At 38.3% G+C, this 144,179-nt stretch overlaps 3 protein-coding genes across 5 annotated transcripts in view; 2 read left to right on the forward strand and 1 right to left on the reverse strand.

Annotated features, from left to right (window-relative positions):
* Nucleotides 1-30,192: 30,192 nt before the first annotated feature.
* TYW3 (tRNA-yW synthesizing protein 3 homolog) lies at nucleotides 30,193-65,696 on the reverse strand. 3 transcript variants are annotated; one of them, XM_023209377.2, is made up of 7 exons: nucleotides 65,362-65,696; nucleotides 57,512-57,592; nucleotides 55,454-55,552; nucleotides 44,407-44,478; nucleotides 40,824-40,957; nucleotides 34,403-34,656; nucleotides 30,193-30,598 (listed from the first exon to the last, which is right to left on the reverse strand). In XM_023209377.2, exons 1-6 carry the CDS (start codon nucleotides 65,533-65,535, stop codon nucleotides 34,440-34,442), a joined length of 777 nt encoding a protein of 258 aa, XP_023065145.1. In that variant the 5' UTR covers nucleotides 65,536-65,696; the 3' UTR covers nucleotides 30,193-30,598; nucleotides 34,403-34,439. The 3 variants fall into 3 exon arrangements, 2 of the variants coding, with proteins under 2 accessions (XP_023065145.1, XP_023065157.1); XR_002731099.2 differs by lacking the exon at nucleotides 30,193-30,598 and adding an exon at nucleotides 39,172-39,321 and having other exon boundaries at nucleotides 34,517-34,656; XM_023209389.2 differs by lacking the exons at nucleotides 30,193-30,598; nucleotides 65,362-65,696 and adding an exon at nucleotides 65,050-65,313 and having other exon boundaries at nucleotides 34,226-34,656.
* On the forward strand, nucleotides 65,662-94,134 carry CRYZ (crystallin zeta). The gene is made up of 9 exons (XM_023209366.3): nucleotides 65,662-65,800; nucleotides 74,028-74,151; nucleotides 75,594-75,746; nucleotides 79,651-79,814; nucleotides 84,712-84,763; nucleotides 89,097-89,246; nucleotides 92,461-92,562; nucleotides 92,670-92,765; nucleotides 93,173-94,134. The coding sequence occupies exons 2-9, from the start codon at nucleotides 74,041-74,043 to the stop codon at nucleotides 93,332-93,334; spliced, it is 990 nt and encodes a 329-aa protein (XP_023065134.1). The 5' UTR covers nucleotides 65,662-65,800; nucleotides 74,028-74,040; the 3' UTR covers nucleotides 93,335-94,134.
* A 30,356-nt stretch (nucleotides 94,135-124,490) lies between these two features.
* The window catches only part of ERICH3 (glutamate rich 3), a 115,996-nt gene continuing 96,307 nt past the window's right edge, over nucleotides 124,491-144,179 (forward strand). Inside the window, exon 1 of the mRNA XM_023207581.2 lies at nucleotides 124,491-124,785. Coding sequence (XP_023063349.1) covers nucleotides 124,763-124,785 — 23 coding nt within the window. The 5' untranslated portion in view covers nucleotides 124,491-124,762. The remainder of the gene's footprint in view (nucleotides 124,786-144,179) is intronic.

The following is a 144,179-nucleotide window of genomic DNA, read 5'->3' on the forward strand; positions in this document are numbered from 1 at the left end:
TTCTGCCAAATTGATTGGAATTTAATACAATTTAATACAATTCTAATCAAAATTACATTTTTCATATGATTTCATGAAATTCATTCATCATTCATCTAAAGTTCGAATAAAAGAATAAAGGTCCAGAAATAACCCGGAAGGTTAGAAAAGAAAAACAGTAGGGAGAGAGTTCTTCTTACATTTATTTGTATTGGTTTTCTATAGATGCTATAACAAATTGCTATAAACTTAATGGCTTACAACAATGCAAATATATTATGTTAGCATTCTGTAGATTATAATTTCAGTACAATTCTTACTGGGCTAACATCAAGGTGTCAGAAGGGCTATATTCATTTCTAGAGTCCCCTGGGGAGATATTTCCTTTCCTTTTCCAGCTTCTAGAAGCAGCCAGCATTCCTGGCTCATGCTTCCTTTCTCCATTTTCAAAGCCAACCACCTTGCATGTTTTTCACCATTCTGCTGTAATTATATCTCCCTCTAACTCTAACCTCAGCTTGGAAAAGGTGTATCCTTTTATGGACTGCTGAATGAGGTTGGGCCCACCTGAATAATCCAGGATATCCCCATCTCAAGGTCCTTAATTTAATCAAATACGCAAAGTTCCTTCTGCCATGCATGGTTACATATTCACAGAGTCCAGAGATTAGGACGTGGACATCTTTGGGGAGCCAAAGTGTGATATTGGTATAAAACTATAAAAATAGAGACCTAGGAAAATCATATATATTGGGAAGTTTAGTCTATGAAAAAAGAGAATTGCAAATAATAGGATGAGGGATAAATTATTCAATTCTTAACACAGGGATAAGATTAAAACAGACCCCTATATATTATGCAAAAGTTAATTTTAAAAATAGTGGCTCACACTTGTAATCCTAGCACTTTGGGAGGCCGAGGCAGGAAGATTGCCTGAGCTCAGGAGTTTGAGACCAGACTGGGCAACACAGTGAAACCCCATCTCTACTAAAGTACAGAAGAAATTAGCTAGGTGTGGCAGCGTGTGCCTGTAGTCCCAGCTACTTGGGAGGCCGAGGGAGGAGAATTGCTTGAACCTGGGAGGCTGAGGTTGCAGTGAGCCAAGATCACGCCACTTCACTCCAGCCTGGGTGACAGAGTTGAGAATCTGTCTGTACAAAAAATAATAATAATAATAACAATATAAAAATAAAAGTTGTAAATCTTTTAAAAGAAAATATTAGAGAAAACTTTTATGGCATTATGTGAAGAAGCATTTCTTTAACAGAATATAAAACGCAAAAATCACAGAGGAAAATATCAATAAATTTAAGCCTATTAAGATGAAAGCAGTTTCATGAAAAAGACATCGTAAGATGAAAAGACTGACATAGAAAGACATTTTGCAACCTATGTCTTAAAAACCAACAAGAATAAGAAGACATAAAGTCAGAAGGGAAATTAGCAAAGGATATGAACAAGCAATTCACAGGACTGTAAATAGTCAATAAAATATAAAAGAACGCTCAATAGTATTAGTAGTCAGAGAAAATTAAAACATCAATGAGATATAACTTCACAACCATTAAACTGACAAAAAATAAACGGTTGGTTTACATCAAGTGTTAATGATGATGTGAGGAAACAGCAATTCTTATTTATTGCTGATGGTAGTGTAAATTGTTACCATTTTAGAGAGGAATGTGGCAATGCATGAGAATGAAGATGATAATTCCATAGCTTCTAGCAATTTGACTCCTAGAAAAACTCTCTTACATGCATTCAAGAATATATACACAAAAAAGTTATTTTCAGCTTTGTTTGTAATAGTAAAAAACAAAAACAAAAACAAAAATTCCCGCCATCCTATTAATTGGGATCAATCTAGCAGTTACTGAGAACTATTCCCTCAGGAAGGGAATAGGTCATTCACATAAAGGGATAAAGAAACGTTATTTTGTTGTTAAATCATATACATAAATATGAATAAATCTTAATATGTTAGAAAGTTGCAAGAGGATATATAAAGCATAATACCACGTATGAAAAGTGTGAAATGAAATGATAGTGTATGGAACACAGACTAATGTAGTGAAAATACAAACATGTACAAAAATGATTTTTAAAAAACTGCAGATAAGTTTTCACCTTTGAGCAGAACTGAGGGGAAAAGGATGATGGGGTGAGGCTATAGCTATATGACATTTATGTCTATAAAAGAGGGAGATATCAAGCATATATTTAAAAAACATTAAAGTCTGTTTAATCTTGGTGGTGGAAAACAGAGGTCTGTTACATTACATCCTGTGCTTTGCGGCATGTTTTATATTTCAAATGAAATGTTTTATTCTTTTTTAAATAAAAAAGAAAAGCAGAGATGGGCAAGAGATGAGAGAAAAGCCAAGCAGTGAAAACACTTTCCTTGAACTGAAAATCATTCAATATTTTTTTCAACAGGCATTGATTACAGATTTGCTATGTGACTTATCTTTGTGTTAAGAATTTGAACAAAGTCCTGTTTTTTTTAATTTGTGCCGGTAGTAATTATATTAGTGTTATTTAATAGTAGAACACTATGCCTTATGACTTCAGCCAGCTGAAGTCAAACTCAGTAGGGATGCTTTATTTTGTATAATACAGACTAGTCCAAGTCTTTAGTTTCCACTAGATTGTTCCTGTGTATTTGGATGGCTGCTGAATCTTTTAAGGACATACCCCTGTTCATTAACTCAGCTGCTTCCTCTTCAGTGAAAACTAAACCATCTGTTGTAATGAATATAAGGCTTCCTGCTCTCAATTCTGTGTTCTGATTCCCCCACTAAATGCTGGTTGTCACTTTTAATTTAGAAAAACATCACTATATTCTCCAATTCCTTCTTTAGAATTTTCCTGTGAGGATCTCAAAGCTCTTCATCCACGTGAGGGAGGCATTGCAGTTTTTCTAGGGGATTCAGTTGTGGTGTTAGCCCCATTTTATAGACTGAACAAATGGAGATTTCTAAAAGTTTCAAGGCTTGCTAGTTACTGTTTTGAAAGTTAGTGCCAGTCAAGAAGCAAAGTATTAGTTGCTACTTTGAAACCTAAAATGTCAGCATCAGGTAGTGCTCCATGGAAAAATATCAGCAAAATATTCACAGCATTAAAATCTACCCTGATGAACTCTCTGTCAGCTGTGGCCGACAGGTTCTCAGCACTTTTCCATTTGTAGGATGTGGGTGGTCTCCAGGCTGGTAGAGCTGGTTAGTGAATTGGATGGGACTTGAGGAGGAGAGAGGTACTTGGAAAAGGGAAGGCCTAGAAATGGTGAGATGGAGGTAGGGGAGAATTTTACCAATGAAAGTAGACACAGCAGAATACCTGGACCTTACAAGGGAATCATTGAACCAGCTATTCATTAATCAAGGGAACTGGGATTTAGAGTTGAAATAGAAAAGGCAGAAAAATCCTCATTTGTAAATAGGAAATGGGAAATTTCACCATAGTAACCATAAAACAAGGAATTTAAAGTGAGTTAAAGGGTTTTCCTAATATACTTCTTACCCTTTCTTTGCTTTTGTCTCCTCTTCTTTTTTTTTTTTTATTTTCTGGAAGTCTCTCTAATATCCATCTGTCAAAGGTGGTCCATGAGATATTGTCAAGAGACAGCTTAGCAGTTTGACCCTTTCAGATCCTGAACTATGAGATGCTCATTGATTGGATTCTGTGCCCCAGAGTAACATGATTCATTCCACTCAATTAAGAAATTTAACTTTTCACTTTCCATTCTGTTAAAAAGAAAATAAACCTCTTAGCAATGTGGGACATACCTGTATCTTGAGCATCGAAACTAACCCAGTGTTTTCATTATATCATGTTTAAGTATTAGCCTCACAAAAATCATCTAGGAATCATTAAAGAAGTGACTGAACTGTGCAAGTACAAATTTCTGATTTGTTAATAAAATGAACTTTTCATTCTAAATGACCAAATGCCACTTTCCTGTGTGAACAATATATTGATCTGGCTTATATTCTAAATACAGCCACTCAAAAGAAATCCTGCGAGGTTCTGGCTTGCCCTTTGTATTGACAGATTCAGATCTCAACTATATCAAACCTAAATCTTAAGTCTCTTTGTTAGAGACCAGCAATAAATTACTTGAGGTCAAGTTCTGTTTATACAGTGGACTGTTCTAAGAGAATTACCTTCTTGACTTAATAGCTTCCTTTTGGGTGACATTTCTCCCTGAAAGAAGACAAATTGTCTAAGGTCAGTCTGCAGATCAGTTCTGAGTGTAGGAGGAAATTGTAGTGGATCAACAAAATTGCACCAGTTCTACCAACCAGCATAAGGCAGCATGCCGCCAGTCAGAGGCCGACCCTGAGGGACTGCAGCCAGAGCTCCTTGAAAGGGCAGAGTTTTCAATTCTTTCTTTTTGGGCTGCTCTTGACTTTTATTTTCTCAGGTCCTACTAAAAAACAAAAACAAACAAACGAAGACAGAAAACAACAACAACAAACAAAACAGAAGAACCCCTCCATTAACAATGAATTAAGATCTATTACACTCTTCGTTCAGTGCTGAGTTGCTTTAAAAGTTTATTTCCCTCCATCTACCAAGGCTAATTTGAAAGTTGAACAAAAAGAGAGGCTGAATTACAGACTCAACTTGAGCTTGAATCTGTTCTGTTTCATCTATTGGAATAACTAAGTGAACCCCACATTGCCATTTTAAAAAGGGAAACTTTAGAACTCAGAAGTGGATTTAAAGTAATTAATAAGTTTCAGGATACTAAAAATTGAGTAATTTATTCTTAAAGTTAAATGTATTCTACATGAAGAAATTTAAAAACACAACTTCCTCATTACATATTCACCTACAATGGAATTGGTAGATTTGCCTTTTTACTCCTCCTTTAGAGGAAAAACAGAGAAAGAGAGAAAAAATAGAAATACAAGTCTCTTTTTAATTAAGCATTTTATCCTTTGAAGTTATTTTGATTTTTTTTCACATTGATGATGTAATTTATGTAAATAATCATCTATCTATGAAAGGAGTGTGTCTGTCAAAAGCTGAAATAAAAAACATCCGTCATTTTGAAGTGATTAACATTCTCCAGATGTTTAAATCATCAGATTTCAGGAGTTTCTCTTTGTTGTGATAATGATATAGTATCCAGAACAAGAATGTTTACTTTTTTCTATGGGTCAAACGCAGATTTTTCACAATCCTATTAAGGCATGCAGTTCATTGTAATTGTATGTGCAGATGAAAGCATATTCAGTTATTATTATTCCCCTTAATTGTAAACTGCTGCTGGTAATTTTACTGTAAAGCTCAAACAAAAGGAGAATACTTGAAAGGACCACCACTGCCCACTTATGTAATCAATTTATATATGTCAAGTTTGTACTGGGATGGTTATCCCCTTCTGTTACCAGACATGTGACATGCTACCACCCTGCAGCTCGGGGCCATGTATGCATGTCTCTGGCTCCTTTTGCAGGCTGCTTGGAAATACAGTACATGTCGGTGATAATGTTAAATGACAGTTGCAAACTATTTCCCTTAGGCCTGCTTGACCCTTGGGTTCAAGGTAAAACAGGAATGGTTCCGCTTACCTTCAAGACCTGAGCATCCTCACCACTGGCAAATTTAACTTGGAAGCTTGGTGAGGTTCCCTGGAGATCCAATTACCCTTGTTAGGGGACCTATTGAAACATTAATGACATGTAGCCACTTCATTCATAAAGTTGGGCTTAACTCATGCCTAGCATTACCTCCCACACACCCCCAGTTTCAGATCTGAAGTGCTTGTAGGGTTTTATTAAAACCGTTTGACTAGGGCACAAACTGACTACACGCTTATTATATGCTACCTCAATGCAGACAAGGCTGAGGGGGGGTCTCAATCCCCATGTGCCAGTGCAGTCTTAGAGAACTGCATTAATTAAGAACAAGAGATATCAGAATAGTGTCTCCAGAACTGTTCATTATTCATGTTTTTGGCATTTTGAGTGTGTGTGTGTCTATTGTGCTCCTGACATATATGTTCAAGAATTTAATGTGGTACTGTTCCATAAATTGCCACACAATTTTCTCTCTCAAACATACCAACAGAAGGAGGAAATGTCTTCTTTTAGTGTTCTTATGAGAAATCAAAGCAGTAAAATGGTTAGATGATGATGAATCAGACATAGAATACCTTCTTTCTTACTGGACTGAAGCCTTGGTAATAGGCTAATAATTAATAGTTACCATCTGCTATTCCTTGTGCCCTACCCTCAGATCATTCTTCATTTGTGTTTGAACACACACATTCCTTTTAATCATTCCATGGCCATTACAGTACTTTGATAAACCTTCAGTCCCGAAAATGTTTCCAAATCATCCCCATCTGACATGTACCCTTGAATTAGAATTTTATTAAAGAGGAAGTGTGTCTAATAAGTGACAAAGGGCTGGAACATTGGGCTGGGAATCAGGTAACTGGTGCTCTCTTCGTTGTTATGTCCAAGCATCAAAGCAGGCACCTCAGTCAGTCCATTGGCTCAGTGCATTAGCATTTTGTTCTTATCTTTTCTGAACAAATGTAGTGGCCTCTTCTTTCACATAAGAATGGGTTTCAACCCTCCTGTCTATGTATCCCTCATTTTTCCTCTATCTAGAAGAATGTTGACTCTGGGATTATCATGAGATTGGAGCATCATTCTTTCTCTAAATTAGAGAAAAATATTTGCTTCCATGTTTTTATACATTTCAGTTATGTTTCCACTGGATATTGAAAAGGTCAAAAATGTCTCAAGTAAAAGAAAATAAATGTGCAGGGGAATCTGGGGACATAGCAACTCTATTTTTTATTTATCACCATCATCATCACAGCTACTCTTCACTTACCATTGATAGAGCACGTTGTAAATCTTCATATCAAATTAAAATGAGAATATTATTTCAAAATTTTAAAATGGTTCTAGATAGGGTAAATGACTTACGCAAGGTCTTATATTTGTTTATTCATTTATTGAACATCTAGTTTGCTGAGTACTGTACTTTATGTTTATTATAGAGCAGGAGTAAAATAACGATCTCCTGTCCTACGAAAGAAGCAGAGCCAACACTAGAAACTTAGGGTCAAACTGCTTCTGCTTCTATTTCCCACTTGTTCACCTCACATCTGGACCCATTGTTTTTAAGCATAAAAATAATTTTCTGTTGTGATTTTGTTTTATGTGACAATTAACCTCATGAGACAAATGGTGGCTACACTTCTCCAAGGAGGATAGGCAATGGCTATAGAGGAGAAGAAAGAGTACGCCATTTATTTTCTCAAATTATTAACCCTTCACATTATGATACTTTTTTCCTGAGATCCCAAACTAATGTCTTTACTGATAAACCAAATCATATCATTGGCAGAAGAGAATTCTTTTTGATGGGATAAAATTTCCTAGACCAATTTTAGACTCACTGGGAAATTTGTAGCAATCTTCAAAATAGCTAAAAATGTTAATGGTGAACCTTTTGTCTTGAGCAATCTCTCACCCATGAGCTACTGTCATAGATCAATGATGTTCAAGAACATAAATATGTAAAATTGAACAAACAATGGGGAAAGTATCAATAGGACATTCTCAAGACTGACCAGTCCTCCCAGATCTCTAGCAAGTAATTTAGAAGGAGATGGAGACAAGTTTTCTTATTTTTATATTAATACTATATTAAATAGACTCCTTAATGAAATCTGTAGATGTTCCCTTCTTTGACTTTTAAGGCTTTTGAATTAATGTACTTAAGTCTTAGGCAATTATTTTCTGTTTCATTTCCTTGATACAAAAAGTGTGATGTGCAGTTTAAGTCTAAGTATTTTTTAAAATTTCAGTATGAATGGCTATAGCCTATTGGCAGAATCAGAATAACATGTTTTGTTAATTTGTTATGCAGATGAATATTTTAAAAAAATTCTCACATTTCTCTCTCTTCGCCTGCCTCGTCTCCCTGTCCGTTCTCCTTTCCCCTCCCTACCATTTGCTTTTTTTTTTTTTTTTTTTTTGAGACGAAGTCTCGCTCTGTCGCCCAGGCTGGAGTGCAGTGGCGCGATATCAGCTCACTGCAAGCTCCGCCTCCCGGGTTCCCGCCATTCTCCTGCCTCAGCCTCTCGAGTAGCTGGGACTACAGGCGCCGCCACCTCGGCCGGCTAGTTTTTTGTATTTTTTAGTAGAGACGGGGTTTCACCGTATTAGCCAGGATGGTCTCGACCTCCTGACCTCGTGATCCGCCCGTCTCGGCCTCCCAAAGTGCTGGGATTACAGGCTTGAGCCACCGCGCCCGGCCTGCTTTTCTTGATGTATTGGTTGTAAAGACTCACTGTCTCTACCTTCTTAGTCTATATTGGATCAAATTGTTTCAACAGGTATTGTGTCTAGGCCCTAACAAACATTTCTCAGCTCTTCACTTTAAGGCCATTTTTTTTTCACCCCCTCACTCACTGCTAGGTTAGTCTTCCTTATACTCAGTTTTCATGTTAGTAAATAACCATTAGCTAATATCATTTATGTGTCCTTTTTAATCATCTCACCCTCTCATAACTCGTTTCTGGGTTAGCATCTTTAGTAAGTATATTATGTAACACTTTACCATTTACAATGTAGTTACACAACTGACAGTCCATAAGAGACTCATAAAAATTGTAGATGAAGCTTGGAGATAATAAACTACTTGTCTAACATCTCACAGGTGTTGAAAGAGCATGCATAGGCTTGAACTTTGCCTTATTGCACCCAAACCCTAGGTACGGGGATTGGCAAACTATGACTTAAGGGCCAAATATGATCTGCTGCCCATTTTTGTAAATAAAGTTTTATTGAAATATAGCTAAGATCATCTGCTTTTCCTAATGGCAGAGTTGAACAGTTGTGACAGTCATTGTATAGAATGCAAAGCCAAAAATATTTACTATTTGGCCCTTTACAGAAAAATTGCTAACCCTTGGTCTAATGTATCAAAATCTGATCTTTAAATTAACAAAAAAACCCTTAAAATTATAAAACAAATACATGTTTATTGTAAGAACTTTGCAAAATATCAAAAAGTACCAATATTTATCCTATTTGTCCTTCATTTTTCCTCCCTAAACAATTGGATCTCAGAGCCCATAGGTGGAGCTGAGCCTGGCAGTTGGGTAAGGGTTTAGGAGTTGCAATGGCCCAGAGCAAGGGCACACCTTACCCATTCCCCTTAGTGATTAAGAGAAATTAGGAGGGCATATTCATAGGAAGAAGGAAGACTGCCCTGCATGGGGAGTTAGAGCCCAAGAAAGGTAAGGAGGGCATTCCTGTGTGTGGACAGCCCAACATGTCTTACAGAGCTCCAATGGGATAAGAAGGGTTTGGAGGGAGGGGGTTGCTGTGGGGTGTCAGATCCTGAGTAGAATAGGAGATTGCTACACACACGGGCATTAGTCAAATAAGAATTACTAAGAATCACGGGAACTAGGTTTCTCACTGTCAAGGAAGGGATTTGCATATATGAAAAGGATGCAAATGGGAAAAAATCCTGTGAGATTTGCTTGGAATTGAAGGCATTGGTATTAATTTATAGATTTCAATAACTATAGGAACATATAAAAATAAATATAGATGTAAATATAGGTATAAATGCAAATGTTTTACAGCTCTGTATACTGACGGCCCAAGAACAGTGACAAACAAGTAATTAGCATATTTGGCTCTAAAATGTTATCTTTTAAATGCCATTCTGCACTAAAAGAAATCAAGACTCCTTAGAGAAATGACTTGGTCCAGGACTGGAGCAAGGAAAATACAAGATGAGCTCAGAATACCTTGCTGTGACAGAAAACAAAGAAGTACTCAACAAATGATGAGGCATGCAAGCTTCCACTGCTCAACAGAGGACAAACTAAGCATCAAAATAGCATTTTTAATAGATTACAATAAAACAAAATAAGAAACCAGTTAATAAATTTGGAAGTTTATTGAGAAGTTTGATGAGAAAGGATATTAGCATAGTGCCAAAGTATCTGCCTATAAAAACACTTCTTAATTACAAGTAAGAAGAGTAACTTTACATGGAGAAGCCTAGAAGACACTATTTTAATAAAATGATCAAAGTGAACATGATATGTAATGCTGACAAATCAAAATTGTGAACTACCTGATAGGATACAATGAGAATACATCATTGCTTCCTGTGATATTTGTGCCACAGATGCATAACCAGAATCTAATCATGAGGGAATTTCAGACAAACACCAATTGAGGGACAATCTAAAAATCACTTGCTTGTAAACTTCAAAAATACCAAAGTTATGAAAGTCAAAGAAAGCTTGAGGAACTATAGGAACTATTCCAGAATAAAGGAGACTAAAGAGACATGAGAACTAAATACAATATGTGATCCTGGACTGGTTTTATTTTGCTACAATGTACATTTTGGGGGACATTTAATGGAAATTAAATGGGATTGAAGATAGTAGTAATGTATCAGTGTTATTTTCATGATTTTGATAGTTTTCATGTGATTGGGTATCCCTATGAATGTCTTCATTTTTAGGAAATACACACTAAAGTATTCAGAGATATTGGAGGTAATATGTTGGCAACTGACTCTCAAATGGTTTATGTTATGACCATTTGAGGGTTGCAAATTAAATTTATTTGTATCATACTTACAACAGTTCTGTTAATTTGAGACTGTTTCAAAATTCAGAAAAATATCTTTCTTTTAAGAGAACAAAAGTCACTTGTCAGTTTTCTATCCAAAGATAGGTAACCGTTTTTTAAATTAACTTTGGTTTATAGATTTCCAGTTTTTGTTTCTGTGTATGTATTCTAAAATATTATTTATTATTTGTAATTTTAGTAAATTGGATCATACCACTTTTAATATTTCATTTTTTTACTGAAGATAGTATTTTCTCAATTTATTAAATATTACATAATCAAATATTAGTCCTCATTTTTCTACAAGTTCACCAATAATGGCTATTATAAATCATTTTATTTTTAGCCAAGAGTCAAAACAAAATATTTTAATTTTAATTTTTGATTATTGAATAGATTGTATCTTTTAGATATATTATTGGCCATTTGTGCTTCTTCCTGTATAAGTTACTTTTTCTCTTTTTTGCTAATTTTCTACAACAATATCCCTTATTGATTTACACATTCTCTTTATATGGAATGACTTTAACTCTTTTTTCTGCACACATATATAGTAGGTATATTCTTTTTCACTTATATTGACATTGTTTCTATTTTCATTATTTTTAGGAAAGAAAAAACTTCTCAATTGTCATCAGTCTTAATTTTTTTGTATTGCCAAATGTATTTATTTTCGTTAGAGTGAGGTTTGAAAAAGCATTTACCACCTGAAGATCAGATAAATATTTATCTATTTATGTATACTACTTTTTAAAAGTGATTTAAGTTTTTCCCAGAAGTAGCAAGTGAAGATCCATTGTGAGTCACAAAAGACAACACTTTAGTTTTTTTTTGTTTTTGTTTTTTTTTTTTTTTTTTTTTTTTGAGACGGAGTCTTGCTCAGATGCCCAGGCTGGAGTGCGGTGGCGCGATCTCCGCTCACTGCAAGCTCCGCCTCCCGGGTTCACGCCATTCTCCTGCCTCAACCGCCCAGGTAGCTGGGACTACAGGCGCCCGCCACCACGCACGGCTAATTTTTTTGTATTTTTAGTAGAGACGGGGTTTCACCGTGTTAGCCAGGATGGTCTCGATCTCCTGACCTCGTGATCCGCCTGTCTCAGCCTCCCAAAGTGCTAGGATTACAGGCCTAAGCCACCGTGCCCGGTCAAAAGACAAGGCTTTTACAAACCGTATACTCTGCTCAGTTAGGTCTGCTCCTGGACGCCGAGGCTTTCTTCCATCCCAGAATGATCCTTGCTTATAGGCTTGGCTTCTTGGAGCAGGAGGAGCTGCCTCCAGAAATAGAGTATGACCCTACAATTTGGAGACCCCAACCTGATTCAATGAAGATTTACACATGATCATCTTTGTAGTTTTTAATGTTGTTTGTGGTTTCTATCTTGACAAAATAAACATCTGCTTTTGTGGTATATCAAAACAAATGGAATTATAATAAGGTACATTCTAAAAATAATACAACTGTTCAATAAATTATCTGTAGTATTAAGAGGCAAACATGTCTTGGTGTAACTGACATATATTGAAACACCAGTGATTTGTTTTCTAATAATTTATATCCAAAGGAAGTTTATGATAGTCCAAGTTTAGCCTCAAACAACTTAAGACAAGAATAACTAAGATTAACCCTTCTGAGTATTGTTGGCACTTTGTTTTCTTTCTCAAATTTAGTTTTTAGTTTTATCAAAATTTGTTCATACGTTAAAGAGTAGAACACTAACACTAATAGTAGCAAGTGTGGTAGTCTTTAGTGCTTTTTGCCAAAATTTCTGCCTCTCTCTTTACTTCTGAATACGTGGTAGAATTGGATGTTTTTGGTTCCCTTATATTTGTGTGGAGCCAATGTGTTGTAAATAGAAGTAGGGTATGAGGTGTGTCACTTTCAGGCGGGAGCATTTAATTACTAATGTGAGGCTCTCCAGTACGTTTTTTGGACTCTGGTGCAGTGGCTGGCAACATTCAAGATGGTGGCTACTTCATCAGCCTGGGTCTATGAGAATACAATGAATAGAGACTGCTCCTGTCAGCAGTGGACATTTAATATGAGCAAAAATAAATATTGATGCCAAATGTCACTGAGATTTTGCAATTTTTGTTACTGCAATATAACGTGATCTACTCTGATGCATATAATAATGGTGATACTATAACATATTGTTATTTTATATTATCTATCATAAGTATTTTTATGTTTATTTACCATTATTTTATCATTTTTAAAAAACAGTATTATTTTATTAATAGGTTATATTACTTGCTAGTTTATCATTATTATAATAGCAAACACTTAGTTCTAACTATGTGTTAGGCACTATTCTAATGTTTTACCTGTATTAACTAATTTAATCTTCACAATTATTCATAGAAGTGCCATTATTATCTCATTTTATATGTGACAAAACTGAGGACAAGGTGATTACATAACTTTTCAAGTAAGTGGTGGAACTGAATTGTGAGCCCAGGCCGTTGTTCCCAGATTCCAGCATCTTAACCACTAAGGCAGTTTTAGAAAGCTTCATTAGTTTTCTATTGTATAATAAATTACTCAAACTTAGTTACTTAAAACAACATTCATTTGTTATCTCACCGTTTCTGTGGATCAAGTATCTGAGCCCCAGTTCTCTGCCTCAGGATCTAAGCAGGCAGCAATAAAGGTATTGGTTTCGAGGCTTGAAAGGGGAAGAATTTACTTCCAAGCTCTTTCAGATTGCTGGAAAGATTATATTTCTTGCAACTGTATTACTGAGGAATCTGCTTTTTGCTAGCTGTTGGCTAATGCCTACTCTCAGGACCGAGAGGGCACCTGCAGTTTTTTTTGCCATGTCACCCTTTACATGGGCAGCTCATGACATGGAAGTTTGTAATGGAAAAGGTGGAAAACCTTCATGAAGAGATGAGAAATTTAAGCAAAGACGTGGAAACTATAAAATAGAGCTAACCTGGGATAGAGGAGCAAGTCTGAGTACTGTATGCTGCTTGACACTTAGATCAATATTCAGATAATCGCCATGGAGAGAGTGCTATAAATTGAAGGAGGAGAAGATGAAGCGGGAGGAGAAGGGGAAGGATAAATGAAAGAACAAGGGGAGAGGAAAGTGGAGGGGGAGAAGGAATGGAGGAGGTGAAGAAAGAAAGCACTTTTGTATTAAAAGTTCTGTAACACATTAGAGCAAGGACAGATCTGCAGATCCATCAAATAGAATGTAGTGCAAACAGTCGGAGACATATGTCCCTTTACCATGCTTCTTTGCTGCATTGAGGAATTCAGTGCATTGCAGATAGTCAGCACCTGGCAGAGCAGTGATAGGGCATGGAGGGAACATCAGGTTCCTGAAAGGAGGCAGTGTTAGTTTCTGACAGGAACGGTGGTGTTTGGTATACACTATAGTATATAATAGAAGCACAAGTGAAGGTTAACAAATGTGTTAGCATCCCAGTGGAAACAGTAGTAAGCAAATATCTCAAAACAATTTACTTAGTTTATACATGGTATCTTCTGGAGACTCCCGGAAAATGTACTAGGGACTTTTCAGGGCCCTGATGTCTTGCATAGTATGTGGGGGCCAAAAAAATGACACCTGGGTTATTACGGTTAGTATTCTAACTACAAAATAGGCTGATAAGCCCTGCTTTTACTCAGATTTTGATAAATTAAATCTATTTCCCTTGTTGCAGAACTTTCATGATGAGAGAAAAGTGGCTTTTTTCCTTCCTGTGTATAAAGTTGCTCAGTTGATATAACAGTCACTTAAGAAATCAAAGAATGGCCGGGCGCGGTGGCTCAAGCCTGTAATCCCAGCACTTTGGGAGGCCGAGACGGGCGGATCACGAGGTCAGGAGATCGAGACCATCCTGGCTAACACGGTGAAACCCCGTCTCTACTAAAAAATACAAAAAACTAGCCGGGCGAGGTGGCGGGCGCCTGTAGTCCCAGCTATTCAGGAGGCTGAGGCAGGAGAATAGCGTAAACCCGGGAGGCGGAGCTTGCAGTGAGCTGAGATCCGGTCACTGCACTCCAGCCCGGGCGACAGAGCGAGACTCCGTCTCAAAAAAAAAAAAAAAAAAAAAAAAAAAAAAAGAAATCAAAGAATATTCACTCTGTTTTAGAATAAGTCTTGTTGATCCAAACCACAGGTGTTATTCTGCTAATAGTTTCATTTGTTCTTGAAAGAAATCAACAGTCTTTTCCCCTTTCTATTTGGCATTCTTTTCTTTCCAGCGCATAGCTTATTGTTTGGGGGCTATGCCTTTTCCATTTTCATTTATAAAAACTACTAGGCACTGCTTTAGTTACTTTACATTTATTGAGACAATTTCTTATTCTCAACTAACCTAGTTTTATTTCTGGTGAAACTTGACTATTCTTAATAGGCCTTTCTATTTTAATTCCTTGCTTATTAGCACTGCTTTTCAATGTCACTGGGTTGATTACAATCAAGAGCTTTAACTGCACCATCCTTCAGTTTAGGTTTCAGTGTATGGATTTGAACAAATTATGCAACTCTGTCAAAAAAGGATTAACCTGTCCTTAAGATTGAATCATATTCTTAGCAGAGTCTCCATTGAAAGTCACTTTTTAAAAAAGTAATCCAGGTGTCTCATATTACCAAGTCAAGTATAAAAATAATAGAAATAATGACTTCTTTCTACTGTGTACAATGAAATTTGATGGAAATATTCAGGCCATACAGCACTTGCCACTTTTAACATTATATTTGCAACATTTGCAGCTATAAGATAAAATATAATAACGATAATTACTGAATTCTTAGTTATATCCACGGTTCTTGTAAAAAAGAAACACTTTTAAGTTCACTAAGTCAAATAAGAGTCCTTAATGTTTTGTGCAATTGTATGTTGTGTTTATTGGGTATTGTTGGCTAAATTCTTATTGGTAAAAGGGTAGGAGAGAAATGAGAGGCTTCTAAAGCAACCAAATTGTGTTATAGTTATATCTTGCTTGTGAGATACAACAGATACCAGAGAGAAATCTGGACTTACAAAGTAAATTCATTAAAAGTTGATAACTTGATTTCTAAAAGGATTCACTGCAAGGGGTTTTAAATTGTAGTCTCTAGAAAATAATGAAATGCTTATCAATTTTATTGCTAAAAGCAAGGTACATGTACCTCTGCTACTTTAGAGCTGAGCCGTGGAGATTACAAAAATGTTTTGGGTTTTCCTTACAGGTAGGCTCCCCACATCTGCCCTCTGACCCCCTACCAAGGAACTTCCAAAGCAAATGAATTAATTACCAATAGTTTTGTCCACATTTCTACCACATTTACCTGGTGAGCTTAATATTCAGCAATGACTGTAAAGGTGCTGCTGCTGGTAATCACTTTTGTGAGTATTGCTTAGAAGAAAGCATTTTACAAATAACATCCTGCAGTAGGCCTGGGAGGGGAAAGCTCAGAGTCTCTTGCTTGAGAATAAGCTTTTTTACATCCTGATTTTTCCTCTCATTTACTGTTACTCAGAGGGAGAAGCACAGAGAGTGGGGTTTTGTGTCGTCGGGTTCATTTACATATGCATTGTTCAAAACCACTTGTGACCTGGGCAAGGCTGAATTTTGAGATTCTGTTGACTTAGCAAGGAAAAGATTTAATGATGAATATGAAATTAGAAATGAAGATTTTAAAAAACAACAACAAACTTGTTTTAGTGAAAACTTTCATATTACTTTAAAGGAAATGTAATGCAAAACAACTTCTTTCCTCTCAAACTGACATGAATGTGATTGTTGATTTTGTTTTTAACCTTTTACTTTTCTGTCTTACTCTGACTTTCTTTAAACAATTATATTAGGAACTGATGGGATATTGTTCTCCATTAAGAGTTCAAAAGAGATTTGCTCAAAGTTAAAAACTTTTGTGCTTTAGAGACGCTATCAAGAAACTGAGGAGTCAACCTGAAGACTGTGACAAAATATTTGCAAATCATATGTCTAATAAGGGACTTATGTCCGGAATATATAAAGAATCCTTACAACTCATTAGTAATAATTTTAAAACATGAAAAAATGGGCAGAGGACTTAAAGAGACATTTTTTCAAAGAAACATACAAATGACTACTAAGCACATGAAAAGATTGTCATCATTAGTCATTAGGGAAATACAAATCAAAATCACTAGATAAAATTTTCACACACTAAAATGGCTAGAACAAATAAGACAGACAATAACAAGTGTTGGTAAGGTTGTGGTAAAATAGGAACTTTATACATTGTGATGGGAATGTATAATAATGCAAACATCTGCAAAACAGGTTAGCAGTTTTTAAAAAGTTAAACATAGGTTTATCTTATGATTCAGCAGTTCTGTTCCTAGGTATCTACACATGAAAACATATGTGTACACACAGATCTATACAGGAATGTCTGTAACAGTAATAAGAAGAATATCCCAAAAGTGGAAACAATTCACATCCAAATGTCTGTCACTGGATGAATAGATAAAATGTGATGCATTCGTACAATGGAATACTGTTCATCACTAAAAAGGAAAAAAAGGACTGTACATGCTACAGTATGGAGGAAACCCCAAACCTTAAAAATATCTCAATGAAAGGGCCTGACATAAAAGAACACATATCATATTATTCCATTTATATGAAATGTCCAAGAAAGGCAAATATATAGAAATAGAAAATAGAATCATGGTTGCACAGGGCTGGGGGTGAGAATGGAGAGTGATTGTAAATGGGTGTAAGATTTATTTTTAGTATGATAGAAATAATCTAGAATTAGGTTGCAATGATAGTTGTGCAATTGTAGAACTATACAAAAGTTTATTAAATCATACATTAAATGAATGAATTTATGGTTGGCAAATTATAACTCAAGAAAACTGGTGAAAAATTCATTATGAGTTTTGACTCAGATTTTGGGGAATTACTACCTACCAGATGGTATTAATCTTTGTGAACTTCCTTTTATTACACAAGTTTATTATGACCCAGACTCGAGAGTGTTTTTAAGAAAATTCATTTCATGGAAGTTATTTGGACATTTTAATTTGGGGGAACAGGAGCAGAAGAGGGGTGTAGGGCACAGATTCTTACATGTGTATTGTTATTTGAAGATGATCAGCTCATTCCAACATTGAAAGTCCAGTTTCTTTGGTGATTCTCTAATAAGTTTCAAGGTGTAAAATGCACTGAGTTTAACTCCTAATAAAAATATCCCTTACTGTTGACAAGAATAGATCTTTTTAACTTAGAGGAAGTATTAAGTAATTTTTGAACCCGATAATGTAAGTTTCTATTTTCAAGAGTTTTTAAATACCTTCTTTCTATAGGCTTTAAATATGGTGAAAAACTTATAAAATGCCCTCTAAAACAAAGCAAACAAGGAAGCTCTTGTTTCTGTATTATTTTCCAGAGAACAAAGACTATGCTAGTGTTAAAGTTGAGTGTGCCCTCTAATGCCTCAGCCCCAGCTTTGTACCACTATGCCTGTTTGTTTTTTTGTTTGTTTTATGGATAGAGAAATGGAAAATATGCTCTAACAAGCTTCAAGTCGCTTTCCAAACTTATTTATTGAGTGTAGAAGTTCAAGTTCCAAGATGACAGTTATTTAGAGTGAAAAACTCCTCTCTGAAAATATAAAATAGGCACATTAATAAGCCAAATGTACATTCGTTACCTGCTCCCATCCCCCCACTTTTTTAAAAAGAGATATATTCTGTATGATGGAGGCTAAAAAGGTGGCAGCTGTGCCAAAGTAGTGGACCCTAAATCGCTGGGCAAAAAGGAGAGGGGGAGGCTCTGATTGCTCACAGTACAGGAGTGAATATGCGCTCTCAACCACAAATCAAGCAAGCTGAAGAAAAAAAAGGCCCAATCAAGGCAGTAATGGCCTCCACTTCACAATCAGACAAGTGCTTCTTACTTGAAAAATCCTACCATTTATAGCTGATTGCTAACCCGAGCCTCATTTCTAATCTAAAGGGCGAGTAATAATTTGGAAAAGGAATTATAACAACTTCCCAACAATTTAGCAAATTGTTATTATTTCAGGGGAGGGAAGGGTGGAAAGGAGTTGCTTTTGTAATGTGTTTCTCTTGTGGGCTACCATTTTCATGACATCAAATCCCATTGCCGCTATGCTCGAATAGCAACTAATATATATTGAAAATGTGCTATTTAAAAAAAAAAAAAAGAAGACAGAGAGAAAGATGATATTGTATGCCATGTCACATGTTTCAATGTGGTCAAAATTAAAGGTCTCTGAAGAAGAAAGGAGGAAGAGGAGTTGTGAATTCTTTTGCAAAATTTACCTATAATACTCCCAAGTAAGTTTGGGTGATTCTCTCTGAGTAGCACTGTTTGGAAAGGATTTTGACCTTTTGGAGAATTTGACTTCACAAAAAATAATACCTTTAAATGCTTCACTGAGTTTGTTTTTCTTTCAGTGTTGATGAATTTGGATCAGATAAGGTTTTTATTACTGAAAATATTGTAATATACAGTCATTATCTGCAACCTTATTTTTTAGCTTCTAACTTAGAATGTGTATGTACATATGTACATATATTTGAAAGATATATATATAGCCAAGCATTTCATTCATATTTTAAAATGAGGCTCCTTTTACATAGATACTATTTTGGAGATTCAGCCTCTTTATTATTGTACAAATGAGAAAACAGAGGCTACAGTAATGTAGTAATTTCCTAAAGGTCACACAGCTAGTCAATGACATAGATTAAAATAGAACTTGGTTGACCATATCTGACTACAATACCTTTTGTATTATATCTTACTTTTTCAAGATCATTCTTTCAAATGACTTTAAATTATGCATTTTTAGGAATGTGGCACATTAGCCTCATGTAGTAAAGGCATCAGTGATTTTTGGTAATAGAATATGCTTGATATTAACATTCAACTTTAAGCCTGAAGTGTAAGCATTAGTATTGTTTCTTTGTGTTTTGCCACTTTCCATTATCTTTATAATAAAACCTATCTGTAATTTAGAACCGTTTTGTCCTCAGATCTGAGAATATTAAATGCCATCTATTGAAAATATGCCTCGTTCTCTTTTATTTCCAAAATTAAAACAAGCTAATTAAAACTGAATAGATAATTAGCAGAACCAAAACACAGTATTGTTCTTTCATTTCCCTTTTATAGGTAGGTAACCAATAACAGAATTTGGTAAGCAGAATGCAGGCCTCTGCTGCAGTTACAGCTATACATGGGTCAACTGTCATATCTGGAAAATCAGGCCATAATTTTGATTCTAAGTTAGAAAAAGGGCAATTCTCTATCATATGCATCAATGTAAGCTTAATAAACACTTTTATCACTTATTCATTTTTAGCAGAAAAAATAACTTTCTTTGGAATTTTCCATATGTTAGGATATGCTAGATATGGAAAACATATCTAGTTTTTGAATCAAAGGAAATATTTAGATTTTAGATTGAAAAGGTTAAACATAATATACCATGCTTTCTGAAGCACAGCCGATTTGAAGCAGACCTAAAAAAAAAATAGATTTAAAGAAACAAATAAAACTCTCTTTATTTATGTGTATAACTCGAATAAGAAGGCTAAATTTTTCAGATATGCAGAAATGATTTATAGCTTGCAATTACCCACTCCATTCAATATAAACACGATCATAATTCATATTACATAATCTAGAGCTCATGTGAAAATACATAATGCTATTCTGAAAAAAACAGTTTCTTATGTCATCTTGCGTGTCTAGCACCATGCCCTTAAAGTGATTTTTTAAAAATAAATAAGTAATTTATATTATTAAGTCCCAGAGAGGAAAAGCAAAGAACTTTTAAGAAATTGCTTGAAATTCTAAAAACTTTTAAGGGTAGAAAATCTGAGCTATAATAGAATGTGTTCATTTTGTTAAGGGAAGAACACAGTTCTATTCTAACAGATGCATGTGCTATACTTCAGAGCAGTTTGAAAATTAGAGAAAAATAGGTAAGACTTCCATTGTAACTCAAGAGGATCAGAATATAAAGGCTTGAAGAAAAGGGCCAAGCAAATCTCTAAAGATGACAAAATAGTAAATAGCAACCAGGGGCAAAAGGTGAGATGAAATATGATGCCTTCAGGAGTGGAATCTGAACATTTTAGCAGAATTAACAAAAATGACCTCGAGATAAGAAACCCAAAGCACTTTTTGGTTTTACTTTGGAAAAGTAGACACCGTAACAGAATCTGTTCACACCTCGACTAGGGGAAAAATTAGGAATCCTAGCCCAGGAAAATGTTTCTCCAGGATAATGTTTTCCTAGGAAATGTCATATTCCTACTCTCTTTTATTAAAACTAAATATCATACACTGTTGCCACAAGCTGAAATGACCCCTAGTGTTAGGAAATAGATTCCTTACAGTGAATCACAGGCACCAAATATCATTGATAGATACAATAATATTAGCACACATTTTGTCTGTGCCTGTAATATAATAAGCTGCTTTAGTTAATACAAAGAGACACAATCAAAGCGTATGATAAAGGAAATCACTTTTCTTTTTGCCCATTAATAAAAGAATATCTAATCCTCAGAGCCACTCAAGCAATTTGAGATTCTTGTCATCCAGAAAGGACTTTGTTTTCATTATACAATATATATTTATAGCCATGAGTTATAGAAGATGTAACTACGAGAAGGAAAAAGGAAGGATTTTTTAATAAAAATTCTGGTAGCATCGTCAAGGATAATGTGTGGAAGAATTTCAAGACAAGTTTCTTGAGTAATAAAGTTACTTATATATGGGAAATCCTAGCTTTTATGGCTAGATGGAAAAGTACTCAAGCTGTTTTAGCTGTGCAAATCATTAGATACATTATAAGGAGACTCTGAAACTTAAGTATTTAAAAGTACTGTCTCATTAAACCTACACAAATGAATTCTGTGGTAGCCACTTAAGTTTTATATCTTAAAGAGCAAACTTTGGGGTAGAAATATAATATTAAGGAATACAGTTCTCACAGGGTATCAAAGAAGTACAACATGTACATTGTATAGAGGTCTCTTTACTAAGAAAAATATTGCTGAAAGAGGATTGCATTACAATTCAATAATTAATAACTAGACTCTACTATGATTCTTTTTGTATTTATATCAAATAACCAAAGCTAGTAAATACCAATCAGTGTGGTTTATAGAAGCAAGGAGAAATTAAAACAAAAATTAACAAAACACCTTCACTGATTATAATTAATGCGAAATGAAATATTAAAATACAAAATACAGGCATATACTTAAGCTTTTTAGAAATTATCAATCTTAAATGAGATAGATACTTATGTTAAGAATAAGTGGTTTTATTTGCACTGCATTATTTATAAATGAAAAATAAAAAGAAATGAAAGTAAGAACTAATAATTTATAGATTTATGATATGGGTTAAAAATAAAAATTACTTACCTAACATCCAAGCACAATGTAATTACATTCAGAAAATAAATAATACTACATACATATGCATATTAGAAATATAGAAATCCACTTTCAAATACATGTTTTGAACTCTGCTCTGAGATTAATTTGAAAGCTTTCCTGGAAGAAAAAAAAAATACCAACCTTCTTATGTGCTTATTGCTACCAGAGTAATTATCTAAGAAGAATATGCCATGATGATAAACTTCATTACTCAATAACATTAGTAAACATTAAAATATTTAAAGAATACTGTACTGCATTATGGTTTATTCTATTTAAATCTCACAATTATAGCAGTCTTTTCTAACTTGTATTGCTCTATGGAATGAATTGCTAGGATTTGATAATCTCCTGCTAATGCAAGCTGATATTATAGTCATATGACCTAATTAAACATTAGGATTCATATTTTAAATGTATAATTACCAGAGTGTCATTTTTAAAAATGTAATTACTAGTTTCTACTTTAATAGCAAAAATTGGTGTTCATGTCAACAGACTAAGGAAAGTTTTCTGAAAAAAATGTCTTTTTTCTCTGATTGTAAAGAAACAATGAAAAATTTCAGGGTCGAAAACCATTATTAATATTATTTTCATGAAATAAATTCCCTTTTTTTTTATCATTGTGGAAATTTCTGCTTCCAGAATTACATTACATGTCATTTCTTATTGTCACCTAAAATTCATTCATCTTTTCTTGCAGAAGTATATTTTCATTTTTGGCATTTAAGAAATTCACCTAACAATGCTAGCATGATATATAAGTGAAGAAACAAATTTCCATTATTTTAAAACAAAATAGACTCAAAGATTTGGGGCTTTGGGGAAGAATTTTTCATTTCTGAATTGCACAAAATCATTCATAATTACCTCTTAGTGATTTCGATATCACAAATCCCTTCTGATTAGCCCTCTTAAAAAAAGAGCCAAACCCGCTTCGGAATTGTTTAGCCCTGTTGGAAGCCCTGTCTTAGAGAACGACAGATTATGTAATTAAATTGAATCGTGTATTTTCCATAGAAAGAAGGCATGATACTGGAACTGATGCAAGCTATATGCTCATTTCTATATTTAGACGCTCAACATCAACAGGGCAGCAGCCCACTGACCAACCAACTTAGTTAAGGGATCATATGTAGCTTTTCCATTTAAAAAATATGGAAAGGCAGAAAAAGAAAGTGACTATAGAAATGGCTGATGAAATGTAACCCTTTTAAATAACCATTCTTCATCCCTTGAGTGAAAGAATGTCCCCACAAATAATATTTTCCCATTTAGGAGATTGATTTACTAAGAGTGCAATATAGAAGTCTGGGGAAGCAGTTAAGTTTAGCATCCAGAACGGAGATCCAGGCAAGAAAGCAAAAACGCTAAGTTCACAGAGGAACACATGCCAAATATCTCCAAAAGTTTGTAAGTGAAAATACAAATGTGATATTTAAGAAAAATCCTGCTTTGTTTTTCAAATAAAAAGTGCAAACTAGAGATTACAAGGATAAACCAGACGTTACTGGGACTAAATCTAACACACACTAGCAGTAGCAAGGGAACAAATCGCTAAAGGCTTCTCAGCGTTTGGTTATTTTTATCTTTGCATTAAGGACAATATTTCTTATCAGATTTTACTTCCAGAGTCTCTTAATTTATTTCTACTTTTCCGCCACCAACCAAAATTGTAATCCTAAGTACTCAGCTGTGCTGTATGTCAAAATTCTCAGCAGTGTTTTCTAAACTGAAAGTGTATATTCCATTTTCCTTACACCATCACAAAGAGAAATCAGTGTCACAAAATCCCTTAAAATTAAGAGATCAAAAATAATCTATCAATAGTTGTACAAAATCTGGAATAATTTTTCATTAGGAATTAATTACTATCAATCTTAGAATGATTGTTTTAAACTGGAAGCAATGGATTATTTAGAGACTTGGTGGCTAAATGTAGGTAAATACTGTAACTACTATTTGTTATTCAAGTATTGAACATTACAGTTAACATAAAGAATAAACAGGACTGCGTGAGGAATGGAAATATTAAAAGTATAAAAGCAAACAGTTTGACACAAAAATCTATAATCCTAATAAATTTAACTATAATTGTTTAGTATTTTTAGACCATGTATAGATTTAATACAGATACACTGAGAGAACAATTTCCTTAGAGACTTATACACAAATAAATAAGCCCTGTCTATTGTATATAGGCCTCTAAGGAAATTGGATAGAATAGGATAAATAGGATTTATCCCTTGAATTTGTACAAAATGATGTTGATTATTAATTCCTTACATATATACATGATGGGTGAATAATATATTTAAAGATACGAAGATTTTTTAAATGATTTCACAATTTTAACTAAATGCAGGTTTGAGATGGAAACAGCCTAAAAACTTGAAGTAAATCTTGTTCCCAATATTTCTTTCATTTTACTCTTTAGAAATAACATAATTTCAATGGCATACTTTAATAACAAAGTGAAAACTTCCAGATAGCTTTTGCTATTAAAATACCATACGACCAAATTATCCTTTGATGTTAGATAATTTAATTTATTAGAAGGATAAGCAGAAATTATGTTTTCCTAATGTTATTCTTTCTTAAAAATAAACCTATCAAAATATTATAGAATTGATTTTATAAAAAAAAACAAACAAACAAAAAAAACAAACCAAAGCCTACCCCGTCTTAAATGAAGCTCAAACTGCTCTGTGTCCACTGCGTGTAGTACTCTGCCACCTGGTGGATAATTGTGAAAAATCAGACATGGTTTCTCCTTTTTCCTTCTTACCCACCGTTTCATAGAACCTACGAATTAAACTTCAATTTGGCAATGTGCCTATTGCTGTGGGAGATAGTGGCTGTAGGAGAGATTGGTTAGTCTATATGACTTATTCATTTGCTTTTGCCTCATTTCAAAGCATCATTAAAAATAACCACAAGATTAACAGGTTTGAATAATGTATTGACAATTGTTAAGTACAATGAAATTAGCCAATATTTCTTGATCTCTGCAAAGTTATTTTCTCCAAAGAGTTAAGGACAATTTCTTTAAGTCTTACCATGTCACAGAAAATAGGTAGGAGTTGGTATGAAAAGCTGAGGAATAAAGGAATTCATTAAATGAATATAATGAGACTATTTCAGTATATTAATGTGAACATTCCTGCTGCTATATGACAGAGAAATGAACTTAGTAGACAGCTTTATATGTCATTTCTGTCAACACATCTCATGGATGATGTAAACTATAAGATCTAATCTTTGAATAATGTTTATTTACTGATTATTATAGACTGATGAATAATTCTATAATTAAAAAAGAGAAAATGCTGTCATGAATAAACTTACTGCTTAGGAACTTTGTTTCTAAATGCCAGTTCCCACCAAAATGAATTGGGGTTCTTTGGCTGATTCTATGGCTGGGGGCAATGAATGTACAAGGTGAGCCTGGAAAGCCTCCTTGTGCAGGACAATGAAGAAATGCTCAAACACTGAAAGAGATATGTTAACAAGTAGACAGAGGTCAACTTGAAGGGACTCCCACTGGTCAAATCTGAAATAATATGAACATTAAAATAAATAATGATAGCAATGGATTATAACCTTTTGAATCAAATAAGAATCCATGAGTTCATATGATAGTTGATGTGGGGAGAGTGTGCGAAAGTGAAGCTGTCTTTTAAAGTCGAATGCCAATTAATGAATGTAGAAGGAATAATGGAGGTAACAAATCATTATTTTGCAATCACAGGAATAACTTATTTGGAGAAGAATAATCAACAGATGTTGAAACTAGTGGGTAAAAGTTGGCTAAAAATAGGTTATTTACATATTCTCAAGGTACAGCATCCTTCAAATTTCTTATTAATTACAAAAGAGAAAGTTACCATTAAACCTAGCAGACACCACGTTAGCCAAGAGATCAAAGTTAACATAACCAATAGTGGGACAAACTGAAATCCTGTACCTACTGAAGTCATGCTTTGACAAGAACACATCACTTATATAATATTCTTGCCCCAAATGCATAGTTTGAATCTAGTTAAAAACGAGTATTAAAAATATAAATTGATGGCTATTAAATTTTCCTGTATTCTTCAAGCCTATGTTATCAAACACAAAGGCTTATAACCAATTATGTACTATTAAACAAGATTAAAGAAACATGAAACAAAATGCAATTTAGTTTATCCTACAAAGAATATCATTGGGACAACTGATGACATTTGGGTAAGTTTTATAGATTATGTAATTATGTTGTATAACTGTTAAATTTCCTGATTTTATAATTGTGCTGAGATTATATGAGACTGTCCTTGTTCTAAGGAAATATACACTGAAATATTTAAGAGTAAAAGTAAAATATCTTTAACTTACTCTCAAAAGTTTATATATGAAATTATTCATATGTACTATATGTCTATATATGAGAGAGAAAGTGAGAATGGTCACTCTGGGTAAAGTATATTCAGGAATTCTTTATGCTATTATAACTTATTTGTAGATCTGAAATTATTTCAAAATAAAGAGGCTTTCAAAAGGCTTGGTGTGAAAAAAGAAAGACAAGACCTATCACGTTTAGTCACAAGGTATATCTTGGAATACTAACATCTGGAAATTTGGATATTTTGAGAGATATAAAGAATAGTATTATGCACATGTTTAGTGACTTCCAAGTATCTTTTTTTAAACTTCAGTCATTTAACTTTATCAATTTCAAGATTCTTTCAAGAAGTGAATAGTAACAGAATTTGGTTAGGGATTTTGTCATTTGCTTATAAAATAATAAATTAGATAATACTCATGAACTCTCCCATCTACAATGCATTTATAAATCAGAATAGAAGGTACTTGTTAAAAAAACAACAATGTCCAAGATGCTGCAGATATAAAAATGTTGGAAAAACGGCTTTGTCCCTCAGTTAGTCAAGTTTAATAGGATGGTGGTGATGGATACATATATATGTATGCAATTAAGAGCTATCAAGAGACTCCTTGGTTTGTGTGGTTATGTAAGTATAAACAAAATGTTATGTATGTATAGTAATGGGAAAGTGCTGTGGAAAAACAGGAATGGAAGAAGTTAATTCTGAAATGATCTTTTAGGAAAGCTTCTTAAAAGTGGTAACATTTGAGCTGAGCCCTGGCTGATGAGTAAAATTTAAAGAGCACTAAAGATCCTAGGCAAGTGCCAACACAAACAAAGTCTTTAATAATGTTACTAGAAGGAAAGCTCTATGAAGGCAGAGACCTTGTCCTGTTGCATGTGACTGATATATAGTAGGTGCTCAATACATATTAGTCATGTAAATGAATAAATAATAAAAATGACATGTAAACAATCTGGTTATTGAGAAATAGTTCACTTTCTTCTTGCGTGGCTTAGATTTGGTAGGGGTGATGACATTCTTTTCAATTATCCTTGGAATAGCTAAAGAACGTAGATCATTTCTATAATATACAAGTGTATGAAATGCTTGTGTAAATACAATTTATTGAAATTTCTGGGAAAAAGTATATAGAAAGAAATAATTATTAGAAACTTTAAATAATCTGCCTCTGATTTGAAAATGAACCAAAAGAACTAGAAATTATAAAATATAATCTTTGAAATGTAAAACTCAATGGACTGGATAGGCAGTAGATTAGACACAGTTGAAGAGGGTGTGAGTTACCTAAACAATAACCCGAATGAATGATACAGAATGACACACATATAGATGAAGAGAAACTGGTGAAGGGGGATTAAAAGATTAGACAATATGGAGAATAGACCCATAAGTAGGTATAATATATGACTAATAGACTAATAGTCCCAGGAGGAGAGAACAGAATTGGAGAGAGATGAAGAGAGGCATAAAATATGGACTTTAGTCAAGAAATATCAATATTGGCTTATCAATTGTAGCAAAAGTCCCACACTAATGTAAGATGTAGGATAAATAAGATAATAGAGGAAATTGTGTGCAGGCAGATGAAGTGGGTATATGGGAACTATCTGAACTTTTCCTCTCAATTTTTCTGTAAACTTAAAACTGTTCCAAAAATGTTATTAAAATAAATGAATAAATAAATAAAATGTGCAATGAGTTATAGTTATAGTTTAAATTCAACCACATTAAAGGCAAAACCAAAAAGGGCTGAGAAATACGTGCTTAGCAAGAATAGAATGCATAAAAACGTAGGACATTAAAGGACTAAATTTAAAAACATTAGCATTTGTGAATATTAAAATCCTATTGCATTAGAGAAGCGTGAATGTTGACAGAAGCACAGTAGAGTATGGAAAGAAGAGGGTTGAAGGTCAAAGCCCATTTTTAAAAGCCAAAAATCGTAACCAAAAAATAGTCACTATTATACACCTTATATGGGAGTGTAATGTTTACTCCCCGCAACTCCAATCAAATTAAAGCCTGCTCAAGGGCCCATCTATAAGAAGAATGATGGTGATCATTTTTCATGGTTCTTCAACACTTAACCCAGGAAATCATATAACTCCTCTCAAAATGGAGAAAGGCCCTGTTTTCAAAACGTGGTGCTCATCACTGCCTTTGCTCACATTTGAAATCAAGTGGCTCTGAAAAGGACTATGGTTTACTCCATCTAAGGGTAGCCACTGAGACTTTTGCCCTAGCTTCCAAAACATCCATCCTTGCAGGCTTCCAAACATCTACTCATTGTCCTGGAACCCAAGGGCACCAAATGTGAGCAGGTGTCAAGTCCTGGCACCTCACAGAACCTGCAGCACTCTGCATCTTTCTCAATGTGGGGAGGAGGAGTAAACACCCAGTTGAGTAGGAAGACAGCAATTCCCCTTAAAGCACCAAGCCTCATGTATGTGCAACCTGTGCAGCTTGCATAGGGCCCCGTGCTTAGATGTACCTGTACTTGATTTAGTGCTCCACTGTTGCCATCTTGTAATTCTTAAGCCTTTTATAATGGGTCCCACATTTTCATTTTGCACTGTCCTTTGAAAATTATATAGCTGGTCCTGCTCTCATCTCTCATTTATTACATAATATACTAACATAGTGATAGAGTTTAATTCTCCCCAAAGATCTAACCAAAGTTTGCCAATGCTGGTGACCACAGGGACCAAACAATGTTTAAATGATTGAAGCAGTTGTGACAGGGAAGCAGTAGTGGGTGCTGGGTCTGGGGTGGATAGGAAACCAAGTCTTATCCAGAAGGAGGAGCTAGTACTTGACTGGCTAAGTGTTGTCCTGCAGGAATGTGAGACTGCTGTAGCTAGATCTCCCAATAAAATCACACACACAAAACAAACCAGAGATGCACTTTTTATTTTATTTTTAAATACGAAATCATCATATTTTAAAATGTTGATTCAATTAGAAAAAATATACTCTGTGTGGGCCAAACAAAACATATCTGCTTGGCCATAACTTGGCCAAGTTATAGTTTATGACTTCTGGCCTAGAACCTCAAAAGCAAAAGCATGTTCCTTAGTTTCCCTCTTTTTTTTTCAATAAGATTGACAACTTCATTTTTCCTCTCTCTTTTAGAACACAAAAGCAGTTAACTTGTAGGTGATATGGAGAATCCAGACCTTAGGAAGAAATGTTTGCCTTTATCCTGGAGGAAGGAAAAAATTACTTTTATTTTGGATGGATCCACTACAATGAAAACAAATATAAAGCCATTCTCAATAGGCAGGTTATCGTGTGTATTAAATTATTACTAAACTGCTGTGTTTCAGTTATTGATATTGTTGATCAGGCATAAATAAAATAGTTGTGTGTTGTTTGACAATAGAAACATGTTCTGAGAAAAGGGTTGTAAGGTGATTTAGTCATGCAAATGTCACTACTGGGCTACATGGTAGAGCCTATTGCTTCTAGGGTACAAACCCGTACAGCATGTTAATGTGCTGACTACTGTGGGCAACTGTAACAAAATGACAAGTATTTATGTATTTAAACATACCTAAACATAGAAAAAGTACAATTAAGATATGGTACAACAGGTGAAAAATAGCACACCTGTACAGGGCACATGCCATGAATGGAGCTTGCAGTACTGGAAGTTGCTCTGGGTGAGTCACTGATTGAGTGGTGAGTGAATGTGAAGGCTTAGGATGTTCTGTATAAACGTATTACTCTATAAATTTATGAACACTGTACACTTAGGTTATTCTACATTTCATTAAACATTTTTTCTTTCTTCAAGAATAAATTAACCTTAGCTTACAGTGAACATTTGGTTTATAAACTTTAATTTCTTAAAACTTTTTGACTCTTTTGTAATAATGCTTAGCTTAAAGCAAACACATTATACAGCTGTACAAAATATTTCTTTATATCCTTATTCTATAAGCTTTTTTTCTTTTTTTTTAACATTGGAAAAACCTTTTTGTGAAAAATTAAGATATAAACACACACATTAGCCTAAGCCTACACAGGGTCAGAATCCTCAGAATCACTGTCTTCCTCCTCCACATCTTGTCCCACTGGAAGGTCTTCAGGAGCAATAACACACAGGAAGCTGTTATCTTCTATGATAACAATGTCTTCTTCTGGAGTACTTCCAGAAGGACCTGTCAGAAGCTGTTTTACAGTTAACATTTTAAGTAGAAGGAGTATACCCAAAAATAATGATAAAAAGCATAGCATAGTAAATACATAAACCAGTAACATATTTATTATCAAGTATTTCGCACTGTACATAATTGTATGGACCACAGTTTTATATGACTGTCACCACAAACATGTGAATAATGTCTTGTGCTACAGCTTTACAATGACCGCATCACTAGCAACAGGAATTTTTCAGGTCCATTATAATCTTATGGGGCCACCATATGGTATATGGCATATGGTCCATCATTGATTGAAATGTTGTTACATAGCTCATGACTGTATATGAAGGAATGTTAAGGAGTGAATGGGATTCAATGTCTTCTCAGTTTCATGGCCAGCACCTGGTATCTCCTCACTACTAACCAAAGTAATTCTGTTACCTTACATAAACAGATTGGGAAGCGCCCCTCTCTTCTTGGTCCTCATTCACATGTTCAGTTTATGGAATCTTTAAAATACATAGTTCTTTTGGAGATCAATTTAAATGAGTGAAGAAAAGTCAATGAGCCTCTTAGAGACATTTTAACACTGTAGAATGTGTTGTCACTTCACCACAGGATAGGCTTGTTCCACCTACGCTCTCTCTTTCCTATGGTTCTTATTTATAACTTTTTTTTTTTTGTTACTATTCATTTCTCTTTTCATTTACTGTACTGCCAGGCAGATATTTCCATATTCTGTTCACTAGACTAGAAGCAATGCTCCAGGCATTCTGACACTGTGAGTATCCTTTCCTGACAAAACTCCCTTTCCAGAAGGACTGCTATATATGTTGGTAGATACGAATGTGCACTGCACAACTTCAACAAGCGCCATTGACATTGTCGTCTAGGGCAATATTCCCTCCCAAGTGGTACAGAGTTCAACTTACATAGCTGAACAAGTTGCCAAGGTTTCCTGGACACTGCCTTAGACCCAAAGGTAAGGACTATAACTTACCTAAGCTCTTGCTTACTGTCCTATAAAGTGTACACGTGAAATCTATGGCACAGGTACACTGCAACATCTGTTCATGTGACCCCCTTTTTTTTCTCCATTAGAAAATCTTCAATTCCTCCTCAAATGCTCCTTCAGGAATAAGTCTGTTATCAGTGAGTTCTAAAAGTGCTGGGCTGATTTTATCAGAACAACTTGGATGAGTTGTTTGAAAAATAAAGATTCCCAGGCTCCAGAATTAAGATTCTGGTTTGGAAGATCTGCAGCAGGGCCTATCCTCTGGGCAACAAAGTGATAGTCTGAAGCTCCACACTTGTCATTACTGGCTATGAGACAAGGAGTGTGTGCACGTGTAGTGGGGGGTGCAGGAAAGACAATGAGTGTGTGTATGGTTGGTGGGGGGCACGGGATACAGGCTTCCAGGGATTTCCTTCTCTCCTTTAGGCTGGAGAGAATCCAGTAGCCTGAAGCGAGAGCAGCAAAGCACACAGGCTGGAAGATGGGGCACAGCGTTGAAATAAGGAATCCATGCCTATCTGAATGGCTTTGCAAAAGTGTCCTCAACAATGTACCCCAACAATTTGATAGTTGATATTATCAGTACTTTCTTAAAATTAGACTTCTGATTCTGGGAAGATGGAATAGGCATACTTTTCTCTATTCCTTCTATTGACTGCAACTAAATACTCTGAGCATTGTATATAAAACAAACATAAGACTCTGACAGGCAGAGAGAAGAAAGTGGACCAGATAGGGATTTGGGGGATCTGAAGCACAACACAGTGGCAAGTTCCCGTTTTTTGTTTTTCCTCCTTACATATCCTAGACGAGGCACTGCAAAAGCCAGCAAACTGAAAGTGTCAATGGGCTCAGACACACACACACACAAAATTCCCAACCAAGGGCTGCTCTCTCTAGCCAAAGGAAAGGAGAATTCTAACAAGAGAGAAGAGTTTTAGAAAATAACAGCTCTACTGGAGAGATCCAGCAGTTAGCCAAAGCTTAGGAGGTCAGTCTGGGCAAGAAAATTGGGAATCACCGTCTGATGGGCTAAGTCTACTGGAATTACTGTGATGGCTGGGATGAAGAAATGCAAAATGAGGGCCAAAGATAGACATCTGGTAATACCTACAAAGTTATTACCCTTTGGTTTACAATTAAAACCACTTCTGAGTATATACATACACACACACACACACACACACACACACACACACACACACACACACACATATATGTATGTATGTATATAGAATACCTAGTGTCCCTCCCTGGAGATTCCTGGATTCTTTTTATATTTTTTTCAAGATGCAATAAATGTTGAAAACTGCTACAAGTATTGGAGGGAAAAAGAACCAAGGACTTGCCATAAAAAGTGAGGTGATTCAGAAGACAGTATTCAGGAAGCCCCTGACAGGGCAGATCACAAATGCAAGAATGGCCAACAGCACCGCATGCTGCAGAACAGCAAGGAGATCGAGGACTCAGGGGAAGTCGTTTCTCAAACAATGAAACAAAAGATTGTTTGAAGATGTCCTAAATGTTGTGGGAATACTAAATTAGGTCAGTAAATATCAGCATCTTATTTTATAGGCCCCAAAGAGAGCAGTCTAGAACAATGAAAGAAAAAAAGAAAAAAACCTTACAATAACTTCAGAGCTGCCTGGACACCACCTCTGATTTTATCTAGAGGACAATAGATGTCCACGAATTCTACCTATTTTGAAAATGAGAATACAAACTGCTACCTGTTAAGACAAGCAAATGGCGGGCAAATCTAATTCACATAAAGTTAACTTAGGTAAACTATAACAATATTAGGAAATGCCCAAATCACAACTCAATGTTCACTACCTTTTATAATTTTTTTTGACACTCTAGTATTTTTATAATTTATTAGTTCCATGATTATCTAGCAATTTCCCTTTAAATATATATTTTTATGACTTGGTACATTCTGAAAAAACAGTATGAACTCATTCTCATTTTATCCTAAAACAGTAGATGTGCATAATAATGATCTATTAGTAAATGCTTTCGCATTTTAAAACTTGATACTGGCAACACTCCTATGGTATAAATAAGGCAGGTAATAGAATCACTATTATGGAGAAGAGACAATAGAAGCCCTAGGAAATTAAATGATTTGCTCAAGGACCTCTAACTTCCATATAGAAGTCAGAATTCAAACCCAAGGCTTTTGATCCTCACAATTTTTCATAGCACATGTTCTATTAGGACGCTTGATCTTAGTAGTCACTTCTCATCAGGCTTAGTGAAAAACTATGCCCACGTGTTTCACAGAGACTGTGTCAGTGGCAGGCTCTGGTTTGTGAAAAATGCTGGGGAGAGGGTTCAGATATTTTGTCCTGAACACAAATGTATCAGTTGTTTTAACCACAAAGTCCAAAGGGAGGAAAAAACTTGTTACTGGACTCCATGGCGACAGAAGCAAACTTTGACCCCTCCTTTAAAGGCTGGAGGTTTCAAAGTTAAAAGCAAATAAATTATTATTATAGTTTTTATTTAAATCTCTCTGGTGTTAAGCGTTTCTTGAAAAGGTGTACTTAGTTTTCCTGTTTTGCAGAAGTAGAAATTAAAACAAATAAAACGAGAGTCATTAAAAAATCACAATTTTATTTTTGCAATAAACCTCTATGTGACTAAAAAAGGCAGTATTCAATGAGCAAACACACAAAGCTATTTTAAAAAGACATCTATTTTCATAAGATAGGTTTCTCTAAAATGTAGAGAAATTACATCTTATTTTTCTAAATGGCTGATACACTCAACAAACTAAAATACTCTTATAAAGAGCAGCTTTATAAAACCTACTAGAAAGGTTACGACCAAGACACGTCAGAACCAAAGCTTAGTAGCCTTCAGGGAAGATGGTAATATTGATTCCTAGATCGTCATCATCATTTTCAAGTTCTTTATCATTTTCCTTAGTAATACACTGGGCATGTGCTTTTTCTGTTTTTTTTTGTTTCTTATGAGTATAGGACGAGTTATTTTTCTCTTTGATCTTGGGATGTAAGTTAGTCATAGTTTCCCTTTCCAAAGCATGCTGTAGGCAGTTGTAAAACCTGTAAAGAAATAAGTACTACTGTTATATCTGTGTGTACTGAAACCAAATGATTGAAATACACCAAGAGCTTATAAGTTATGCAAATTTGGCTATGTCCCATATTAGCTTTATAAATATAAAATAAATCAAATAAATAATATGTTTTATAGGGAAATAAAAGCACTTTAGTTCTTTAAGAACAGCCCTGAAAATTGGATTGGAATCACCTCTTGACAATCTCTGTCCTACCTCACTTTCCATCCCAAATGTAGGGGTTGAAGAAAAGGGTAAAAATGAATGGAATTATAATTACATAAATGTAATGGCTCATTTTAGGTAATTTGTGTAATGTATGAGGTTACAAATACAGATCACCTCTACATAACTAGAAATAACTGCTCTCAATATTTTTCTTTTCAGTTTATTAATGTAGTCTGAATCAATGTATTTGTTAATCCATATATCTATTTTTTCACAATTAGAATATTACATATAAAGTTTTACATTGTTTTTTCAAGTTTAACATTTATTGAGAATGGCAGTATAACATTATGTCACCTAGACTGGCCTTTGTTTATATTCAAAATTTTCCTGATACAAACAAAAATGTGGTAAGCATTTTTTAAAGTGATGTGAGTTTTTAGCCATTTCCTTACTATAGACACCTAGAAATATCATTACATGGTTAAAGGGCATAAACATTACAAGACTCTTGATAAATACTGCTTGTTTTCCACAACAGATACTCAAAGAAATATGCTTCTAATAGTTGCACTTGAGAGAGATCACTGCACCCATACGCTCAATATTCCTACCCAAAAATACCTTCTACCTGGATGGGTGGAAATGATATTGCATTATTTTAACTTTCATTTCTTTGTAAATAAAACAGAATGTTTCTCATTTATTAGCTATTTGAATATTTAGTGTAAATTATTCTTTCCCTTTATTCATTTTTCTATTGGAGTTTTAGCGTTAGTTTTGTGATACAATAAACTGTAGGCTCTCTGAAAAGCAGGCCTCATTTCTTTTCTACCCTCATGTTAACACCTAACACAAAACTCTGCTTGACACAGTAGCCTTCAGTCTATGTCGGAAGGCAGCAGGCAGCGTGGTGTGTTGCATGCATTTGACACCAACATTCCTTTGGGAAAGAGGATGTCAGCTAATTCCAATTAATTTCCCACAGTCTTGATTTTTCACATTTATAAAGCTGGATATTATTATCCTGTAGTTATCAGGGTTGTCACAGGATTACAGATGATATATGTAAGTACCCAGAGAGTTAGTTATCAAAAATGACTACTTTTATAGAATATAGACTTCAAGAGACCAAGGATCCTATCTACCTGTCTTCTGTTATATCTTAGCATGCAGTAGAGTGCTGGCATCCTCAGTAAGACTATATTGAATAAATGAATGAATAACCCCAGATTAAAAATGTAACTATAAATGTATTATCCTAGGTCCCAAATTAGAATGATCTGAAAGTTAAGAAACTCCCTTGCCACTGCAGAGATCTCATCTTACTTTTATGTCCTATTATAATGGGAGACTATGGCAGGAAATTTTTGATATCTGCAGAATAGATCTCTATTTGGACCAATTTTCATCTTTGTTTGATTCAATAAACAGGCTAAGTTCTACTTACAAAGCCTATAAAACTCAAAAACTCCAAATATCCACCTATGCCTAAATATATCACCTAACTCTAATACATATACAACATGATGAGTACATATCCTGTCCATTTTCAAGAACTTACACACTCATCACTGTACACATTGATATCTAGTGCTGTGCTTGGCAAATAACAGATGCCATTCATCACATTTAAAAAAAAGTAATTAAAAAAGAATGTATGCCTTACTTTAATCAACCATTAAAGAACCTGAGAATTCAAAGCTATGTCCTTAGAGTACCAAAACAATTGGTAAAATGGAACAAAGATCCACAAAACTGAATGCCTTTAACAGCACCCAAGTCACCTGTTGAATGCTTTGCTGCTTAGAAATTTCTTCTGCCCAATACCCTACATCATCTCTCTCAACTTCAAAGTTCCACAAATCTCGAGGGCAGGGGTAAAATGCTGCCAGTCTCTTTGCTAAAACCTAACAAGAGTCACCATTGCTCCAGTTCCCAATAAGTTCCCCATCTCCATCTGAGACTACCTCAGCCTGGATTTCCTTGTCCAAATTATAATCACCATTTTGGTCAAAGCCATTAGATAAGTCTCTAGAAGTTCCAAACGCTCCCACATTTTCCTGTCTTCTTCTGAGCTCTCCAAACTGTTCCAACCTCTGCCTGGAACTGGTACCCAGTTCCAAAGTTGCTTCCACATTTTTGAGTACCTTTTCAGCAGTGCCCCACTCTACTGGTACCAATTTATTTTATTAGTCTGTTTTCACGCTGCTGATACAGACATACCTGAGACTGGGCAATTTATAAAAGAAAGAGATTTAATGAATTTACAGTTCCATGTGGCTGGGGAGGCCTCACAACCATAGTGGAAGGTGAAAGGCCTGTCTCACATGGCAGCAGGCAAGTGAAGAGAGCTTGTGCAGGGCGACTTCCATTTTTAAAACCATCAGATCTTGTGAGACTTATTCACTATCACAAGAACAGCACAGGAAAGACCTGCCCCCACGATTCAATTACCTCCCTCCAGCCCCCTCTCACAACACATGGGAATTCAAGATGAGATTTGGGTGGAGACAAAGCCAAACCATAGCACTATCTCTTTTTCCTTTGTTCATGCTGTTCTTTTTTATCTATCATGCTATCTCCCCCTTCCACAGAGCTCTTCATATAATAACCCTGCCTGCATTTTAGGCCCTGCTCAGTGACTTCTTCCATGAAGCTTTCTTTGATTACACTATACCACTTCTGAGTATATATCCAATAGAACTGAAAGCAGCGACTCAGATACTCGTACAATCACCATCAATCATCATTTATCACGAATGATGTTCATAGCAGCATTATTTACAATAGCCAAAAGGCAAAGACACTTTAAATGTCCATTGACAGATCAATGAATAACAAAATGCAGTCTATAAATAGAATGGAATATTATTCAGTCTTAAAGAGAACCGAAATTCTGATACACGTTACAGCATGGATAAATCCTACATTAACTAAGTAAAATAGGCCAGATACTAGAGGATGTATATGGTATGATCTCACTTAGATGAATTACCTATAACAGTGGAATTCATAGAGAGAGAAAATGGAATAGTGGTTAACAGGGGAACGCAGTATGAGGAATGGAGAGTTAGTGTTTAATGGGAATAGAGATTTAGTTTGTGATGATGAAAACGTTCTGGAGATGGACAGTGGTGACAGTTGCATAACAATGTGAATGCACTTAATGCCACTGGTAAAATGATAAATTTCCTATTATGTACATTTTATCACAAAATAGAGTAAAAAAAAAAAAATCAACCATTGAAAGTGGATTCAATTACTTTTCTTCCAGATTTGCTTTATCAACAATATTACATGACAATATATTCTGCCCCTTTATTGTGCCTTTTATGTAATATTTTCTCATTACACAGTTGGTGAAAAGAACATGGCTAGTTTTATGCTACTCAGAGCCAGATGGTGGTTTCATCTGACCCATGTGCTGACTGCTTATTAGCAGATTCAAAGATAGCCTTCCTCTTGTAGTTACGTCAATAGCTATCCAAAGTTCTCTAGATCGTTATGTATGGTTTGTCTTCCTACATCTCATGTCACTCCCTGTCTCTTCCAGTCTCCAAATTGGCTGTTTATAAAGCAGGCTGCTGCTTGAAGGCCTTGTCTTGACAGCTCCAGAAATAGGAACCCAATGGATAAGTCTCTTCCCACTAAGAAGTGGGCTTAGGAATTGTTTCTCATGAACAAGGCCTTCTTTTTATTAAAAATATTTTACCTCTCTAATTTTCACATTTCTAGAATATTTTTTATTGCTGAAATGTTAATCAGGAGTTTTTGAGTTTTTGAAATTCTCTGAATTGTGAAACTTTGGTCCTTTGGCAAACCAATCTTAGTACTTAATTAATGTCTGATTGCATAACTCATCACCTCCAGTATTTTTTTCTCTTTTCACCATCAGAAGAGTAACTCTTTCTCTGCATTTGGCTGAACATACAGCTGTTCCCAAAGGAGCTCCTTAATTTGTTCTCACTCTCTAAATTCACATGTAATCTTCTAATCAGTATCTTAGGACATTTTTACCCTTCTTTAATTTTTCCCTGATTTTATATGATAAGCATGGCTCTTAATGGCAGCATGCACATTATAATCTCAAAACATATTTTTGAGTCAATGGATTTAAGCATAATTTGATTTTATAGTTGGTGAATGTGGCTCAATTAACTTCACCAGGTGTATAGTTAGTTGATCTTGGGCTCTATTTATAAGCTTGTTAAAATTCAAGTAAGGAAATGGAGAAAACTGATTTGCTACCTCCTATGTTTTAGCAAACAGTCTCACTGGATTACAATTTAGTAAGTGGTAAACTTATGGAATGGTACCAGTAAATACTTACGTAGAGTAGTCTGTAGTCTGGTGGAGTGAGTTGTTGCTTATTTAAAAGTATTACTTTAGTTAGAATACTTGCTCAAAGCATTTTGTGGCCAGGTTTTTGTGGTCAGTTTTTCTCACCCAGGGCGTGGCTGGAAAATTAAGCTCCAGTACCCTAAGACATCCATTGTAAGTAATGAATTAACTTCTCTCCAACGTATCTAAAATAGTACATGTTACATAAAATCCTTGAGATAATTCAGAAAATAGTCACTCAAATAACTTGGTAAATTGTGTGGTTCAAATGAGGAACCCCAGCTGAGAAAGCCTGGATGGTGATATTTTTATGGTTATAGGTTTATTCTCCATCAATCAAAGATGGAAAAGGGCTATCCTGTCCTGAGAGTCCAAAACATAACAGGGTCAGGGCAGTCATTATAAATACACTATCTAATGAATATAATAATTATTCTTTAAGATAGGTATTTCCCAGAAGTCAGAGATAAGAAAATTGAAGTCCAGAGAGTTGAGCAATTTGGTGGAACTAGACCGCGTAACTCAGAACCAGGATTTGAACCCAGTTCTGCCTCGGTGGCCTACTTCTACTTCACTTCACCCTTTTACACTGCTACCACTAGCACTCCTGGCCTTCAATGCTTCAAAAAAAGTTCTAAGTATTAAAGAATCTTAAGCATGCAAGTTAAGCAATAGGAATCCTTTGCACTTTACAAACATGATTTGATAAAGAATGGCTTAGCAGACAGGCATACTAGAAGCATCCTGAATGAGGCTATTACGATGGTCGTGAAGGAGAAAACCAGCAGTATGGATGGAGACAAAATGACTGAAGAGATATTCAGGCAGCGATTGACTGAATGGAGGTAGCCAAAAGGGTGGGGAGAAGAAAAAAAGAAAATTATAAATGACATCAAAATGGCTATTACTCCTTGGATAACTCAAAACTGTGCATCTAGCTGATGGCAGGTCAGTGGCATTACTTTCATATATGAAAGACAGCATAATATTTACTACTTCATATAATATCTTTATTCTTGAGAAAAAGTTGTAAAAGAAAATAATACAAAAGTTTCCTTTGCCAGGAGGTAACGATGATGAACAAAAGAAGTATGGAGATGTGAAATGAAAGCTATACCTTCCTACTTAGAAAGTTATGGCAATTCTAGATCTAATCCATGATAAGAGTTTGGTATTAAAGTAGCCTAAGCCAGAGAAGTGAAATATTTATCAGACAAAAAGTTGACCAGGGTGTTCCCCTAAACAGGAAAGTCTAGGTAATCTCTGATAGGTCACATCTAGGGGTAATGTGCACCTCTTCCCTGGCCGCCTTCAAATTGATCAGTTACAGTTCCTGTGGCTGCTGGGCTGTCTTTCTGGAATGATTATGTTTCTCCCCTTTATGCCAGCTTCTGGTGGTCACGTGCCCTACCATTCCCCAGAAAGCCTCTCCCGTATGCTCCATTTAGTGCCCATGGCAGCCTGACCTACTCTCATCTATTACTTTGATCATCTTTTTATTATTAATGATAATAAAAATATTTTTTAATTATCTACAAATAGATGAGCAGTTAGCATTATAAACTGAAGATGGCATGTATTAATGTTTTCAAAGATGACCTAGGCATATAAGAATAACATGGAAATACCCAGTTAATATACCTCTCAATTCTTTTCTTGTTTTCCTCCATTTTTTGATTTGCCACATTTAACAGGAAGTCAATATATTCCTCTGTCACCATTAGTTTTCCTTTATGGCTTAATGGAACTTCTAAGCCATGTGTACTCCGGACAGCCTACAAGGAAAAAACAATTTAGATATGAAGACTTAGATACCAGAGACACTGAAAATAACTCAAGAAAAGTCCCAGTCAGGGCTGTGTTTGAACATACTTTAGTTCCATTACAGCAGTTAGGTTAGTGCTTTGATAGAATTTAGCTGAACACAGTTAAAGGAGATTAAATAAAATTTTTTCCATCATCTACAGTCATTTCTAAAGAAAGACATTCTATACATTATCTTTCAGAGAGGCAGATGATATCAAAGAATCAAATAACTTTTAACAATTTCAATTTCACTATAGCTTAGAAAGCCATAATACACAACTTAAAGAAAGAAAGAAAACCTCAATGGAAATCTCAAGCAAAAATCAAAAGGAACTGGATGCCAAGGAGTCTCAGTGCTCTTGGAGCAGAGCACAGTTACAAGAGTAAACTATGCCTCCTCTATCATACATAGGAGCTGATTCTCAATGCTTTAGGGTTCACAATCTTAATAGCCCTGTTGATGAAACAGTCAACGTGTTCCAAGTAGAGGCAAACACTAGATAGAGGTTAAGAATAACCATACAAATGCTGTAAAAATTATTATGAGAATAAAAATTCACTCCATAAACTTTTTCTTTTTTTCAGAGTTTAGCTCTTGTTGCCCAGGCTGGAGTGCAATGGCACGATCTCAGCTCACGTCAACCTCTGCCTCCCAGGTTCAAGCGATTCTCCTGCCTCAGCCTCCAGAGTAGCTGGGATTACAGGCATGTGCCATGCCCATTTAATTTTGTGCTTTTAGTAGAGACAGGGTTTCTCCATATTGGTCAGGCTGGTCTTGAACTCCCAATCTCAGGTGATCCACCCGCCTCGGCCTCCCAAAGTGCTGGGATCACAGGCGTAAGCCACCGTGCCCGGTCACTCTATAAACTTTTACTGAGCATCTGCAATGTTTTAGGCTCCCTATAAGGCATGAAGATACAGGGCGCCTATAACATGACCTCTGACTTTAAGAGTTATGACAGACGAAACACACATGCATGCATGTGCATGTACGTACACACACATACACACACAATGGCAAGAAAATGTTGAAGAGAAGTAACTGAGTCTAGGAACTCAGCTTTATGGGAAAGGCAGCAATTGAGTTGGGATTTTAAAGGATGAGTGCAATTTCAACACACAGAAAAATTAAGAAGGGGCTGGGCATGGTAGCTCACGCCTGTAATCCCAGCACTTTGGGAGGCCAAGGAAAGTGGATCACCTGAGGTCAGGAGTTCGAGACCAGCCTGGCCAACATGGTGAAACCCAGTCTCTACTAAAAATTCAAAAATTAACCGGGCATGGTGGTAAGGGCCTATAATCCCAGCTACTTGGGAGGTTGAGGCAGGAAAATCACTTGAACCTGGGAGGCGGAAGTTGCAGTGAGTCAAGATTGAGCCATTGCACTACAGCCTGGGCGACAAGAACGAAACTCTATTTCAAAAAAAAAAACAGGAGGAGGAGGAGAAGAGGAAGGGGGAGGAAGAACTCCAGCCAGAGGGACAACTTATCTGTGGGCATAGAGATATGAAAGAGCATGATACCCTTGGAAAACAACTAATAGCTCTATGTGGTTGGAGCATAAGTATGTAAGTGGGAGATGAACATAAACAGGTAGATGCAAAATAGTCTGGGTAAGACCTTGAATACCAGGAAAATGGTTGGAGGACCTGAGATTTTTTTTTTTCTTTTTTTTGAGACGGAGTCTTGCTTTGTCGCCCAGGCTAGAGTGCTGTGGCACGATCTCGGCTCACTGCAACCTCCGCCTCTTAGGTTCAAGCAATTCTCCTGCCTCAGCCTCCCAAGTAGCTGTAATTACAGACACATGCCACCACGCTCGGTTAATTTTGGTATTTTTAGTAGAGACGAGGTTTCACCATGTTGGTCAGGCTGTCTCAAACTCCTGACCTCAGGTGATCCACCCACTTCGGCCTCCCAAAGTGCTGGGATTATAGGCGTGAGCCACTGCACCAAGCCGAGGCCCTGAGTTTTTTAAAGGAGGATTCTGATAGGGCTGGTTGGAGGGACTCAAGGAGAAGGCCTAAAGTAGGAAGACTAGTCAGGAGACAATGTTAAAGACTGAGGTTAGGGATCCTGAGGGCTGGGCAGTGCCAGAAGACCTAGGGTGGGGTCAAGTATTAGAAACAAGGGGCAGCATGGATAGGACCTATAATTAATTGAATATGGAAACAAAGAAGAAGGTGAAAGAATGGCTGTTTTCACTTGGGTTACGAGATGGAGTAAAGAGTGAGATGGGGACACAAACTAGTACCACGGGCTTTAATTTTCTTTTCTTTTTCATTTGAGAGAGAGTCTCGCTCTGTCCAGCTGGAGCGCAGTGGCGTGATCTCCGCTCACTGCAACTTCCATCTCCTGGGTTCAAGCAACTCTCCTGCTTCAGCCTCCCGAGTAGCTGGGACCACAGGTGCACACCACCAAGCCCAGCTTATTTTTGTATTTTCAGTAGAGATGGGGTTTCACCATGTTGGCCAGGCTGGTCTCAATCTCTTGACCTCATGATTTGCCTGCCTTGGCCTCCCAAGGTGCTGGCATGAGCCACCACATCCGGCCAGGCTTTGATTTTCTATTTAGCCATGCTTTAAGGGGGTCCTCTTTTGTCATCCACCCCTAATTGGGAAATAGGTTATTGTTAAAAATAGGTAGAAAATAGGAAAGTATAGGAAGAGAGAAGGAGGGTAACCTCAGATAGTTCAAAAACATGCCATGCCAAACAGTAAATACCAAGAAATCAGAATAGGGCAAAATATCTAAAGGCTAGCTTGCCTAGAGAAAGACTCAAAAAGAAAGCAAGTCTTAAAGATCATCTAGTCGAAAGGTCGGCAAATCTTTTCTCTAAAACGACAGATAGCAAACATTTTTTGACTTTGAAAGCCATATAGTATTTGTCACAACTACTAAAGTTTGCCATTGTCTCACAAAAGCAAGCTTAGACAATAAGTAATCAAATGAGTACAGTGGGATCTGGCCCTATGTGGGCTGAATGTGGCCCTAGGACAGTAGTTTGCTGGACCACTGATACTGCTGAGAAAATTCAAACCCTGAGGGACTGAGGAGCTTGCCCAAATTCACACAGTGCAGCTGTGATCCAGCAGGTATCAGTACACGGGACTTTGGACTCTCTCTGTGACTCTTTCCATGATGTCACAGTGCTTTTGGGCTTTGCCTACTTAATGAGGAGAGCAGAGTTAAGAATCAGGTTAAAAGTAAATGGAGAAGAATATTATAAAATAAGACCTCAAATGTAAATCTAAACTCTGGACGTGGCCCTATAGGAAGGAGTAAGTCACTGAAGGTTTATAAGTAAGAGAATGGCATGAAGATTTGAGAAAGGAGACATTAAAGGCAGGAGTCTAATTAGGTTATTCAATCTCTGGATCACTTTACACTAAAAAAATTGCTCTTTGACAAAATATCTTACCAACATAGTTTTTCCTCTCTTTCCCACCGTTATGCCAGAGTTCCTGAAACCAGAATCTATTGCCACGGAATGCTGTAAGAAAATAAAACTTGTTAAATTTTGATACTGTGGGTAATCAGATCATCTGTTTAGCTCCACAAACTACAGAAGCATATATGACTCTAAAACCTATTAAGGTTTTTTAAAAATTTTTTTTGGCTAGCCAATATGGACTATGCTTAAAAATGACTTTGATCAAACTCCTAACATCAGGAAAAATATTGAAATATGAACTATAGATATGTCACTGAGAAAGAGTAAAAGTAGAATTCAATCACAAACAGTGACGTTTGGCTAGTGATTGCTTCCAGAAAGCAGAATGTAACCAAAAAACAGTCATTCTTCTAATTGTGTTGTGTAAAAATAAACAAAACAAAATCTTTTAAAATAAGTAAAACGTTTCTCAGTTTCCTTTCTATTGCTTAAAAATCTTTGTTGAAATGATAGAAGAAAGCATAGAAAGCACAAAAATTCTGATCTGACTGGGGTGGCTTTGTAAGTTATTTTATTAGTCTCTAAATGTTAGAGAGCCCTGCGGAGCAGACATGGGTCCTTTCTTTTCTCTAGCTCAGTAGTTCTTAAGCAAGAATAATTTTGAACCCCAGGGGCCATCTGGCAATGTCTGAAGACATTTTTGTTGTTAAGTTGTCACCACTCAAGGGAAGAGGAAGAGGGATCTCTAGCAAATAGTGGGTAGAGGTCAGAGATGCAGCTTAAACATTCTCCAATGTACACGACAGCCCCCACACAAATAATTATTAGATCTGAAATGCCAGCTGCGCCATGGTTGAGAAATCTTGATCTAAGTACATGCTCTCCTTCTGAGATTCCCTGGTTTAAATACCATATATATATGTATATGTATATATATAGATCATCTATATACCTATAGATATATAGCTATATAGATGAATCCCATTTCCAGTTCAGATCTCTACCCTGAAACGGATTCTCCCTAATATAAATCTATTTCTCTCACATCCAGTCTTTCTAATTTCAGTACATGACACCATCATTCATCTAGCTGCTCAAGCTCCAAACCTAGAGAGCCCTGATGCTTTCTACCTCTTCATCCCCTATACCCAATTCCCATTGAGTCTACCTCTATGATTACCTCAAATTAATCCAGCTCCTGCCACATCCATTGCCCACTCTTTTCAAGTCTCCATCACCTCTCTCCTTAACTTCTGGAGGAGTCTCCCAATTAGTCTCTGCTTTCATTCTTGCCCCCTTCAAACCATTCTTGCAGACTAGCTAGTGACAGAATCCAAGCTCTAAACCATGACTAATGATGTTCTATTTGCTCTAGCCCTGGCTATTTTCTCTAACCTTGAGTGGCTTCCCTTCTGTTCTTTGAATACTCCAAACCTTTTCCTACATCAGCTTCTTTATTTTTGCTGTTTCTCTATCAGGACTACTGTTTTCCTGGCTGGTTTCTTGTCATTCATCCTGTTTCCATTCAACGCTACTGCCTAAAAAGGTCTTCTTCTTCTTTTTTTTCTTTTTTTTTTTGAGATGGAGTTTCACTCTTGTCACCCAGGCTGGAGTGCAATGGCGCAATCTTGGCTCACTGCAACCTAGTGATTGCTTTCAGAAAGCAGAATGTAACCAAAAAACAATCATTCTTCTAATTGTATTGTGTAAAAATAAAGAAAATCTTTTAAAATGAGTAAAACGTTTCTCAGTATCCCTTCTATTGCTTAAAAATCTTTGTTGAAATGATAAGAAAGCACAAAAATTCTGATCCGACTGGGGTGGCTTTGTAAGTTATTTTATCAGTCTCTAAATGTCAGAGAGCCCTGGGGAGCAGACATGGGTCCCTTCTTTCTTGTAGCGCAGTAGTTCTTAACCACCCTCTTTAAAGGCAGCTCTGCCCTGACTCTCTAGTGGAGTGCCCTGCTTATCTCCTTCATAGCATGTCTCACAGTGAGAAATTATGTTTATTTACATACTTACTGTCTGCCTCTGTCCCCTAGAATACAAATATAAGCTCCTTAGGTAAGGACCCCCCTCAAAAAGGGGCTGTGAAGAAGTGAATTTCTCGGTTCCTCTAAGTCCACTTCAATTTGCTCCCTGAAATGTTAGCCTTCCGATGAGGCTTAGGCCCAGAGAAGAGCACAGCTGGGCTCAATCAGGATTAGCACAGAGAACAGAACATGGATATAGAAACAGGAGAGTTAAACTCTGGAGACATTTCAGGGATGTGATGTGGTATAATGAGACTAAAATAGGGTTAGATAAAAGTTCAAGGTTAGAGCAGAGACTGAAGCCATGAGCCACTGAACGATTAAACACCATGTTTTAGAGACTGTCTCTAAATGCTCATGTTCCTCAGGCCCTCTTCCCTTTTTCTTCTGTACTTTCTCCACAGGTAATTTTATCTAGGCTCATGGCTTAAAAGAATAATTGTGTATTGGCATCTTCTCAATGTTTGTCCCCAGTCCACGTGGCTCCCCTGAGTTCCAGACTTCTACCCAAACATCTATTTGAAATTTTCACTTAGGCAGTGGTGTTATGGACTGAATTGTGTCTACAGGGCTTCAAAATTCAAATGTTGATGCCCTAAACTCCAATGTGACTGTATTTGGAGATGGGGCCTTTACGGTACTAATTAGGGTTAAATGAGGTCATAAGGATGGAGCCCTGATACAACAGGACTGGTGTCCTTACAGGAAGTAGAAGAGACAAGTGATGTGCATACACAGAGAAAGGGCCATGAGAGGACACAGGGAGAAGGCAGCTGCCGCAAGCCAAGGACAAGGGCCTCAGAAGGAACTATCCCTGTCAGCACCTTCATCCTGGACTTTCAACCTCCTAACTGTAAGAAAAATAAATTTCTGTTGTTTACGCTACCCAGTCTGTGGTATATTGTTATGGCAACACTAGCAGACAAAAACAAGTGTCTTACAGACATTTCACACTTAACATATGAATCACATTCTTGATTCCCATTCCTTCTGAGAGGTGAAGCCAGCTGGACTTCCTGGGTCTACGTGGGAGTTGGAGAACTTTTCTGTCTAGCTAGAGGATTGTAAATGCACCAATCAGCAGAAGACTGTAAATGTACCAATCAGCATTCTGTAAAAAAGCACCAATCAGCGCTGTGTCTAGCTAAAGGATTGTAAATGCACCAATCAGCACTCTGTAAAAATGCACTAATCAGTGCTCTGTGTCTAACTAAAGGATTGCAAATGCACCCATCTGTACTCTGTAAAATGGACCAACCAGCTGTCTGTAAAATGGACCAATCAGCAGGACGTGGGTGGGACCAAATAAGGGAATAAAAGCTGTCCACCTGAGCCAGCAGCAGCAATCTGCTTGGGTCCCCTTCCAAGCTGTGGAAGCTTTGTTCTTTCATTCTTCACAATAACTCTTGCTGCTGCCCACTCTTTGGGTCTGCACTACCTTTATGAGCTGTAACACTCACTGCGAAGGTCTGCTGCTTCATTCCTGACGTCAGCAAGACCACGAATCCATCGGAACAAATAACTCTGGACGTGCCACCTTTAAGAGCTATAACACTCACTGCAAAGGTCTGCGGCTTCATTTGTGAAGTCAGCAAAATCACGAACCCACTGGAAGGAACAAACAACTCCCGACGTGCCACCTTTAAGAGCTGTAACACTCACTGCGAAGGTCTGTGGCTTCACTCCTGAAGTCAGTGAGACCACAAACCCAGCGGGAGGAACAAACAACTCCAGACGCGCCACCTTTAAGAGCTGTAACACTCACTGCGAAGGTCTGTGGCTTCATTCCTGACATCAGTGAGACTACAACACTACTGGGAGGAACAAACAATTCTGGACGTGCCACCTTTAAGAGCTGTAACACTCACTGTGAAGCTCTGTGGCTTCATTCCTGAAGTCAGCGAGACCATGCACACACTGGGAGGAAAAAACAACTCTGGACGTGCCCCCTTTAAGAGCTGTAACACTCACCGCGAAGGTCTGTGACTTCACTCCTGAAATCAGTGAGACGGTGAGACCACGAATCCACCAGGAGGAACAAACAACTCCAGACATGTCACCTTTAAGAGCTGTAACACTCACTGCAAAGATCTGCAGCTTCACTCCTGAAGTGGGCAAGACCACGAACCCAACGGAAGGAAGAAACTCTGGACACACCCATCTTTAAGAACTGTAACACTCACTGCGAGGGTCCGTGGCTTCATTCTTGAAGTCAGTGAGACCAAGAACCCACCAGAAGGAACCAATTCCGGACACATTTTGGCAACCCAGATGGGACATATTTTGGTGACCCAGATGGGACAACCGCCTATTGCCAAGTGTTGAGTACCATTGGACCCCTTTCACTTGGTATTCTGTTCTATTTTTCCTTAGAATTTGGGGGCTAAATACCGGGCACCTGTGGGCCAGTTAAAAGTGACTAGCGTGGCCGCTGGACTAAAGACATGGGTGTCAGGCTTTCTGGGAAAGGGCTCTCTAACAACCCCTGACTCTTCAGAGTTGGGAGCATTGGTTTGCTTGAAACCAGTTTCCACTTTTCCTGTACTTCCAGGCTGAGCTGAGGGTCGACAGAAAGGAAAGCCATTCAGCTCTGGGGTCCCAACAATAAGTTGGTTGGCCCTGCGGCCATGAGCAGAACTCTTAAAGTCACGTTGCCCAAGCAAGACTCGCCCATCTATCCTATCTATCCTGACCCTTGCCTCCTGGGTCCTAACACCTGTCAGACAAACTTCCTCTTGTCTCTCTTCTCCAACGCTAGTCCTGCTTCTAAAAAACCACTCCCTGTCTCTTGTGCTTTTCTAGTTTCTCCTATAAGAATGATTTCTAGTATAAACTTCAGGACTTTGTTCCCTTCTTTAGGTACCCAGGCTCACCAATCAGAAAGACATAATTTTTGCCTAAAGCCTTGTCAGGTCAGGGGACTATCTGGAATTTTAGGATCTCTTCTCAGACAACCAGACCTAGCAAAAGCTATTTCTGAAGCTATGCTATGGGGAGCTTCAGAAATGATATTCTTCCTATTCAAGTGAGGACAAAAGGCATCACTCTTCCAACCCTGGGTGTATCCCTCAGCATACAACCCTCCACTTCATTTTTGGGGCATAACATCTTTACAGGACAGGGATAAGGTCCCAATACTAACAGGAGAATGCTTAGGACTCTAACAGGTTTTCGAGAATGTGTCGGTGAGCGCAAATATTCCAATCAGCAGGGTCCAGGGACCTCGCGGGTTCTTGGGCAGGGGGAGAAAGGAACAAACCAAAACCGTGGCAGTTTTGTCTTTCTGATGGGAAACACTCAGGCATTAACAGGCTCACCCTTGAAATGCATCCTAAGCCATTGGGACCAATTTGACCCACAAACCCTGAAAAAGAGGCAGCTCATTTTTTTTCTGCACTACAGCTTGGCCCCAATATTCTCTCTCTGATGGGGAAAAATGGCCACCTGAGGGAAGTATAAATTACAATACTATCCTGCAGCTTGATCTTCTCTGTAAGAGGGAAGGTAAGTGGAGTGAAATACCTTATGTCCAAGCTTTCTTTTCATTGAAGGAGAATACACAACTATGCAAAGCTTGCAATTTACATCCCACAAGAGGACACCTCAGTTTACCCCCATATCCTAGCCTCCCTATAGCTCCCCTTCCTATTAATGATAAGCCTCCTCTAATCATCCCTGCCCAGAAGGAAACAAGCAAAGAAATCTCCAAAGGACCACAAAACCCCCCATGCTATCAGTTATGTCCCCTTCAAGCTGTAGAGGGAGGGGAATTTGGCCCAACCTGGGTACATGTCCCCTTGTCTCTCTCTGATTTAAAGCAGATCAAGGTAGATCTGGGGAAGTTTTCAGATGATCCTGATAGGTATATAGATGTCCTACAGAGTCTAGGGCAAGCCTTTGATCTCTCTTGGAGAGATGTCATGCTATTGTTAGATCAAATCCTGGCCTTTAATGAAAATAATGCTAATAGCTGCAGCCTAAGAGTTTGGAGATACCTGGTATCTTAGTCAAGTAAACAACAGAATGACAGCCGAAGAAAGGGACAAATTCCCTACTGGTCAGCAAGCTGTCCCCAGTATGGATCCCCACTGGGACCCCGACTCAAGATCATGGGGACTGGAGTCATAAACATCTGTTGACTTGTGTTCTAGAAAGACTAAGGAGAATTAGGAAAAAGTTCATGAATTATTCAATGATGTCCACCATAACTTAGGGAAAGGAAGAAAATCCTTCTGCCTTCCTCGAGAGGCTATGGGAGGCCTTAAGAAAATATACTCCCCTGTCACCTGACTCACTCGAGGGTCAATTGATCCTTAAAGATAAGTTGATTATCCAATCAGCTGCAGATATCAGAAGAAAGCTCCAAAAGCGAGCCCTGGGCCCTGAACCAAATAACCAAATCTGGAGGAATTATTAAATGTGGCAACGTTGGTGCTCTATAATCGGGTCCAAGAGGAACAGGTCCAAAGGAAAAGCAAGATCAGAGAAAGGCCACAGCCTTAGTCATGGCCCTCAGACAAACCAACCTTGGTGGTTCAGAATGAAAAGAGAGCAGGCCAATCACCCAGTGGGACTTGTTACCAGTGTGGTTTGCAAGGACACCTTAAAAAAGATTGTCCAATGAGAAGCCGCCCCCCTCGTCCATGTCTGCTATGCCAAGGCAATCAGTGGAAGGTGCACTGTCCCAGAGAACAAAGGTTCTTTGGGCCAGAAGCCCACAACCAGATGATCCAACAACAGGACTGAGGGTGCCCAGGGCAAGCGTCTGCTCATGTCATCACCCTCACTGAGTCCTGGGTATGTTTAACCATTGAGGGCCAGGAAATTGACTTCCTCCTGGACACTGGCACAGCTTTCTTAGGGTTAATTTCCTGTCCTGGAGAGCTACCTCAAGGTCCGTTACCATCCAAGGAATCCTGGGACAGCCTGTAACCAGGTATTTCTCCCACCTCCTCGGTTGTAATTGGGAGACTTTGTTACAGATAATAAGTATGCTTATCTAATCCTACATGCCCATGCTGCAATATGGAAAGAAAGGGAGTTCCTAACCTCTGGGGGAACCCCCATTAAATACCACAAGGAAATCACGGAGTTATTGCACACAGTGTAAAAACCCAAGGAGGTAGCAGTCTTACACTGCCGAAGCCATCAGAAAGGTGAAGGAGAAAAGGCAGAAGGAAACCGTTGGGCAGATGCCAAGGTCAAGATTGCTGCCAAGAAGAACCTCCCATTAGAAATACGTACAGAAGGACCCTTGGTATGGAGCAACTCCCTCCAAGAGATTAAGCCCCAGTATTCCCCGACTGAAACAGAATGGGGACTTTCACAGGGGCATAGTTTTCTCCCCTCGGGGTGGTTAACAACAGAAGAAGGAAAGGTACTTACACCCAAAGCCAGCCAGTGGAAAATACTTAAAACCCTCCACCAAACTTTTCATATGGGTACTGAAAACACTCATCAAATGGCCAAATCCCTATTTACAGGGCCGAATCTCCTCCAGACCATCCGACAGGTAGTCAAAGCATGTGAGGTGTGCCAAAGGAATAATCCCTTGGTCCATCCCCAGGCACCTTTGGGGGAACAAAGAATAGGTCACTATCCCAGAGAGGACTGGCAGTTAGACTTCCACCCATATGCCTAAGTCAAAGGAATTTCAATAATTGTTGGTCTGTGTTGATACCTTTACAAATTGGATAGAAGCTTTCCCCTGCAAGACAGAGATGGCTCAGGAAGTGATTAAAGTCCTAATTTATGAAATAATTCCTAGATTTGGGCTTCCCCAAAGCTTACAGAGCGACAATGGTCCAGCTTCTAAAGCCACGACAACTCAGGGAATTTCCAGGGTGCTAGGGATACAATATCACCTTCACTGTGCCTGGAGGCCACAATCCTCAGGGAAGGTCAAGAAGGCAAATGAAACACTCAAGAGGCACTTAAGGAAACTAACACAAGAAACTTATCTCCCATGGCTTACTCTTTTGCCCATGGCATTGTTGAGAATCCAAAATTCTCCTCACAAAATGGGGCTCAGTCTATATGAAATGCTGTATGGATGACCTTTTCTCACAAATGACCTCCTCCTGGATCAGGAAAAGGCCAGCTTGGTCAAATATGTAACTTCTTTGGCAAAGTATCAATGAAACCTTAAAAACTTACCTGAACCATGTCACAGAGAAAAGGGAACAGAGTTGTTTCAACCAGGAGCTCTAGTGTTGGTCAAATCTCTCCCCTCTACCTCCCCATCTATGGATTCTTTGTGGTAAGGACCATACTCAGTAATCCTCTCTATCCCCACTGCAGTTAAGGTGGCAGGAGTGGAATCTTGGGTTCACTACACCCCAGTTAAATTTTGGACACCCCTGAGAAACCTGCAGGACCATCGGCTCAGGAGTCCCAAGATCAGCCAGACCAGCCCTGATACACCTGCAAACCACTGGAGGACTTGCATCTCCTATTTCGGAAGGAAACATCCCAGACTAAAAAGGCTCCTATCACTGATCCTGAGGAAAAACCCCTTCCTCCTTAAAAAAGATAAGTGAAAATCTACATAATCTTTAACACCTCTCCTTGCCCCTTTAATGGAATCCTTTTACTATTTCATCATATTATTAAGCAGCATACTAACCATACTCTTTGCCATACAACTACATACTGTAGCCAAATGAGTTCAACTAACAACTTCTACCAAGGACCCCTGGATCGACCTGCTGGCCCTTTCACTGGCCTAAAGAGTTCCCCTCTGGAGGACACTACAACTGCATGGCTCCTACTTCGCCCCTATCCAGCAGGAAGTAGCTAGAGCTGTCATCGCCCAATTCCCAGCAGCATTTGGGGTGTCCTGTTGGGAGGGAGGATTGAGAGGTGAAGCCAGCTGGACTTCCTGGGACAAGTCGGGACTTGGAGAACTTTTCTGTCTAGCTCAAGGATTGTAAATGCACCAATCAGCACTCTAAAAATGCACCAATCAATGCTCTGTGTCTAGCTAAAGGACTGTAAATCCACCAATCAGCATTCTGTAAAAACGCACCAATCAGTGCTCTGTGTCTAGCTAAAGGATTGTAAACGTACCAATCAGCACTCTGTAAAAATGCACCAATCAGTGCTCTGTGGCTATCTAAAGGATTGTAAACGCACCAATCAGCACTCTGTTAAATGGACCAATCAGCTCTTTGTAAAATGGACCAATCAGCAGGACATGGGCAGGGCCAAATAAGGGAATAAAAGCTGTCCACCTGAGCCAGCAGCAGCAACTGCTCAGGTCCCCTTCCAAGCTATGGAAGTTTGTTCTTTCATTATTCACAATAAATCTTGCTGCTGCTCACTCTTTGGGTCCACACTACCTTTATGAGCTGTAACACTCACTGCAGAGGTCTGCAGCTCCATTCCTGAAGTCAGTGAGACCACGAACTCACTAGGACAAACAAATAACTCTGGACGTGCCACCTTTAAGAGCTGTAACACTCTTTGAGAAGGCTGTAACTTCACTCCTGAAGTCAGCAAGACCACGAACCCAACAGGAGGAACAGACAACTCTGGACACGCCACCTTTAAGAGCTGTAACACTCACTGCAAAGGTCTGTGGCTTCACTACTTAAGTCAGCAAGACCAAGAACCCACCGGAAGGAACTCTGGACACATCTGAACATCTGAAGGAACAAACTCCGGACACACCATCTTTAAGAACTGTAACATTCACTGCAAGGGTCCATGGCTTCATTCTTGAAGTCAGTGAGACCAAGAACCCACCGGAAGGAACCAATTCTGGACACACTTCAACTTCAGCACACTCCATCTGGATAAAGGCTACTACCATAGAGCCAGGGGCTCCAGCTAGACCTAAATAGTTATCCTTGATTCCTCTTTCTCCTCCTCCCTCTGGCTGTCCTTCCCCAGGCAACCTTACAAGTCTGTTGATTCAAACGCTGAAATATATTTTGAATCTATTCCTTTCCCACCTGCTTTGGTGCTATCACTTTAGGCCAACCCACCACCACTTCCCACTTAAATCACCACAACCTACTCCTAACTCATCTCTTTTCACTTACTGCACTCCTTTCTCTATGCTGGAGCAGAACTGAGTTTTTCAGAACAAAAACCTAGAAAGCTACTCTTTGCTTAAAACTGTCGCTTCAATAACTTTTCCCTGAACTCAGAAGGCAATTCCAACTCTTTAATCTGTTCTACAAAGCTTAACTGACCTGGCCTCAGACTCCTTCTCGCACTTTCTTTCCACTCTCTAGACCCACTGAAACTTTGTATATACCTTTCCATCTTCCTGGAACGTTCATTTCTCAGCTACATGCCTAGCTCTTTCTGTTCCTTGCAAGTCCTAGCTTAAAGAAACGTTTTCAGAGAAGCCTGTCTTCAAGTCAGCAGCTTTTTGCACTGTTCTCTATTACCAGGTTGTTTTTCCTTTGGTAGAACATTTTGCAACTTGCAGTTTTTTTTTTTTTTTATTTAATTTTATTTTATTTGCCTGTTCACTTGTTTGTTTTTGCTGTCTCCTAACTTTGGGAGACCAAGACAGTCTCTAATCTTGTTCATCGCTGTGCCCCTAGTACTTGACACACTGAGACTCAATACATTATTGTTACTTAAAATGCAATTTAGTTTTATATATAAATATATAAAAGGTATAAAAAGGAGAATCAAGACTAAACAGATATTCACCTTATGCTCATTTAAATGGGAAAAATGAAATATTCTTTAAAATGCTTAATTGCACATGCAGTTTCACAGTATTTTTTCTTAAAGCTTGGCAAACAAAAACAAAATATAGAATGCTGAAGTAAAATTTATAAATAAAAATGTTAAGAAAGAAAACAGGAGCCATAACCTGGGACTTATATTTTCCTAGTAATGATTAGGTACTCTTTTTTTCCTAAAATTAAAAACGAATAGATTGAGCAGACGAATTAATAATAAATACATAACTAGTTGAATAAGGTACTATCTCACTGATATTTATAGTAGGTTAAAAGCTTAAAATTGCATCTACCCACATATCTATAAATTTAAGTACAATTACAACAAAATTTTACCAGAATCTGTGCATCCTGCAATTGTTGACACTGCACGTGAAGAACAAATGGTTCAAATTTCAAAGTGGCATCACCATTTGCTTTCTTCAGAGCTACAATCTAAATAAATGAAAAGTGGTATCAGACACAAGCATATGGCCTGTCCTTTGATTACCCTTTACCCCATACATAACTTCAATTTCTCTTAGAAATTTTCAGAATCACTCAGCGTATTTTTTTTCTGCAATAACTTTTCCCTCTGCTTTCTTGGTTCTTTTTTACCAAAAATTTATTTGCTTATTTTCTTAAAATTTCTAGTTCTCCCATAAATCTTCTATACCATTCTTTCCACCTATTAGTGTACTTTGAAGAAGTAAACTACTACTTTAACTCTGTAACAGATCTTTCACTAAGGAAGGTAGTATATAAAAACTGTATTAGCATTGTTTCAATTTTTTGTTAGATTGAGATACAGAGAAATGTAATGTGAGAAAAGGGTCCAAACAAAGCCTAACTGCCACCCATGTTCCCAAGAAGCATTCTGTACCAAGCACCAGTGCTTACCAGCAGCACTATTAAGCTCACAAATAGCCGTGCATGCAAAGAGCTCAGTGCGCAGCCAGCAAGTTCCTGTTCCCTCTGTAATAGGCACACATACAATTCCCTTGGAACTGCTTAGCTACATGAGAACCAATGGCCCCCGAGCATGTTCCTAGCTTTCTGTATTTCAGACCCTATGGGGCAGTGGTCAGGGTCTGGGGGCTACTGCAGCACAAAGTGGGGTACGTGCCATCACTCTGCCCTGATCAGCTGTGGAACCAATCTGCTAGCCATGGGGACTGACACATTGAAGGGCTAGATCTTGTGTACTCTCTTTCCTCCTGCTGTAAGCAAATGTTACAACACTTGACCCTAGCATGTGTGTTTTCTGTTGTTAGTGACCTTAAGTCAATGTACTAGTCTCTTCCCTAGGTAGCACTTGCCTGCCTTTTAACCTTGGCTGCACCCATGTTATAGTGTATCCAGCGGCATAGTCTGACCACCTAGTGAAACATGTAATATTGTGTCTGAGCTAGAATTTATACAAGACAGTTATTATTTCTGTCTGTCCAGTATCCCTGGGCAACATCGTCCCTCCTTCACGCCATTTGATTTCTGGTAGGGCTGTCAATCATTACCCTCTCACACATCGCTCTCCCTATCACAATATCAGAGGTGCCAAGTGCTTGCTTATGTCTGATCAAGGATATTATTATATTCCACTAGCAAAAATAATTGACCTAAGAGGGAGAGCACCTAATGTAAGCAGGACAACTCCGAGTCCTTCTCTAGGATGAACACAGGAATTGCAGGAAAAGGAATTCTTTTTCTACTGGTGGTGTTGGCAGCTACCATTTCTGCAACAAAGATTATCTGCAGCAGAAGAGAATAAAGGCACACTGCAAAGATAACCACTGCCCAAAGATGGAGATGAAGTGGGTACTCCGAAGATAAGATTTGAACATCTGAATCAGCAATACTTGATTCAAGCTCCATCCATCCTTTCCAGTTAAATAATCTTTTTTGCTTAAAACAGAATTGGATTTGTAAATTCACTGGGAATGAAAAGTGCCTGGCTGATAAAAACTTATGAATTCATCTAAACTCTTTATCTTAGGGAACTAAATAACCCAGCAGAGATTTGAAGATTTTCAAAAAGCAGTGCAGGTAAGTCATGTATAATTTATTTATATCAGTAAAGCTGGTAACACAGAGATAGTGCTAATCCCCTTCTCTTTCTATACTTAGTTTTAGGTTACAGGGTTATCAAATAGCAGAATTAAAATTCAAAATTTGGATCCAACAGGTGTCCAATATCCATGAACTTTCTGCTATGTCCAAAAGGATGTCTTGAGTAGCAGTAAGTAATGCTTCCATACTTTTATCTCCTACAACCCAAAAAAAGTCATTGTAATGAAAGCTCTCTAGGTTTCATAATCTTCAGCCATTATAATTCTGCATAAAAATCACTTTGAAATTTCTATTCTTGTCATATGTATTTAAAGTACCTGAATTTAAAAGTTTATTTCCAAAACTTACCACATCATCTTTTTCACAAGGTTTGTGTGTAACCAGTAGCCAGCCACAGTTTTGTTTCTGAACTTCAAAACCATTTATACCCTAAAATAAAAAATAACATAATTTGTTAATCATACAATATTTTACAAAAATAATAAGCATAATGCATAGCATGTTATAGGCTTTCTTAAACTAATAATCCCAAGTTAGGATTTTAAGTATTAATAAAAACAATTTGGTATTTTTTGGGTAATGTTAACCCAGAATAAGAATGAGCCCAAATAACCTGGGGTAGAAAATTATTTGAAAGGTAAAACTACTTGATAAACATCTTCTGAAATATGGTCATGATTTTGCAACAAGAAAAGGGATTAGTATAAGGGATAATACTAGCAGCACCTGAGTTGTACTCTATTTGGCTAGCACAATATTTAAAAAAATGAAAAAAAAAGAATTTTAATTCCTTTTATAGGACAGCACTGTCCCAATTCCACACAAGACCTACTACCCTTAATTGTACCTATGCCATTTACACATTTATAATACTTCCTTGGTCTCTAGAGGCATAAATTTGTGACCTCTGAATTAGACTGCATATGTAGTCCTGAAGGATGGGGCTAAGACTGAAAGGTCAAAATTTCAAGAAGGCAAACATTTTAATATTAACTTAAATTGGACAAATGTTTATTTGCAAAGTTCTATTAGGTACTTTGGGTATACATAGAACCTACCCCTCAAGGACACTGGAAAGAGGATGCAGGAAACCACATGAACAGAAATCACTATACTCAAAGTGACTATAATTTATACAATGGATCCACAAGAGACTCTGCTGTCTGGCCATGGAACCAGGAATTGCTACACATGTCCTAAATAAATATTTTGACTTCATCGTATGACTTCGGTGATGGTGACTTACGTATCTGATGTTGTGCTTGCTACTCTAAATCTTAGAGCCAAATGTATGGCCCACTTGTAGCAACTTCACAGGATCTAATGGTAGGACTGGAAACTAATGCCATCACTGGCTTCATCTTATCTATATTTTCTTTATTCAGATTTTCCCACTTTTTATTTTTTCTTGTGTTGCCTATTTGTAAGTTGCCCAAAATCCTTACTGAAATAAGGCAGATTTTAAAATAAACCATAATACAAGGTGTAAGATAAGAAATAAAAGTCTAACCAGTTCAGAAGCAGTCATTATTCCCAAGTAGGTAGTATGGGTTTGTAAGTGTGTTCAGGTGGGAGAGCGGAGTTTTGGGAATCATGCCTCAGATATGCAGAGATAGGAAAACATTTCAGGAAAAAAAAAACACCCAAAAACGTGAGCAAAAGCAAACAAATACAAGATGAAAAAGAACAGTTCAGTTTCAGCAACTAGCTAAAGATGAAGGAAAGCAATGAAAAAAAGGTTGAAAGCTACACTAGAGTAAGCATTTGGATTTTCCGATGTAGAAAAACGTGTAATAAAATACAGCATAGGTGAGAGATAAGCAGAGCTGCGATTTGTCAAACACGGTTTGGAGAAGAGCAGTTAAGTGGCTTGTTAGAGAATCATTGCAAAAATCAAGGTGAGAGAGTTGTGGAAATGGGGCAAGAGAGAGTGTGTGGGCAAGAATGCCACTGCTCTGGAGGTAATGGAAGTGATTTAAACATGAACAGGCCCTGCTAACTTGAGAGATGAGCAAATAAATGATCAGTCAATAATGGACCTAAAGAATGAGCCTAATAATGTGCTGTCTTCCATGCTGTTAACCTAATATTACGAATAAAATCAGTACACAGCCAACTTTTACAGTGCATGGGCCAGGCACAATGCCAAATATTTCAAATAAATTATCCTATTTTCTCTACAAAAAATCCCTATAAAGCAGATACTTTTTATTATCCTCAGTCCATAGAACAGGAAGGGGCAGAGTTGAGATAACTTTCCTAAGGTCACATTAAGAGAGAAGACCACCCCTCATACCGTCTTATGCCCAATTTCTGCCTTCAAAGAAAGAAGTAAAAACTAAAAGGCAGACATGAAATCCACGGCAGACAGCCCAGCGCCACACCCTGGGCCTGATAGTTAAAGTTCGACCCCTGACCTAATCAGTTATGTTACCTATAGATTACAGACATTGTATAGAAATACACTGTGAAAATCACTATCTTGTTTTGTTTCGATCTAATTACCAGTGAATGCAGCCCCAGTCACATACCCCTTGCTTGCTCAATCAATCACCACCCTCTCACATGCACCCCCTTAGAGTTGTGAGCCCTTAAAAGGGACAGGAATTACTCACTTGGGAAGCTCGGCTCTTGAGACAGGAGTCTTGCTGATGCCCCTGGTCGAATAAACCCCTTCCTTAACTCAGTGTCTGAGGAGTTTTGTTTGCGGCTCATCCTGCTACATTTCTTGGTTCCCTAACCAGGAAGCGAGATGACTGGTGGATGGTTGAGGCAGCTCCTTAGGTGGCTTAAGCCTGCCTCGTGGAACATCCCTGAGTGGGACCCCAAGCAGCCCGAGCGACGCGGATCCTGAGAGCACTCCCGGGTAGGCATTTGCCCCGGTGGGACGCCTGGCCAGAGCAGTGTGTGGCAGGCCCCCGTGGAGGATCAAAGCAGTGGCTGAACACCTGGAAGGAACGGGCACTTGGAGTCTGGACATCTAAAACTTGGTAAGACTAGTCTTTGAAACTTGCTAACTCTGAGTGGAAGCGAGGCCTGATCACCCATGGTGTGCCTTTATTGGCACTTTGGTTTTGGTTTTGACTTGGTTTGAACTGCTTGACAGGATTGGTTTTGGGAACTTGCCTACTCCATTGGAGTGGAAACATGGCCTGATCACCCACAGTGTGCCTGTACCGGCACTTTGGTTTTTGTTTTTGACTTGACTTGGCTTGCTTGATACTTTGGTTTTGGTTTTGACCTGGCTTGGATTTCTGGATACTCTGATTTTGGTTTTGATTTTGGTTTTGTGCAAACTGCAAAAGTGTACATGTGCCCTTTTTACCCGTTCTCTGTTTTGTGGTGTGCATGTGGTGTGAGCGGGTTGTTTTGTCTTGAAGAAGCATAGGTCAGGCACAAATAAGTCCACCCTACTAGGAACTATGTTGAAAATTTTGAAAAAAGCATTTAAAGGAGACTGTGGAGTACTATGACACCAGGAAAACTTAAAACTTTGTGTAAGAGCCTGGCCAGCATTAGGGGTAGGTTGGCCATTAGAAGGAAGCCTGGGCTGGGCACGGTGGCTCACGCCTGTAATCCCAGCACTTTGAGAGGCCAAGGTGGGTGGATCACGAGGTCAGGAGATCGTGACTATCCTGGCTAACGTAGTGAAACCCTGTCTCTACTAAAAATTCTAAAAAATTAGCCACGCGCAATGGCGGGCGCCTGTGGTCCCAGCTACTAGGGAGGTTGAGGCAGAAGAATGGCATGAACCCAGGAGGTGGAGCTTGCAGTGAGCTGAGATCGTACCACTGCACTCCAGCCTGGGTGACAGAAAGAGACTCCGTCTCAAAAAAAAAAAAGAAGGAAGCCTGGACATGTCCCTTGTTTCAAAGGTATGGCACAAGGTAACCTACAAGCCAAGGAACCCAGACCAGTTTCTGTACTTAGACACTTGGTTACAGCTGGTTTTAGACCCCCTGCCCCCAACACACAGTGGTTTAGAGAACAGCAGCATAAGCGGCTGGCAGGGCAAGGGAAGATCAGCAGAGAGAAAGAAAAGAAAGAGACAGAGAGGAAAAGAGGCAAAGAGAGAGAGAAAGAGACAGAGAGGAAGAGACAGACAAAGAGGGAGTCAAGAAGAGAGAGAGAAAGAGAATGGCAGAGAGAGAATGGCAGAGACAGAGAAAAGACAAAGGCAAAAGGAAAGTCAGAGAGAAACAAAGTCAAAGACAGAAAGAAAGAGAGATATACAAGTAGTTATTCTAGCAGGCCTAACCTTCGAGACTATCCTTAAACATTAGTAGACTGTAAGCAGTACATGGATGGGAGCAGCTTCACCAACCTTCTGCAAAGTGATTTTGAAAAAGATGACAAGCCCTGCTCCAGTCACACCTGGAAGCTGACTGGTCCACACAGCCGAAGCATGAGGAAACTCATCGCGGGACTCATTTTCCTTAAAATTTGGACTTGTACAGTAAGGACTTCAACTGACCTTCCTCAGACTGAGGGCTGTTCCCAGTGTACATCAAGTCACTGAGGTAGGATAAAAGGTTGCTACAGTCCTATTATTTTATGGTTATTATAAGTGTACTGGAACTCTAAAAAGAAATTGTTTGTATAATGTTATTCTATACAAGGTATGTAGCCCAGGATATGACCAACCTGATGTGTGTTATTACTCATCTGAGCCACCCATGACCACAGTTTTTAAAATAAAATTAAGAACTCAAGACTGGTAGGGGATCATAAAGGATACGAGTAAAGTGTTAGCCAAAACAGAAAAGGGGTGCCCAAACAAGTCACCTTAAAATTTGATGCCTGTGCTGTCATTAACAGTAAGTTAGAAAGGGGATGTGGCTCTTTTAGTTGGGAAAAAAGGCTATATGACTGAAAATAAGTATATTTCACATGAATTAGGACTGTGTGGAAATGAATGTGGATCCTGGTCTTCTGTCATTTGGGCCACTTGGATAAAAAATAAAAAGGATCCGGTCCACCTTCAGAAAGAAAAAAATGGCCCTTCCTGTACTAAGGGACAATGTAACCCCTTAGAGCTAGCAATAATCAATCCCCTTGATCCTCACTGGAAAAAAGGGGAGTGTGTGACTTTAGGAATCGATGGGGTCAGACTGTATCCTCGAGTAAATATCTTGGTTTGAGGAGAAGTTTACAAACGCTCTCCTGAACCAGTGTTTCAAACTTTCTATGATGAACTAAATGTACCAGTACCAGAAATTCCAGGAAAAACAAGAAATTTGTTTTCGCAGTTAGCCGAGCTATGTAGCCCAGTCTCTCAATGTCACTTCATGTTATGTATGTGGAGGAACTGAATGGGAGATCAATGGCCATGGGAAGCCCAAGAATTAGTACCTACAGACTCAATTCCTGATGAATTCCCGGCTCAAAAGAATCACCCTGATAATTTCTGGGTCCTAAAAGCCTCAATTATTGGACAATACTGCATAGCTAGAGAAGGAAAAGAATTCACTCACCTGGTAGGACAACTTAGTTGTCTGGGACAGAAACTGTATAATGGTACCACAAAAACAGTCACTTGGTGGAGTTCAAATCAAACAGAGAAGAATCCATTTAGCAAATTCCCAAAGTTGCAAACCATGTGGACCCGCCTGGAGTCCCACCAGGACCGGACAGCCCCCACTGGATTATAATGGATATGTGGGCATAGAGCTTATACGAAATTATGTGACCAGTGGGCAGATAGTTGTGTTATTGGCACTATTAAACCATCTGTCTTCCTACTGCCCATAAAAACAGGCCAACTCCTGGGTTTCCCTGTCTATGCTTCCCACGAAAAGAGAAGCATAGCTATAGGAAATTGGAAAGATGATGAATGGCCCCCTGAGAGAATTATACAATATTATGGGCCTGCTACTTGGGCACTAGACGGCTCATGGGGATACAAGACTTCCATTTACATGATCAACTGAATAAGGTTACAAGCTGTCTTAGAAATAATCACTAATAAAACTGGCAGAGCCTTGACTATTCTGGCCTGGCAAGAAACTCAGATTGGCTCTCGACTATTTGCTAGCAGCTGAAGGAGGGGTGTGTGGAAAATTTAATCTTACTAATTGCTGTCTACACGTAGATGATCAAGGGCAAGTAGTTGAAGACATAGAGGTATGACAAAACTGGCACATGTGCCCGTGCAAGTGTGGCATGGATTTGATCCTGGGGCCATGTTTGGAAAATGGTTCCCAGCGCTAGGAGGATTTAAAACTCTTATAATAAGAGTTATAATAATAATAGGAACCTGCCTACTGCTCCCTTGTTTGCTACCTGTACTTCCTCAAATGATAAAAAGCTTCATCGCTACCTTAGTTCACCAAAATACTTAAGCACAAGTGTACTATATGAATCACTATCAATCTGTCTTGCAAGAAGACATGGGTAGTGAAAATTAAAGTGAGAACTCCCACTAATAAAATGAGTGAGAGTCTCAAAATAGGGGAATAAGGGAGGAGACCACCCCTCATATCGTCTTATGCCCAATTTCTGCCTCCAAAGAAAGAAGTAAAAATTAAAAGACAAAAATGAAATCCACAGGCAGACAGACTGGCACCACACCCTGGGCCTGGCAGTTAAAGATCAACCCCTGATCTAATCAGTTATGTTATCTATAGATTACAGACATTGTATAGAAACGCACTATGAAAATCCCTACCTTGTTTTGTTTCAATCTAATTACCAGTGTATGCAGCCCCCAGTCACGTACCCCCTGCTTGCTCAATCAATCACGACCCTCTCACATGCACCCCCTTAGAGTTGTGAGTCCTTAAAAGAGACAGGAATTGCTCACTCGGGGAGCTCGGCTCTTGAGACAGGAATCTCGCGGATGCACCTGGCTGAATAAACCCCTTCCTTCTTTAACTCAGTGTCTGAGGAGTTTTGTCTGTGGCTTGTCCTGCTACAACACAGCCAATGGTTTTTAATCTAAGCAATATCACTCCCAAGCAGCCTTATCCTCAGGGGATATGTCCCCAGACCCCCTAATGGATGCCTGAAACCTCAGAAGAATGAATTTCTTTTTCCTTCTTCACAATTTCACTGACACAGATTCATTCTTTCCATAGATCTTAGCAACCTCAGAATATGCTATTTTTTCTTTCCTTAAGTGTTTCCTTAAGAACTTTCACCTTTTCACATCAAAGAAGCACTTTATGACTTACTGTTGTCAGATCCAAATAACCAGCATCATTACTCTCTTACTTTGGGGTCATTATTAAGTAAAATAAGAGTTACTTGAACACAAGCCCTGTGATACCACCACAGTGGATCTGATAACCCAGAGGGCTATCAAGTAGCTAAAGGGCAGCAAGAGTATATAGTGGAATATTCTGGACAAAGGGATGATTCACCTCCCATTCTGGAAGGAGCTGGTTGGCTCAAGATTTTATCACACTACTCAGAACAGCATGCAATTTAAAACTTACTAATTGTTTATTTCTGGAATTTTCATTTAATATTTTCAGACTGCTGTTGACTGGGGTAACGAACCTGCAAATAAGGAGGTATGGCTTGTACAGCTGCTTCTTGATTTATGATGGGCTTACATCCCAATAAATGCGTCATAAGTGGAAAATGTAAGTCAAAATGCATTTACTACCTCTGTAAGCCCATCATAAAGTTAAAAATCATAAGTCTAACCATCCTAAATTATATATGATCCTATTTATCTGCGTAAAACTAACAGAACGGTAATAACAGTTGTAATAATGGAGGGGCTCACTAGGAGGCAGTGAACTCCTTAACCCTGGTGATGTTCAAGCATGCAGTAACAATGTCAGAGCTGTTGATGAGCGGATTCCAGCATTCAATACCTTGGCAGGCTACAAAGTCTTTAAATTCCCTTAGTATTCATATAATAAAATCAATTTTCTAACCTTTGCCACACAAGATAGTTCCCAGGTCAGCAGTTTCAACATCATTTGGGCACTTGTTAGAAATGCACAGGATTAGGCCCTACTCTACACCTGAAAAATCATAATCTGTATTTTAAAAGATCCTCAGCTGATTAATTGCCACATTAAACTTTTAGAAACACTAAACCCCTAAATTACACATATAAAGAAACAGACCACCCCGCGGAGGAACAAACACAGACATGCTGGATCGGGTCGTCACTGGGTGGGCACAGGGCTCCTAAGGTTTCGCACTAGAAAGCAGGCGCTGGACGGGAGCAAAGGGGCCCTCACCCCGTCAAGGAGTAGGATGCGGCCAGCGCAGGAGCTAGTGGTGAAAAACTGATCTCGCGTGTTGAGAAACTGCACAAGCTCTACCACATCATCGTCCACACTGCCCTTCCGGCTGAGGTCCGCTTTGCTCAAACACTGCGCCTTCCATTTCCTGAACTCGGCGCTGTGATCCATGTGTGAGGGACTCACGGGCTGCGATCTGCTCCTTCGCGGTTGCCTAGTCTCTCCCTGGGGGCGGCCATATTGAAGCGAGCGGTGGCCGAAAAGGTCCAAACTTCCTCTGCGTTCTTAATTTGGGAAATTCTAGTGCCTTCGCCTGGGGTTGGCGAGAGGCGCACAGCGTGGGCGGAGCCTGCAAAAGTTGGAGAACTTGTAGCAGACCTCATCCTGTGGAATCTGAAGAGGCCCACGCAGATTTTAATTCCCACTCTAGATCTTGGTAAGTGGTTTATAAAAACTCTCCTTTGTTGTTCAGACAGCGAATCTCCTCACTGCTCGTCCAAGTGCAACGGAGGTTGATTTTGGCCGCACTCCTTTCCTGCCCTCTGTCCTCTCAGAGAATTAGTGCGTAAAAAGCTCCAGACCAAAGCCATTCCCCTTCAGGGGCTGCAAGTTCCCATCCATAAATCAGGTAGGGAGTTTTGCGCTCTGGTCCTGCGTTTAGTCTCTTGAGTTTAGGCTACCACACCATGAGGCTTTCGTTGGAACTACCCCTGCCCAGCCTCCGCCCCCTGCACTCCCCGACCCCCAGTCCCACGCTGCACCCCCGCCAGTCACCTGCTTGATTTTCCCTGCAGCCAGTGCCTATGTTTGGGGATTCCTGCAGCAGCGCGCAGCGGTCAGTCCGGGGCCCCTTCCCACAGCCTAGCTGTAGGGGATTTCTCCTAGGTAGAGCCCCTTCCCACAGCCCAGCTGTAGGGGATTTCTTCTCCTAGGTAGGGCCCCTTCCCACAGCCCAGCTGTAGGGGATTTGATTTCTTCTCCTAGGTAGGGCCCCGTCCCACAGCCCAGCTGTGGGAAATTTTTTTCTCCTTGATTCCCACAATTACAGGTTTCCCGGAGCTCGCCGCCTGGTCTTCCTTCAGCTTTGTCATCAGGATTGCAGTCTTACTTTGAGAGAAATGTATATTTTTATTGACCCTGTGACGCCCCCCACTTAGAATAATATTCAAAAGAAAATTACGAAACACCCTGGTAACACATCGTAGGATGTTTATACTGAGTTTCTAGAGGAGACTCAGTGACCAGGGAAGGTGTGTCAATGATTAAACCTAAAGGCTAAAGTTTGGAATGCTTGTCCGTAGCTAATGGAAATTGCTGTGTGAGTCCCACTGAAGCCACTGTGATTACGTGTCTGGTTAGCGCAGCGAGTTCAGGAGCAAATCTCTCCGAGCTCTACCACCCCAACATTAGGGAACAGACTGCTCTGTTCCATACCATCAGGGAACCTGGAGGAGTCCGGAATTATCTGTTAAACTCCTCCCTTCTTCATACTCCGTCCTGTCACAAGTGAACAGAAGTGACCTGATAAGATCACACAGCCAGGAAGAGACTTTCTTTGACCACTTGTAATTCTTGACTTTTTTACCTTCTGGATTATTAATAAACCATATACTTACATGAGTTATTTTGTATTAGCAGCAGAACATTTTGTAATGATTGATTTTTTTTCTAAGTTTTCAGTTTTTAAAATTCTTGCCAGAATTCTTATTTAATTTTACTTTTGCTCTTGTCTCATAATGTTCCTTTGTTCTGGCTTTGTGAATTGATCTGTTCTTTCTATGTTAAAATATACTCCTAACATTTTCCCAATTCCTTTAATTTTCATTTAAATCAAATGGATACAAGCATGGCCAGGAAAAAGATCACTGTTGGAGGAGGGATTTTAGATTTCCTATTTCCTAGATTTGTAAGGCGTATTGGCAACCTTTCAGAGGTAAAATAAAACCAAAAATTAAACCAAGGGACTCCAATTTTTAAAAGTTTATATTTGATAAACAGGAAGGCCTGTTTGAAGTATAGTTTAATTAAACACCACAAGCAATGGAAAGGTCTGTCCTGTCCACAAGGATCCGATGCTAGGGAGTAATTTTTTTTACACATTTTTAAAAATAGAATCATGTCCTTTGTATTTCTGCTGCATTCCCTGACTTAGTGGGCATTTGAGAAATTTCAAACTCTAAGCAGATGCCTTAGTCATGAAATATGTGATTCTACTTGCAGGTTAGTTTGATTTCACATTTTCTAGCTCAATCTTTCTCACTATCACTATTGTAAAGTTTATTTCTATGAAGTAAAGGGTCTTATATGCCAGCATCTCAAAGGGTGAGATGAAAAGGATTGTAAAGTTAAAAAAAAAAAAAAAATCAGCTAACACCATTTAATTATAGGACTTGGGTTCTAGCTTTGCTTCTATGTGACCCTGGCCAAGTCTCTTAACCTCTTGTGATGTTTTCTCATCCATAAAATGGATGGCGATTTTATTTTTACTTCTGCATAAAATCATAGTTTAAATAACTACTTGTTGTGAAAATAGTTATGTCAATGAAAGTGAAAGACTTATGCTTTTTAGAAGAAATCCAGTATTACAGGAGTTTAAGTATTATCCTATTTGCTATCAGTATGCCACGTTATTTTGTTATTTGTATAATCTCCTTTGACAGGCTTCATCATTATGAAGCATATGATGATCCCGTGGATAGGTGAGTTCAAAGGCAATGAGTGCAGGTTGGAGCCTGATCAATCAGAATGCTAAAGGCTCAGTGGGAAATAAGATGAGCTGAAGCAATGTAGGAGATAGTGTGGTCAGGCCATGCCCCATCACTTTCAAGCCCAATAGGATAATGTGGTAGTTTAGTACTGGGCAAAGCAGATGAGTCTTCCAAATCCAGTAGGATGAGTCCTCTTTCTTTATTCCTTTCTCTCACTTAGCCAATGCCAAAATGCGTGTGTGTGGTGGGGTGGGGGGAGGGGGCGCGAGGCATGGGGAGGAGATACAGCTCCTGTTTCAGAGTGATTTTACTTTTATTATTACAACAGTTTTTTTTTTAATGGTAATTGTGAGATGTGAGTGAAAGAAATAGGTAGGAAGTAGATAGATATGGAAAATGGAAAAAGAGCAAGCATCTCATAGGGTATGTGTGTAGGTGTGAGAGAGAGAGCACCCAGCTTACAGAAGCTAGGGGCAGGGTGGGGCATATTCTCCTTGTTCTTTGTGTTCTCTGAGTTTAACACACTGCTTCATGCAGTTAAGGTTCAGAAAAATACACATTGGGTAACAACCAATGTTTGGTATTAATGTTTTGTTTAAGTCATCTTCACCGAATTCTTTGAGAATAAGAGCTTGTTTTGATAACCAGAGTCCTGTAAATATCGTTATATTAAATTAAAGATAATTATAGAACTATAGAGTGTATTTTTTTTCATAACATTTTATTGACTTCTCTAGTCTGCTTTTTTTTTTTTTTTTTTTTTTGAGACTGGGTCTCACACTGTCATCCAGGCTGGAGTGGTGCAGTGGCATGATCACAGCTCACTGCCTCACTGCAGCCTTGACCTCCTGGGCTCAAGCGATCCTCCCAGCTCAGCCTCCTGAGTAGCTGGGACCACCCGTGCTTGTCACCACACCTAGCTAATTTTTTTTTTTTTTTTTTTGTAGAGATGCCATTTTGTCATGTTGCCCAGGCTGGGCTGGGTCTCCTGGGCTCAGGCAATCCTTATGATTCAGAAACTGAAAAGAATAGAGGGGAAACCAATAGTGATGTCTACTATATACAAGAGCATGTGTTTGCTAAGTTCTGTGCTTGGTGCTTGCCATGTCTCTAGCATGTAACTCTGAGTGGGAGCCCAGATTTCAGATGAGGAAACAGCATCAAGAGGTTGACTGCCTTGCAGTCCACAGCCACATGCAGCCACATGCAGGCCATGTGGCTGCTACATAATAGAGCTGGGACTCACACTTTGAGCTGCGTATTCCAAAATCTGCTCTTCCCATAACACCATGTTGAAATAACAAAACAAAACAAAAACAACCTCTGTGTTCTTATATCCACCATGGAAAATTCTCATCTGGGCAACCTTTTTCTTTTTTATTTTCTTGACACTTTCACTTTCTTGTCTAAAGAATTCTCAGCTAGAGTGAAGACCTAAATGGAAGTAAGAGTGGTGAGATTGCTGAGGAGGAGTGGGCTGTTTTTTCCCAGCCCTGCCCTCTGACAGATCATCTCCCCGTCAGACACTGCCAAGCCGTTTTAAAGTGCAATCTTTATGCCGTCTGCCTGCTTCTGCCTCTTTTTTTCCCCCGAGGACCACCCTTCAGGATATGTCATTGCTAAACAACCTTTGGAAATGTCACTTTCTCCTTTGTACTAGGCACTGTGTTAAATCATTTTAAGGGTTTTAAAGTGACACAAACTTTTGATTAATTATATCAGGAACTTTCCATCAATAACACTACCAAAATACTTCTGATTCCACCCCCTGCCCCAGCTGCTGTATGTGAAAATGTGGAATGACATTTTATAGCCAGTATGGGCTCTGTTCTGAGTAGTCCTGTGTGGAGTTCTGATACAGTAAAAGTCTGAATTCTTTCGTATCAGGTCCTGGTTTCTGCAGCTCTTCTTAATGTTTAAACTTCTTGTGGTTGAAGCAGATGTTTTAGGTGATGGCAGAATCTAACACTATTTGGTTGATTTCAAGAAATTATGATAACCCACAGATAAAATTATGGGGATATAGTCAAAACCTTTCATTACATCTTTACAGGTACAGAAAATTTTCTAAGATTATATAATTTTCTGTACAAATGTTCTTTGCCTTTTTATAGGTTATTTGAACTCAGTTTTCGTTTCATTTGGTATTAACAGTGATATGACAGAAAGGTTAGCTGTGCCCTTGTAATTTATAAAAGATTGCATATGGTGCACTGTTTTTAGTTTTTGACATTTTTCCCCTATTGTTAAAATGAATGAACTACAGAAAGCCAAATGTTTCGACATTGATAAATCTCAAAAAACTTAATGCTGAAAGGAAAAAGCAAATTGTAGAATTCTTTTTCAAATCAGAATTTGCTTTTTCCTTTCAGCATTAAGTTTTTGAGATTTTTGTATTCCCTAAACTGTATGAATTTTGAAAACATGCAAAACAATAACACATATTGTTTAATATTACATACACACGTAGAAGTGATATTAAATGCTTGAGAATGATGAGTACTGAATTTATGGTTATAGTCACCTCTTGAAAGGGTGGGCCAGAAGCAGGTTTGGCTTCAATTATATCTATAATAGTTTAGGTTTTTTAAATGTTAAGATTTGTTAAAGCTGGGTAATATGGTTTGGCTGTGTCCCCACACAAATCTCGTCTTCAGCTGTAGCTCCCATAATTTCCACGTATCATGGGAGGGACCTGGGGGAGGAATTCAATCATTTGCATGCTGTTCCCATGATAGTGAATACGTCTCATGAGATCTGATGGTTTTTTTGTTTTTTGTTTTTTGTTTTTTTTGACAGTCTTGTGCTGTTGCCGAGGCTGCAGTGTAGTGGCTGGAGTGTAGTGGCACGATCTCAGCTCACTGCAAGCTCCGCCTCCCAGGTTCATGCCATTCTCCTGCCTCAGTCTCCCAAGTAGCTGGGACTACAGGTGCCCACCACCATGCCCGGCTAATTTTGTTTGTTTGCTTTGTATTTTTTAGTAGAGACAGGGTTTCACTGTGTTAGCCAGGATGATCTCGGAGATCTGATGGTTTTATAAAGGAGGGTTCCTCTGCACATGCTCTCTTGTCTGCTGCCATGTAAGTTGTGCCTTTGCTTCTCCTTTGCCCTCTGCCATGATCGTGAGGTCTCCCCAGCCACATGAAACTACAAGTCTGTTAAACCTCTTTCCTTTATAAATTGTACCCAGTCTCAGGTGTTTTTTCATAGCGGTATGAAAATGAACTAATATAGTAAATAGGTACCATTAGAGTTCGGTAGTGCTGTAAAGATACCTGAAAATGTGGAAGCCACTTTGGAACCGGGTAACAGGCAGAGGTTGGAACAGTTTGGAGGGCTCAAAAGACAGGAAGATGTGGGGAAAAATGTTTGGAACTTCCTAGAAACTTGTTGAATGACTTTGACCAAAATGTTGATAGTGATTTGGACAATAAAGTCCAGGCCAAGGTAGTCTTGGATGGAAATGAGGAACCTGTTGGGAACTGGAGCAAAGGTGAATTTTGTTGTGTTTTAGCAAAGAGACTTGTGTCTTGCACCTGTTGTAGACATCTGTGGAGCATTGAACCTGAGAGAGATGATTTAGGGTATCTGGCAGAAGAAATTTCTAAGCAGTAAAACATTCAAGAGGTGACTTGTGCATTGTTAAAAGCATTCAGTTTCATGTATTCACAAAGATATGATTTGGAATTGGAACTTATGTTTAAAAGGAAAGCAGAGCATAAAATTTCAGAAAATTTGCAGCCTGAAGATGCAATAGAAAAAAATCCATTTTCTGAGGAGAAATTCAAGCCAGCTGCAGAAACTTGCCTAGGTAAGGAGGAGCCAAATGTTAATCATCAAGATAATGGAGTGGGGAAAATGTCTCCAGGGCATGTCAGAGACCTTTGTAGCAGTCTCTCTCATCACAGACCCAGATGCCTAGGAGTTAAAAAATGGTTTCCTGGACTGGGCCCAGGGCACCCATGCTGTGTGCAGCCTAGGGACTTGGTGCCCTGCATCTGAGCCATGGCCTAAAGGTGCTAACATACAGATCAGGCCATTGCTTCAGAGGTGCAAGTCCGAGGCCTCTGAGACAATCATGTGGTGTTGGGCGTGCCAGTGCACAGAATTCAACAATTGAGGTTTGGGAACTTCCACCTAGATTTCAGAGGTTGTGTGGAAATTCTTGAATGTCCAGCCAGAGGTATGCTGCAGGGATGGAGCCCTCATAGAGAACCTCTGCTAGGGCAGTGTGGAAGGGAAATGTGAACTGGGAGCCCCCACACAGTGTCCCTTCTGGGGCACCACCTAGTGGAGCTGTGAGAAGAGGGCCACTGTCTTCCATACCCCGGAATGGAAGCTATCCACTGATAGCTCACACTGTATGCCTGGAAAGGCTGCAGACACCAATGCCAGCCCATGAAAGCAGCCAGCAGGGAGGCTTTACCCTGCAAAGTCACTGGGGCAGAGCTGACCAAGACCGTGGGAACCTATGTCTTTTATCAGAGTGACCTGGATGTGAGATGTGGAGTCAAAAGAGTTCATTTTGGAGCTTTAAGATTTGACTGCCCCGTTGGATTTCAGACTTTCATGGGACCTGTAGCCCCTTTGTTTTGGCCAATTTCTCCCATTTGGAACAGCTGCATTTACCCATTTCCTGTACCCCCATTGTATCTAGGAAGTAACTAACTTGCTTTTTGATTTGTTTTTCTAAGACCACCAGAGCGCGTACAAAAGAACCAGCGAGTAGGCAAGTGTAGGAGCAAAACTGCAAATTTATTTTGGTCACTTAAGGTGTGGGGAAGAGGTCTGTCGGCCTCCGGCAAGGAAGGCCGACAGAGTCCCCCTGGTGGGGCTCTCGGACGGAGTTCCTGCAGTCCCGACATCCCGACAGGAGTGAGGGACTCAGGAAGGCCACGTGGGACCCTGGCCGAGAGCGGCTTTTCTAGGAGTGGGAGGGCAATAGGCGGGGCACGGGCGTGTCTGGGGCGTTCCGCAGGTGCGACCAGGTAAATCTTGGTCTCTTCGGATTGACGTCACCTGGTGCATGCCTGGTTGGTCTGCACCTTCCCGGGCGCCGGCTGCATTTTCCCGCCCGTGGGAAAAGTTGGTGAAGAAGAACCCGGAAGTGCGCCATCCTGCCTCCGTTTGTCCAAACACTTTTGATTTTACAGGGTGATAGGCAGAAGGAACTTGCCTTGTCTCTGATGAGACTTTGGACTGTGAACTTTTGAGTTTATGCTGAAATTAGTTAAGATTTTGGGAGACTGTTGGGAAGGCAGGACGTGGTGGGAGGTAATTGAGTCATGGGGAAGAGAGTTCCCTTGCTGTTCTAGTGATAGTGAATAAGTCTCACTAGATCCGATGGTTTTATAAAAGGGAATTCCCCTGCACAAGCTCTCTTGTCTGCCACCATGTAAGACATGCCATTGCTTTCCCTTTGCCTTCCACCATGATTATGAGACCTCCCTAGCCATGTGGAACTGTGAGTCCATTAAACCTGTTTCCTTTATAAATTATCCAGTCGCCAGTATTTCTTCATAGCAGTATGAAAATGAACCAATACACTGGGTGTCAGGTAAATGTTTGAAATGTTTCATAATCTAACAAAAGGAGGGCGGTTCACCTAATGTTAATAAAACTAAACTCATTAAATTTCTAAAATCGCAACCCAAGCAAGAAAACCTAAATATGATATCATGCTATGTCTATCCAGATGTTTTTGTTTGCATATTTGGTTCCTTTGTTGAAGGCACTGAATCCCTACAGTAAGTATCATGAAGTATTTTGCTTTGTAGCTGAGGGATTTGTAAGATGAAAGGTCCTTAAACATGAAATGAGATCAGTGGTAAGCTCATGATTTAAATTGTTATTTGAAAAAATTGTTGGATCTGGGGGGGGGGGGGGGGGGGGGGGGGGGGGCATGGTGATATCTTAGATACAATGTGACAATACATTAATTTTTTTCTTTCTTAGTGTCTAGATCACCATGGCGACCAGACAGAAGTTGATGAGAGCTGTTAGAGTTTTTGAATTTGGTGGACCAGAAGTCCTGAAATTGCAGTCAGATATTGCAGTACCAATTCCAAAAGACCATCAGGTAGAAATAAAATTACTTTATTGAGGCCATAATTATACTGAGTGTGAGTCTCTTACAAATAGTGTTCAAAAGAAGCAGAGTCACAATTATTTTTAAAGACATTGAATTAGGATGCAATTTACACTACATATACATATGGACATTGATAAAGTTAACATAAACCTGATAATTAGTGAAGTAGATGTATGAAAAAGAATAACCTTTGGTTATAAGAAAATTTTTGATGTAGGAAATGATCTATGTAGTGCAATAACTGGATTTTTCTGAATGGACACATAAGGAGTTTTGAATAAGTTATTCTATTACAAACATTCATAATTTTTATTTTTTGCATGCTGGGAAAACAATTTTCTTTTGCATTCATGCTTTTTCATGTGTGATTCATGAGAATTTAAGTGTATAGTTTAATCATCTCCAATGACTTTAATAATATACTTTTGATTTTAAATTATGTATTTTTATTAGTGCACCCTCCATGCCTCCCAACTCTAATTTTCTTAGCAAGCCTATGAGAGTTTTTACGGTTTGGCTATAACCTATCTTTACAAATTTTTTTCTCATCACTCCCTCTCCATATAGAGATACAGTGCTGTAACAACATGAGATTTTGTCCAATTTCCTTAAGACTCCCTTTCATTCCTCTGTCTTTGCACATGCTATTGTTTTTTCACCTGAACTATCCTTTTTCTCTCATTCATAATTTCTACTTATCTTTTAAACCCTAACTCAAATACCACTTCCTTTATAAAGCCTTCCCTTACTTTTATACCAGAGGTAATCATTCTGTGTTAATTAAGGTAAAATTAGCTCCTACAATTGCTGTAACCTAAAAATTACAATGGTCCAGCCACGGATAATTATTTCTTATACACTAAATTTAAAAGTTCTCAAATGTGGGTGGGTAGCTGTTCTCCAACAGTGACTTAGGGACTCAGCTTCTTCTTTCATGTGGCTCTGCCACCCAACCCCTGTCTTCCAGGGTCTCCATGGAAGAGGAAAAGCACAGTGTGGCTTGGCTAGGAAGTTTTAATCGGTCAGGCCTGCAAGTGTCTGCTGTCACTTTTGCTAACGTTCCATTGGCTAGAACTCAGTCACTTGGCTAATCATAACCATGAGGGAGGCGAAGAGGCACCGCTTTTTCTGTATAACCCAGGAAAAGGAGAAAATGGGTTTGACGAGCATGCAGAGGTCTCTACCACATATCCCCTTAAATATTTCTTTCACTGTTTTCCCCAAAATGTTTTTAATACAGTACATAGCCATTCTGTCATACTTATTTATGTTAGCTTGTAAAACTGGAATGTGAGCTTGTTGAAGGCAAGCACTTATTTGTTTTGCTTTTTTCTCCCATTTTGATAGCTCCCATAATCAGCACAGTCCTAGCATAAAGTTAAATGAATGCCTATATTCTTTCTGTGAACTAAAATACATTGTCATTGCAGGTTCTAATCAAGGTCTATGCATGTGGTGTCAACCCTGTGGAGACATACATTCGCTCTGGTACTCACAGTATAAAACCACTCTTACCCTATACTCCTGGCTCAGATGTGGCTGGGGTGATAGAAGCTGTTGGAGATAATGCATCTGCTTTCAAGGTATTGCATTTTTAATTATTTCTATTTGGCTTAATTTATTTCCTTAAAATATTTGAATATAGCTTTCAACTACATCTTATTTAAGGCTTTAAAAGGCCCTGTTACACAATTTCTGCCACTTGGGAGACTCCTCTAGTCAAAAAAGAAATTAGATTTTATCCAGAGGCCTTATTTGTTTACTACTTTGTTGTGAATAGGTGCTGGATAATTTCTGTATCTTCGTGTCCCCACAGAATGAACTGTGATTTTTTTGATTTAATAGAAATATGTAAGGAAAGAAAGCACACAAGGAAGTTAGACTATTTCCCAACTCTTGATGATACACAAGCTAATATAATTTTTAATTCCTTTTATAAATTTTGCTTCATAAGATAAAGTTAATTCTTTTGAAAAATAAGTAAAACATGAAAAAATGCAAGGTCACTATACAGTTTTGGAGCTCTGATTCAGTCACTGAAAATGTTATGATCAGGATATATATATATATATATATATATATATACCAAAAGACATATTTATAGTAGACTCATGTCCTAGCATCTTTCTTCATAATTCCTTAACCTACTCAACTTTGGCAGCACCTTACCAAAATTAGGTTGAGACAGAGAAGATTACTGTTCCCCTGTACAGGAAGACTGGCAAATTCATATAGCTTTCCACTCCTCAGCCTGTGGCAACCTGGCTTCTGCCCCCATCGCTCCACTGAAAGGACTCTTGCTAATGTTACTAATGGCCTCTGTATTGCTGGAGTTAATGGGCCCTTTTATGTCATTATCTTTCTTGACTTCTCTGTGACATTTGACACTCTCAGCCACTTAACTTTTTCTTTAAAAAACTTTTTCTGCAGCTTCTGTGATATCATTTTCTTCTGTTTTTCTCTCCCCTTCCTTTCTGGGCCTCCGTTTTCAGGCCTCTCTTTTTCTCTGGATATTCCTCAAATCTTGGTGTTGCCTAGGGCTCTCAGTTTCTATTTAGACTTCTGCTTTCTGTATTGTTTACCTTTTTTGCAATCTCACACACTCTCTTTGTTGCCATTATCACATGTTACATCTTTAGCATAGAATTTTCTGCTAAACTCTGGATCTGTGCTATCCAAAACGGTAGCCACTAGCCACATGTGGCAATTTAAAATTCAACTTAAATTCATATTGAAAATTCACTCCAGCTGAGGCAGGAGAATGGCGTGAACCCGGGAGGCGGAGCTTGCAGTGAGCCGAGATCGCGCCACTGCACTCCAGCCAGGGGGACAGAGCGAGATTCCGTCTCAAAAAATAAATAAATAAATAAATAAATAATAAAAAAAAATAAATAAATAAAATAAAATAAGAAAATTCAGTTCCTGAGTCACTCTAGCAACGTTTCAAATGCTTAATAGCCTCCTGTGTCCAGTGGCTGCCCTGCTGGACAGTGCAGATGTGAACATTTCCATCACTGCAGAGAGTTCTTTTGGAGACACTGGACACTCAGGGTCAACTTCCAGAAATCTCATACAAAACGTGTCTAAAACTAGCTTATCTTTTCTCACTGCAGATAGTGCCTCTCTTGTGTGACTGTCCTGGTGACTTCTGGGATTTGAGGATTACTCCTCGCTTTCCCTTACTAGAACTGTTTTCTCTCTCCTTTCCATTTCCACTGCCAGTAGTTTAGTTCAGGCTATCTTACCTACTTAACTACACCCCTGACCTGGATTTCTATAATGGCTACGTAACTTTCTCTTTTCCCAGGAATTCATCCTTAATCTAGAATGAATCCTTTTATAAAATATAATTATGATTGTTTTACACCTCTGTTTTCATTCTTGCATCCATGTCTTACAGACTTCAGGAAGACTCTTAAAATTCCTTATTGTTACGAAATAAGACTGTTTCCTGCTCTCTCCCATCTATTTTTCCAGTCTTACCTCCCACTCCTCTTCACAGTGTAGTTTATTCTTCAGCAATGAACTGTTTGTCCTTCCCTGCGCATCCCATGTTCTCTCATCTCTGTGTTTTTGTTCATATTGGTTCTTCTAATTGACGAAATTTAATTGAAACTTATAAACATGGATTCAAAGGATTTTACACTTTAGCTTCAATTTCTTTTCATTTTATCTCCTGAAATGGTTACATACCACACGTTAGTCTGCTTACTCATTGGTAATAAATGCTGCTAATTTCTTGGCATTTATTCCTGTCCCTATCATTTTGCCAACTTTGTTTCCTTCACCCATAATGACTCTTCCCCATTCTAGTTTTCAAAATCTTGTCCTGTTCTTCAAGACTTACCTCAATTATTAGTTTCTCAATGAAGCTATTCCTAATTTCCTCTACTTAGAAGTGATTTCTTTCTTTTTCTTTTACCTATCCTCAGTGGCTCATCATGTTTGCCTTGCTTTTATAATTATTTCTATCGTTTGCTTTTCTCTCCTCCTAGAGTCTAGGATGCTTGACATTAGGGACAGTGGTATTGATGTCCCTCACATAACTTGAAATAATGCTTTCTATATCGTATATTCGCAGTAAATGTTTGAATTATATTGAAATCAATTTAACATGTTTTTTAGCTGTAAAAACAGGATTAATCTTCATCATATTTGACATTTCTAGGCAACCATATTAAGTGGTGGTACTTGTCTTTGATTCTTGGATGGCTTTTGAATCTTTTTTGTCTTTATCCTATCAGATAGCATTTCTACATTTTCAGATTTCTGTTAAAGTATACTGAGCAATCATTGCCTTAATAATTTGCCTCTTCTAAGGAATATTTACTTTTTTTAAGAAGGAGGAGTTAAGGCTGGTGGTTACGGTGGGCAATCCAATTTTCCCTAACATGCGGATTACATACTGGACCAATAATACCTGGCTAGGGCATTACTTCACCCTGAGTCCTGCATCTGCTTTTTAATAGTGAGGTTCAACAGACATTTGTTGAGACTTTACTGCGTTTCTGGTACCGTGACAAAAAGAAGGCTGTCCTGGGTCATCTGCTGTCAGGGTCCTAGTATGGTTTTCTGCCTTTGGGTGTTTGCATGAGACATAGTGGCAATGCAGGGGTGAGGAAACTCATGGATGGGATTTAGAGTAGGTGTTTGGTGTGTGGAAGAAACTTCAGATTTTATTTGTTTCTTCTCCCTAGCATTTTGGGCAAAAATAACAGTTTATGTTGCTTGCTATTTGCTAGCTGCTTGATCTGAGAAGATTATTGAACTTCTTTGTTCCTCAATTTCCTCATCTGTGTAGTGGGGATTGCTCTAAAATAAGAGATAATAAACATGCCCACCTCACTGGCTGTTGTGAAGATGAAATTAGATAACATTCCAGAGACACTTAATGCAGTGCCTGACGTAGCAAGCTCTTCATGGACTGAGCCATCAGCATCATCATGATGCCATTCAAAGAAGTTTATCCTTCCTTATATTTTTTTCTGTTTTCCTTAGATTTTCTTCCCATCAGTTCCCATTATTAAATATTTTTAAATGTTCAGTATTTTAAAATGATTTATGGCTGGGCACCGTAGCTCACACCTGTAATCCCAGCACTTTAGGGGGCTGAGGTGGGCAGATCACGAGGTCAGGAGTTCAAGACCAGCCTGACCAACATGGTGAAACCCTGTCTCTACTAAAAATACAAAAATTAGCTGGGCATGGTGGTGCGTGCCTGTAATGCCAGCTACTTGGGAGGCTGAGGCAGGAGAATTGCTTGAACCCGGGAGGCAGAGGTTGTGATGGGCTGAGAGCATGCCATTGTACGCCAGCCTGGGTGACAAAGCAAGACTCCAACTCAAAAAACCAAAATTATTTATATGAGACCCTAGATATAGAGAACAATAGATAAGTATTCACTTATTTCTTGTTATAAAGGATTATACCTATTTTGACGTAATATTTTTAGTCCTCCTGCATTTATTCATTTGTCTCTTCCCCTAGAAAGGTGACAGAGTTTTCACTAGCAGCACGATCTCTGGGGGCTATGCAGAGTATGCTCTTGCAGCAGACCACACTGTTTACAAACTACCTGAAAAACTGGACTTTAAACAAGGAGCTGCTATCGGTATCCCATATTTTACAGCCTATCGAGCTCTGATCCACAGGTAATAACACACTTTGTCAATTTTATGGCCAATGCCAAAAGAGGGCAGTGTTAACTGCCTCCCTTCTAGTTGTCTGTCCATTCATCTGTTCATTATTTTTGGTTACCAGTTACTTACCATTAAACATTTATATAATGGAAACTGTGAATTTGGGAAATTGTACTAATCACTGGGGATACAAAAAAGAGCGAACACTGTGTTCAAGATGCTCATAGTCTAGTAAGGGAAATGACATAAGAGTGATCATATTTATATATAATGTGGGAAGTACAGTGGTAGAAATGTGCATAGGGATATATAGGCTCAGAAGGCATGTGCCTGTGGTGATGAGGTAGGGCTTCCTGGCAAGGTGTAAGACTTACTATTTTCGTGGTGGCTAACACCTGTAATCCCAGAACTTTGGGAGGCCGAGATGGGCAGATCACCAGCTCAGATCAAGACCATCTTGGCTAACACGATGAAACCCCATCTCTACTAAAAATACAAAAAATTAGCCAGGCATGGTGGTGGGCACCTGTAGCCCCAGGTACTCAGGAAGCTGAGGCAGGAGAATGGCGTGAACCCAGGAGGCGGAGCTTGCAGTGAGCTGAGATCGTGCCACTGCATGCCAGCCTGAATGACAGAGCGAGACTCCGTCTCACAAAAAAAAAAAGGAAAAAAAAGACTTATTATTTTAACTTATTATTTTAAAGCCGTGGTTCAAGAATCTTGTTATCCATTAGAATCATCCAGGCAGCAATTTAATAGTACACTATAGGGCCCTACCCCAGACCCTCTGGTCAGTTTCCATAGCTGGTGCCTGAGAATCTATATTTTAATCCCGTCTACTAAGTATTTGAAAAGCATCAGAGGGAATTCACCCGAGGAAGGGTAACTAGAAGGAGAGAGGACATTCTAGACAATGGGGATAGTATGGGGAAAAACAGTGTGGTATGTGGGAACAGCTATAGCAACTTGATTTTGTTAGAGAGGAAATTTCAAGAGAAGGAGTAGTGAAGAATAAAGTTGGAACAGAGTAATCTTTCAATAAATGTTAACTGTCATCAAATAGATAGAATTCAGATTGTAAAAGACAGATTATAGAGCTCATCTATTGCTCTATAAAGGACTGGAAGTAATGAAATGCTTTATTCAGGAGACTACCATTGTGATATTTGTGTTTGATTAAGATCACTTATCTGCTGTGTGTAGGATGGATTTGAGGATAGGAATGGAGAGAGAGATAGGAGTGTCTTATAGGAGTCTCCACTAGACAAAATCCTTATGAGTCAGAGCAAGGGTTCTGGTAGAAGAAGTAAGTAGAGAGGAAAGAATAACTATTTAGTGGGGGTAAAATCAGGGGTATTTGGTGATTATTTGCAGGTAGAGAATGAGGAAGAGCTTAAGAGTAGTCTAGCTTTCCTAGCTTGGTTCATGTTTACCTGTGACAAAGAAAAGAAGGAGAAAGTTTCAGAGGGAAGCTGTATTGAGTTTTGGATTTGAAATTGTGAGAGACACATCCTAATGGAGAGGTTCAGTAGCCTATTGGATAAAAAAGTCAGAAGCTTGAAGATTGGAGATAAAAATTTGGGGATAGCAGCATGGTTGAAATCCCTCAGGGATTGAGAACACTGGAGTGAGAATAGAACCCTCGTGAACATCACCATTTAAGAACGTAGTGAGAGAAAAAGGATAGACTCATAAGAGACTGAAAGGATTCCATGGCCGGCAGAATCTAGAGGTCATGGTATCCCTTAAGCATCCAGTGAATACATGGGCTTTGAAGACAGAAAGGCCTGGGTTAATGTCTTCACATAGTGCTAGTTGTGTGACCTTGGTTAAGTTACTTAAACATCTCAGGTGCAATTTACTGATTTGAGAAACATAGATAATAACAGCACCTACCTGCTAAGGTGTGGTAAGAATTATTTGGAGGTAATGTGTATAAAGTTCTTAGTACAGGGCTCGCACAGGTTCACAAGTTCACAACAATCTCTGCTGGCAGCCTTAGGAGTGGCAATTGATATTGCTACTAAGGAGGGAGGCCAGCTGTCAAATGCAACACAGAGGTCTGTTCAGAAACAAATAACAGTTGGGCCCAGCAATTAAGCGGTCATTGGTGACATTAGTCAGTTCCTTTTCAATAGAATGGTGGGAAGAGCTTGATTGAGTGGATTGAGGAAGGAAGAGGAAATCAATTCCTTGAGTGACGACTATTCTTTTAAAAATCGGGGAGACAAGGAAGAGAGAGTAGAAGGTTACCTGAGGAGAGTATGTGGGAAAAAGGGATTTTTTTTTTAAGAATAGGCAAGACTTGAACATATTTACAGATCGAAAAAAATCTGCATAAGGTAAGATGGAAAGGACTTAGGACATAGGTAGAGAGACTGGCTTCCAGTATGGAAAGGATAGCTTATCCGTAAAACCTAGAAGGGGTAAAGATGATACAATTATGGAAACATTTATGGGTAGGGAGGTGGAGTGTTGAAGGTACTTGTATGTCATTGCCTCACTTTTCACAATTAAGTAGGAGGCAAAAAGTGATATTTTAACAATCAGAGCTGAAGTGGCACCAAAATGCATGGTCATGTGATTTTTTGTTCTATAATACTTAGTCATTTGGATAAAGTATCAAGGAAGCTAGATTTGAACATTAATCCAGGGCTGGAATATTGGTGGCAAAATGGAATGGTGCAAAGGAAATGAGAGCACAGGCGACTGTGGGGAGAGGAGGTTGGGCAATCTACTATGGAATCCAGGCTGAAGAGGGATGGAAGGAAGGCCAGGAGCAGCAAGTGGGCAGAAATGGAGCTGTCGAGAGTCAGTAATCTCTGCATAGTTGAAGAAAGATTTTGAGAGAATATGGGTTTTCAGAATTAGGATAGATTAGTGTCATAATCCTGGTTATTGGCATCTGATACTTCTCGGGGAATGGTTGCTGGTAGTTATAGCCCTGGGAGAGAGTGGCTATAAGTGGAGGAAAATTCAGGAACTGTGGTGCTTGATTTTCTGGGGAATGCTGAATCTCCTTGATGGGAGCTGGATTTGGGGTGGAAGAGAAAGGCTGTGTGCCAGGTCTTAGTCTTTAGTGACTAGAAGATGGTAGGGAACAGCAGCATGGAAGGCCAGGCTGAGTGCTGTGAGCGCCAGCGAAGATGACTGCATTAGTCGGGGTCCTCCAGAGAAGCAAACAACAAGATGTGTGTCTCTCTGTCTGCCTGTCTATCAGTCAATCATCTATCTATTTGATCTATCTAATCTATCATTTATCTCTGTATAAATTCCTTAAGAGGCAGTCACTGTGTACACACACACACACACACACACAAACGCGCACGCACACAGATTGATTCATTTTAAAGAGTTGGCCCATGAAATTGTGGAGGACTGGTGAGTCTAAAATCTGTTGCAGTGGGCCAGCAGGCTGGAGACGCAAGGAAGAGGTGCAGTTTAAGTCCCTAGAAAGTTTGCTGGCTGAATTTACTCTTGCTCATCAGAGGTCAGTCTTTGAGAACAAAAGCCTTCAGCTGATTGGATGAGGCACACCCACATTCTAGAGTGTCATCTGCTTTACTCAAAATCCAGCTATTTCAATGTTAATCTCATTAAAACAAAACAAAACAAAACAAAAAAAACACTGTTACAGAAACATCCAGAGTAATGTTGGAACAAATATCGGATTCCTTGGCCCAGTCAAGTTGACACATAAAATTAACTGTCACAGAGACTCTGCACAAGGATTGAGGAAAGGATTTGCCTGCTTTTTCTCCCCTCACCCCAGGCCTAGGGATTTTTATGAGAATGTGTCTTTAGTGTTTGAGGGGCATCGTATAAGAATTTTTGGAAAATTTCGTTGGGAGGTATTTCATATCCCATAGTTTAACACTAGTGATCCTATCCCCTTATGTTTATGTTTTACTTTAACATATTGTCCTCAGTCTCTTTAGCTACAAGCAAGAGTGTGGGAGAAAGCTTCTCTTATTGCTCATTGTTGCCACTTCTCAGTTGTTGGTGCACAGCTGGGAGCAGGACTCTGGTTACTGTGTTCTCTTTACCAGATAGAGCATAATGTTCCATAATGTCTCTACAGTGTGGCCACCCCACATTGTTCAAGGAAGTAAAAGATCCTTTCTGAGAGTCAGATCTGGATCCCACAGCATCTGCTGGCTTATGACATTGGTACTGTCCATCTGGAATAGTGAGGCATCCCCTCATGCCTTGCTGCATGTCCCTTCTTTTCAGTATATACTAGAAAAGTAGTCATGTGAACCAGAAGTAAAAAGAAAATGCCATTTCACCAGAGAATCTGGACATTTTAGGGGATGACATGGGAATCTTTGTGATAGGATTTATTGCATTTCCTACTCTCTGACCTTTGCTGACTCAGCTTTGCTCTCTGAAGTGAGAGTACAAGGCTGGTGCAACCTGATGTTCAGAGACATGGAGAAGAAAAAAATACTTTCTTTCCTCGGGCAAAAAAAATAGCTACTGTGTTTACTTGGACATTACTCTAGACCACAGAATAAAGACTGAGCTATAATAAACCTGCTTTGAGGCCCTTTCTGTGGGGATATATGGGAATGAGAGATTCCAGATCCTCCAGGCTCAGCAGTTTCACTTCATGACCTACAAGGACTGTAGCTACTCAGAAGTAGCGCCACATAGTGATCCCAGTGTCCAGCAGCATAGTGCCTGGAACATAAAGACTCCCAGTAAATACTTGTTAAAGAAATAAATGAATTGAAGGCTTTGTTTATTCTGTGAAGCTTAGGGAATATTTGGGGCTGTATATCAGGTTGCATTTGCTCTTTGTGTTAGTGTTAGCCAGACTAAGGGTAGAAATTCCTTAAGATGATGAAAACACCTAGATTAATTAGCTTCAAAATATAAGGTGATGTAACTTATACTTTCTTTGCAGTGCCCGTGTGAAAGCTGGAGAAAGTGTTCTGGTTCATGGGGCGAGTGGAGGAGTAAGTATTTTTTTTAGTGTATTTTGAAACAAGCTTGAGTTTATTTCATTATAGTTCCTTTGGTCATTTTTAAAAGTCAGATTTATAAATATAGTCCAAGATGCTTTTTTTCTTTATGTAGTAAAGCTTTTTTGATTTTGGTCTTCTTCAGGTGATATTTAGTCATTAGTTTAGCATTTCTTGGTTAATAAACCCAACAGAGCACCCCTTCAAAAATATGTTAGATTTCCCACCTGTAGTGGGTGTGGACTAAGATAAACTGGCCTTGTTTTTGCCTTCAAGTAGCATATAAACATATTTATTTAGAATTTTAAACAGTTCTTTAAGGTTGATGTTAATTCCATATTCCCTTAGATAAGGAAACTAAGGCTCATTAAAGCTTCCCTATGTTGCCCCAGACAGCACGGTAAAGCTACACTGTGAATTCTTAGTCCTTTCTATCTCCCTTCTGCTGCTTGCCTGCTGTGCTTTGATGACATTCATGGAGTGCAGTATACAGGCCTGTCCTCAACACCACAACCCATGGCTGAAAATGCTAATGTGGGGGAGTGGGGGAGGAGGACTCTGAACTTAAAATAAGCCCTTCAGTGAAATCATCCAACACAGGGCTGTGAGAAACCTCTTCAAGAAACTAGCTGCCAATCTGCCTCTCAGGAGCTTAGAGCGGAAAAGTTAGAGCTCTGCAGTTAGAATTTAACAAGAAATCCACATGAACTCTATCAATGGATGCTTTGGAAATTTTGGAGATAAGATTTTGCATTTTAAAAATAAAAGGCCTGGGGCTAGATACTTACTTTGAGGAAGCTGTTAACCCTTACAGAGCACTGTGTATTCTGGAGAGTGGATTGCAAGAAATAACATATTAAATGGCACGTTGTCCCCTGAATAATGATTGGTATCTTGAAAATGTGAATTTACCTTTAAAAGTAAAAGGACAGGTAGTTTCAGTCCTTTTTGTCTCTGTTTCTTTAGGTAGATGGGAGGTTTCACACCTAGCTTCCTACACTTCCAATAGGTCAATTCTAAAGGATTTCACAGATCAGACAATTTATTAAAAAACACCAAGATTGTCTTTATGGGGCTTGAGAAAATATGACAGATACACCTTGTCCAAAACTCCCATTGTTTAACTTCACTGAAGAGGCTATTTTTTGGTTAAATTAAATTTAACCCTAAATAACTAAAGGATCTGTCAAACACATACATTTATTTAAATTACCCTGGCTTTCAGAGAGCTAACATCATGCTCTGTGCAGAAGGGAAAGATTTCAGTAGAAAGGGGAGAGAAGAGTTTAAAGAAAATCTCTTTATATTCCCTTTACCCTCTTGTAAAAAGCCCAGTTGCTTCACCATGATTGTTTTTTTAAGGTAAAATCCACAGTGTTCTCTGAGCTGGCTGAGTTTGTTAAATCCTCGGCTGGCAGGGATAGGCTGTCGACCTGGTGTGTGAAGCGCTTCTGATCCTCCCTGTCCTATCAGAGGGAAACAGTACTGGGTTTTGCCTTGTGTCTGTCTGTACTTTCTGTCCTCATTTAATTCAAATTCCTTGGGGATTATGTTGTGTGTTTAAAATGGTGTGGAATTTATGAACACAGCTATTATCCAGATATGTTGGTGAGGAGTGCCCTATTTTAGTGTTAGCAAAATAAGTAGAAGAAAAATAGTTGACACATAATGGTGCATAATCTGTCAAAGGAGTATTGCTGGTATAATTGTTGACAAGAATAGAATAAACAGTGCCTTTTTAAAAAGAGCTATTGAGTACCCTTTTAAAGCAGTTAGAACATCAGGAGATGTAGTTACATTAGCTTTTTAAAGTATGGTTTTATTAGAGGTCTTTTATTTAAATTTGAAAATTAAAGTAGAAAATCAATTGGGCCCACCCCATATTGGATTGTGTTTTATCTATTTGGATGTCTCTCTCCTCCGTCAGACAGTGAGTTCCATGTATTCGTTTGTTTCAGTTAAGCAAATTCCTGCCATAACCTGGCTGAGTCCAGCCTTGTTATTCCCATGTGCCATATAATCTTGAAGGTCCATTTCAGGCCTGGTTTCTGTTACAACTTTAATCTGTTTCTATCATTATTTTTCATCTTAATTCTTTTCTTGCCTAACCCAGTCCTCCCTGTAAATCACTGGTTATGAGTAGTGGGTGATTTTGTATCATTTCTCCTTCCGCTCTGGGACACTTGGCAATGTCTGAAGACATATTTGGTTGTCACAACTTGGGGAAGGGTTTCTGGCATCTAGGGGGTAGATACTCTTCAATACATGGGATAGTCTCCCACAGCAAATAATTAACTGGCCCAAAATGTCAATAGTGCCAAGTTTGGGAAACTCTGTTCTCAATGTATGTGACACTTATTTGTATAATCATTTGTCATCTAATCAGACATATTTCCTAGTATTGTTATTTAAATAATTGCTGTTTTGTCTGTCTTCTTAAACTACTTTGATTTCTCTTTTATGCTAAGCTAAGCACATTTATCTGGTATTCTAGTGATTTCTTACAATCCCAGCACTTTAGGAGGCTGGGATTTGGCCAGGTTGCCCAGATTGGTCTCGAATTCCTGACCCCAGGTGATCCACCCACCTCAGCCTCCCAAAGTGCTGGGATTACAGGCATGAGCCACCATGTTCCACTTAATCCTTTGGCTTTAAATACCGTCTGTAAGATAATGAATCTTTAATATCTCCAACTGAACTCCTTTGACTCCATACTCATATTCACCTGATTGCTGAATATCTTCGCCTTTAAGTAGATGAGCACTGTACAGCTCAGCATGTACCAAGTGGTTCTTTTATTTTTATTTTTTAGAGACAGAGTCTTGTTCCGTTACCCAGGCTACAGTGCAGTGCAGTGTATGAGCACTGCAACCTCAAACTCCTCAAAGTCCTGGGCCCAAGCAGTCCTCCCGCCTCAGCCTCCCACATAGCTGGGATTACAGGCATGCACCACTGCACTTGGCAAAATGAAATCTGGAGATTTTCACAAACTTAGTGCTCTGCAGTCTCCTTCTCAGTTACTCTACCCAGTTAATCTGGCCAAAGACATAGGAGACATCCTGTATTTTTCTCTTTTCCTCATCTCTCGCATTCAATCTGTGAGGAAGTCGCATTAGCTTACTTCTAAACTATATCTGAATTTGTTTATTTTTTCCAGTGCCACCACCTTTGTTCAAGCCAGCTTCATCTCTTATCTAGACTTCTAACAGCTACAAACTGATCTTCCTCCTCCCATTTTCCTCACTGCCTTCGTTACGCCTCACATGTAATTGGAGCAGCCTTTTTAAAGCCTGAGTCAGCCAGATCATTTCCTGGCTTAAGCTCTCCAGTGGTTCTGCATAGTTTTTAATATACTCAAAAGCCTCTACCTTCACCCCTCAGATCCTATGTGACTCGGCCTTTCTGGCCTCATCTTCGACCCTTTCGCACATGCCCCTCCCTGAACCACACTGCCCCTCTTTCTGTTCTTTGACCCCAACTGCATTCCCAGCTCCCCAGGTTAGCCATGGCCATTCACTGCCCACGGCATCGTCCACATGGCCGATCGGATGTTCTTGTGGCTTGTTGCTCACTTTTTTCAGGTCTCGTTTTTTTCAGAGTGACCCTTCCTGATGACCTAAATAGCCCCTATTCCTATCTCTCTAACCCAACAGCCAGTCTTATTTTTTCTTAGCGCTTTTATTTCCTGAATTTATTTTATTAATTCAATTTGTTCATATGACAATTATCTTCCTCCACCCTTAGAATGTAAATTTCTTTCTTACATTAAGTACCATGTCTAGCACATCGTAAACACTCTGTAAACCATATGGATGAATTAGTTAATTTGCCCATATACCTGTCTCTTCTCCTTAAATGTTAGAAGCCTTACATTTGTTATTTAGAATTTCGTGTGCACAAAGAATTCAGAGAGCATGTTCTGATCATCTTTAAACCCTGCAAACATATTGATACAGTGGTTAAAAACTCAAGTTCTGCAGTCAAACTGGTCTAGCTCCTGTTTCCATCTCTGCATGTGACTTGGCCAAATTACTTATAATTTGAAGCTTCAACTTGCTTATCTGTAAAATAGGGACAATAATAGTATCTACTTTATAGGGTCATTGTGAGAATAAAATAAAACAATATGTAGAAATTATTTAGTATGGTTCCTGGAATATTTTAAATGCTCAATTAAAGTTAGCTATTTTTCTTATTTCTTCATTTACACTCCTAAGTTCCTTAAAGTTAGGGTGGGTCCTATAGGAGTCTTAAGTTCCTTATATGTATTTAAGTGTTTGCAGGAATGTAGAGAATATATAACTCTTGGGTTGTATTTGTTTTTCAGGTTGGATTAGCAGCATGCCAGATTGCTAGAGCTTATGGCTTAAAGGTTTTGGGCACTGCTGGTACTGAGGAAGGACAAAAGATTGTTTTGCAAAATGGAGCCCATGAAGTGTTCAATCACAGAGAAGTGAATTATATTGATAAAATTAAGGTAAAATTTTTAAACCATTTTATAAAAGTCAAACTTTGTTCCTTGGAGACTTACGTGGTTTTTTAATACGTTTTTTTTTTTTTTTTTTTTTTTTTTGAGGCAGAGTCTCACTCTGTCGACCGGGATGGAGTACTGTGGCCGGATCTCAGCTCACTGCAAGCTCCGCCTCCCGGGTTCACGCCATTCTCCTGCCTCAGCCTCCCGAGTAGCTGGGACTACAGGCGCCCGCCACCTCGCCCGGCTAGTTTTTGTATTTTTTAGTAGAGACGGGGTTTCACCGTGTTAGCCAGGATGGTCTCGATCTCCTGACCTCGTGATCCACCCGTCTCGGCCTCCCAAAGTGCTGGGATTACAGGCTTGAGCCACCGCGCCCGGCCTTAATACGTTTTTAACCAACTACTCCTTTAAAGCTGTTTGCTTCCATTTTCAGTGCCTAGATGAATTTTTATGCGTGTTTTAAAACTTTAATTTATTTAAAAAACAGAGATGTCTGTTTTAAACCGTCACTATCATTTTTGTATTGTTTATGTGTGTTAAGTAGAATATAACTTCTCTAGAATCTTATAGCTATAAAAATTGATTTTTTAATGCAAATAACTTTTTAAGTAAAGCTGCAGCTTTGTATTTGCAGCTATGAGGTATTCTTAATATAATTTCAACTGATGTGAATTATCCATGGAAGGTGAGATATCCATAGATTACAAACCGGATCTGTGTGTCCCAGGGAATGAAGTTCATTTGTTAGATGGATGTTTTAGAGGAATAATCACTACTGCATCCAAAATGGTGAGGTGGCATTTAGTTAGTTGCTGCATTTAACAGAATTCAAGCAGATTCTGAAGTTCTTCACTTGTACTATAGTAGCAATTTGCTAAACACTTGTTGCTTTGCTAATCCTCAACCACTTCCTCATGTTAGGGAGATTAGAATTTCCCAAATATTGAGTACTGTGTAAACTAGATCATTACAAATGAAGGAAAAAATAGGAGTGAGAATTTATTACCTTTTTGGCAATCATCTTACCAAAAAGCCCAGCAAAAGCACTCCTTTGTTATACGTCTGGGAAACCTAAGATCTAGCACTCACTGCTGATACCATTATCCAAGAATATTCACAAAGATGAAAAGTGGCTCGTTATTTTAAGAGTATGGTTTTTGTTTAGCAATAATCTAATTTTAAGATCATGAGGTCTTGGGAGCTTCAACTGACTCCTTCTGCTTAAGTCTCTCCCATTCTCAAAAACATTCTCTTAACCTTTATCTCACCCCCCTCTCTCACCTCCTCTTTCCCACAAAACTTCTTGAAAAAATAGTATTTATTGGTTTTACTTCCTTACCATCCATCACTTCTCACTGCAGTTTTGCTTATAGCCCAAGTATTTATACTGCTTCTCAGAGGTCACTGAGAAGCTCCTAATTAACAGTCTGCTGGTCTTCTTTCAGTCCTCATCTTGTTTGATTTTTCAGGAGCATATGACCCTGACCACATTTCTTTGAAACTGGTTCTCTTCTTACTTTCCTGACTTTTCACTTTCAGTCTCCCCCTCTTCATGTTATTTAATATTCATATTCCTTAGGTTGTTTTTGCTTGCTCTCACATCTTCCCTGGTGCTAGACTTTCATCCTGATCAGTCTCATATACTCTTGTGGCTCCCTTAATACCCATATGCTGTTGATTTCCAAAACTGTCTTTGGCGTGAGTTGACTTCCTTCATGCCATCAACCCGCTAGACGTTGCTACTCATCTGGTCGCCCAAGAGAGAAACCCTCATTTTATTTGTTTTTCCTGTCTTTTAATTATCATTCTCCCTCCTACCCAGCAAGTTGGTTACCTCATTTTATCAATTTCTTCTCTGACATGCCTTTCAGATGTATTTCCTTATCTCTATTCCACTCACCACCATAACTTAGTTTAGGCCTCAGTTTCTCCAGCCTTGACTGTTATTAATAACTAAGCTAATAGCCCCTTTTATCTATGCTGTCATCTCCCTCTTAAAAAAAAAAAAACTCCAGAAACAACTAAAATGGAAGCTTTATGAGGACAAGCGTTTTGTCTCTCTGTTCCCTACTGTACTTGCACGTACAGTAATAAACAGCTGTAGAAAACAGCAACAACAACAAAAACGCAATCCAAATCCTTTAACATGGCATTCACTGTATTTTCACTATCTGTCCCAACTTACAGTCTCCTCTCTCCTACCTCTTCCTCTCCCTGCCACTCCCCCTTACCTGATTACATACTTCAGCTCTGCTTGTATTACAGTCCTGTGGTCTCAGCCCCCTCCATCTTTGCTTTTCTGTTTCTTTGGTCCAGACTGACTCAGCCTCAAATCTAACTTCCCCTTACTCATCCTCCTTTCTTTTGGCTTAGGAAACTCCTATTCATCCCTCAGGGCCAAGTTCATCATCTCTGTGGAACTTTCTCTGACTATGGCAGGCAATCAAACTTTAACCTTTTTTCTCTGTATTGTATGATTTATTTCTGCTAATGTGTTACTTAGCCCATTGCATTATAGCTATGACTGTAGTATTTCCCATCTTTCTCACTAGTTTTGTTTTGAGCTCCCTTTGTTTGTCTTTGCATTCCTAGTACCTAGTGTAATCCCTGGCACAAGAATTCATTTGTGTGTGTGTGTTAAAATAAAATGAATATAATGTAGATGTGTGTAGCTTTTTGTGTAAGAGCCAGCATCCGTCATCCAAGAGTCCAAAAGAATTAGTGCGTCAAACAGATTATAAACCATTTAGAACAAAACCAGATGCACTAAAACAACAAAAATCATGCAAAACCAAACAGCTAATGATATTTTCTTTTGCTTTTTGTTTATTAATAAAAATGGGAGCCCCCTGGGGCTTTGGGACTTTTGATTTGTTGTTTCTTTATGAAATTTTATTTTAAAGATATAAAATTTTCAGCTAAGGAAAAGTATTTTATACTCAAGTTGAGTCTAGCACCTGAAAATTCCAGGCAAATTTTATTTCATTACAGCAATGTATTTAGTACAAATCTTTATCATTTTAGATGTTCTAGCTGGTATCTTGGAATTACATCATAATTATATAATTAGATTATTTAAAATTTTGCATTATTAGTTTCAAAGATGTAGCATTTATATATCATTTGAAACATATTTTTATAATATCTTGTACAGATAGTAGCTATTTTACAGTTTTTCACTTGCTATCTTACTCTACATTTCTCTTTTATTATATAGAAATATGCTGGTGAGAAAGGAATTGATGTAATTACTGAAATGTTAGCTAATGTAAATCTTAGTAAAGACTTGAGTCTTCTGTCACATGGAGGACGAGTGATAGTAAGTATTCCTCTTTTTTTTTTTTTTTTACCACTTTAATGTTTTACCACAATTTAACACTATTTTGCAGTAATCTTTAACTGTAGACTTGCTGTTTTTCATATTAGGTTGTTGGCAACAGAGGTACTATTGAAATAAACCCACGGGACACCATGGCAAAGGAGTCGAGTATAATTGGAGTTACTCTCTTTTCCTCAACCAAGGTAGGAAAAGAAGTACTTCTGATTTTGATAACTTAAACATTGGTACAGTTTGCGTAGATGTTAAACTTAGTTATATGACTAGAGGGAGTTGGTAAGGATTAGTCACCAGAAGGGCAGCTAGGGTGACAATATAATTTATATCCAAGTAAGCATACCTTTTGAGATAGAAATGTGATACTGGTAATTATTTCAGGACAATAGGTATTTTGTACACTAACACTGTCTCGGGCAGATGGGATTTATGGTTATCATATAGAGAACTACTTTTTCTATTGTTATGGACAAGTTCACAGAAGTCACACATTTGTAAGAGACTATGGTATAACAGATTCTGAAGTTTTTTTAATGCTTCTGAAAATTAAATCATGGTTCACTACCAAAAGAAATTTATTTTTCCTTTTTCTTAGGAGGAATTTCAGCAATATGCAGCAGCCCTTCAAGCTGGAATGGAAATTGGCTGGTTGAAACCTGTAATAGGTTCTCAATATCCGTTGGAGAAGGTGGCCGAGGCTCATAAAGATATCATTCATGGCAGTGGGGCTACTGGAAAAATGATTCTTCTCTTATGATTAATTCTTTCATGGATTTCCTGTGTAATCAGAGGTACTGTCTTTCCCCCAGTTATACTTACCCTATCTTTTCTTTAATTAATACTCAATTTCATGAGTTTCTTACATGAAAAAATAGGATTTTTCTTTAGAGAGCAGAGGCAGAAGAGTAAAATTCATCGTATAGCTAGCAATATTTTTTTTATGCCATCTGTCTCAAATCAAGGAGTCATCATAGTAGGAAATAGCATGTTAGTCATCGTTTGGCATGAGGGTGCATTCCAGTAATTCTTAATTGATACTTGATTAGTTCCATACCTTTGATTAAAACATACTAGTTCAAAATAAGACTGCTCAGTTTCCAAGGGTTTTCAAGCCTACTTACCTTTGTAAAGGTTCTCTAGTCTCTGATTAGCCATGGCTATATTGGACTTTGAACATTTTCTGGACTCAACACCTCTACTCTAAACTAACCTCATTTGGATGTGTAAGTCTTTTGTAAAGGCAAGAATAAATAATGTCCAGGACAATTTATTAGTTTTCTCAGTATTTTCCCAAATATTAGAATATTTACTTCATTATTGGTTGGCTGCCAATGACCCCGTATGTTCTGTGAGAATACGAGCTTTATCTTTGATATACTACATAGTCTCCAAATAGGTAATACTTCTCAATTGATTAGATTTTCAGAGTAGATTTAGAGTTATCTGTTTGTCTGGTGAGGGTCATATATTTTGTTGAAATAATTAAACTCACAAATTTGATAAATTAAGAATTATCTGCATTTGTCTCAATAATGTGTAATAAAGTCTATAGAAAATCAAAACCTGCTTTTCCAGTTTTTATAGTATTTGCCTCTCATCACTTCTGCATAGCTCCTGACAGTTACTTCTTAACAGTGTTCTATGCTGGAAGCCTTTATCTAAACTAAATACAGGGATGACCTCTTAGCAATCTTACCATCAATACTATATTCAAGGAAATAAAAGTTTGATTATTTGTTATTTTTGTTTTTCATCACATGAGCATATCCTTTTGTCTTGTCACATTATGTGGTTGATTGTTTTGACCTGATTAGTTCTGTTGAATGACAATTTCTGGCTTGAACATGGAATCCTGTTTCAGTAATGAACAGAAAATACTGCTAATTTCTATAGTTGAAGGATATCATTGGCTTCTGGCTATATGTGCCATGACTGAAATGTTTTTGCTATTAGCATTTTCCAAGTTTATTCACTGTTTCTCTAGGTTAAATGCCCTGTAAAATTACTTAAAAGAAAAAGGAAAGTGTTAAGGCAATGCCATCAATATAGGCTAGCATTTTATGTGCATCCTAAAATGGAGGATTCCTTTCCATGCAACAAGGTAAAAGAATAATTATTCTGTAAAAGTCAGTTTAATCTGTTTGTACATTTGCCTCATCTATAGAAAGAGCTAAAACATACAGATGACTTAACACTTCAAAATACATCGATACAGTTTAATTAATTTTGAAGGCAAAACTAGCAAAACTGTATGCATTAACTACCCTTTTTATGAATATGTAGCACTGGGTATGTTCTCTGCATAAATCTCTGTGGTTTTAGTCTTGTTCCAACTTTCAGCCAACTGCATTCACTACTTGGTTGGTGCCTGTGGCCTTAGGGCTACTACATAGTCATCAGTGCCCGTTCTTGGTGAAAAGCAGAGAATAACCTGTATAATAAACAAACATTGTTTAACTCAGTCTTTTGAATTTCTGTGGTTGCTTTGACTTCTGTGACCTAGTCATATAATGTTTTAGAGACCAAATTGGTCAGCACTGTGAGCCCAAAAAGGTGAATCAACATACCAAAGATCACATGACTAGGAGATTCAAATTCAGCTGACTTTTTTGTAGGCTGTCGATATAAAACCATACATTTAAATTTCCAGGCCTTTGGCTTTCCTTGCTCACTATACCTCTGGCTTCTCTAATAGATTATTCTATGCATCCATTAGTTCAACAAGTATTTATTGAGTACCTAGAGTCTGAGAAAGTACCCTGTTGGATTTTGAAAATACAGAGATGTATAAGACAGAGTCCATATTCTTGAGCTTATAGTTGAGTAAGGATGAGACCCAAGTAAAACATTTTAGAATATAAGAGCGTGTCATACAGGGTTCTCCAGACAAGCAATCAAAATACAATGAGATGTGTTTGAAAGAATTTGCTCATGCATTTATGGGTACTGGCAAGTTAAAATCTATAGGGCAGGCCAGCAGGCTAGAAATACAACTAGTTTCTATTGTTGCAGTCTTGCAGAATTCTTTCTCTGGGAAATGTTAGTTTTTCTTCGTAAGGCTTTCAACTGTTTGGATGAGTCCCACCTGCATTATTAAGGGACCTCTCCTTAAAGTCAACTGAAAATTTTATATAAACACATAAGTAGGACATGATGACTATGATGACACAAAACTAACCATCACAAGGGTTGGGCTCTTAGTGTAGCTTGGGATTTGCAATCACACATTTAATACATTTGATGCGTTAGCTGTCTCCATCCATAGTAGCTTTAACCATAGAGGTAAAAAATAGGATGCTTCTGAAAGGAAAACAAAAAACAAAAAAACTAGCATTTTATAATGCCCTTAACTCAGCCTGTTGAGGCAAGAAATTATATGTGTGCCAAGGGGCTTCCCCAATTTGTAGTATAAAGAGCTTTCTTTTTCTGCACAATTTCCAAGAACAACAAAACCTGTCAGGTCACTTTGACCTACCTCTTTCCACGTCCTTGACCATATCTCGCAAACAGAAAAACACCTCAGCTCAATGCTCCATCATTTCTAATGCTTTCATTTTTTTAGTACAGTGCTTTAAAAAGTCATTTAAAAATTGTCATATGACAATTTTGCTAATCCATAGGGCTCATACTGTGTATACTTCCTATATCCAAGGACAAGATCTAAGAAATGTTATAGAAAGAAACGTAACTTCACTTTGGTCTGTGTCGACCCCTAAGTCATACATAGAGACAGTCCATGTATGTCGTTAAAAGTGAGTCTAATACTGAGCCCAAAGTTATGTGATACAGATGTTCATTTAATGTGCTAAATGTAACTACAGGTAGCAGTCCCTGATTTATTCATTCCCAACTTCACGTAAAAATACCCACAAAACTCCAGTAGTACAAGACAGTGAAGAGAAAACCATGTGCCAAAATCCACTGGGAATTTCTGACATTAGTGTCAATCATTTGATTCGTTGAACCAAATTATCTAGAGTAGGCAGGAAAAAGCCACAACTCAATCACTGCCTCTAACTTGGGACACAGGAGGTACACTGCTTGGAAAACCAAACCCCCCCACCCCCCACCACTTTTTTTTTTAAACCAGAAATCATCTGAACTAGCTAGAGTTGAAGTCTAGGTCCACCCCACAGTATCCTTCAGCTCCTTGCTTTCACATGCATTTTAGAGTCTACAGGTTTCAGTTTTCAGTACAGCTATAGATTAAGGAGGAAGACGGACTGCACCCTCAGATGTCACCACAGAGAAAATCTTGCAAATGGATGGAGAGTGGAATTGCTGAAGAAATACAAGACTTGTGCAAACAACATTTGTCTGACTTGAGCAAAGCCAGATAATGTAAAAATTGGAGCAGAAGATGCCCATGCCTTAGTCCAGCAGGCACTGGAATTGACACAGAATATTGAAGAGGCTAGCTCACTCCAGATATTGATCTGGAAGCAACTGAGCTGTCTTATGGGCAGGGAGGAAGGCCACAGGTACATCTCTGGTATAGTTGTCGAGAGCATGGGTTATGAAGGCAAAGAAATTGGATTTAAAGCCTAGCACTATTATTGACCAGCTGTGGAATCCTAGGCAAATTAATTATTTGGAGCTTCAGTTTTCTCATACGTAACATGGGAAGAAAGGGAGGTAAGAATTAAATGAGATAATGGTCATGTAGTACTTAGCACTCTGTCTTGCACAAACACGTGTTTAAATAATAATATTTTTGTTAGCCAAAAAAGAGTAAATTGAGACTGAGGAGGAATGAAGAGAGAGCATCCTGAAATATGCAAAAAGGAATCCCAAATGCAAATCCCCAGAGGAGGTGCAAACGAGCATAACTAACAGTACAGAAAACTTGGTCACGTGACCAAATTTCATAACTCTACAAAAGTATAGAGAAAAATGAAGAAAATAATATGATAGAAGAGACAAAAAGCAAAAACAACCTTTAAATTTTAGGCATGCTCCCTAAATTTCACAGAATAATGAAAGAAGTAATAATTAAGGAAAATTCCTGGCCTAAACCAAAGAGCTAAGTTTATTCACTGGTAATATTAGTTAGGTTTGTGTAAAATTAATGAAGACCTGGAAATAAGATAATATCCTTTAAATGTTTAAATTTCACATAGATTTGGAAGGGAGCATGCTGAAGGATCATTATTTACAATTACGCTATTCAAAACCTAGAAAATGCAGGAGAACAAATAGGAAAACTATTGATGAGTTAAGAAAACTCGTTAATTATATAATAAATATATAGAAATTAATATGAATCAGTAATGATTCATATTAGAAAATTAGAAAATAATGAAAAAAGATCTCTCACAGTTGCAATGCCACTACTATCACTAATTTTAAAAGCAGTGAGAAATACCTCATGTGTGTAATTGGATTGTTTGTAATTCAAAGGATAAATGCTTGAGGGGATGGATACCCCATTCTCTGTGATGTGCTTATTTCACATTGCATGCCTGTATCAAGACATCTCATGTACCCCATAAATATGTACATCTGCTATGTGCCTACAAAAATTTAAGAACAAACAATTTTTAAGTAGTAAAATACAAGCTATAAAATTTATAAGAACACACAGGACCTTTACAAAGAAAACTACAGAAGTCTCATGGAGGACAAAGGATTACTCAAAGAAATGATTCTTGGTCAGATTCATGTGAAGATTCTCCCTTCATACGCTAGAAATTCAAAGTGATTTATATCAAAATCTCAATAGGACTTTTTAGAAACTTGACAACATATTTCTAAAGTTTTTTTTGAGGGGGAGGGGGCGGGGGAGAGGGCAGCAGGGGGAGAAAAAGGCAGCCAGAAAAAATCAGAAAAGAAAATGAGCTGGAACCAGTCCCAGCAGATGTGAACATTTTTTTCCCAAGTTAGAGTTACTAAGGTGGAATCGTATTAGCTCAACGATAACTAGATTAGTGGAACAAAATAGAGTCTAGGTATGCTGCTCCCCTTTGCGGATGGTAAAAATGGCTTTTCAGTGGGGAGAAAGGTTATTCAATAAGAGAACTAGCTCCCCATTTGGGAAAAAAAATAAAGTTAATATTCGACTTCACTTCTAGCATTAAAAACTTTTAGATGAGCTGGGTGCAAGTGGCTCACATCTGTAATTGCAGCACTTTGTGAGGCTGAGGCAGGCGGATCACCTGAGGTCAGGAGTTCGAGACCAGCCTGACCAATATGGCAAAACCCCATCTCTACTAAAAATACAAAAAAAATTTAGCTGGGCTTGGTGGTACACGCCTGTAATCCCAGCTACTCGGGAGGCTGAGGCACAAGAATTGCTGGAAACCAGGAGGCAGAGGTTTCAGTGAGCTGAGATTGTGCTACTGCACTCCAGTCTGGGTGACAGAACCAAGGCATGGTAGAATATTTTTATAATCACGAGGGATGAAAAGCCTTACACCATTACTCAAAATCCCAAACTATAAAAGAACAAGAAAAATGGAAAAGTAGAAAAAGATCTCCAATAACAGATAAAAATATTAACCTTAAAAAATTCTCCAAACTAATTAGTAAGTTCAAAACATCCCACAAGAGAAATGGACATGAATGGATACAAGAGAAAATACATATAACCAGTAAACTTATGGAAGTTGTTGTTTATTCTCACTAGTAATAGAGGAAATGGCACTCATGTACTATTGGTAGGAGTATAAAATTGTTTCTGTTCTGGAGAGCAGATACGTAATGTCTTTAAATTTTAAAATGTGGATTTCCTTTGATCCATTATTTCCACTGCAGAAATTTATCCTAAAGAGATAGATGTATCTGGAAAGATGTGCCAAAATTGTTTTCATTGCAGCATTGCTTATTATAGTACAATATTGGAAACGACTTAAATTTCCATCAACTGCATGATTAAAATGCCAAAACATCCATACAGTGCAATACAATGTATCTATTATAATGACAAAGTAGACCCATAGTTCTAGACATGGGAAAATGTTTAAGGCATAGTATTAAGAGTATTATTAATAAGTTTAAAAAGCAGATATGGGAGGTATATAGTATAATTCTACTTCTATATAATTCTTCTTGTGTATGCATTTCAAGAGATTCCTAGTAGATAGTTATCAAAATGATTTGTCTTAGTGCTGAGATTATATTTTCCCCAACAATTTTAAAACATTTTCAAATTTATTATTTTTAACAAAAATTTATGACAAATCAGTAGCTAAATTCAATTTGGGAAGAATAATTTATTAAATAATAAATATTAACAAAAGCTAAAAACTTAAAAATAAAAAACTACTTCGAATTTCCAAATATATATATATTTATATTACCTTGAATCTTCTGTAATTGTATGTCTGTGCATTCAGATTAACAGTTGTCCCTCAGTATACATCAGGGATTGAATCCAGAACCCTTGAGTACGCCAAGATCCTCACATACTCAAGTCCCACGGTCATCCTTGGGGAACCTGCGTACATAAAAAGCTAGTTCTCCGCATTTGTGAGTTTCACATCGTGCAAATACACCTGCTTTAGTTGAACAAAATCTGCATGTAAGTGGACCCACACAGTTGTTCAATGGTCAAATGTGTTTCTTACCTGTGCTAATAACTTATGATTTATTCTTTAAACATGCTCAGTAAAAAATTATAGTGTGTTTGTATTGAATTTGAACTAAGTTGATCATAAAGTTTTACTTACTTTTATTTTTTTGAAATAATAAGTTGTCCTTTGAAAATATTCCATTTTATTTTCAAAGGATAAAGTATTCGTCAGGTGATGAGAACTATTCTTGGGGGAAAACTCTGTGTTTGCACATGTCGAAATAAACTATTAGACTTAACTCATAGTTAATACAAAACCTAAAATTAACTTGGTCTTATTGATTTGTTTTGGGTGTTTATTTTGATTGTAGCATCACATTTGAAATCCAATTGTAAGCATCACCTCTAATCAAAGCTCTTTTAGTATGGTGTGACAAATGCATTTTAACAAAATTTTACCCATGTTTTATTTGGTGAAATAGTATTTTGCTTAGGAATTAGCACTGTAATTCTGTTTCACAGTTTATCCATATAATTTGAGTTTTTACATGTCTTGCAGTTTCTTTCATCCTAGAGTAGCTTTTGAGTTTATTAGCTCGTTTCACTTACTCTTGTTTATAGGCCTATCACTATAGCTTCTAAGTGCTTCTCAGATTATGTTCCCTTTTATATCTATCAAACGGCGTTTCCACATAAATGAAAACTCTTCAATTGCTGGAATTCTTTCCTTCTTTATTGTCAGCCTACTAGCTAACCACATGAGGAACACTACTTCCCAGAGTTTTGTTCTACCCAATGGTAGGCAATTTATCTGGATTTTTTTTTTTTCCAATAAAGGAAATAATCCTATTCACACTTACAATTTTATTTGCATCCTTTTGTCCCATTCTTCTGCTTCATTGAAAGTGATGGCCTTCCTTCTTACTAAGCACAATTTCTCTTAATCTCATTGCTCTGGCCTCTCCATGAACTTTGCTTAATCAGTCCCTGAAACTTATATCTTCATCTTCTTTCTGAAAATATAAATGTCTCAATGCCTTTCCCATCCTGACTTTCAGAATATCATTCTCCTGGTATCCCTGGACCTTCTCAGCTTTATTTGCAAGCATCACTTCTTCCACTCACTTTTAAAATGTTGCTATGCTTTACTTTCTGTTTTTTATTTTTCCTCTACACATTCCGTCTGGCTGACATCTGAACCAGGCCTCAGTATCACTGGGTTATTGGTGACCCTCAAGCCTTTATCTGTAGCCTGTTCTATGCCCTAAAGTTCAGATATTAGACTGACAACTGGTTATCACTCAGATGTTTCAAAAACTTCTGGAAATCCACATGTTCCAAATCAAATTATCCCCAATAACAAACCTGTTCTACTTCCTGTATTTCCTATCTCTGTGTATAAAGACACTGTGTACCTAGTTAGCCAAGCCTGGCAGTCATTCTTAATGCATCCCTCTGCCAAGAACCCCTTCCAGACGGAGTGCATAGTGGAAAAGTAGCAGCACTTAGGTGCTGCTACTTGGAGAAGCAGAGGAGCAAGACTTAGCAGCTGCAAGACAAGGAAAAGTAAAATTGGTCTAGAGAACCCTGGACCCCCAGAAGTACTTGGTGAAGATTTTTCAGGGAACTGTATGCCCTGAACCAGGCACTGGGGTCACTGAATAATATAATTTGCATTATTACTATTTCTGTAGCCTCATTTGCCCTACCCGTTAATCCCCAGGTGGTGAGGACTGGAAAAGGTTGTACACCTTTCTAAACTCATTAGAGAGGGAGGAAATCCAGTTCTAGGGCAGAGCTTCTAGACCTTCCAGATGGCATTTAAATTAGCCTCTGAAATACATGTTGTGGGCCAGGCTCAGTGGCTCACGCCTGCCGAGGCGAGTGGATCATAAGGTCAGGAGATCGAGACTGTCCTGGCTAACATGATGAAACTGCGTCTCTACTCCAAAAAAAAAAAAAAAAAAAAAAAAATTATCTGGTCATGGTGGCACGTACCTGTAGTCCCAGCTGCTCAGGAGGCTGAGGCAGGAGAATTACTTGAACCCAGGAGGAGGAGGTTGCAGTGAGCTGAGATCGTGCCACTGCACTCCAGCCTGGGTGTGAGACTCCATCTCAAAAAAAAAAAAAAAAAAAAAGAAAAGAAAAGTACATGTTGTGGATATTAAAATCATGGTCTTAGTCCATTTGGGCTGCTATAACAAAGTACCTTAGACTGGGTGGCTTCTAAACAACAGAAATTTATTCCTAACAGTTCTGGAAACTGGGAAATGGAAGATCAAGGATCCTACAGATTCAGTGTCTGGTGAGGACGTGCTTTCTGGTTCATGGATGGTGCCTTCTCACTGTGTCCTCACATGGTGGAAGGGCAGAGCTAGCTCTCTGGGCACTCATGACCTAATCACCTCCCAAAGACCCCACCTCCTAGTACCATCACCTTGGCGCTAGGTGCTTGTGCCTGTAAATTTTGGGGGCACAGAAACATTCAGACCGTTTCCCTGAACATTCAGGGAACATTCAGACCATTTCCCTGAACATTCAGGCCATTTCAGACATTCAGACCATTCAGACCATTTCCCTGAACATTCAGAATCATTTTCCCTCATTTCAATTTTACCTGCTCTTTGACCTCATTCGGTCCCTCTCTTCATTTAATCTCTCATTGCCAGTCTCGGTCCAATGGCCCTAACCAGCTCTTACATCCCACCAAGCTTAAGTTGGTCACTAAAGTACCCTCAATTATCTTGAATCACCATCCTTCTACAAAAGTCACTCATTGAAATCTAGCCCTGGATGGAACTTGTAATCTACCTCCAACTTCCAGCTTTTTCACCACTTCATATATCGTAGATGTAGCCAGTCATAAGGAGCAGGTGCTGTTCTGCTTCCCTCTCCAATTTGCCCTTCAAACCCAGCACTTTCCTGACTCTAGTTCTGCTCATGCCATTTATTCCCATTTATTACCTTTTCTCTGATTAAATTTGAAAATTAATCATTTGATTAGTTTTAGGATGATCTGTGTATGTCTTTGTGTGCAGTATTTAGAAGATGAGATAGGCATCTTTCCCTTTGGGAGGTGAGTGGAATAGTGGGAGCAGCTATTCATTAGATGTCACTCTAGTCATGATGGAAAGGGAATTGCTGTAAACCTCACAATAGACAAAGAGATGGACTGCGTGAAGCTCATGCAGTTGCTAATCAGGAGGAATGAATATTTTCATTTTAATTTTAACTTTTTTGCCCTATAACTTAAGCAACTTGAGATGATGGATAAGACCTAGCATACCCCCAGGCACTCAGATTTGATTAGTGAAAGATTATAACAGGCCAGGTTTTCCTACCTGTACAGTTTTCTCTCTCAGGATTAGTATATCACTGATCATTAGAGAAATCCAAAGCAAAACCACAATGAGATACCATCTCACACCAGTCAGAGGCTGAGGCGGGCGGATCACCTGAGGTCGGGAGTTCAAGACCAGCCTGGTGGTCTTGATCAACATGGTGAAACCCCGTGTCTACTAAAAATACAAAAAATTAGCTGGACATGGTGGTGGGCACCTGTAATCCCAGCAGCTCGGGAGGCGGAGGCAGGAGAATCGCATGAACCCAACAGGTGGAAGTTGCAGTGAGCCGAGATCACGCCACTGCACTCTGGCTTGGTGACAGAGCAAGACTCCGTCTCAAAAAAAAAAAAAAAAAAAAAAAAAAAAAATCAAAAGATAACAGATTCTGGTGAGGTTGTGGAGAAAGGGAATGCTTATACAGTGTTGGTGGGAGTGCAGATTAGTTCAGCCATTGTGGAAGACAGTGTGGTGATTCCTCAAAGACCTAATGATACAAATATCATTTGACCCAGCAATCTCATTACTGGGTATATAGTTAAAGGAATATAAATCATTCCATTACAGACACACAACACACATACGTATATTTACTGCAGCACTATTCACAATAAGCAAAGATGTGGAATCAACCTAAATGCTCATCAATGATAGAATGGATACAGAAAATGTGGTACATATACACCACAGAATACTGTGCATCCATAAAAAAGAATGAGATCATGTCCTTTGCAGGGACATGGATGGAGCTGGAGGCCATTATCCTTAGCAAACTAACATAAGATCAGAAAACCAAATGCCACATATTCTCCCTTATAAGTGGGAGCTAAATGTTGAGAACACATGTACACATAGAGGGGAACAACACACACTGGGGCCTATCAGGATGGAGGGTGGGATGAGGGAGAGAATCAGGAAAAATAATTAATAGGTACTAGGCTTACTACCTGGGCAATGAAATAATCTGTACAACGAACCTGCAGGACATAAGTTTACCTATGTAACAAACCTACACATATACCCCTGAACTTAAAAGTTAAAGAAATAATATATTTGCGTGTGTATGTGTGTGTACATATATACATACATATGTATGTATACATGTTTAATTTGAAATTTAAATTGTATTGCAGAAGAACACACAGAGGTATATATACATGTTTGTATGTTAGTTGTAAAGTAGAAATTTGACATTTGACATTTGGATCAAGTATGAAAAAGCTGGCTTTATGTGCAACGAAAGCTTAGCTCTGGGCACCTGTCATTTTGCTTCAAAGTAAAGCTTATTTTTGATATTTCAGAGAAATAAAATGGAATTAAAAAATAAGTAAAACCAATCTATTAAAATTATTTTTCTTTATTATTTTGTTTAGGTGAAACAAGAATCTGCTTCTCTTAACCTTATTCAATTTTTTACCTTTAAAACTTTTAACAGCCTAACTCACATTCTAAATACTGAAAGTGCATAACATAAGTCAGTATTAATTTTTTAAAGTCAATTCAACTTAGTAGAAAAAAGCAATTGATGTGCTTCAGTAATAACTTCCACTTGTTTTAACTTGTTATATTAGCGCTTGCAGTTCTATTTAATTGGCATGTAATTTAATTGCCACATAAGTTATTTAATTATATACTACAAATGAGAAAAGTTGTTTATAGGCAATCATATCTCTTTTGCTAAAATCTAGAATACTGGATCGTCCTCAATCTTGTGTTTATATGTCATTCCTTCATGCTGATTATTTACATTGCATGGTTGAGTTATATCATATGTTAATTCATTCTGTCATTGTTTATAGTGGGGTATATATTTATATTTTTAGTAACAAATTCAGACAGTCAAATTTCAATCTACTTTATTATTAAAAACAAAGGCACTGAGACCTGTGTTTTTCTCTTTATGGAAATTACAATATCACAATAATTCACACATGTTATTTGTTGAGGCCAGGATGCCTTACTCTCTCTCTTTCTTTGCCTAATTTCAGTATATTACTTCTGAAGATTTACCATAGGTGTTACTTTTACTTAGAAGGCTTTTCTGACCTCACTAATGATCAGGTGGCTTTTCTCTGTGTTCCTTTCAGTACCATAACAATATAGAGTGAGACAGAACTAGGGTATAGTCTTTATTTTTCAATAGTGTGGCAACCTTGGACTCTAGCAGGATATCCTTGGAAAGCCTCAAGTTTTTTGGTTGTAAATCAGGGATAATAGTTACTTATTTGATTGTTATGAAAACAATCAAATAGTTACTTATTTGATTGTTATGAAAGATATATTAAACCTTATTACGTTTTTGCCTGATGCCTGGCACATAGAAAAACTTTGAAAAATCTGGTCTTCTCTTTAATGTTCAATAAGTAAAGGTTGAATGAATTAATGGATTACAAGTATTTATTGACTTTTTTGACTTCCACTGTTCTGTTCATTTATTCAGGAATGGGTCTGTGATCTCTTGTCTCATATAAGACAGAAAATAGTACTTTCTTCATAGTAAGTGGCTGACAAGTTGTAAAAACCTTTTGCTTTTCCATCTGACTAAATCTTCCATAAATATTTCAAGTAAATATTACTCGTTTAACAAGTATTTGTTAAACCCTTACTCTGAGCCAGGGATTGTTCTGCAGGCAGGTTATACTTCAGTGACAAAGTCTCTGGTTTCATGGAATTTGCATTTCAATGGAGAAAGACTAACAATAAGCAGATAGACAGGCAAGTACACTGTCCAGTGACAAGAGAGCTATGCAGAAACATGAGCAAGGGTCAAGAGAGTATCAGGAGCAGTTGCTATTTTTATGCAGCATAGTCAGGAAAGATGATATTTGAACAGGGGACCTAAAGGAAATGAGGAAGTCAGTCCTGTGGACAGATATCCGGATACAGAGCTTTCCAGGTGGAAGGAATAGCAAGTATAAGAAATCTGCACTCGTGCCTCTTAAATATATAACAATTTTTTAAAAAATTTAAAAGAAACCTTGGCTTTCTAGCATTTGCTATACAGGGTAGCAGGCTGAGATGCTCCAGTAGTTGCTGAGACCCAATCAATGGCAATCCACTCAAACCACTCATTATTCATCACTGGCAGTCATAGGAGGGTATTCAGGAAATACACAATCTGAGCTGGGTTTTAACAAGACCACTCCCGCTGCTGTGTAGGGAACAGACAATGGAAGACCACTTAGCGGCCACTTCAGTAATCCAGTGAAAGATGATGGGGCTTTAGTGTAATCTTGTGTTTGAAAGAAATGTTATAATCTAGCCCAACTCAGTCATTAAGCTGATGTCATTCATTTATTCATTCAACAGTTTATGTATCTTATAACACATTGTATCTGTAATTCTTAAAGAGATATATCTGTGTGGTCTTATTCAAAACGGAATAAACATTTCTGTAAAACCAATAGTGAAATTTGTATACCTATGTGAATTAAAGTTTAATTTAAAACCATCTTTCCAATGATGATAACCTACATTGAAAAATTCAAATACACTTAAAATAGTTTTCTTTCATTTTTTAACATCAGAAGATAAACTAGTTTATCTCATCCACTTGGCTACATATAAAGCATGTCCAAACTTGTAGGAGGTTGAATTACTCCTTGCAGGTTTGATATAGGACACTTGTACATTTGGCAATATCGCTTATTTACATGACCCTCATGGAAGCTCATTATTTTGTAGATCGGAATGTGGTAATCATTCTGATGAAGAAATCAGTATTATGTAGCCAAATCTAGTTCTTACAGGAAATTTTATTTTTTATCATTTTATTTTTTCAATTCTTAAAATTTATTCAGATTGACATAAAATTCCAAAATATGAATAAATGCCACCAGCTGGCATTTAAATTAGCCTCTGAAATACATGTTGCAGATTTTAAGCAGATGATTAAAAAATAGACTTCATAATAAACATAATTTTTATTTTTCAATCAAATATTTTTGTAGGTAAAAATAATTCAGCTTCCCTGCTTAGTTATAGTAAGATATGTTTTCCCAGGTGATAGTTTTAATTACATTAGCTGGCAACATTAATTCACTCTATGTTTGAATTTTTATTCCTTTGTACCTCTTTTTAATATATTCAACACATACTTTGTTTTTCAGAAGAACACTATAATAATTATTCCTGTGGAACCATGTAATGTATTGAGTTAAATGATTTTAAAGTATATATATCTTTGTACATAGTACCCACACAAATAAATATATATGTAATATTTATAATTATATTATAATTTTGTTGTTAATTCGTTTCTTTATTTTCATTTTTATTAATTTTTTCTTTAAGTTTCTGTAAGTTATATTTTAACATACTTGACTAAATAAGTGGTATTATAATTAAATACTCTGTTCTCACTAGTCAGCTGTCAGGTAAAATATGTCTAATACATAAGAAAATTTTCATTGTTTATTTCTAGAATACTTCCTCACACTTCATGGGTTAAAACAGATGTATACACACCCTCATACACATGTGCACACACACATACATACACACAAGCGTATGTATATATTGTATAAATATATGCTGTATATATATACACTTTAGTAAATGGGACTATCTGTTCCTGGAAGCTGAGGGATTTATATTATTTTTAATACTTTTATCTCAGTTCATACATACAAACACTCAGTAAATATTTGTTAAATAAATGAATGTAAGTGCATGCCCTTGTCTGATTCTTAACGGGAAAATGTATTCCTCTGAGTTACTTTGACAGAGAGGGAAATCATGGCCTCTTTTTCACTATATTTAATTTCTCAATGTATAACTATAGCTATTGGGTTAAGAATTTTAGGATGGGTACAGTAGCTCATGCCTGTAATCACAGCCGTTTGGGAGGCTGAAACAGAAGGATCACTTGAGCTCAGGTGTTCAAGAATGCCACTAGGGCACCACTGTACTCTAGCCTGGGCAACAGAGCAAGACTCTATCTCTCAATAAGTAAGTAAGTAAATAAATAAATATTTTACACCTTCCTTTGAAAAAACATTTATTACGGTCATCCAAATTTCTCGAAGACCTTGAGTATGTTTTTCATTGCAGCACTTAAGCACTGTTGACACAAATTGGTGTCTCTGCGTCCTTGTCTCCAAATTGCACTTATTAAACACTGTCTTCAGGTGAGATCAATATTTTTTGAAAGTCTCCAAATTTACTTTATATAATTATGTGCTTGGATTTGCAGAGCAATTATGCTCTCATAAGATGTGAAATATTTTAACTCTTTCCTACGTCCACACACAAAGAAAAGAAAGCTATCTACACTAAAAAGCCAGACTCTCTTTTTTTATTTTTTTATTTTTAAGAAAAATAAATGGCTCCTTTTGTTTGTAACCATATAGACATAAAGGATCTTTTCAAAAATCCTTCTTCTTTCTCAGAGTCCACACCCAAAACATGCTTTAATATTGGCTGATGTTCTTTCCGAAGAAAATTTTCTACTTACTGCATCTCCACATTCCCTGCCCTAATTTAGGCTCTGATCTCTCCCGAGCTTTCTCAGCAGCTTCCTGTCTACCTTCCTGATCCTAACTAGTCTCTCTCCCTTCTTTCATATTGCGGTCAGGGTGATTTTTCTAAGGTGAAAATCTGATCCCTTCACTGTTATGCTTACATCTTCCAGTGGGTCCCTGGCTCCTCTTCCTTCAATATTTCAGCATCCCCTTCTCTGTGACACTGTCTCTGATTCGTGAGAGAAGGTCATCTCTGTAGGCCCTGTGGTATCTTATAGGTACCCAAACCAACCTGACAACCTCGACTATAGAAAATAATCTCTCTATATTTAGGTGAGTATATAGAGATATTTCTTCCCCAGAAGTCTGTGAGATTCTTGAGTGTAAGGATCAGACCTCCCCCTATCAGTTCCAGTGCCTGTCACAGCACCTGAGACATACCAGGTATTCACAAAAGATAGGTTTGTAGGAATAAAATCTATCCAAGCCTTGATCCATTGTCTCCATTTGTTTTTGCTGTTGTTGACACAATGCACTTTGTTTCTTACCAGCAGGTGTCGCAATAGCTCCATGTTTTCAGCACGATTTTTGGCTTTTCAGCTTTGCTGTAACATATTAATTGGGCTGTTATGGGAAGGAGATGATAATTTAGGCACTGTTTACAGAATAAAGCTGATTTAACCTTCAGTTTCTCTGTGAACATTTTTTTTTTCAAACGTAGTGTTCCAACTGAAATTGCCAAAGTAAAAGGAAGACTTCAAATTTAAAAAACGATTAGAGTGAAATAAAGATTCAAGCTAGGGCATCAAGTTAAAAACACAGGAAAAATGTGAAGCACAAAATCAACACCTCAGAATGGTAATGGCACAATGATAGCTATAGCCACACAACTGTTTCTTTCCATCTCACAAGCGAAAAGCAAATTGTTTGGTATTTTACCAAGAGAGCTCAAAGGAAAAACATGTCCCAGAGTGAAATGTGCCTTGTTTTTAGGGTTCTTTAGCTTTGAAGAGCTCAAGATCCTGACAAAAAACTTTAATTCATGGACCTATCAACATTAGAAACGTAACACTTTTATAAGCTGAGAACCAGGGAAAACGAAGAAACAAACAGAAAAAGAAACACCAGGAGATGATAAACCATCTCCGAAGATATGAAAACATATAGTGAAGATAATTTTTTAAATAAGATATGCAGTGGTCAGGTACACATTACTGAATACTTGCAGCTCAAGGTAGTAAAGGGAAAAGAAAGTCTTGGAATCAGACGATCCAGGTAATTGATTCTAAAATTACTAGTCGTGTGACCTGGGACTATATTGACCCTGGCATCTCAAATCATCCGTATTTCCAAACATAAAATAACGCCCATTTACAAAGGGTGTTGTGAGGTTCAAATAAGATAAGTCATGTAAACTTGCTTCATGTTCTTTAAAATGCTGTATTTGCATAAAACGGTATTAGAGAAGGATGAGGCAACACTTATTGAGCATCTGTAGTGTGGTGAGTGGAGTGCTGGATACTTTACATAAAATCACATGCAATTATTTTCCAGTGGGGAAGATTCTCTCCAAAGTTTCCTAGTCCATAAGCTGCAATCACAGCTCCCTCCTCCTCACATCTCCTTTCTGTCATGGCCCTGTCACCATGTTCCAATGAATACCTCTGAAATATGTAAATGATAGATATTACTGCTAGCCTAAACACTGAAGGAACTCAATGAGGGGTGAGCTTTACTAGAACTAGTAATTTTCAGCTTCCAGAGGCATTGTGGTAGGGGTGAGTTAGAATTAGTGCTTCTAAAGAAGCTCTGGATATATTTGCCAACAAATTCTGAGTGGAAACTTCCTTTTGAAGATGTAAAGGAATTTATCATCAGATCAAGATCACATATACCTTTTTAGACCTTTTTATGTGGATAGAAGAGACTTTTTAAAAAAAATTCAAAGGTTTCTTCTATTTCAGGTTAAAACTAGTTTTGGAAGATGATACTTTGAGACAATAGGAATAGCCTTACCCCAGATGAGCCCTCAATGAATTTTTTCTTAATAAATTAAGATTAGGCCATATACCAAGAAATACAGCAATCTGTATTTCTAAGGTTATTAATTTCAGTATATGCACAAAAGTATAAGTTGTTTAGTGGTTTGTAATTTCCATTCCAGAAATAATCAGACTTGGACAGGCAAAATATATCATCTTATATATATATATACTTTTGGGTGCGTTAGAGTCAATAGTGTTATTCTAATGAACATCACATGGGCTGAGTGAAAAAAAAAGAAGCCAAAAAAGAGTGAAAGAGAAAGGAAACTCTAAGATTTTGTTCAGTTTAAGGTACAGAAAGTGAATCTTACAGCAGTGAAAGTGCTTAATTCCATGCTAACTTTCTCTCCTTTTATTGATCTTTGGTTTTAAATAAATTATGCTTGAGATATTTACTGTTGAAAGAAGCCAAATAGTGCCAGAAATTAAACTGTTCATCCCAAAAAATTTGCAGAGGTTTGAATCATTATCACCCAAACACTGTTAGGACATTAACAATCTATGCAATAGCTTATAACTTCCATAGATTTTCTTGTGCAGTTCTGCAAAACTTCATTATTTCCATGACTGTTGAACTGGAACTATTTCCAGTTGCTAAAAAGGCAGGTCGAATATCATGTCAATTGCTGATTAATCGTTCTATTTCTTGACAAGGTTACCAGTGCTGCCATTTGATGTTTTGCACCTAGTGGAATTAATGTTATTCAGGGAAGTAATGGTAATGAACTAAATTTCATATCTACAAAGAAGCCTGGACAGCGGGGCAGTCTTGCACTTTGGTCTTTATCTGAAATCAGATGCCTTATCACCACAAATCCTGTCTGTCAAGCTCCCCCAAATAAGCTGGATTTATTACGAGTTGTTACTCTTTGTTCCAATAATGAGCTCCACTACTGGTGGTTGCTCAAAGAACCACAGAAAAGCAAAGCAGAGGACCTGTCATTAGATAGCAGACTACATAGGCAGTGGGAATTGGATATGGCTTTTAACTCCATGCCATTGATGGTAATTTTTGGTTGCTTTGCTGATTTGCCTGGGGCAACTAAAAACATCACCTTAGTTTTATTCAGGCTAATTGTCAGCCTGTGCAGTGGTGCCAAATTTGAGAAATGATTGACAACTATATATATATCCTCAGATGTATTACCCTCCAGTTCATAGTCATTAGCACTCCATCACAAGGCTGCTCTGCCTCAAAGACATTAGTAGAGGGCAGTGATCTGTTGAGTTCAAAGAGCTCTGGGGAGGAGAAGCAACACATTCCCACCCAGGTGTTCACAATATTTGTTGCATTATTGACCATCTTGCACAGGAGAAGCCGGATGGTGTACGGCCTATCGATGACCTTGTTTGACACCCATTTGTGTGCAGAGGCAGCTCAGGCTAGATGCCATCTGTCCTGACTTGCTGGCCATATCGTCATGTAGCTGTCTATTTGTGTTGATGGATTTCTTCGATTAGCTGAGTGAGTCGAGCATTAGCTAAGTCCATAAAAAAACAATGTAGAAACCCTGGTGTTGCTTATCACATTTTTTCTCACTCTGGAAAATCCTAAAGACTGTGTCTCTGAGACTTGTCTGTATTTTAAAGAAATGCACATGATAACAAGGAGAAAGAAAGATACATAGATATTACATCCATCAACTTTAAAATCTAAACATATCTCAAACTCTATTCTTTTCCTCTTTGTTCTTTTTAAACACATTCCCCACACAGTGAAAGAGGATTACCCTGTGCCTGTCACTTTTTTCGGTGCTTCTAGTGCTTGATTGTGTAACCAAACATATTAAAATTAAAATCCATATGAACAAGCTGTTGAAGATTACATCTAAAAACAGGGCTGATGGCAAATGTGCTATGTACTGAAGGTTATCTTTGTCAGGGAAAGACACTTGAAATGATAAAGTAAAGATGACTTTTTCCCCAGTCTGAGGAAAAAAAAAAAAAAATCATGCAAAGAATTAAAGCTTTCACGGATGTCTTCTGGTGGTCATCCTCACTTTCTAATTTTGCTACACTTCCTTAGGTCCCTGCTCTTTCCTAAGAATGACTTTCTCTTCAAACTAGGCCTTGAGGGTCATTTATCCTTTGGGAAAAATCCACTCCCCACCTACAGGGGCTGATGTTGCCAGATGATCCAGTGGCCTTCCCAAGTCTGAGCTATTTCTTCCAGAGAGAAATACTTAGGAGCTTCAGCAAGACAGTGAAGAGGGGTCTCTAACACTTCAAGTCCTGCAAAGCAATCTCATGTGGGAGGCGTCACTCTAACTGAGTCTTCTTCAGATCTTCCAACCAGTGTGGTTGTTCCTACTTTTCTTTGTCTTCATTTGCCTGATAGATACCTGCTGGTTGATATGGAGACATATATGTGTGCATGGGCTTCCCACTCACTGTTTTCTGAAGGTCAGGCCTTCCTTTCCTGAGTAGGAAGCTTATATTCCTACTCTGTTGTCATAAACTGGAAACCAGTGGGCAGAATTCTAACCATAGATATTATTTGTTTGGCTTCCATAATGTTCTAAAAAAATTTTTTAAATTCACTCAATCTATCTAGCTTTCCAGTTTCTTTGGAAAAAATCAGAATCTGTGGCAACCCTAGAAGGCATTTCTAAAGGCGACATAGCTTCGGAGCTCAGAAGCAGCCAACTTTTAGACAGACCTTGCTATAGGACTGCCTGCCATTCCCCAGTGTCATAATGTTTTTCTTTCCCCTTTGGGTTTTCAATTCCTGGTTTAAGACCATAAGGAAGAAGAAAAACTTTTCAGATCAGACACTGCTCTCACAGTGGATTTGGCAGAACTTATTGATATACAGAGCAGTATTAGGTTCTTTATTTCTACTCTCACTCCTCTCTAAAATTGTGATTCTTAGGCCTTCCAGGAATAAAAAATAAAACCAGCCCTTTAATAAAACATAGAATTTCTGTGGCTGTTTGCTTAACTACATGAGACCTGACAGAAACTTTGAAATGCTCACATGTAAGGGCTGGATCAAGCACTCTTTATAAGGCCTCAGCCTCCTTCCAGGAGGAAGGTAATGGGAGTTCCTTCTTCCAGGACTGGTCGAGGTTAATAGGTTTTCATACCATCGTGTAAACATAGAGTTAGTTTCCTAGAAGATGCCTTATAATCCATTTAGTTCAATATAACTTTATGCAAGGATATCCTATAGAGTATTTGATTCCTCTTCTTGATCAATTCCAGAGATAAAGTGTTTCTCTATCATAAATGTTATCCATTTTTGGACTTGTGCCCTATAAAATGGGTCTAAAGTGTTAAACTATGCCCTTTATCATAGGGTTTTTGTGACAAGATTTCTATTTGTTTTTTGGTTCTGGAAAGTTATTTATTTTGCTGAACCAAACTTCATCTCATACCTTCTCCTAATTATCTCCTATAGATCTTCTCAGTCTGTTCCCTCTTCTGCATAAAGTCCTTTCTAATGTTTTATGACATTGATACTTTCCATGGTCCCAATATCATTTACTTTAGACATCACCAGTTATTTCAATGCTTTCTCCTATGAAATAGTTTCTAGAGTGATCATCATTTTAATAAATTTATATTTTATATTGTGTTTTAAAAGGAAGTTCTTTAGTTTTGGAGTGTTGAATGTCATACCTAGCAGTAAATTAAACATGCATTTTTCTATTTAATTTCAGGAGAGCTTGCACAGACAGAGAATAAAGCAATATGTGCCAGTAGGGCTGCTGAATTGCACAATCAACCATGGGGGGCATCATTCCCATCATGGTCCATGTAGACAGTATACTCTGTAGTTATGCATGCAGTATGCAGCCTGAGTGATCCTACTTGGAAGTCCCTGACACATCTCAGAGAGAAGTACCAGACACCTATGCAGAATAAGCATTAGCATATTATCCATTTCCAGGGTGTAAGACAGAAGGCAAGCAGTTCATTGTAAGAAGGAAGAAGTTGGTGGTATGGATTTCACTGGAGAGAGCTATAAATGTTTTGAGTTCTCCCTGTTCCTACACCTACCTGCCATGCATGAGAGGGAACGCTTCCCCCTCACTTTAAACCAAATGAAGAGGGTTTTCAGAGCACAACTCAGAGAAAGTGGTCCTTGCCTCTGAATTTGGAGAATGCAGTGAAAAATATGTACTTTGAGATATAAGTCTGTCATATAAGCACAGTATTACAAACATGATCGGTTTGATGCAAAACCCAAAGGAACTTTTATATCTCAGAGCATAAACCAGTATCACATTGATGGTTTTAGTTGTCATGTCACCAAATTGCCTTATATTGAGTTTCCAAGCAACTAAAATATTCAGGTATTTCCAGATGAACTGAAATCTGGTCACATATATAGATGCTTTATATGGGCAAATAATTTTTCGAGAGTAAATCTGAAGCAACTTGCTACAGAAGCAGTGTCATGAATGTGGGGATTTAAAATGCCTTGGTTTGCCTCTTACCTTGTTTACTTCGGTGACCAATCATTGATCTCTCTGAGCCTCAATATCCTCATCTGTATCATGAGAATAATACCTCCCCCAAGGAATTGTGGAAGTTAAATGAGATGATTTGTGTAGGTGGTTAGCACATTGGAAGCACTAGATAAATACAAATTTCCTTCTGCCTTCTTTGATGACACCCACAGTTTGTGATTTTGCTCATCTCCAACCACCCTCCATGGGACATTGTGACACAGGGACTGAGAATGGTTGCTAAGGAAGAGGAACCACTTATAAGCATGTGACTTCAGGCAAGTTTCTTCAATTCCCTGCTTCTCAGAACCTTTCTTTGTAAAAAGGGGGAAACAATAGCATTTGAGCATAAGTTGAGATATGGCACTTGAAGCATTTGGCTACAGAGCCTGGCACACATCATATGTTCAGTATTTTTTCAATTGTTATTACTCCCACCCCAGTGACCATGACTATAGTAGGGTTTATTTGCTTTGATGGCAGGGCCAAAAGCTGTCCTCCAGAAATCTGACCAAAGGATGCCTTTGAAATACTATCTTTGTTTTGTTACAAGTGAAGAGCCTTTAATTTAGTCTGGAAATCAACAGCCGATTTCTAGCAGGGGAAGGTAGAAGGAAGGATGGCCACAGAACTCCATTTTGAGACTCTTATTCATTTTGACCCACATCGTCTACAAAGTCTTTTGTCAATTTTTCTGAGAGACATCTTCCCCCAAATTCTAGGTGTTCTGTTCTGTTCCCCATAAATGACAAGGTAAATTTGAGTCTGTCACTTTCATTTCACTTGTCAGCTCTTCCTTTTATGGAATTGACTTGAAGAGAAGTGGCTTTCCTCCTCTTTTCCCTGAATTCATTCTCTGGCTGGTTCCTCTACTAACCCTGAGGTTTTTGCCATCCTCCCTTGGTCATCACATATGATGTTTCCTGCTGTGTTGCTTCCCTGTACCTATTGGGACTACAGGGGCAACCTGGGTTGTTAGGAGCTAAGCTGCAAATAGATGGAGAAATGAAAATTTATACTTCTACTGGCCAAAATTTAAGACTTGGGATATAGTAGCGTTTAACAATGTTTTTATAACTAATGGGCCCTTGTATAATATTTTTGAATTACTATGACTGTAGTGTTTTGATAAAGATTATTTTTATGCAAGAAAAATAACAAATAATGTCCTCCTATGAGAAAGCCAAATGTACCACAATGAATGACCTACTATAATTATTATAAAAAAGAAAAAAACAATTTTTATTTGGCTTGGGCCATGTTGCCCTATGTAACTCTCATTTCTTCTAGGCTTGTGGAAATCCTGAGAACAGGTTGCAAACCCATATTATTACCTTAATAAACCCTTAGGTGTTGGTCAACCTAGGTTGGGAATGACTGAGCATGGCTTTGCTGGAATTATTAAAACAAAATCATTTAGTAATAAAGGTGATTTGTCTGAAGAATATAATAATTTAAAATTCTAATTTATTTTCTTTTTATTTGTTTTTAATGTTATGAAGCTTGTCTTAATATTGTAAGTTCTCACTTATTTAATGATGGATTAGCTGCATTTTCTTAAGAGAGGCAGCATGGTGAATAAAGCAAGAGCTTTGAATCAGAAAGATCTGATTCTTCCACCTACGAGCTGGTACCTTCATCAATCTGTAAACCTCTCTGAGGCATGGTTTCATCATCTATAAAAAAGATCAAGAACACCTACTTTATAAGATTGGTGTGAGGATGAGAGATGATGTATGTACGGGAAGATAGTGACTGGCACAGTGTAGGTGTCTAATAAAGTGTAGTTATTATCATGAAGATGGTTAAATTACCATTTTTGAATGCTTGCTATATACCAGGTCCTCCTCATTTTCTGATCAGAAAATAGAGGCTTTGGGAAAGTAGCTTTCTCAAAATCACAAAGCTAATTTATGACTCTGTTCATCACCATAGGTCAGTTTTGCTGTGATAACCAGCAGCCCCCAGCTCTGAATAGCTTTAATCAGCAAAGATTCATTTCTCATACATGTCATGTCCATCATGGGTTTGTGTGTGGCTCTGTGCCACATCATCCTTAGTGAGGAGGACAAGCTGAGGAAAGCACCACCATCTGGAATGTTGCTGGTCACTGGGGCCAGTAAAAGAGAGATGAAGAATTCTGCTGGAGCTCTTAAAAGATTCTACCCAGAAGTGACACACATCACTTTTCATATTTCATTGGCCAGAACAAGTCACATGGCCATCCGTGCCTAACATCAAAGAAGTAGAAACATACAAGCCTTTCCTATAACCCAAAGTGATAACATCTTTACAGTGACTGAATTGTAATTCATTTTTTTTTTTTTTTTTTTTTTTTTTTTTTTTTTTTTTTTTTTTTTTTGAGACGGAGTCTCGCTCTATCGCCCAGGCTGGAGTGCAGTGGCCGGATCTCAGCTCACTACAAGCTCTGCCTCCCGGGTTCCCGCCATTCTCCTGCCTCCGCCTCCCAAGTAGCTGGGACTACAGGCGCCCGCCACCTCGCCCGGCTAGTTTTTTGTATTTTTAGTAGAGACGGGGTTTCACGGTGTTAGCCAGGATGGTCTCGATCTCCTGACCTCGTGATCCACCCGTCTCGGCCTCCCAAAGTGCTGGGATTACAGGCTTGAGCCACCGCGCCCGGCCCTGAATTGTAATTCAAACCTGGATCTCTGGTTTGCATATGGACAAAATAGGGCAACTGGAACCTCTTGCTTCTTCTTAAATCCATTCTTCATAACATGGCCTTTTTGGTACATCTGCAAAAAATTCTCAGAATTTACAATATCACAAGCATAACTACTCAAGTCTTAAGTGCAAAGGTATAATGCCAAACAAACTAGAGGGGATTTGTGGGTTTTCTCCTTTTTGTGATTATGCATAATGAAACTATGCACCTTCCTTGTCAACTTTGCCTCCTTCTTTTTCATTTATTTGCCTTTTAAGTGAGTAAACTTGTATATTCCCCTCTCGACTTCCTTTCCCTGCTTACAAAATATTTCTCCACATCATAGCACACTCCAGTGTTAACCACGTTGCTTTTTCCCCTTTGGCTTACAGCTTAAGAAATAGCTTTGGTTGCTGTGTCTGAGTACGGAACACATCAGAACAATGAGCACCATAAAATTTTGTGCTTCTGTTTCCAATGTTGCAGAACCTTGGCTCATCAGAGCATTTTTCTCACGTCCTGTCTGACTGACCATTTAGCTCAGGGATAAAAGCTCCCTGTGGTGACAGGCTTACACAGGTGCAGAGAATAAACCCTGTAGTCATGATTCTTCCTCCTCAACCAAAAGGTGGATTTTGATATGGCCTTTAAGTGAGAGAAAAACTTATTGAAAAAGAAGCCCAGAGGAACGAAGAAACCCCACAATTCTGATCTTGGGTCAGCTATGGGGATCATATTACAAACTGTCAATTTATCAACGAATCCCCAGATTATTATTCTCAAGTGATTCTGCGGAGCTTTAGGAGCATGGTTGTGCCGTTTTAATCTGCCTATTTATTGATTTATTTTTACTGCTTTGGGTTTTCCTGCAATTCGCCAATGAATAATCTCTCTCTCCAAACTCTCACTCTAGAAATGTGTTTTTCTCTTTGTATTTTCTTTGATGTTTGTTCCACAACTTCCATTGAGTTATTGTCTTTTATCATAACAAGAAATTCTCATTAGTTCAGAATTTGTGATCATTCCAACAGCAACAAAACTTTTTTTAACCTATGTGCCCTCAGGGAGGAAATGTTGGCTAAGCAATTTCCTAGTGAAAGCATGCTTGTCTGGAGAGATTTAAGCCCTATGAGAAAAATCCGTGAACTACTTTAAGGGTGTTTATTTCCATGAAACTAATATGGTCATTACCAAGAAGAATCTTTACCTAATCAATAACTATGTCTTAAAGTCCCATCAGGTGGCATTTCCTTAATCAAGTCTCAGTTACAACATGAATGTGTAAGTAATAAAGTTATGTGGTTTTTTTAAAGAAAAAAAGATAGTATAGGTCATTTGGTTTGTTTTACGAACTTAACTACCATTTACCTCCCAAATGAATAATCCTAGTCTTCTGTTCAAGATCATGAATCTACTCATAACCTAAGTTTAAGAAGCATAATTTTCTTGTCTATACAATTTAATTCAAAGGTTGTGGAGATGAAGAGAGTAAGGCAATTCAGCCAGCAGTTTATGATGCAGGAATGCTTGAAGACCAGTGCTGCTATGCTTTCATGGAAGGGCCAACTCTAATGTCATTTAAACCAAATGAAGCTATAACAATGTTTTGGAGATGGTTGCTCTTAAGGGTGAGAGGGCATGGAGTACACTATTTACTCTGTCAGAAAACAGATGCGTAGTAATGAATGAAATTCCTGCTCTTCAGTTTTGTTTTTCACCAGCTACATTATTGAGTCACTGTGAGTGATGAGGGTTGGGAGAAGAACACTTGGCACAATTGAGAACAGCTTTTGTTTGAGATCAGCGACCTTGCATTTATTATCTTCCCTTTGTGAAGTTATGTCTTCTTACCTCTTGGATGTGGGAAGCAATACAGCAAAGTGTTTAAGAGTGTGGGTTCTAGAAACATAGACAACGGGATTTGAATCTCAGCTGTGCCATTTACTAGCTGGTATTTAATTTATCTGAACCTCAGCTTTCTCATTTGTAAAATAGTGATAAAAATAAAACCTACCTCAAGGTGTGAAGATTCAATGAGTACCTGATATATAGTAAATGGTCAATGGATATTTTCTGATCTTAGGCCAAGTGGAGTTTAGTTCTGTGAATGCCAAGTATAATGTCTATTTCTAATGGCAAACAGTAGTGTCAGCCATCTATAGCTGTTTCAGAAACATTGGATCAAGTAAGCTAACCTAATCTATTGTGTCAGGCCATTGTGATGGCTCTACTCAGTTCCTCTCCCAAAATTCAATGCCTGTTGTTTAGAATGCCTTTTGGCTAGCAGGGGACAATCACAGACATGCTGAGCTCCTTAATATCGCTCAAGTTCACTCATACATGGGTGGCGCCAGAGCCAAGGAAATATCCATTTATTACTCTTTTTATGTCACATTTTTCATGTCCTCTCCTCCAACTGGAGTGTCAAGGAAAACATAGATTATACTCTTTCGATCATTGTTCATGAAATAATTGTTAGATACTTTCTAAATCATGATAATTTGATTGATACTGAAGGTAAGAGCAGAAATTTATGCTAGGGTTGGAAGAGAGTAGGCGTGCACACCAACACAGTGTGTGGATAGGAGGCAGGAGTAACACAGACAATCCACAGTAGAAGAGGCGGCGACCTCGAAGCAGCAGCTTGACACACCTGAGCCCTGCTTGAATCCCATCTCAGTCCACGAGTGTCAGGACCTTAAAGCATGATGATTTGATGTGATCCAGGGCTACTTACTTTATCAGCATTATATAAAAGCTCAGTGGGAGGCCAGTAAGGTAAGCGTTTCATCAGGACAGGCTCCATTGTGTAGAAGGTTAAATTTACAAGTGAGCTTTGAAGATCTCCGAAATGCCTTTGGGATTACATCTGGGGAGAAAGTCTTGGTAACCTGAACTCTGTCTTTCAGGAGAATAATAAACACATGGAAAAACTTATTTCTTCAATCTATTCATTAATTCCTTCATTTGCCTATTTATTCAGCACCCCTCTGTGAGAGGCACAGAGCATTTGGTACTGGGAATACAAGGGTGTGGTCCTTGTTCTCAAAGTCCGTGAGGGTAAGTTACATCTCCAATTGTGGTGATAAGTTAGGCCGAAGGTCAGCAAGCTTCCTCTGCAGTGGGAAAGATAGCAAGCATTTTAGGTTTCATGGGCTGTAAAGTCACTGTTACAACTACTCAACTCTGCCATTGTTACATGAAAGCATAGGTCATTTGCTAAAAAAAAAAAACAAAAACCAAAAACAACAACAAAAAACAAACGGGTGTGAGCATATTCTAATAAATCTTTATTTGTGGACATAAAAAAACAATGTGAATTTCATATACTTTTCATGTATCATATAATATTATTCTTCTTTTGATTTTTCCCCAAGCATTTAAAACTGTAGCAGCCATTCTTAGTTTATAGACTGCACAAAAACAGGCAGTGGATCAGATGTTGTCGGCAAACCATACATTGCCTACCTCTGATCCAAGACATGGTCACTGCTATGGTTTGAATGCATCCTCCAAACTTCCTTTGTTGGAAACTTAATCTCCAAATTCATATGTTGATAGTATTTGGAGGTGGTGTCTTTGGGAGATAATTAGGACTAGATAAGGTTATTAAAGTGGAGCCCCCATTGATGACTTTGGTGGCTTTGTAAGAAGAGGAGAGACCTGAGCTGACATGTTCTTGCCCTCTCACGGTGTGATGCTCTCCTTGATGTTATCACTGCAGCAAGAAAGCCCCCACCAGATGTGGCCTCTTAATGTCGAACTTCACAGCCTCCAGAATTGTCAGAAATAAATTTCTTTATAAATTACCTCATCTGTGGTATTCTGTTATAGCGACAGAAAACGAATAAGACCGTCACTGATAGTTTAGATCTGTGATTCCTAAGTCCAGCTGCTGTTCACCCTAAATGAAGATCCAATCAACACTGTAGGTGTAATCCTTATCTCCCCGCTGCCCTTCTACTTCTCTCAATCTCCTGACCTCGACTCTCACTCCACAGGTCTTTCTGTAAAACCGAAATCTTTTTATGCATTTATGATACTTCTGGGGACATCTGGGGACTTTTTTTTTTTTTTTTTCCTGTGAGAAAATGAAAAGGACTCTAGTGACTATTTGGTCTTGAAACAGTTTAATTTAGTTTTTTTCTTTATTCCCTTTCCCTATCTCCATTCTAGAAATTAACATAAAAATTCATTCTGGCTAAATTCCCAATACATTTTCACAGTGAGCATTTTCTGAAGTGAAAATTAGTAGCTTCCTTGCAGTTTCATCAGGAATGTGAAATTTTGGAGCTCACGGGGTGGAGAACTCAAACCCATTTATGAATTAATACATGCTGTTGAGGGTACCTCACTGTCTGCAGAGTGCTGGGGAATCTTTTCTACAGAATCCTGAGTATCTAAATAGTATATTTTAATTTTCTTTCTCATTGTACAGCGAGAAAATACCATGTTTTATTTGCAAAAATGAATTTTGGAACAACTAGTACCTATATAAGATTACACTATTTACACCATCCTTAGGGATTGGCAGCACCTGGGGTAAGTTACAATGTATCTTTCTAGTTCCTCCTCCTCCTTCCCCCTCCCGATTTTTATCCAGGTGAAATCTAGTTACAGTGAACTTTAAGGGCAACCTCAAATAGGAACCAATGTTAGTGGGGATAGACATATGGTAGAGGGGCGTGGGGAGATGACCTCTGCCTTGGTCTAGCCATTTGGGCCCTGAAGCAGCCTTGAATCCTTCAGTCTCCAGACCTAAGCTATTGAGCTAGCATCCTATTTTTTTTTTTTTTTTCTTTTTCTTGGAATGGCTCTGGTCACTCAGGTCCAAAACCTGTAATGGTATAGGCTTCTCTGGCAATTTATAGGGGCCATGGAAAAGTAAATCAACTTGTAATTGTTAAAGACATTTGTAAGCTCAAGTCAGATAGATAGGGATTTGAATCCTAGTTTTTCCAGTTGGAAGCCATTGTAGATGTCAGAAAAAATAATTAATTTCTTTATGTATTAGTTTTGATAGCTATGAAATGGAGAAAAAAAAAACGTGTCTTATAAAATGAAGATGAGGATTAAATGAGATAGTAAATGCTCAATAAAAGGCTGAGGAGAGCATTTATTAACAATTCATTACAAATGCTACCATTCTTTTTTTCCCTTCACTCATGCTGCAAATATTTATTAAACCGTTGCTTCCTTCTGAGAATATAGAAAAATGGAATAGATGTACAAAATGAAATGCAGAAGCTTGCATTTGAGTAGAAAAGGCAGCCATCTGCTTCAGCAAATGTAATACAGGGGGTAAGCATAAAACAGAGGCATATCCCGGCCGAGTGGCCCCCAGAGGCCAGAGTCATTAGGACACCTGAGGATGTCAAAGAGGAAGTGTTCAAGCTAAGTGTTCCAGGATGAATAGGAGTTTTCCAAGTAGTCAAGGGTGAAAATATGTTTCCACTAGAGGGATAGTGCAAGAGTTTGGTTTTGCTAGAGTTTAAGGTAGTGGAGAACGTGGTCCCAGAGGCTCGGGAAAGAGGCTGGGGCCGGGTGATGAGAGCTCCTGAATGTCACACTAACGAGTTTGAATTCTGTCATACTCAGTGGGCCTTTACCACGTGAGGAAAAGCAGAATGACATTAATGAGGTGATGCTCTTCCCACCTCTAAGTGTGACTGACCCAGAATAGAGACCCTAGAAAGCTCAGTGACCACTGATACGTCCAACCCTTCACTTATACATGAGGAACCTGAGGCCAGAGATCAAGTCATTCTGCAAAACACCTGATCAAGCATGAACAAAACAAAAACAGGTTATCTGAGTCTAGTGCTTAAACTTCCTCCATATTAAGATCCTCATTTAAATCCAGGCTGCTTCATCTAAGCCCTGCATTCCATGTACTGGATTCCAATACAAGTACTGTTCCTGGGTGCTTTACTGAATAACTGTGTCTCCCCCACCTACTGAAAGCCAGCACTGTCAGCCCTGCACGCTGGAAGTGGGGACCTCAGCTAGAACCAAGGATAGGAGTTTTCCAAGGAGGAAATGAGTCGATTGTAATGCATTACAGATGCAGAAACAAATTCAAAACCCAAAACAGATTGAGAGACTTCCTTCTTTCCCTTGGATTTGCAATCGCTGTTTTAGCACTGGAAACCACCGCATCAGGCGGTGGTAATAAGAGCTGCTCCCAGCTCTTATTACCCCCAGCTGCCACCCAGTCCTTCCTTCCCCAGGGCCTAGCAGGAAGCACGCCAACCAAAATGTGTGCGTGTGCCTGTGTGTGTGTGCGAGCGTTTTTGTGTTTTCATATTACAGGTACCTGGGGGAACTCGCGCCCCAGAGCAACAGAGCAGGGGCTTGCCTGGGTCTCCTCCCATATCAGGGCCCAGAAAAAGCAGTAGAAGCTGGCTTCACCCCCTGCTTCCGCAGGCTCGGTTCCAGCAGCGCCTCCACTTCTCCAGACCCTGGGCGCTTGCCTCTCTCCTCCCTTAGCAACCGGGAAGCTGTGGATACCAACGGAGGGTGGGAGCCCGGGAGGCTGCGGGTAGCCCGGGCGCCCAGGGGCGGCGGCGGCCCAGCCCAGGTGCCCGCGCACAGGGACCCCAGTGGGGAGCCACCCCGCGAGCGCGACTGTCGCAGCGCCAGCGCGCACGGGGCCCCAGGCACCCACCCTCCGCACCTGCCGCGGGGTCCCAAAGGGATCCTGCAAAAATGAGCCATTCTCACCCCGCTGGGTAAGTGACAACTGGAGCTTTTCCACGCTGTGGCAGGTGGCGGCTTCAGCCAGCGGCCCCTCCTCCTCCCTCCTGCTGCGGAGGGAAGGGGCGAGAGGGGAACGAGGGGGAGGGCTGGGGAGAGGAAAAAATATACGAATTCTGGGTTGCAGCGAGGATGGCAGAAATCCCAGGCATCATGTCTCCTTCCTCCCCTTCTTCGTTTCTTTCACCCACGTTCGCCCCTTTTGAAATTTTCACCCTGGAAGGATTAAAAAATGGATGTGAAAAACGCATACAATTAAGCAAGGACCTTCGCTGGGATCAAGAAGATCCTGTGGTGTGGAACATGTGTGTTTAGATGCAAAAGAAGAGGTTACCAAAATATGCATTCGTTTGGAGATTTGAGACTAGGAGATGCATTCTTGCCGCAGCTTACATATAAGCGAGGTGTGAGTTCATTCAGTATCGAAAGGTTTCATTGGGAAGAGGGGGTATTATTTCAGAGATTTTTTTCCGTCCAACTCAAAAGAATCGTAAGAGTCTTTAAAAAGTATTTTAATAAAGGAAGCTTATATGGCACAGGAAAAGAGAGGAAGGAGTTGTGTGCCTGTGTATTTACTCATGATCTTCAGTTGCTTTAGGTAGGTGAACCCCTTAGAGGACCTATTTTGGCAATATTCATTGTATTCTAGAAAGAACTCCGTCATCATTGGCTGTTGAAAAAAAAAAGTTTCTTTTTGTTTTTGGAAGGCAGACTATCCAATTTCCTCCTGAATTAGACAATGTAATGCATATTAGACAGTTTTTTATTATGATACATTTAGTAAGAAGATAAATATCCTAGTCAATCTTGCAATTAAATTGAAGATACTTTCCTTTTTAATTGCATTTATTGCACATTTTTAGGAGCAGCAAATTAACAGAGGACAACATATTTGAGATCATTTGGAGTTTGTGATGTTTGAAATACCACATTAGTCGTTGTGTTGGAACTTACACCGAAACTTCAAGATTTTACTTTTTAATGAATTCTCTGAGTGTAATGACATAAATGAAAATGTTTGAAAAAACTAAAGCCATATAAGGTGCCATGTTGAAAATCATTCTGAGAACTTTTAGAAAAGTGATATAGCTATGATTAAATGAACTTTTTGTTTTGTCTCAAGTTGAATTTAATTTAGGTACTTTTAAACATTTTGATGCTGAACTCCTGTGCAATTTTAGTTTTCTGTGGGTCATGTAAGATGTAAATAGCACTATTTTTCAGCAGCTGATGTTTGCAGTATGTTTGCATTTGGGAAAATAAATGTATCAGTCATGGTTGTCTTCCTATGTTTTTCAAGTTTTTGGCTAGTTAGAATCTGATTAGACCATTTAATCATCTTTTTTAAAATGTGAAAAAAACCTGTAGCTGTTTATTAAACTGTGCATGATTAAGATTTCAGAAACTGAAGTCAAATTTTTCTGAAGTTCCATTAGTTCCAAGCCTATGAGGAAAAGGGAAAATTTGTGATTTAGTGAAAGCGTATGTTACATGGTTCTCTTCAGGAAAGATATTAAGATGGCAACAAATACTTTGCACCTAAGTGGTAAACTCCTGAAAAGTAAGCACAATATTATATTAATTTCTCTGCCCCCTTTATTTAGGACAGTGTTCAGAACAAAATAAAACTCAATAAATATGTGTTGAATAAATGGTATCACCGGATGGTGCATCCAATCTAGAGATGCATGTATTTAGAAATGAAAATTTTGTTAGAACTAAATATTTTTTAAGTGCCTACCATGTGCCAGGCTCTATTCCAGTGCTTTACATGAACTACCTTATTAAATCTTCCCACTCATGACGGTTTTTAGTCACCCTCATTTTTAAAGATAAGGATTTTGAGGACTGAGAAGTTTCTAGAAGTAGCATTGCTACGAAGGGTAAGGGCTAGAATACAAAGCCAGACAATATAGCATTAGAGTCATTGCTCCTCACTATCACAATATGTTGCCTCACATGGTCAACAACTGAGATGTGCAGGAGCCTAAATACATAAAACTTTGTGTCTGGATCAAACCAACATCTGAAAGAGGATGGCTGTATGTAAGTATCTAGTATTTTGATAGATGATTAGAGGCTAATTTTGTAATAGTGTGTGTCTGTACATTTTTTTGGTTTTAATTTATCAAAAGAAAAGACAATAAGCATAAATACAACAAATCTAAATGTCTTAAAATTCACCCAAGAACAAAATTATTTGAATTGCTAAAGTTTTTCCTCAAATGAAAGTAGTGACTTTTTCTTGCTTATGTTACCATTTGGAAATAATAAAAGTTTCAGTAGCAAATAAAAGCCTTCATAGCTGAGAAGGCTTTTCTATCATTACTGAAGCAGCTTGTACTTATTACATTTTAAGGGTAAAATGGTAATAAAATGCAGTTATACACTAAAACAAAAATTTTAAATCCCTCAAATGCCACCAATCAATAAATGATGTCCTGATTCCTTCTCTTAGTGCTTCCTTTGATTTCCATTGCTTACTTAATTATAGCATGAAGCACTTGATGTAAACATTGCAAAGGGCCTGTGCTGGCTTTGTTTAGATAGAGTTTGGAGTAAATAAAAACGGTTTTTAAAACTTCTGCCAAAGATAATAGAGATTTTGAATCTGAGCTGCATCATAATTTGGTGGAAGTCAACTATAAAATACCATTTCCAGCATTGCTATCTCAAATGAAATTGTTTTAGAGTAGAAAATTATAATTGATTGTCCCTCTAGTTTGCTAAATCTCACTCATGTTGCTATTTGTGTGTGTGTTTATGGATTGTGCATGAGTTCTAGAGATGGAATGGGGATTTTATATCCCTCAGTCATGCATGAGGATAAAATGATATGGCTCTTCTGGCTCCTTCAAAGGATCATCACTGAATCCATGTGAAGTTGGCTTTCTGTGTGAAAGATACACTTGGCTCTAAATATAGTCACACTCATCTGTAAATTTTCTTTTAGGAAGGACGAATGAGAAGCATTATAGGTCATGTCAAGAAAAAAAACAGAAGACATATGTTTTGAAAGACTGTTCAAAGGTTTAGAAGCATTTTTTGTTAGTTTAGACTTATTAGTTTATACCTTTTTAATGTAAAGAAGTGTTTCTGTAATGACAGAGTACACTGAAGACTGGTAAAGAAAGAATACATACATCCTTAGTACTACCTGATAACTCAGTCGTTTTTCATCGAAGGCAGATTAGAAACCACTGTTAGGTCAAGTTGTCAATTTTACATAGTATGTGCATCCAGGAGGGACAACAATGATAAACCCATCACGTTATTTACTACAGAAAGGTCCATTACATTCTTAAGTAGCATACGTTTCTTGCCTTCTGAGTTAGCAAACTAGGATGTACTTTGGATAGCTACAGTAATATTCTAGTCTGTTTGTTACCCACTCGCACCACCAAAATTATCTCTTTCACACAGAATTTCAGACTTTAAGTCATTAAACATTTAAATTCAACTTTGGTAGTTTCTATTCACCCTCCCGTTAAATATTAACAAATTATGGAGTAAATTGATTGTGCTTAAATTAGGTGAATTGAATAGGCTCATTTGTTGTGGCTTCCTCTGTAAAGCATTTCATGTTATAGATTCTACTCTTTTAAAAATATATATCGATGTCTTTTATTCTCTTACTCCTTTAACAAACATGTTCATGTAAGTAGATGGGAATGGAAAGGGGTCTATTATGGCAATGTCACTTAATTCTTTGAATTCCTTCAGAGTTATAAGCCAAATATCACATAGTGATCACACACAAAAAATGTTTTTTATGATCTTTCAAATGACAGCTCAATTAGGTCCTTCTTCAACTGAACTGAAAGCTAAGGATTGGAAACTACAGTGTTTGACTTGCAATTAGATTTGTTGCCCAGTCATGAAAGTCATTTGTTGTATCAATACCTGTGCAATACTTCAAATTGTCTGTTTCTAGGTGTTTTTCTAAGCTCAAAGCACTACCTAATAAGACCACCAGATGAAGAGTGATGTGTCTTTCTGCTGGAAAATACAAAGATAATTATAAAAAAGTAGGTGGAAATCAACATGACTGGAAGTGCGTTTTTCAGGAAGATCAATTTTAGGGGAGTACAAAGTAAACTTGAGCAATAGAAATTGATTCCCTTAAAACAATTGTATTGGCCTGTTTTTACACTGCTATAAAGATACTACCTGACACTGGGTAATTTATAAAGAAAAAAGGTTTAATTGACTCATAGTTCTGTATGGCTCGAGAGGTCTCAGGAAACTTACAATCATGGTGGAAGGCGAAGGGGAAGCAAGGAAAGTCTTACATTGTGGCAGGAGAGAAAGCAAGTGAAGGGGAAGTGCTATACTTTTAAGCCATCAGATGTCATGAGAACTCCCTCACTATCACAAGAACAGCACGGGGGAAAGCGCTTCCATAATCCAATCACCTCCTACCAGGTCCCTCCCTCAACATGTGGGGATTAAAATTCGAGAGGAGATTTGGGTGGGGACACAGAGCCAAAGTATATCAACTATCCTTACCCAAGTTCCCCCAGGAAAGTCTTTGGGTTTCACTCAGTCTCCGCTGAGAAAAACCATCTCTAACTAGGAGGCTAGGTGGAGATTTGCCCAACTTATTTTGATTATTCATGAATCCATACAAGGTTTTCAGAGAGATGGGAAAATAAAATTTCTGATTCAATTCTGAATTTAAAAATCAGCCCCAAATATTCTGAATTTGAGGTAAAGTTTAATCATTTTTGAGGTTTTTAATTTCCAGTGCTATCACTTTCAATTAAAACTTTAGCCACTGAAGGTAGTACTGAAATAATCTAACCTTTAGTTATTCATTTTGGTACAGACCAAGAGAAGTGGTGTGCAGACTGAATTACTGGATTTTCCCCTGCTATGACTTACTCACTTCCCCACACAAATAGTTGAGAATAGTGTTATGTTATGGAATGACTCCATACATGTCAATCAGTTTAAATAAATCTGTCAAATTAAGTGGGGATAAAATTTGCAAAAAAAAAATATCTAAGATTAAACATTCACATTAGTTTGTAAGTGTCTTTGTCACCTTTTTCTAAACTGGAAATCCTAAATGATACATTATGTTTATGATTCATATAAAAAAAGGATAGAGGAAAATCAACTGAGTCATAGACAAAATAAAGACGTTGGCATCACAAAAAATTGTGAACAGATATATATTTATGCTTTTATTTTTAAAAAAAATTAAGGTAAACGTATTCATATACAGTTATTTCATTAATTTTACTTTTTGTTTAACTGACCAGCTACTAGTCCTGATCATATTGAATAGGAAGACTTGTAAAGTGCCCTACTTCTACAATGCCTGCATATTCAAGGGAGAATTATTTGAGTCTGTAGACACTGCATTTTGACGTTTCCTTTGTTTATTGCTTTGGCTTAGATCCATGGTTCTAAAACTTAAGCATACAAAAATTGCTGAATAGTACATTGAACACACAATCACGTGTATTGTACTTCATGGGTTAAATAAGTGATTTTCAGGGACAGATTTTTTTTTTTTTTAACCAGGTAGTATATTTGCATATTGTGCTAACTAAAAAGTTGACCCAAACATAGGATAGGATCTGGATTCCAGCAGAGCAGAAGTCATTTTGTTCTTTCACTGGCCAGAAGCTCTAAATCACGCTCTTCTTGCACAAGTCCCAGTAAGGAAACACATTCTTCATTGACAACATCATTGCTGCAAATTGTTGTATAAGGAAATATACTCAGATTAAAGTAATTCACCTGAGAGTTTGCCTTTTTCGATTAATGTTTTTCTGGAGGAAAGAGAAAAAGATGTGACAAGTTGAATAGCGCAGCTTGAAAAATCATATCTTACAAAGGCTCTTTCAGCATCAGGATTAAACATTTTTTGACAATTGTAAAATCATTGCTTTCACAGTGAGCCACAAGAAACATACTTTAAAAGTGAAGAACATTGAAGGGTGTAGATATATAGATTTCATATAGATCTGGATTCTTTAATAATTTCTTATTCTGTTGTGGGCCTACTCGCTCTTGCTGTCTTTGTCCCCTTGTCTCTTTTGTATGGTTAACTTTTTTGGTCAATGAGCAAGTTACTGTGAAGTGCAGTTTTTTCTGACAGTGAATGCATGGTTTCCCCATGCTCTGGGGACTCTCTTAGAGATCCTCATTATCCTCTTCTCTTTCTTCTGAGCTATCTACATGAATGTTCTGGGATGTAGAAGGTGTCTATACCCTTTTTTTGATGGTCATCAGTGATCTTTTTCTGTTTGCCAGCACGGATAATTCAGAATCAAGGTGTGGTATTTTGAGTTTTCTTGTACTCAGAAAAGATGTGCCTTATTTCTTCTGTCTAAATCCATGATACATAATTAAGTTGGTCACCTTTCTGGTTATTTCTGTGTCATGGACTCAATTGTGCCACCCTCCCCTCTGTCTGCCACCCCTCCCCTTGTAATGTAAATGTTGAAGTCCTAACCCTCAGTTCCTCAGAATGTGGCTGTATTGGAGACAGAGTTTTAAAGAGGTAATTAAGGTTAAATCAGGCCAATGTGTGGATCCCAATCCAAGGTAACTGTTGTCTTCAAAAGAGGAGATTAGGACAAAGACATGCTCACAAACACGGCCATCTGCAAACCAAAAAGAGAGACCTGAAACAGACTCTTCTCTCACAGCCCTCAGAAGAAACCAACTCTGCTCACACCTTGATGTCAGATTTCTAGCCTCCAGAACTATGAGAAAATAAATTTTTCTTGTTTGAGCTACCTGATGCCTTGTTACGACAGCCCTACCAAACTAATGCAACCTGTTTGCAGCTGCTGATGCTCCTCATTACTTGGCTCTGCAAACGCTGAAAGTGTTTTTTATGAGAAATGCAGAATCATTTAAAATAAATGATTGGTTGATTGACTGATTGATAACATATGGGGGGCATGCGGGTCATAGTCAATTTGGGCCCTTAAAATAGAATACCATAGACTGAGCGGTTTATAAACAATAGAAATTTATTTCTCATAGCTCTGGAGGTTGGGGAGCCCAAGAGACATTTGCAGGGTCTGGTGAGGGCCTGCTCTCTGGTTCACAGAGGGCAATCTTCTTGCTGGGCCCTCACATGGCAGAAGGGGTGAGAGACTTTCTGAGGTCTTTTCTGGAGTGCAGTGGCGCGATCTCTGCTCACTGCAAGCTCCGCCTCCTGAGTTCACGCCATTCTCCTACCTTAGCCTCCGAGTAGCTGGGACTACAGGCGCCTGCCACCACGCCCAGCTAATTTTTTGTATGTTTAGCAGAGACGGGGTTTCACCAGGTTAGCCAGGATGGCTGAGGGCTGAGGTCTCTTTTTTAAGGCACTAATTCTGTTCTTGAGGGTCCTACCTTCACCTAATTGACTCCTAAAGGCCCCATCTCCTAATAGCATCACATTATGGGTTAGGATTTCAACATATGAATTTTGGGATGATACAGACATTTAGTCTATAATATAGAGAATGGAGATCTGAAGCCAAAAGTTCAAAAGGGAGATAAAAGTCAAAGCTAACAAAAAATATGAGTAAAAGCTTAGTGAGGAGAAATAATTAAGATAATAAATCAATGATCTCTACAGGTAAGTGTTGAACTGTAAAGTCTGATTAGTAATCAAATTACTCCCTACCTCTCAGTGCCTGATGCTGGTTGAGATAGAAAATTGAACATTTTAAGCTGGTGATCCATTTTTATGTGACTGTTATTATTTTTCTATAATAGTCATAAACATTTACAAATTAATGAAAATTCTTAGGGCAAAATATTGAAGCAAGGAAAGAAACAGCAGGAAACTAAACAGACAATATAAATTGCACATAGTAGTTATGAAACAGCATTAAAAACTGAGGATTTTAAATTGAATTGAATCATAGTGTTTTATAGTAGCAGTTAATTTGGCATTCTCTGTATGCCACGGATTGTAATATTTTATATTTGTGAATATTATTTGGCTCTCATACAAAGAAGCTGTTTCTCTTCATAGCTTGCTCCAAGATATTTACAATAATATTGTTTCTGTTGTTTAGATTGAAATAAAATAATCTGCTGTAAATTAGAGTAATAGAGTTAGAAGGAACTTCAACTCTCTGGGTACTAGGGATACAAGTGTGTGTGTTTTTTTAAATCTTCCTCTTTGTATTTATTGTATTTTGAAAATTTTTTACTTTGAGTAAAGTACCACGAGGAAAATCAAAATCATTTGAACTTCTACGTCCATGAATATAGTTTGCATTTTTGTTATATTCCGGTGGATTATTAAAGTTGATTATTCTGTTTTTAAAACTATACTGATAAAGCTGTGCTACTTGAAGAGCTGCTTCTAAGACTATTTTGTCTTTGAAGTTATACCAACAAGTACCACACAGATACTTGACTTGTAGCATTTGAATAGTTTTTATATCTCCCATGTAAATTGCAAACTCCATAGGGTGGAGACCATACCTCTCTACATCTTTGGGTTCTCACTGTACCCCAGGACTATGCTCCAAACTTAGCTCAATAATTCCTACCATATGTCTCTGACTTTAGTGACTTAGGAATACTTTCAGCTGCAAGTACCAGAAAGCCAAACTACTAGTGGCTTAAATCATAATAAAAGTTATTATTTATTTTACAAGTAGTCCTACAGGTAGGTGATTATATTTTTTAGTAATATCAGGACTTGGGGTCTTATCTCTGCAACTTTTTTTTATTTTTTTCTATGTTAGCAAGATGACGACCCTAGATTCAGTCATTATATTCTTATCAAACCACTCCAAACCAAAAGGAAAAAGATGGGTAAAAAGAAGACTTCTTTTAACAAAAATCAGGAAGGACACCATTTTTAGAACCCTTCCAGTAGACTTTTCTTTATATCTCATGGACCATAACTGCAACAATGGATAGACTTTGCCATAACAGAGAGTAGGAAAGGGTATATTTGACTTCTCTAACTTCTACTATGGGAGATAGGCAAGGAAGACAAGTTTGGGAATGCCATCTTATAGCCAGTCAACCATGTCCACTACAAAGCTTTAGTGACTGGCTGTCTGCTACTGGACTTCAGTTGAGTTTTAGATTGTTATATTTGCCAGATAGTTGTTGTGTGACCCTAAGCAAATTTTGTAATCTCTCTGATTCTTGTTTTTTTCCATCCTTGTGGGATTTATATCTGCTTTGTAGTTGTTGTTAGGGTTAAATTAGATGCTGTAGTACATTTACCACAGGACCTGACACATAGTATATGTCAATATGTTTACTTGGTGTCTGGTAGCTTATAATACTGATGGTACGTAAGTAGGCACAGACTTCTATAGAACAACTTCCATACCTAAGTTCTGAGCTAGATGCAGAGTTGGGTTAATTGGAGAAGGCATCCTGGGGAGATTAATTTGGGGAAAGAATGTTGAAGGCCGCCCTTCAAGACATAAAATGATCTATCTGGAAACATTTTTAACTTTTTTAGAGATGTGATCTCACCATGTTTCCTAGGCTGATCTCAAACTCCTGAGCTCAAGCAATTATCCCACCTTAGCCTCCCAAAAAGCTGGGATTACAGGCATGAGCCACTATGCCTGGTTGGGAAACATTTTTAAATAGTAAAAAGCACTCTTTAAAAATTTAGTGTAATTTCAGTCATCACTGCAGTAGTCTATTGTGACTTTGAATAAGTGAGAAAAGACAACAGCATTACTTGTTCATTTAGGTGACATGTTCTTAGAAGCAGGCGAGGATGCTATAAAAGCATGTGAAAGCTGGCCTGTAAGGAGAAGTTAATGCCTCTAATTAACTTTTGTTTTTAAGTTCTACTTGTGTCTTGCTTAGTTTTTGGAACCTTGAGTAGAACATTAACTGTACATAACAGATTAGGATTTTTCTTTTTTTAACAAAATGATATTTGACTTCAATTTTAAGTCATAAATTAATTTCAGATTTATTTCTGATCATCTCCTAAGCCTTTATAAAAAAAGGGTTTGAACATTTTTTTTCTGTTGAAGTCAATAGTTGGCAATATCTCTGCAACTGTAACAAATGAATATTACACCACAATTCATAGGGATTTATGTAAGATTATGACTTTTAAAATCTTCTTTCCCATAGTTCTTCTTTCCTTTCAGTCAAGCTGGAGACATGAAACTTCAACTCATGCTGGAATCTTCCAGAACAAAACCTTAGGGAGTGGGTGAGGCTGGCCTCAGGCTGCAGTGTGTGAAGAGGAATATTGAGATTTCAGTCCTTGGTGAGGAGATTGGCTCAGAAAAATTAATGGAAAGTCTGATGTTTCAGGGCCACATGCAAGAGCATGGAGCAGAAATCAAACTTGAGAATGCTGTGACAGGGAGAAGGAGAGCCCAGGCACAGTGGTTAAAAGACAGAGATATTCAGAAACTGTAGTCAGGAGTGTGGGCAAAAAATGGGAACACTTCGAAGAAGGAATGAATACAATTCCAACCGTCTGAAACTCATCTTTCCTATCTTTTTCTCTTCCTCTAAATTAAAAGGACTGATATTCCAAAGAGAAAACATCAATGTCCAATGCAAAAAACTATGAAATAAACATGCTATTTCAGAAGAGGATTTATTTTTGGTGTCAGAAGGATGAAGCTTTAAATTCCAGTTATGCCTTATGTAAACTCAGGAGAGTTCATTTCTGCATCTCATTTTCCTCCTTCAAAAATATGGAGCTAATAAATATCGACACATCATGGGAACTCAGTGAATGGCAGCTATTGTGTATTTATTTTGATCTTTGTGTAAAGCATATGTTGCTTAAGTCTTTAGGATTTAATTCTTAAGGGACATAAACCCCAAATAAATAAAATACACAGTTCAAAATAAGCAGACATGTCCCAAGCTAATTGGAAGGGAGCATAGAGAAGGTGTTCCCAGTCAGTATTTCACTTTCTTGTTCAATTAAACTAATTTCTTTTAAATGACAACCTGTTCTTAGATTCATGAATCTTTACAAAGACAATTAACATTGACCTACCAATTCATGACCCCTCAAAATGAGGTTGCTCCTTTAAGGAAATCATGCTCTGAACAACTGAGAATTTTAATAAAAATGGAAGCAATGACTCAGAAGAGTATTTGTACCTCTCGAGCACACTTGCTCTTTTTATCAAATTTGATAATTCAAGACAAACTCATGAAACTGCATCATTGCTTTGACATTGACAAATGGTAGAAAGACTGGTGAAAATCTTATGGGTATTATTTTTAAATGGTTAAGTATTTAAAAGTTAGTCAACTTCTTTAACCTTTGCTCACATCATTATCATTATCATTTTAAATCTTACTACTGCGCATAAGACTTACATTTTAGGGCACTTAAGAAGCTTTTAACATGGTTGATTATGTTTTCCTTCTCAACCATATAGTAAATTTATTGATTTGTTCTCTTTGATGTCTGGCTTTTCTGTTTTGGTTTTTCTTCCTTTTTTCATTTCCTTCTTCTTCTTCTTTTATTCTTTCTCATAGTACCTCACTCTGGAATGAATACAATTCCAACCATCTGAAACTCATCTTTCCTATCTTTTTCTCTTCCTCTAAATTATCCCACTCTCTTCCTCTAAATGATCCCACTCTGTGGGATCATTTCTAAACATGCAATCATGGTGGAAGGGAAAGCAAACATGTCCTTCCTCACATGGTGGCAGGAAGGAGAAGTGCCGAGCAAAAGGGGAAGCCCCTTATAAAGCCATCAGATCTCATGAGAATTCACTCACTATCACAAGAATAGCATGAGTAGCATGAGGGTAACCCCATGATTAAATTATCTCCCACCAGGTCCCTCCCATGACACATGGAGATTATGGGAACTACAATTCAAGATGAGATTTGGGTGGGGACATAGCCAAGCCATAGCATAAATAATCAACCAGTTCCTATTTGGGTGACAGAAACTTGTGATCTCTCTCTCTCTCTGGGACTTTGTGTATGATTTCCCTACTTCTTTTTTTTTTTTTTTTTTTTAGTGGTTTTTATTTTTTTTATTTTTATTTTTATTTTTTTATTTTTATTTTTTTTATTATACTTTAAGTTCTAGGGTACATGTGCATAACGTGCAGGTTTGTTACATACGTATACATGTGCCATGTTGGTGTGCTGCACCCATCAACTTGTCAGCACCCATCAATTCATCATTTATATCAGGTATAACTCCCCAATGCAATCCCTCCCCCCTCCCCCCTCCCCATGATAGGCCCCAGTGTGTGATGTTCCCCTTCCCAAGTCCAAGTGAGCTCATTGTTCACTTCCCACCTATGAGTGAGAACATGCGGTGTTTGGTTTTCTCTTCTTGTGATAGTTTGCTAAGAATGATGGTTTCCAGCTGGATCCATGTCCCTACAAAGGACGCAAACTCATCCTTTTTTATGGCTGCATAGTATTCCATGGTGTATATGTGCCACATTTTCTTAATCCAGTCTGTCACTGATGGACATTTGGGTTGATTCCAAGTCTTTGCTATTGTGAATAGTGCCGCAATAAACATACGTGTGCATGTGTCTTTGTAGTAGCATAATTTATAATCCTTTGGGTATATACCCAGTAGTGGGATGGCTGGGTCATATGGTACATCTAGTTCTAGATCCTTGAGGAATCGCCATACTGTTTTCCATAATGGTTGAACTAGTTTACAATCCCACCAACAGTGTAAAAGTGTTCCTATTTCTCCACATCCTCTCCAACACCTGTTGCTTCCTGATTTTTTAATGATTGCCATTCTAACTGGTGTGAGATGGTATCTCATTGTGGTTTTGATTTGCATTTCTCTGATGGCCAGTGATGATGAGCATTTTTTCATGTGTCTGTTGGCTGTATGAATGTCTTCTTTTGAGAAATATCTGTTCATATCCTTTCCCCACTTTTTGATGGGGTTGTTTGTTTTTTTCTTGTATATTTGTTTGAGTTCTTTGTAGATTCTGGAAATTAGCCCTTTGTCAGATGAGTAGATTGCAAAAATTTTCTCCCATTCTGTAGGTTGCCTGTTCACTCTGATGGTAGTTTCTTTTGCTGTGCAGAAGCTCTTTAGTTTAATGAGATCCCATTTGTCAATTTTGGCTTTTGCTGCCGTTGCTTTTGGTGTTTTAGACATGAAGTCCTTGCCCATGCCTATGTCCTGAATGGTACTACCTAGATTTTCTTCTAGGGTTTTTATGGTATTAGGTCTAACATTTAAGTCTCTAATCCATCTTGAATTAATCTTCGTATAAGGAGTAAGGAAAGGATCCAGTTTCAGCTTTCTACTTAGGGCTAGCCGATTTTCCCAGCACCATTTATTAAATAGGGAATCCTTTCCCCATTTCTTGTTTTTGTCAGGTTTGTCAAAGATGAGATGGTTGTAGATGTGTGGCATTATTTCTGAAGGCTCCATTCTGTTCCATTGGTCTATATCTCTGTTTTGGTACCAGTACCATGCTGTTTTGGTTACTGTAGCCTTGTAGTATAGTTTGAAGTCAGGTAGCGTGACGCCTCCGGCTTTATCCTTTTGACTTAGGATTGTCTTGGCAATGTGGGCTCTTTTTTGGTTCCATATGAACTTTAAAGCAGTTTTTTCCAATTCGGTGAAGAAACTCATTGGTAGCTTGATGGGGATGGCATTGAATCTATAAATAACCTTGGGCAGTATAGCCATTTTCACGATATTGATTCTTCCTATCCATGAGCATGGTATGCTCTTCCATTTGTTTGTGTCCTCTTTGACTTCACTGAGCAGTGGTTTGTAGTTCTCCTTGAAGAGGTCGTTTACATCCCTTGTAAGTTGGATTCCTAGGTATTTGATTCTCTTTGAAGCAATTGTGAATGGAAGTTCATTCCTGATTTGGCTCTCTGCTTGTCTGTTACTGGTGTATAAGAATGCTTGTGATTTTTGCACATTAATTTTGTATCCTGAGACTTTGCTGAAGTTGCTTATCAGCTTAAGAAGATTTTGGGCTGAGACGATGGGGTTTTCTAAATACACAATCATGTCATCTGCAAACAGCGACAATTTGACTTCTTCTTTTCCTAACTGAATACCCTTGATTTCTTTCTCTTGCCTGATTGCCCTAGCCAGAACTTCCAACACTATGTTGAATAGGAGTGGTGAGGGAGGGCATCCCTGCCTTGTGCCAGTTTTCAAAGGGAATTTTTCCAGTTTTTGCCCATTCACTATGATATTAGCTGTGGGTTTGTCATAAATAGCTCTTATTATTTTGAGGTACATTCCATCAATACCGAATTTGTTGAGCGTTTTTAGCATGAAGGGCTGTTGAATTTTGTCAAAAGCCTTTTCTGCATCTATTGAGATAATCATGTGGTTCTTGTCTTTGGTTCTGTTTATATGCTGGATTACGTTTATTGATTTGCGAATGTTGAACCAGCCTTGCATCCCAGGGGTGAAGCCACTTGATCATGGTGGATAAGCTTTTTGATGTGCTGCTGAATCCGGTTTGCCAGTATTTTATTGAGGATTTTTGCATCGATGTTCATCAGGGAGATTGGTCTAAAATTCTCTTTTTTTGTTGTGTCTCTGCCAGGCTTTGGTATCAGGATGATGTTGGCCTCCTAAAATGAGTTAGGGAGGATTCCCTCTTTTTCTATAGATTGGAATAGTTTCAGAAGGAATGGTACCAGCTCCTCCTTGTACCTCTGGTAGAATTCAGCTGTGAATCCATCTGGTCCTGGGCTTTTTTTGGTGGGTAGGCTATTAATTGTTGCCTCAATTTCAGAGCCTACTATTGGTCTATTCAGGGATTCAACTTCTTCCTGGTTTAGTCTTGGGAGAGTGTACGTGTCCAGGAAATTATCCATTTCTTCTAGATTTTCTAGTTGATTTGCGTAGAGGTGTTTATAGTATTCTCTGATGGTAGTTTGTATTTCTGTGGGGTCGGTGGTGATATCCCCTTTATCATTTTTTATTGCATCTATTTGATTCCTCTCTCTTTTCTTCTTTATTAGCCTTGCTAGTGGTCTGTCAATTTTGTTGATCTTTTCAAAAAACCAACTCCTGGATTCATTGATTTTTTGGAGGGTTTTTTGTGTCTCTATCTCCTTCAGTTCTGCTCTGATCTTAGTTATTTCTTGCCTTCTGCTAGCTTTTGAATGTGTTTGCTCTTGCCTCTCTAGTTCTTTTAATTGTGATGTTAGAGTGTCAATTTTAGATCTTTCCTGCTTTCTCTTGTGGGCATTTAGTGCTATAAATTTCCCTCTACACACTGCTTTAAATGTGTCCCAGAGATTCTGGTATGTTGTATCTTTGTTCTCATTGGTTTCAAAGAACATCTTTATTTCTGCTTTCATTTCGTTATGTACCCAGTAGTCATTCAGGAGCAGGTTGTTCAGTTTCCATGTAGTTGAGCGGTTTTGATTGAGTTTCTTAGTCCTGAGTTCTAGTTTGATTGCACTGTGGTCAGAGAGACAGTTTGTTATAATTTCTGTTCTTTTACATTTGCTGAGGAGTGCTTTACTTCCAATTATGTGGTCAATGTTGGAATAAGTGTGATGTGGTGCTGAGAAGAATGTATATTCTGTTGACTTGGGGTGGAGAGTTCTATAGATGTCTATGAGGTCCGCTTGGTGCAGAGATGAGTTCAATTCCTGGATATCCTTGTGAACTTTCTGTCTCGTTGATCTGTCTAATGTTGACAGTGGAGTGTTGAAGTCTCCCATTATTATTGTATGGGAGTCTAAGTCTCTTTGTAAGTCTCTAAGGACTTGCTTTATGAATCTGGGTGCTCCTGTATTGGGTGCATATATATTTAGGATAGTTAGCTCTTCCTGTTGAATTGATCCCTTTATCATTATGTAATGGCCTTCTTTGTCTCTTTTGATCTTTGATGGTTTAAAGTCTGTTTTATCAGAGACTAGGATTGCAACCCCTGCTTTTTTTTGTTCTCCATTTGCTTGGTAGATCTTCCTCCATCCCTTTATTTTGAGCCTATGTATGTCTCTGCATGTGAGATGGGTCTCCTGAAGACAGCAGACTGATGGGTCTTGACTCTTTATCCAGTTTGCCAGTCTGTGTCTTTTCATTGGAGCATTTAGTCCATTTACATTTAAGGTTAATATTGTTATGTGTGAACTTGATCCTGCCATTATGATATTAACTGGTTATTTTGCTCATTAGTTGATGCAGTTTCTTCCTAGCCTCGATGGTCTTTACATTTTGGCATGTTTTTGCAATGGCTGGTACCGGTTGTTCCTTTCCATGTTTAGGGCTTCCTTCAGGGTCTCTTGTAAGGCAGGCCTGGTGGTGACAAAATCTCTAAGCATTTGCTTATCTGTAAAGGATTTTATTTCTCCTTCACTTATGAAACTTAGTTTGGCTGGATATGAAATTCTGGGTTTAAAATTCTTTTCTTTAAGAACGTTGAATATTGGCCCCCACTCTCTTCTGGCTTGTAGAGTTTCTGCCGAGAGATCTGCTGTCAGTCTGATGGGCTTCCCTTTGTGGGTAACCCGACCTTTCTCTCTGGCTGCCCTTAAGATTTTTTCCTTCATTTCAACTTTGGTGAATCTGGCAATTATGTGTCTTGGAGTTGCTCTTCTGGAGGAGTATCTTTGTGGCATTCTCTGTATTTCCTGAATTTGAATGTTGGCCTGCCCTGCTAGGTTGGGGAAGTTCTCCTGGATGATATCCTGTAGAGTGTTTTCCAATTTGGTTCCATTTTCCCCCTCACTTTCAGGCACCCCAATCAGACGTAGATTTGGTCTTTTGACATAATCCCATACTTCTTGCAGGCTTTGTTCATTTCTTTTTCTTCTTTTTTCTTTTGGTTTCTCTTCTCGCTTCATTTCATTCATTTGATCCTCCATCGCTGATACTCTTTCTTCCAGTTGATCGAGTTGGTTACTGAAGCTTGTGCATTTGTCACGTATTTCTTGTGTCATGGTTTTCATCTCTGTCATTTCGTTTATGACCTTCTCTGCATTAATTAGTCTAGCTGTCAATTCTTCCACTCTTTTTTCAAGATTTTTAGTTTCTTTGCGCTGGGTACGTAATTCCTCCTTTAGCTCTGAGAGGTTTGATGGCCTGAAGCCTTCTTCTCTCATCTCATCAAAATCCTTCTCTGACCAGCTTTGATCCATTGCTGGCGATGGGCTGTGCTCCTTTGCAGGAGGAGATGCGCTCTTATTTTTTGAATTTCCAGCTTTTCTGCCCTGCTTTTTCCCCATCTTTGTGGTTTTATCTGTCTCTGGTCTTTGATGATGGTGACGTACTGATGGGGTTTTGATATAGGTGTCCTTCCTGTTTGATAGTTTTCCTTCTGACAGTCAGGACCCTCAGCTATATGTCTGTTGGAGATTGCTTGAGGTCCACTCCAGACCCTGTTTGCCTGGGTATCAGCAGCAGAGGTTGCAGAAGATAGAGTATTGCTGAACAGCGAGTGCACCTGTCTGATTCTTGCTTTGGAAGCTTCCTCTCAGGGGTGTGCTCCACCCTGTGAGGTGTGGGGTGTCAGACTGCCCCTAGTGGGGGATGTCTCCCAGTTAGGCTACTCAGGGGTCAGTGACCCACTTGAGCAGGCAGACTGCCCCTTCTCAGATCTCAACCTCCGTGTTGGGAGATCCACTGCTCTCTTCAAAGCTGTCAGATAGAGTCGTTCGCATCTGGACAGGCCTCTGCTGCTTTAGCTGAGCCCTGTCCCCAGAGGCGGAGTCTACAGAGACAGGCAGGTTTCCTTGAGCTGCTGTGAGCTCCACCCAGTTGGAGCTTCCCAGCGGCTTTATTTACCTACTTAAGCCTCAGTGATGGCGGGCGCCCCTCCCCCAGCCTCGCTGCTGCCTTGCGGTTAGATTGCCGCAGACTGCAGTGTTAGCAAGGAGGGAGGCTCCGTGGGCGTGGGACCCTCCAGGCCAGGTGCGGGATATAATCTCCGGTGTGCCGGTGTTACAGCGCAGTATTGGGGTGGGAGTTACCCGATTTTCCAGGTGTTGTGTGTCTCAGTTCCCCTGGCTAGGAAAAGGGACTCCCTTCCCCCTCGCGCTTCCCAGGTGAGGCGATGCCTCGCCCTGTTTCAGCTCTCGCTGGTCGGGCTGCAGCAGCTGACCCGCACGGATTGTCCGGCACTCCCGAGTGAGATGACCCCAGTAACTCAGTTGAAAATGCAGAAATCACCGGTCTTCTGTGTCGCTCGCGCTGGGAGATGGAGACTGAAGCTGTTCCTATTCGGCCATCTTCGATTTCCCTACTTCTTAGAATGAGTCCAGATAGTACTTCTGTCCCCATAATTACCCACCCAGGTTTTACTTCTTCCCTCAAAACTTGACTTGTCATTTAGGACCCAGTTCAGATTTCAGTTCCTCTTGGATACCCTTCTTGTATGAGTATAATTTACTTATTTGTGAAATGGGATAATCTGATATAGTGAAATGGGATAATCTGATATAGGATGTTTTGCAGATTAAATGAGCTTTGCATGCTGAACACAATAAACAGTTGCTGTTGTGATTGTAGCACATCATACTGCACTGCCATTCTTTCATTGATTGGATTGTCCCTTCAGGGCAGGGACTGTTCTTATGCAGCTTTGTAGCTTTGTCACCTTGGGATAGTGCGAAGCCAGACACATAATAAGCACTTTGGGTTTGTTGCACAAAGTAACTCTTCTAATCTCCTTTGTGTCTGGCAGCAGGCATGCTGACTGAGTACCCTCCTCTCAGTTTTACCCTCTAGCCTTTAAAAGACGGTAGGTGGGTGTCTTCTGTTTTTCCAGGGGGGGGTTTGGAACTGTGCATGTGTGTGCACAGGCACACACACACACAGACACACACATGCACCTGTGCAACGGGGTGGAGACAGTAGCAGGAGGTGCTTCTAGCAAGAGGACAGTGTAAAGATAGGCACTATGGTGCTGTCTTATCCCTGGACTTTTGCATATGGTATTCCCTCTTCCTGGAGCAATCCTCTTGTAAGTTCCTGCGCCTGCCCCTCAAATTGCATGGCACTTATTCAGTTCCCTTCTACTGGCTCAGACTTCATTTTCTTCCTGATTGTTTAAATCATCCCCCTTCTCCCAAGTCTCCTTACTGCACTTCTTCTATGATTCTAAACCATGGTATATTTTCCTTTCAGAGCACAGGCAAATGTATATGTGGTTCATTGAACAATAAAGCACTGCTAATAACACAATAGCAACTAACAGTGTGATGCACTGCACTAAGCTCTTTACTTGCATTATCATACAAGTGCTTAACAGAAGTTCCATGATATAAGGCACAATTATTTTCCCCTTTTACAGATGAGGAAATTGAGCTTAATAGTGAGTAAACAACTTGTTGAAATTCATAGAGTACAAGTGTCAATAGAAGATTTAAAACTGGGTATTTCAGAGGGTGTGAACCCTCAGAGGGTAAGTGAATAACACACTGGTAAGATGATTTCAAAAATGGTTAG

Source organism: Piliocolobus tephrosceles, chromosome 1 (assembly GCF_002776525.5).
Source record: "Piliocolobus tephrosceles isolate RC106 chromosome 1, ASM277652v3, whole genome shotgun sequence".
Taxonomy (NCBI): Eukaryota; Metazoa; Chordata; class Mammalia; order Primates; family Cercopithecidae; genus Piliocolobus; species Piliocolobus tephrosceles.

What these genes read in the sequence shown, in the direction of transcription:
- TYW3 (XM_023209377.2), bottom strand. Translation starts at nt 65,535, where the DNA reads ATGGATCACAGCGCCGAGTTCAGGAAATGGAAGGCGCAGTGTTTGAGC. An exon ending in GCATCCTACTCCTTGACGGG is followed by an intron (nt 57,593 to 65,361) that starts GTGAGGGCCCCT and finishes TTTTTATTTTAG; the next exon opens with GGTATAAATGGTTTTGAAGT. An exon ending in CTTGTGAAAAAGATGATGTG is followed by an intron (nt 55,553 to 57,511) that starts GTAAGTTTTGGA and finishes TCATTTATTTAG; the next exon opens with ATTGTAGCTCTGAAGAAAGC.
- CRYZ (XM_023209366.3), top strand. Translation starts at nt 74,041, where the DNA reads ATGGCGACCAGACAGAAGTTGATGAGAGCTGTTAGAGTTTTTGAATTT. An exon ending in CAATTCCAAAAGACCATCAG is followed by an intron (nt 74,152 to 75,593) that starts GTAGAAATAAAA and finishes TTGTCATTGCAG; the next exon opens with GTTCTAATCAAGGTCTATGC. An exon ending in TATCGAGCTCTGATCCACAG is followed by an intron (nt 79,815 to 84,711) that starts GTAATAACACAC and finishes CTTTCTTTGCAG; the next exon opens with TGCCCGTGTGAAAGCTGGAG.